The following is a 144,179-nucleotide window of genomic DNA, read 5'->3' on the forward strand; positions in this document are numbered from 1 at the left end:
GGTTTATTAATTAAGTCTTTTACCTAATAAATCTACAAGTTGATGAATAATATTAAAGTCACTTGAATTATTAGTCCACATGTCACGAATGTTTTATACATCGTTCGAACTTTCAAAGTAAGATTAAAGTCAGTTTCAGATTAATTCTGAAACAATGCGATGCGATATTGTGTTAATTAGATTCTGAAATAGTGGATTGAGAGTGAACAAACCCCAAACATGTATTATAATATTAATAACAAGCTTATATAAACTTAATTTACGTTAATTTTTTATTTCCCGTAAATTATTTATAAGCGAACCGTTTTGCCTATAGTTATATTTTATGAGAGAGAGTAAGAAATTTCATTCTAAATTTTTTTTTTTTTTTTTTTTTTTTTTTTTTCCTACCTATGCTGATAGCCTTGAGAGGCTATTTCAGCTTCGCCCTAACGTTAGTAGGTGAGCTCGCGGGGCTCAACCGGAGAGTTGCTAACACTGACCCTAGCAAGAGCAGTGCTTCGCAGAATCTACCACCGGATCGGAAACGCGACCCACTGAGAAGATCCGGCGAGAAACTCAGTGGGCTGTGTCTATGGGTTAGTTCGCTCGTCGAACCCTTCGTCGCAAGCGACGGGTTCGACGAGGACGGTGACCGGTGCTTGTGGTGCCTAAAAGCACCGTTAATGGATCAGGAGGATCCGTAATGACGTGCTTTGGGCGACGTCGACGGTTTACCATTCGGTCTACTGGGTCGGGTATGTAATTTCCAGCGGCTACGATGAGAGGGTTCTCATGTCGTGCCGCCTTCTCAAAATGGCGCAGCGATGCCGACTGTAGATACTTACTAACGGAGTCGAGCTCCAGGTCGTCGTGGAGATCCACATTCCTAAGGAACCAAGGCGCTCCGACGGCTATCCTGCAGAATCGTGATTGAATAACCTGAAGGGATTTCAAGTTGGTGCGGGCTGCGTGAGCGAACACTACGCTTGCATACGTCATGACGGGGCGTATACAAGTTTTGTAGAGAGTTACCTTATTACGGAGGGACAGTTTGCTTCGACTACAAAGCATTGGATAGAGTCGTCCTAGAATAAACGCGGCGCGGTCGCGTACCGTTTTTATATGGGGACGGAATGTCATCCCTCTGTCGAGGGTGACGCCTAGATATTTGACCTTCGAGACCCACGGAATGGGCTGGCCAAAGAGAGTGATGGGACTAACGGCGGAGGTGTTTGCGCGCCTACTACGGAGTGGGATGCTCGAAGTGATGTTCGGAGGGCGACCCCTTTTGAAGAGCACCGCTGCGCTTTTCGTGGGGTTGATGTCTATTCGCCACTTCCGGAACCACTGTCCCAGGGTGGCTACTGCGATCTGGAGTCGCCGATGAAGCAGCGACATCTTCCTACACGAGTAGTAGATAGCCGTGTCATCGGCGAAGAGCGCTAGATGGGTCTCCGGAGACCGGGGTATATCATTGATATACAAACTAAATAATAACGGGGAGAGCGCGGAGCCTTGCGGGACTCCGGCGGTCAGTTGACGGGGACGAGAACGAGTTCCCTCTACTCGATATCGAAACGAACGGTTCGACAAGAAGTCTCGTATGATGAGCACGAGTCTGTCTGGCACTCCCATGTTGTACAGTTTATAAATTAAACCGTTGTGCCAGACTTTGTCGAACGCCTTCGCGATGTCGAAGAAGAGGGCGCCGGTCGGGATTTGTTTACGCCTATTTAGTCCTATCAGAATGTGCTCCGTGAGGCGGTGCACTTGTTGTACGCACGAGTGTTTTGAGCGGAATCCGAACTGTTCGTCAATGAGAATTTTGTTCGCGGTAACAAAATCCCAGAGGCGTTTCCTAAGGAGCCGTTCGTAAATTTTTCCTATCGTCGAGAGGAGACTAATCGGACGGTAACTAGAAGTTTCGTTTGTCGGTTTGCCCGGCTTATGTATACCGATAACGTCCGCTTCTTTCCACACCGCGGGAAAGATGCAGTGCGTCATAGCGGCATTTAAAATTGTAGCCAACATTGCTATCAGTTGGACTGGCAAAAATTTTAGCGCGCGGTTGTGGATGCCGTCGGAGCCGGGTGCCTTCCTAGGTTGGAGGTTGTGGATCGCGTCTCTAACTTCGTCAGTGGTAATGGGGGGTAACGCGTCCGAGGGCGGCAGGGAAGCTCTGCGCTCGACCTCCCTGTCGACTAACTCGGTGTGTTCGGGGTCCGCGTGTTGAGTGCTGGTGGTGCACTGCTCTTGCAGTGCATCGGCCAGCAGCTCAGCCTTGTCATCGTCATCGAATGCCGGTGGTTGGCCTGAAGGGCGTATGAGGGGAGGCATAGTAGCGGTAGTTTCGGATTTGAGAGTCCTAGCTAGTCGCCAGTATGCTTGGTGGGAGGGCGCGAGTTGTTCTAGATAACTATGCCAATTATCGTTACGCGCGTCGCTTAAGCGGGAGTGGACTTCGCGTTGTAGACGACGCATCCGAATCCGGTTTGAATGCGTGGGAAGACGATCGTAGGCCCGGATTGCCGCGTTCCTAACTCTTAAGAGATTCCTAAGATCGGGGGACAGTCTGATGCGGTGGAAGCTGTCCTCCACATCGACTTCTTTAGAAGATCTAATGATCGCGGAAGATATGTGTTCGGTAATGATGTTTATGGATTCGACGGTGTCCTCGGGGGATAGATTCGAATCCGGGCCGTAAGGGAGGATTGGCGGAGCGGTGTCGGCTAGGCACGTGCCCAGCTTATTCCAATCCACCATGGTCCTCGTAACAGTGACTGGGTTGTGGGGGCGACCGAGCTGCATAACGACAGGTCGGTGGTCTGAGTCGAGCTCTGACATTGCTTCGATGGAACGCAAGCGCAGAGTTACGTTCCTAAGCAATGCCAGGTCTATAGTGCTCGGACGGAGCGCGATGTTATACGGATAACATGTTGGAGTTGGGGGACCGACTATTTCAAAGGTGAGGTCGTCTATAAACGCGTCGAGACGCCTACCGTTAACGTTAGTACGATGGCAGTTCCACCTAGTGTGGTGGCAATTTAAATCGCCTGCCAGGATGACGGAGTCTCCCATGCCGAACAGTGACTCGATGTCACTGCTCAGAAGGGGCTTGTCCGGGGGGAGATAAACGGATGCGATGACGATCGGCTGGTGTCCCGTCAGCGAGATACGGCACACTGACGCCTCGATATGTGAGAGCGAGGGAGTATCGAGAGGGACAACGTGCAGGGCCCGCCTATAGTAAATGGCAGTCCCGCCTTTGGAGGCGGTGAGTCTGTCATTCCTAACCATGACGTAATTCGCGACTTTCGGGTCGCGACGCGAGGGCTTCAGACAGGTTTCCTGCACTAATAGAATATCTACAAGATTATCGCGGAGGAATTCGAAAATTTGATCGCGTTGCCGCGCGAGTCCGTTAGCATTGTAGAATGCTAACGTAAGGGAATACGGTTTTTCTCTACCTTTTTGCGCCATTGGTTACCGGTAAAGATTTTATAACGTACGCGACACGGACTCGTAAACGTCCATGTGATCGAAAGCGGCCGCGAGCCGCTGTTCGGGGGTTACCGACCTACGGATAGCGTCAGCGAACGATCGCAGACGGTCGAAGTTGACCGCGGTGACGAAGTCACGCACGAGCGCGAAGTCGTTGGCGGCAGAGGGTTGCGGGGGACGGAACGCGGCCGCGGGGCGAGGTGCGAGCAGGGGCTGGGGCGCGGGGCGTGTCACGAGCGGGGGCGGGGGTGCGGTTTCCGTTCCCGCCTTCGTATACGGCAGCGGTTTTTTCCACGCCGACACCGTGGGAACTGCAGCCGGCACGAAGGCGGGTTTCGGCACTGAAGGCGCCGAAGTCTTTGGGCCGACGGTTCGGGGGGCTGGGTGGGTCGGACGTTTTCGCGGAGCCCTAGGACATCCACGGTAGTTCGCGGGGTGCCCTTGCTTAAGGCATAGGACACAGCTGGGAGGTTCGGTCGCGGTTTCCCTATCTCTAACGCAATCTAACGTAGCGTGATCGCCGAGGCATTTCACGCAGCGGGGGCGCGCGTGGCAATTACGCGCCGAGTGGCCATAGAGTTGGCACCTGTAGCACTGCCCGGGAGTGCCACGCTTGTGGGGGGCTTCGATCGAGATCCCGGATAGGCCGCAAATTGTCGTGAGACATGCGATCTTCTTTTTGGCCTCCGGGGTGGGTTCTAACGCCACGAGTATCATATTATAGGGCTGTTTGCCCCGCCCGCTGTGCATCCGGTGCACACTAACTATCGGGAGGGCCTGAGCGGTCAGATCCTCCTTAATGTAGTCTATTTCTAGCTCCTTAGGGACTCCGCGTATTACTACGCGGAGCTCGCGGTCCTCCTGAAGAGCATAGGTGTGGAAACCTATGTTCTCCTTTCGGAGGTATGCTGAGAGGGCCCTATGGTCGCCCGGCGTTGCGACCTTGATCTGAATCCCATGCGCGACGTTACGCGCATGGGTGTAGTTAATTTTATTTGCCTGAAGGGCCTGGGACACGCGATTCCACGCTGTCTTCTCTTGAAGTATCAGCGGGGGCGGGGCAGCTACTTTGGGAGCGGGCGCGGGCTTGGGACGCGGCGGTGGGGTTACGCGGCGCGCGGAGTCCGACTCCGGTGTAACTACTACTTTCGGTCGAGAGGCGGACGCGGATTTCGTCTGTTTTGTCGTGGAGTTCCGGGACTCCACGGCGCGAGTACGCTTCTTTCCACGTGTCACTGTTTGGAAACCATCCGAGGTTCCGGGCTGAGGGCTGGACGCGGATTCAAAGTCCATCTCCGATTCCGTATCGGAGCCTGAACTTGAGACTACGGAGGTCGCGACGGACGATACGAGCGATGACGTAATCGACGCGGGCGCGGGGGTGGGGGTAGCGTTAGGCGCTACGTGAGCCGCATCGTGGGAACGTGCGCTCGAACTTGACGCGGCGGCGGGGGGCGCGCGGCGTGCCTCCGAGGCACGGTTGAGAAACGCGGCGACGGACGCGGGGGGAGAGGGATTGCCACGAGAGGCCCTATACCTAACATACTCGGCCCTAATTGTCGGATACCTTTCCCGGAGGAACCCGACAAAATCCCTGTCACTGATGACACTCTCACTGAGTTCTTCCATGCTTCGGTCTTCTTGCCCGGGGGGGGCGGCCCCGGGACTTTTGTTGAACTCGCCGAAAGGCGAGGCCCCGGATAGGATTTGTAACCCCCCTGTGCTGCAGGACAGCAAGGAGCAGGGGGGGGGAATGCCTATGCCGTGAAAACGGCAATCGGCGGGGAAAAGGAAAGGAACCCGCTCGGGCTGTATAGTGCTACAGCAGGCAGAATCGCGAGCGGGGGTCTAGTCTTGAAAAAGACTGTTTTTTTTGGGAAGGGTTAGGAAATCGCTAGCCTGTGAGTGCCACAGGAAGCCTGAACGTAGCGATTGGTTTTGCCTTGAAAAAGGCAGTTGGTAAGGGTGGGTTCGCGGTTACAAAACTTTAGCGCACAAAAATGGACCTCGATACGCAGATCGCAAGCGACCAACGGATCGGCACGTCCGCACTACTGAATTGTACGCACGATGTATTCACGGTCACTACACTGTCGAGCACAGCTGTGAGTTCAGAGACGCAGCTCGCAAGCGGGCCACGGATCGGAAAGCACGTCCGCGCACGACCGAGTCGTGAGCGAGAATGATTCTAAATTATTTATTAAATGAATTTTTATAGATGCTTAACAACATTTAATAAAATCATTTAAATCGCAACGACATAATAATCTAAGATATCAAAGTTACAGCAATATTACGTTGAAGAATTGAATCACTGGTGTTAGGACCTCTTGTGAGTCCGCGCGGATAGGTGCCACCATCTTGCTTATTTCAGCCGTGAAGCAATAATGCGTTTCGGTTTGAAGAGTGGGGCAGCCGTTGTAACTATACTGAGATCTTAGAACTAATATCTCAAGGTGGGTGGCGCATTTGCGTTGTAGATGTCTATGGGCTCCAGTAACCACTTAACACCAGGTGGGCTGTGAGCTCGGCCGCACATCTAAGCAATAAAAAAATAATTAAAATTCTTCTTCTTCTTCTCTGTCGTTTCCTCATTACTGAGGGTCGTGACCACCTTGGTCCAGTTTTTGCACCAGCTTCCTCCAATGCTGCCTGCATTCGGCCTGCTTAATGGCGCCCGGGACGCTGGTGTTTGTGGCCTCCTTGATAATGTCCGTCCACCTGGTTGGCAATCTTCCTCGACTTCTCTTTCCTTCCACGTGACCTACAACTATTAATTTTTCCAAGTTCTTAGGATTTTGTCGGGCCACGTGTCCGAAGTACTTCAGGAGATGCTGCATACAGATTGTAGATAGACGGGTCTTGACGTTTAGCTCCTCGAGAATTGACACATTTGTTCGGCGCTCCGTCCATGATACGCCCAACATTTTGCGCCAACACCACATTTCAAATGCGTCAATTCTCGATCGGGTACGGCCCTTGAGGGTCCACGTCTCAGAAGCGTACAAGAATATGGAGAAGATAAGGGTTCTCATGAATTAAAATTACTCACAGAAATACGTACAATATTTCACAAGAAACTTAGAACATGAAAGAAGTTAACTAATGATGCGAGTGGCGACCACGGTCGTTTCATTAGAGCGTCTTAAATAAAGCATTACTGTCTCTAGAGTTCGATACAGTACTTCAAACTTTTCTTTCAGTATAGTATTACTAAAGAAAATGAGCCTGAAACTTCTTCAATACTATTTCCATGACGTTGTTATTTAAATGGAGGCAGTTATAGTTTATTATTGGCTTAGCCTTGCTAGGGAAGCTTCTAGAACATTACGTTTTTTTCGTTCATGCCCTATAAGCCCGGTGTACTCGTATCGAGTGAAGGGATTCCAAATTCCAATCTGCTCTCTTTAAGATACCTGCCTAAAGCTGTTTTTTGAACAACTGCTGATGAAGGATACGCGTAATAATAAGAAATGTGCAAAAAATTTGCGTTAGACGGTGGGTGTTGAAGGCCTGCATGTGTCTGTATCACCTGCCTATTTGTGAAGCGAAACAATTATGTGTTCTGCTTCAAAGCAATTATTGTTCAATATGGTTGATACTTTGTCTTGAACTCTCGTGATGAAAGCTTCATTAAAACAAGATAAATTGCTTCATAACGACAATCGCCGTGACCAAGTCGGAAGAGATTTGAATGGAACTCTAAGAATCAGCTCTTGCTAAAGACGATCTCGATTTGAAAAGGGCTTGAAGTACGGAAAATTTCTCCGTGAAGTGTGCCTAATGAGTCGACGACTGACTTTCGCGCCATTAGCCGAGCTCGTCCATTTTGACGCACGAGTAAATATTTGTCGAGGCATTGTCTGGACCCTCTGCTAATAATACCATTGTGTTACAAACGCTTACAATTTCCTGTAATTCGGAACACGCGATCGAGGCTTTTTTTATGGGTTTAGAAACGTTTCGTTGTTTACGAGATGTAACGTTATTTAATGTTCTTCGGTAGTTCTTTTTGACGTTCAACAAGTATGTACTTTCATCTATGTTGAATAATTTTGTTTTTGATTTGATTTGATTTGTTAGCACTTTTGGAATCATTCAGATACTAATTATGATAAACAATCTATATATATCAAAGGACCAAGTGTGAATTGCGGTTTCAACAGGTAATTTCCAGATTTTAAGTGTCAATTGTCAAATGTCAATCGACTTTGAATAGCAGATATTTGCTAAAAGCCTATATGACCGTAAGACTTTATTCGAAAATAATTTTATTTCTAGCATAATATTATAATAGTACTTAATAATTTCAATAATGTTTTTGTGTTAACGAGTCAGGCGTTTTGGTGAAAACTGTAAGCCTGACTTTGTATTGAATGCAATAAATAAATAAGACAAGCTATGTGAGTTGGGAAAACTCTGAGACGTTATGTAAACCAAACATGTGCCATGGATAATCTTTGTAAAGACAGAAGAAGCAAGATAAAGAAAACTTTACATTACCATGATATTTAAAATTAGAAATTATTATTAGGACATTATAAAAAATCATATTACTAGCTAAAATAGTATTTAGTTGTGACTTAAAACAGTGATTAATAAATTTAAAGGCCTGTTTGGCGGCTGGTGTTTGTAGTTTGGTCCTTCAAGCACGTAAAAATTTTGATACATTTGAACTAAGCTTGATTTCATAAAATAGTATAACTAGATTTTGAAAGCTCCATAAAATATCTAGATTATGGGTAGATAAAAGAATTTTTTTGTAATTTTCTTCTCTGTTTGACAATCAATTGCATTTGTTTTTGTTGCTCGTGACGAGACTTGTTACCGCTTATAGTTTTTCATTCATTCTCTACTTTGTTATTCAATCAAATTTTCTTACGAGTTGTTTCTTATAAGTTGTTTTTTAAATAAAAAGCGTTCTACCTTATGGCAAAAATGGAAATAGTGCTGGTACCCAGCTTTACGGGCCCACTCCAGTAACTATGCCAATATATTTGTCGCGGGTTTGAACTCGTTAATGAACGTGTTAAGTACCTACATATTTCTCTTATAACTTTATATCTATAAGTCTAGTTACCAACTTAAAATCAGGTGGGCTATGGCCTCGTTTACTCTGGAAAAAAAAACTGTCGATACTGCAATCATTATAATATCATTGCTGGTGTTTCATATTATTAATAGCGCAAGTTGCAAATTGGAATTTTAAGATATACTGTGAAATTGCCACAAGGGCATGCAATGAAAACATTGCGAAATAGACAAAAGACCTAATCATGATATTTCGAATTTAAATTATAAAGTTTTTCCCATTGAAAACTTCAAAACTATAATTTTACACGGGACTCGACATATTGTTAGTACGGGCTTTACGGTTGCAGTCTGAAATGTGTCGGCTCAATTTGAAATATTCATTAGTACGTTGCGAGCTGTACTCTTGAACTGAGGTACTTTATATGTTTAAGCTGCTTAGTCTACTTTGCAGTTTAATATTTCAATTAAATTTTAACATGATTTATCATGATTTTATATTATGTAGCTATAAATGACTCCATAGAGCGCCTTGTCGTTCAGGGCAAAGTAGAAGGCACCAGACCGCGTGGAAGGTTGCCCATGCGATGGACCGACCAGATCAAGTCGGCAGTTGGCGGCTGTTTGCATGAGTGTACCAGGCTCACCACAAACCGGGAGGAGTGGCGATCGCTCGTGAGGCGCATAACATCTGCCCACAACAATGATGCTGGATGACGACCACGACCGCTCTGACAAGAGTGATACGACATACGAGATACGAGCTATAATTTAGAAAAACTATATAGTATACTTATGTAGCTATAGTTTAGAAGTTTAGAAAAACACATATTAACATTTAATGTATTTTATTTCTGTTCGCAATCTTCTTAAAAATATTTGTTTAACAGTTTTTTCCTCTAAATTTTATTTTACTTTTTAAATTGGCATCATTGTAATCAGCAAGTCATTGCAATGTCGTATAAACAACAATTCTAATTTTATTTACAAGCGTTAATAAATATGTTAATTTAATACATATAAATATAATATATATTTTACTTACTATAGTTATTACAATTTGATATATTTACATAATACATACTTTCCTCAAACGTGCTTATTAAATAATTAAATGTCTTAGAAGGTAGAAGGCGAAGAATTTCATTGAAGATATGAAAATGTAAAATGAGGGAAAATCGAATTAAGATTCGTTTATCATCAGACTTTGAAGTCGTTCATATAATAATATTGAGTGAAATAATTGAAAGGCTTAAACTTTATTGTTTCAAACGAGGCTTCTGCGAATCGATGATAACAAGAATGCAATTAATTAACGATCATTCTTTATGAAAAATTATAAAAAATAACCCAAGAATACTACACTTTTAGATCCTTGTAACAATAATTTATTATAATATATATTATAACAACTACATACAGTGTAACAACTACAACATATACAGTGTTCATTCAACGCAATGTAATTAGTGTGCGTGGATCTTTATAATCTATATTATAATATAAAATATATTGTTTATTATTTTTTACCACTCTATAGTGGTAAAAATAATAAACAATATATTTTCTTCGCTTTTCGCGTAGACTTGAAACTGCATTTGGACACGGCTTAAACACGGAGAATATAAACTTCGGAGACAACATAATGATAACAAAGAACGCTAGATTAAACCGTAAAGGTAGTTTTAATTCTAAAATCATCGAAACAAATCGACAAAAACTTCAACAGTGATTTTTAATATTTTTAAATCCGATTTACACAACACTACAATCTGCTTGAAGAGGTTAGAAAACTTACAAAAGAAGAGACATCACGAACGTGTCACGACGAACGCGTCCAAAATCTGACAATAAACAATGAAACCTGTCACAGAAAAGCACGTACAAGAAACGTCATAGTTCATGTAAGCTTGCGTCTGTGTCGCTTTCAACGCCGCCCAGGAGTAGGGAGGTCTCACAGGGCTGGGAGCGGCGAGAGTCCGGCTCCGCGGGGAGGGGCGGCAGTAGTCACAGCTCTATCGGCACCGCACCCTTCCAGGTCACGCCGGCTCGCAGCAAGTGGTAAAGCCGCAGGACACACCAGATGCAAAGGCACTGAGGGAAAAGAAACTTTAATTTTTTAATACGCTTTTATTAGCTTCAGACGTCAGTCAGTATGTCTGTATCTATGTTAGTGTGTAACGGAATCTTTGAACATGATTTTGACACCCTTCAAAACGTCGGATTAACTCGAAATTTGGTAAATATCCTCATGCTTTTTTACAATAAAATCATTTTTTCTTACACTATTTTTAATTCAAATTTTTTAAAATTACTTTCTATTTTTTAATTGGATCTTCTATAAAAGCGTATTTTGTTAGTTTTTTTTAAATATTATTTATTATGTTTACTTAGGGCGCAGCCTTTAATAATGAGGTTTAAATCTTGATTTGTTGAGAGAAAATGCTCTTAAGGAATGCATTATTACTTTTAGGCCTCAATCGACAGAGTAGAGTTAAGAGAGAGAGAGTTAATAATTTACTGACTTTCATTGATTGATTTATTCCAGAACCAGATAAAGAAAATTGAATCATTGTCAAATGATTATTAAAAAAACAGCTCGTACGTACAATGAATTACTAATTATTGCCCGTGTGGCTTATTTACTTAAAAAATCATTCCCATTTTAATATTCACAGAAGCGAACACAGTGCATGCAGATGATAATTTTTATTCTAACCCAAAAAGTAGATATAAATATTTTCTGGTGTGATTATTTTTTTGTACCAACATGCTGAATGATAATGTGATGTCTACATAGCATACTTACCATACAATGTATCAAAACAGAGATACAGATATTGTAAATTTATTGATACCAGTATCTACTCTTAGTACTTACATTTAGAAATATTCTCGGTATTAAAAATGATATTTCGGCTTTGCACATCGAGTCAAATTGCTGAAAAAAATCAACAAATTATATAAATTATAATTAAATATATACTAATTTAAAGCTATAACAGAATTGTGTATTAATTATATAATGACAATAAATAATAATGTTAATTTTAAATGCCCAGAGAAACGGGCGAGTACGGCTAGTATTACATAAAATTACTGCCTGTTCTTACCGCAAAGAAATTTGGATTGAAGGTTGAGACAGCCGTTTTATGATACTATTGATACTTCGACCTCATGTCTCAAGGTAGGCAATAAAAGTATATTTCAACTGAACTCTTAAAGGAATATATTATATTAAAAAATCAAACTTGCTCCCTTCTGTTTGAGAAAGTTTTATTTTACTGTTTAAATAAACATAATATATCATTAGACAAACAAATAACCTTACGTAACATAACATACCTATACCATACTATAACATCACACATCTGTAAATATCAATCACCTAGTTATTATATAATCTCGCAAAGTTTTTGAAGATCGACCTACCCACAGAATGCACAGATCCTTTTATGTAAATTTTTTTCAGTCTTCAGTTATGTTTAAGGAGGAATTTTTAATCAATTTTTTATCCTCATTAACTAACAGGACCATTAGTGGCGATTCATCTCAACTTCTATGATGTAGCCATTAGCAAAAGTCCTTATATGGGGATTTGACAAAATAATATGGTTCCTGTTTCTGCTGAACTCTTAATATTTATGAAGAAACTCTCAATACTCAACATGTGTTCCTTCCAACTAACAAATAGAGGAAAATCCCAAAATGAAACATTAGTCAAAGCAAAATGACGCACGTTTTTAGTGGAGATCCAAATCCAAGTTTTATAAAGTTTATTTGCAAAGCAACAAAGTTAATCTTTCATCGTTAATAGAAATTACTGTCAGTAATCGGACAAAGCAAAAGAGAGAAAATAATTAAAATAAGCTTCCAAACATTTTTAGAAAATATGAACTGTCTATAAAATGCTTTTTTTATTTTGAATATGCTTTTATTAGCTTCAGACGTATGTATGTATGTTTGTAACGGAATTTTGGAACATGATTTTGACCCCCTCCAAAACGTCGGATTAACTCGAAATTTGGTATATTTATTAGGGACCGATGACAATTCAATATTTAAAAAAAGAAATTAAAAAAATGAAAAAGATTTGAATTCGACTAAAAACTGAAAATAAATAATAGTTTAAAAAACTAACAAAATACGCTTTTATAGAAAATCCAACTAAAAAATAATAAGAATATTTTAATAAATTTGAATTAAAAATAGTGTAAAAAAAAATGATTTTATTGTAAAAAAGCGTGGGGTGCTTTTCAGGATATTATCAAAATAACCCTTCTACTCATATCTGTTCATAAAATATTTATAACTACGCATACCATGCGCCCCACTTTTTTTTTTACAATAAAATCATTTTTTCTTACACTATTTTTAATTCAAATTTATTAAATTTTTTTTTATTGCTTAGATAGGTGGACGAGTTCACAGCGCACCTGGTGTTAAGTGGTTACTGAAGCCTATAGACATCTACGACGCAAATGCGCCACCCACCTCGAGATATAAGTTCTAAGATATCAAGTATAGTTACAATGGCTGCCCCACCCTTCAAACCGAAACGCATTACTGCTTCACGGCAGAAATAGGCAGGGCGCCCGCCCACCCGCGCGGACTCACAAGAGGTCCTACCACCAGTAATTACGCAAATTATAGTTTTGCGGGTTTGATTTTTATTACAGGATGTTATTCCTTCACCGTGGAAGTCAATCGTGAACATTTGTTGAGTACGTATTTCATTAGAAAAAATTGGTACCCGCCTGAGATTCGAGCACCGGTGCATCGCTCAACACGAATGCATCGGACGTCTTATCCGTTAGGGCACGACAACTTTAAATTTTGTGCCTACCAGCTCAGTAATTTCCGTGTAAAAACTTAACAAATCGCGTTACTTTGGTATTTTATAATATTATTTGCTATGTAAGTTCTAAAGTCTAATTAATATTAAAAAAGCAAATCCCAAAAGTATTAATGTAATATTAATCACACTGCATTTATTAATTCATTTTGCATACTTTGTCACAACTTTGTCTGAAGAAGTAGTCGTAAAATTAATATGGAAATATTTCCAATCAAAAATATGATATTGAATTTTGGTAAGGGCATCCAAACAGCATCATTAAATTGAGAGCAGTAGTTGTGACGATAAAAGATCATAACGAAACTAATTTCGCTGAGGATTAATCAACTTAATTGCATGAAATCAATATTCTCATTGTTAACCAGTAAAAAATAAAACTTTTTTTTTTAATGGTAAAAAAAATTAATCCTGAAATTACAAAAACCAAGTGACTATGAAATAAAATTTAAAAATTAATTTGAAATTGAATCAACAATGAAACCTTCAATTAGCAGCTGTACACTGGTATTTAAGTGAAAACTTCTTTAGCCGCGTTAAGCATTTTTTGTTAGGGGAAAATCTTATGGGTTCTCGTCACCGACATGCTAAAGTTACCGAAGCACAGCGGCCTATGATGTACACAAGTTTCTTTTTTTTATTCCCTGCCTAAGCTGAGAGCCTTGAGAGGCTATATCAGCGTAGCCTTGACTAGCAGGTGAGCTCACGGGGCTCAAACCTGACGACGTTGCTAACACAAACCCTAGCAAGAGCCGTGCTTCGCAGAATCTACCACCGGATCGGACACGCGACCCACTGAGAAGATCCGGCGAGAAACTCAGTGGGCTGTGTCTATGGGTTAATTTACTCGTCGAGCCCTTCGTCGCAAGCGACGGGTTCGACGAGAACGATGACTGGGTACACGAGTCATATCATATACATCATATATTATATCTGCCAGGGGGCTGTGCGCGTTATACGATTTTTGGATGGGTGAATCTTGGGATTTCGCGTCACCGACATCCGTGATAGCAGTATAGCTGTAGCGTGTCACTTGTATGGTGACGTATTATATAACATTAGTGCTGTGTTTCTGTTTACAAGTAAAATTGAATAGATTTAGTAAAAAAGTTTAATTAATCAAATAATAGTGTTTGAGTTTGATTATTATCGGTAATTGTTTAATTGTAGAATCACCACGCAATATTGAGTACTAAATAAATATAATATTATTTTTTCTCCTACCTACGCCGAAAGTTCGGTTTTCCTCCCGCTGTACAGGGAAGAAAGTCTAACTTTTCCTGCCTGGTTACTGAAAAGTGCGCATGTGCGCGGTTAGTGTCCACGTCTGCTCTCACGCACCTAAAATTATCCGCCATTGTTGTGCTCTGGTAATTTGCAATATTGTGTAAAAGTGAAATAAACAAAAGGCAATAAAATTTAATAGTTAAGTATTAAACAAAGATGAGTTCATCAGACAGTTCTTATTCAATTAGTAGTACTTTATTTAAAAATTAAAAAACAGTTAAATTGCTTTTTTATGAGTATGGGTTCCGCCCCCCCCCTACCCCCCACCAGGGCTTCGCCCTTGGACCCCGGCTCAGTACTCCATGAACTTTCGGCCTGGTAGGAGAAAAAATAGTATGTGCACAATGTACTATAAGTTTAGATAAACAAATTTTAATTCTAAGATTCTAAGTTAAACATGTTTACGTCTATCGGCCGTTCGTATGATACAATTTTTTTTTCGTATTCGCACCAAATTTGAAATTTTAAGTCTTCATGGCCTAAAAAATCGAACTCCTGGTGGAGTTCATACGCAAGATACCAATTTTGCTAATGAAAAACGTACTTGAGAAATTTTCGCGGATCACTTTAACGGTTAAAGAATAATATTATTATTTTCGAAAAATCAAACCAGCAAAAATTTTCACTTTCGTAGCTACTGGCCATGGGACGTCTTGTGAGTTCGCACGGATTGGTACCACCACCCTGCTACCTATTTCTCCCGTGAAGAAGTAATGCGTTTCTATAAAACTAACTTAGAACTCATATCTCAAGATGATCAAGCACACAACTAAGCAAAAAAATAAAAAATAAAATATCGGGAAAACTCCCCGTGAAAAATGTCGTACGAAATACAGACAGAATCGATCTCTTAGTAGATGGGCGACGGTAACCACTCACCATCAGGTGGGCCGTATGCCCGTCTGCCTACAAAGGCAATAAAAAAAAAAGATGCAGACCATAAATTAAAGTGTATTCGTCATTTTCTCATTCTTCTTCATTCTGCTTGTCTTGTCTTGTCATTAAATGGATAAATGTCTTCGTGAACGAAGTTAAAGAAAATATTTTACTTCAACAAATACTAATGTTTTCTATACCGCAAAAAAATGAGTTCCTTGGTTACAATTAACAAGTAACAGCATCATTTACAGAGGGGCTGATGAGCTTAAAGTTGCGTCACTACTTTATACGTTGCGGAAATAAACAAAAGAGGATATTATCTTTATTTGCATAATGAAACAAGCGGTCTTGGCAGGAAATAGTTTAGGGTAACAGGGTGACAATGTTTCGTTTCTTTATGGACATATTATTTTACTATTTTCATGAAATTACTTTTTTTTTATTATACTCTACCTCCACCTTTTTAATGTGCTCTGTGATTTCTTATTGATAAATGTTAACCGTTTTCACGTTCCACTTGCTATTGAGTTGTTGCTGATCCTAAGTTATAGTCTATAGTACTTTACTCTTCGGGGACAAAAATAGGTGGTTGCGCTGGTTTAAAACTGTTAGTTTTTGGTTTCGGAAAATAGCAACATTTAATTTGGTTTTGAAAATCCTGTCCCATTCCTCTCGGCACTTTACCTACCGACGCGTGCGAGCGAGATCGTGTGGCGACATCGACTCGAGAAGAAAATGTAATGGTTGAACTACCGCGCGCGCTCTTCGTGTCTCTGTTGTAATATATACGTAAATAAGTGAAATTGTTGGTGTTTCTCATCGCCTATCGGTACGAGCCTGCAGTAAGTACTACATAAAGGTATTGTGCATCCTTCCTATACCGCAGAACTGCCGTTTCATCTCGTTTCCATCCGCAGTCTGTGTCTTATATTTTGCAACGGCCAAATTTCGGTAGTTTGCTTATTTCGCGTCTGGAATACGTAAATTGCAGTACATACTCTTGCGAACTCACAACATCACGACTAATTTCTTCAGTTAGTAGGTTTGATTAATATAATATAATACACGTAATAATTCACTGCTTCGTGATCACATAATAAATGGGTATCTGCCTTAGAATTTGAACAAGAAAAAGAATCTCAAAAATTATTAAATTGTTAAAATCGATTTCGTTGAAAGTTTTATCATTCGTGAATTGTGTCATGAGCAAAATAAATATAAAATTTAAAGACACGACATCAATGATATTTTATATGTAAAAAGAAGCAGATATGTTTCAAGCGCACGTCAAGTGAAGACTCGAAAACAGGCCAATTGGGACGTTTCGTCTTTAGTCGCGTCTAAACAAATGCAATAATAATATAACAAGTGCAATCGTTCCAATTATAGCTATCTCTTTTACTCGCGCGCTTATCCCATCTTTTGTACTTTTCATTAATGCTACTTGTCAACATGTGTGTGCGCTATATCTGTAGGTATGTAGATATATATGGCGTGATCAGATTTGAAGAGTCAGTTACTATGAAGATAACATATCTGTTGTATAAAAAATCATTGCACGACATTTTTCTATTTTTCAATACGAAACTTAATTTTGGCGTTTGACGCACATACTTATTACTATGAAATATGACGTTAATACTTTATTCTTGAGTACAAATTAATTAAAAAAATCAATTCAGCACAATCAAAATCCTGACAAATTCACTCCATGATTGAAAACCTGTCACCAGCACGGTCATAATCTGTAATATTGTATTATCCAGTCTAGTTAATTTAGTTCATAATAAGTTATTGTAAATTACCAAGTAATTGAAGTATACAAGTATAAAATATATATAACTAGTCTGGAGATAAATACTGTTACATAAAAACTTTTTAATGATTTTGAATTTGGAACGCGTATATTATTATAAAAACTTCTTTCGAATTTGCCCTATTTCACATATTTTGTCGTGTTCATTTTCAAATTACAGTATGGAATGGGATGTTTAAGAAATGGCAGTGATCGCCTTACACAAAGTGGGTATGGAGTCGTCGGTCTTATTCCAGACACTTCAAAAGCTTGGTATCAGCCGTATGTTCGTATATCTTACTATCAACAGATACAACACTTCGTCTGTCGAAGACCAGAAAGATCGAGGCGGCTGTGTGCTGTTAGAACTACAAAGGCTCTTAATGCTGTTAAAGCCAGAATTCATTAGGAAGCAAAAAATCTTATCGCGAGAAATGAAGATTCCTGCCAGGACTCTGTCGCGTATTACAAAACAAGACCTGAAGCTCGGTGGTTCTCGTCGATACGACGATACGTCGGTAGGACATGCCCTAAATCAACCTTTACAATTAAAGAGAGTGGATCGATCAAAACGCCTTCTGTCGCGATATGCAGGTGAAAGGCACAGAAATATCTTCTTTACAGATGAAAAAAATTTCTCGATTGAAGAACGCTACAATAAGCAAAATGATAAAGTATATGCTCACAGTTCTAAAGAAGCTGCTCAAGTTGTCGGAAAGGTACAACATGGTCATCATCCTACGCCGGTGATGGTTTGGTGAGACGTGGACGTGGCTTGGTAGGCAGCGGCTTGGCTCTGTCCCTGGCATTGCTGACGTCCATGAATGACGGTGACCACTTACCATCAGGTGGTCCGTATGCTCGTCTGCCTACAAAGGCAATATTTTTTTTTTAAAAAACCTCTCAGCAATAGACTTTTTAACAATATACCGTGGAAATTTCAGCAGGACTCTGCACCTGGTCACAAGGCACGAACTACCCAAGCCTGGCTTGAAAGTTTGAAACCAACGATCCGGACTTTATAAGAGCTGAAGACTGACCTTGTCTAGCCCAGAGCTCAACCCTTTAGACTTTAAATTATGGTCAGTTTTAGAGGACATAGCCTGCTCTAAGAGACACGGCGACATTGAGTCTCTTAAAAAATCTTTGGAGCAAACAGTGGCGAAATTTCCCTTGGAAACAGTGAGTAAATCCATAGATTCGTGGCCAAACAGATTACAGGCCTTTATAGAAACCAAAGGTGACCAAATTTCGAATAGAATATTTATTTTTATTTTTTGCGAGGCTTCAATAATTATGTTGGTATACATTTTAATAATATTACATTACTTCATTTAAAAAAAAAATGCATTTTCATTTGTAACAGAACGTATGGCTGAACTAGGTATTAATGAAGTATCATTGCTTTCAGCTAGTATATTTTCTTTTAAATTATGTAAGAGTTCTATCTATCTGTGTCGGCGAGGGGGGCCTAAGAAGACGACGTGCAAGCTGCTCTGCACGCGTTTTACGCAAGAGCATCCGGGTGATGGAAGGCCGGCTATCCTCGACCCACGCTGGTTCTGGTCCAGTGGGGTATTCCGTAGGATAGCTCACTCTAACCGGCGCCATCTAGGCGGGCTTCGGATAGCCTGCCGACCGAGAGGGCTGGTGGTCGTGGCGCCGACGACCGCCGGTCCGGCGTCCCGAGGGGGAGGGTGATGGGAGAGATGTGCTCCGCACTAAACGCTTCACTTTCCCCCCTTTGCCTCTTCATGAGTTCTGTCTCATGCGAGGTTTGGACGTTGGTTGTTGAGCGACAGGAGGTTTTAGTCAGTTCGACTCTGACATGCTCCGCCCTCTATCCCCAGTGGAGGGCGGCAGTCCGGCGATTTCCTCCTGACAAAAAAAAAAAAATCTGTGTAACGAAATCTTTCAACGTCATTTTGAACTAATATAAGACGTCCGATCAATTTATGAAATTTTGACATTTTGGATTTTTTTTTACTGGTGGTATGTTGTGAGTCCGCACGGGTAGGTACCACCGCCCCGCCTATTTCTGCCGTGAAGCAGTAATGCGTTCCGGTTTGAAGGACGGGGCAGCCGTTGTAACTATACTGAGACCTTAGTTAGAACTTATATCTCAAGGTCTGTGGCGCATTTACGTTGTAGATGTCTATGGGTTCCAGTAACCACTTAACACCAGGTGGGCTGTGAGCTCGTCCACATATCAAGGCAATAAAAAAAAAACTTATGAAGTTTCGATGACAATAAAATAATTGTACCTTTTGCTTGTTATTTTTACAGGGGGCCAAACCGCCTACGATGTCCGCGGCGGCGCGCGGGGTAAGAGGGATTTCACGATCTGCAAATGTTGGAAAAAGACCGCGACCCCAAGGATGTTTTAGGGCTCTACCGCAGTAAACGACTCCCCTGCACTCTCACATCCGACGTCAGATCTCCGCCCGGGCTCAGAACCCGGTCAGAGTAGGGGCGTCACGACTACTATTGTAGCTACTATATAATTAATAACTACTAGTATAATTATTAATATACTGATAGTAATTGTATTGATAGGAATCTAATTGCTCTAGTGGATTTATACTCGTATATACTTGCAGTGCCTGCAACGTATTTATTAAAATTTAGAGGTCGTTGCAAACTCTATTGAATTCTTCTTCTTCTTCTTCCAGTGCCTCTTCAATCCTGAAGGTTGGCCGTTAGCTTTCTGTATTCCTTTCTGTCAGCAGCCAGCCGGAACAGCTGTTCGACGGAGGCAATACCGGTCCACTCCCGGATATTCCGGAGCCATGACTTTTTTCTTCGCCCAGCACGTCTCTTTCCGTCCACTTTGCCCATAATTATCAGCTGCAGCAGCATGTATCGATCGTTCCTGAGCACGTGGCCGAGATTCTCTATCTTGCGCTTTTTGATAGCATAATTTATTGTTATTTTCGTTCAGACTTGGTTTTAAAAATACGAAACTTTACAAATAGCTTAAAGGTGATTGTTTTCAAGCCAGTCAGTAATTTAGAAAAACTATTTATGTATTCCGTAAAATATAATATATGTGTGTATAAACTTAATTATAGTCGTGAATACATTACGATCTGCATTCCCTTTTGTTTCTTTATCGGTGTGAGTATTCTGTGATAAATAATGCTCTGTGATGGTCTCAGAATTAAACAAAATGAAGTTTCTATTCATAATATTAATTGAAATGTATATTGCGAATTACTGACACAATAGCGTCCTGACTAGTTGAAACATGGTCATCCTATTCAAACGAATTAAGCCTATTGTTATAATTACCGGCCTTAAGTCCAGAGCCTTTGATGAATGGACCGCAGACAACAATAATTTCTCTGGGCACTCCGCTAGAGAGTTAATTGAATATCCCATTTCATTGTCAGCATTCTAACTATTATATTTAAGCAATTGACTAGGATTACATACGTTGAGATTATACAAAAATAAACATTTAATTTTCTAAAAAAAAACTTTTTCTAGGAATTTACTTTGAACTCTGGAGCAAGGGTAATTTGTTACATGAATCATGTTCCGACTATTCTCCGCTGAAGTTTGTTGTCGGTGGAGACTATTATAAAAGTCGGGAAAGAAATTTGTTTAACATTTCGGTACTGAAGGTGGGTAACAAACAGCATTTACGCCGTTGATGTCTATGGTCTCCAGATGGTCCATGAGTTCGTCCACCCATTTTCATAGTCTCCTCAATTCGAAAAATTGGCTTACAGTTTTCAATTAATGTATTGAAAGTAAAAAAAATACAATTTTTAATAATATGAATGTAACTCATTCTCAAATTCAAATATTTTTATTTAAATGTAAATAAGTGCTAAAAGAAATCTAAGTATTATTGTTGAAATATATGTTACTAGCGACCCGCCCTCGCTTCGCTTCGGAAACTGTAATTTATTATTGATTTCTCCACTATTTAATGGATGTTATTATACATATAAACCTTTCTCTTCAATCACTCTTATCTATTAAAAAAAAACGCATCAAAATCCGTTGCGTAGTTTTAAAGATTTAAGCATACATAGGGATATAGGGACAGAGAAAGCGACTTTGTTTTATACTATGTAGTGATATAAATTATTTTTAGAGAATTCGTTTGTACTTTTTGTCATTTCCAAACACACAGCTTATGTTCTTTGTTCTGCGCTTTAAGTTCAGTTCGGGAGCAAACGGACGAAAAATATCATTCGAATACCAGTACATATTTGCGATCCCTGCATAAATATTCAACAAACAATATCCGATATTGAGTGCGCTTAAACGTATTGTAGCGGTTCGTTATGTATGTATGCCGCAGTCACTTTTGGACTTTAATATCAATACCATTGAAGTGAACAAACCAAGTTAATCTCTGCCAATGATAAAACGATGATACAAGTTGAAGAATGACTTGTTAACACAGATTATAAAAACAGAAAATCAAGCAAACAGAAAGAAATAGGTAATAGAATAGACAACATCAAAAGTCAAGAATAAAAAACTAAATCAGCTATCAAAAGAGCAAAGAGGTCCGCAACAACTGTCAAAATGAATGTGAAATACTTTAAGGCACAATGCCTCGATGCAATCACCCTGTGATTGTTTGACCAATGAGGAGAGTGAGGTATGAATTTTTACGATTTACACTTCTCTCGTGAAGCCACTTTATCTAAAACAATTAAGCAATCACATACATATTATTAGCAATAACAGTAAGTGTCGATTAGTTCAGCACTCTTCGTATAACTCAATAGAACTAACTTTGAATATGAGAGATAAATCTCTTCATAATAAAAACATAGATAGAAGGGACAAAAAGTCACAAAAATTGACTACCAACTTTGAGAAATATTTTAAGTGAATTACTAAGTCAATAAATAAATACAAAAAATTAAATACGATCACTCAGTTTCCATCAATAATAAAAAGTAATCTGATCATTACAGTACATCAGTACACAGAAGAATGCAGATTAGTGCATTTATTGACAAAAGGATTGTTTCTAGCTGAAAGCTAGAAAATATTTATTTAATGTGTTTTAAATGGTTTCATAATGGCATGAAAAGCAGTATCGAATGCTATGAATGAAAAATGTGTCCAATTAATAAACGAAAATACAGAATCATAATATCAAAATTTGCTAAAAACAGAACGCCGAATGATATTATAATATTTTACGTTCTTCAATGACGAAGTGTACACTTTTAGTATTATTATGATAATAGCATTAATTTTGGCGCCATTCTGGCGTTATTATGGAAATTTTGGCATCCAATTCTAACAAAGCCTCGACCAGTAGTCTTGATGGATAAAAATCTAAAATTTAATTATATAGTATTTTGGAAGCTTGAAGAATGAAATGATAGTATATTAAATCCGGCCTAATATCTAGTTAGTTTATTTGTACTGAGTACATTATTTATATTAAGTTCCAAACGAATGTACATACATACATACAAACATACATATGTATAAATAAAAACTATTGTACTGTAAAAAAGCATGTCGGTGAGGAGAACCCATAAGATTTTCCCCTAACAAAAATGCTTAACGCGGCTAAAGAAGTTTTCACTTCAATACCAGTGTACAACTGCTACTTGTAGGTTTCTTGTTTCTATAATATTCAGTTCTTTCCCATTAAAAAAAAAAAAGTTTTATTTTTTACTGGTTGAGAATGAGAATATTGATTTCATGCAATTAAGTTGATTATTCCTCAGCGAAATTAGTTTCATTATGATATTTTATCGTCACAACTACTGTTCTCAATTTAATGATGCTGTTTGGATAATGATGCCCTTACCAAGATTCAATTTCATATTTTTCAATTATGTAGCAGACATTTTGACTGGAAATATTTCCATATTAATTTTACGACCACTTCTTCAGACAAAGTAGTGAGAAAGTACGTAAAATGAATTAATAAATGCAGTGTGATTAATATTACATTAATACTTTTGGGATTTGCTTTTTTAATATTAATTAGACTTTAGAAGTTACATAGCAAATAATATTATAAAATACCAAAGTAACGCGATTTGTTAAGTTTTTACACGGAAATTACTGAGCTGGTAGGCATAAAATTCAATTTAAATACGTAGTTTGAGCTCTGGGAAAGAATAAATGTTACCTTTCATCCCACTGCTGTGCATGGTCTAAGCCCACGCGATGTAAAGTGTAATCCACTTTTTACTGGTCTACTAAGAAGTCCTACCTTCTTGTGAGTCCGCGCGGGTAGGTACCACCATCGTGCCTATTTCTGCAGTGAAGCAGTAATGCGTTTCGGTTTGAAGAGTGAGGCAGCCGTTGTAACTATACTTGAGGTCTTAGAACTTATATCTCAAGGTGGATGGCGCATTTACGTCGTAGATGTCTATAGACTCCAGTAATCACTTAACATCAGGTGCGCTGTGAGCTCGTCCACATATCTAAGCAATAAAAAAAAAAAAAAGTGCATGGTATAAGTAGTTATAAATATTTCATGAACAGATATGAATAGAAGGGTTATTTTGATAATATCCTGAAAAGCACCCCCCGCTTTTTACAATAATTTTTTTTTTCTTACACTATTTTTAATTCAAATTTATTAAAAAATTTTTTCTATTTTTTAGTTGGATTTTCTATAAAAGCGTATTTTGTTCGTTTTTTTTAACTTTTTATTTTTTTTTCAGTTTTTAGTTAAATATTGATTTGTCTTCGGTCCTTAATAAGTATACCAATATCCGACGTTTTAGAGGGGCTCAAAATCATGTTCAAAGACTCCGTTACAAACATACATACATACGTCTGAAGCGAATAAAAGCGTATTAAAAAAAAGGCAAAGCTTTCGGTGAAAAGTTGCTAAAGAATATTCAAATACAACGTTTATTAAGACGACCAAGGTCTCCAAAAACCACAACAAATTCCTAGCGTCGTTATATATTCAAGAGCATTACGGTATAGTATTTGTATAGGTTATCATTTACATGAATGTTTTTGTCTGGGCGCTTTTGGATGACCGCCAGAGGGGACTGGCTGCTCGTTTGTACGTATTTCGCTGGTCATCTCTATTTACTTAGACATGTATAATGTAACATGTACTGATGTTGAAACTATTGCTTTGAGGTTCCATTCGAATTTTGTACAAAAAAGAGAAGAATATAAACTCTTTGTCGTGTTTTGTTGCTTAGCGACGAGCGGGTCCGATTTAAATAACCTTTTTTGTTCAACGCTCCGAACAATTCTTTTGTTTGAGTTTTGAGGGGAAGCTTTCTAGAATACACAGCGTTTTCTGTAGTCGCGTTGCAAATGAGCTTCAACTTTTTTATACTTTTCACGACCGCGCGGAGCTTTATCCAGCATCTAAGCAATCATGCGTTTCGGTTGGAAGAATGCGATTGAGATTTTAATTTTATGATAACGCGGGCAGCGGTATTCAATTTTTGATTTCTAAGTCCAGTATCTGCTTACTAACAGGATCAAGATTACTATATTTTAATTTCGGTTACTGATCTTAATCCGGCATCACCGTCTTCATAGAATTTCGAAATACAGACGCAAGTATGGATTTCATAATGGTTGGCCTTTTATAAAAACTGTTTTTATGTTTAATATCTTTTGATTTATTAACGCTAAGTCCAGAATTATACCGATAATAAAGTTTACAATGGATATTGAAACGGATATTATTTCTATAAGATTTTAGAAATAATATACATACTGGTGGTCGCGTATCTTGTGAGTTCGCATGGGTAGCTATCACAACCCTCTGTATTTCTACTGTAAAGCAGTAATTCGTTTTGCTTTGAACGGTGATGCAGCCATTGTGCTGTAAAAACTAAGACTTAAAACTCTCGTGAACTCGTCCAGACATCTAAGCAATAAAAAAATAACTTTACCAATCCAAACTTGTTTTTTAAGGGAAAAATAATAAAGTAGTAGTAAATTAATTCATATTAAATACGAAATATACATATGTGATTCCACATTCTACAGAAACCCTCTTCCTTATAAAATACTAAAAAAAGAAAATTATAAAGACAGTTTTGAATAATCTTGGGTTACATTAATGGAGTTTTAGCAAGGATCCCTATTTAAAAAAAAGAAAGAATATAGCCTATGTCACTCGGGGATAGTGTAGCTTCCAAACAGTGAAAGAATGTTTCAAATTGGTTTAGTAGTTTCGGAGCCTATTAAATACAAACAAACAAATCTTTCATCTTTATAATATTAGTATAGATATGTCCGAGACGGTCATTAGTTTAGTAGCTAAACGAAACGCAGCACGATTCCTGAGAGATGGCAGCACGATTGCGGTATCGTCGGAACTCGGCTAACTTCTTGCTACGACAGAGCCTAGCCGTTGGAGGCGCGTAGACGTAGACGCCACAGTGATGCCAACTTGGGGTTTTTCCCCCTAAATTTAGGGGGAAGTATTTGGGATTTTTAGGGTGAAAATTTTTTTAGGGGATTTTTTAGGGAGAAAATAAATTTTTCTCATTTATTAATGTATTTATTTATTGGTTGATTTTACGTATGACGTACTGACAAAAAAACAATAAATGATTTATCGTTGTTTGAAAATCTTATGTAATATTCTTATACATAGAACCATTTTTATTTAAAGCTTTATTATAATAAAAATACCAAGGTAAGTTAATTTATAAAATATTATAACAATTATAAATATATATAATTAAACTTTTCATTTACTGAAAAAAATTTAGGGTATCTTGTTTCGAATTTAGGGGATTTTAAAATAGGCTTAGGGGGAAAATTTTGAGCAGTTGGCATCACTGAGACGCCATCACACTTACCAACCAGTCTTCTTGAAGAGCAGTGCTTCCGTCCTAAGAACTGTCATTCTTTTTCGTTTGCTAACGTCAAGAGAAGATTTCTAAATTGTTCTAAGATCACAAACGTGATTGGTGTACTCAATATTTCTCTTAGCTCGATCACCCTATTCGCCCCTACGATGTCTGAGGATGGTGTTAATAAATGTGGCTTCTCCGACATTTAAAACAATAAATAAAATATAAAATTTCTCACAGATACAAATACAGATATACGCATTCATATAATAGCACTGGAGTACAATTCAAACATGCATTGGATGAGACAATGCGTGCATTGTAATACGGAAATTGCCATCGTACGAGAGCCATTGTTCTACTGTTTGTTAAACACACATCGCATACAGCAACTGTTGATTGTTGCTTCCAATTATACACCTACAAGTATCCAATTCAACACATCAAACAGGTATGGTATAGATTTGAGTATTATTCGAGATATCACAGACAAACAATTCAGAGAAGCAGCACTAGTTAAATTATTCAATACATTCCAATCAATTCGTTTAAGTAGTCTAATATAAATAATTAATAGTGTGAAGTTTTTAAAACCATATTTTTACATGTTTGTATGAACGTATGAACGATGTCTGAACGATGTCTGAACGTATAATAATATTCCCATAACGTATTTAAGTGTATAATGATTGGTTAGTATTGATCTGCCAATAAAATAGATATTTAGGCTCATTATATACGTGATCATTTTTTTCTTTTTTTTAAATGATATTTTAAACCCCGTTGAGATTTACCATCCTCATAATACCATATTATATTACCGATATGGCATTATAAAGCAATTGGTAATGTTTACGTTACGGGACTTTAGATCGTCTTTTTAATTTAAAAATCTACATTGTACAATAGTATTTATGTCACTAGAGACCACGAATAAATTAGTTAACGTTGTGTATTACCGATTTTTTTATTTTTTTTTATTGCTTATATGGTTGGACGACCTCACAGTCCACCTGGTGTTAAGTGGTTACTGGAGCCCATAGACATCTACAACGTAAATGCGCCACCCACCTTGAGATATAAGTTCTAAGGTCTCAGTATAGTTACAACGGTTGCCCCACCCTTCAAGCCGAAACGCATTACTGCTTCACGGCAGAAATAGGCGGGGTGGTGGTACCTACCCGTGCGGACTCACAAGAGGTCCTACCACCAGTAAAAAATTAGTTCATTAGATCTTCATTAGATTTTAGTTTCATTAGATCTTAGATACATATATAATAATATCTATTACGTGTACATATATATCTATTATCACAAACCATCTCTAAATTTCTTTGCGCAATGTTAGGTACGATAGGTACGTAGGATTCATGTAACCTCTATAATAATATGATTTATGACATAAATCTTAAAAGAGGCTATAATAAGTTATACAGGTGACATAAATGGTATTTCGAACATTGAAACATTAGAAGAAGAAACAATATAAATATTATAATATTTTTGAATATTGAAATACTTATATGAAACATAGAAACTGGTGAAGCAATAGCTATAAATGATGTTTCTCTTTATTGAGCAACTCAGTTTGCGCTAAAGTTTTACCGGGCTAAACTTTATTTTAATGTGAATAAAATGATACATTATATTCATTTAAATTATTTCTTGTGTATTTTAATTTAAATATTTAAAACGTTTTCACGCACCTTGTTAACATGATCTCTTAGTATGTTCGAGTAGACCATCGCCATGGCTTCGAGTGCCATGAAGGTCATGCAGCCCACCACCCACGGCACCAGAAACGCGACGTTTTCCTGAAACAGTCTTTAGTATGATATACATATAGTTGAGGTTTAATTAAAAGAGTTTCTTTAAAATTTAAATTTTATTATATCAGTCAGTGTATTTTGGTTATGTGCAAAATGTGTATCGGTAACTAACGATTTAACTCATGCAGGTTAGCATTGCTGCAATGAACATTATATTACCGATTCCTTCAAAAATTAGCTTGGAATTTTTGAGCATATTTTTTTCAGAAATTAGGTTGGGAACCGGTAGTCAGGTTAGTTGGCCTCGCAATAAGACTTTCAAAATGTTATTGGCTGTTTAAGAATATGCTGTATTTCTGTGTCATATTTTCAATGGTTCTCTTATAAGTAGATATTTTTAACTTTAATCAAAACTGTATTCCTCTAACAAGTTTCAACCTAAATAAATTACACTAATGCTTGGCATTTCAGTTACAATTAAGTATCTTTTGAAAAATATTAAAATATGTGTGACGTCCTTACATTAAAAAAAGGTAAAAAAAAATATTGTACTTTTTATTTATGTTTGTCAAAAAGAAAATATTTTATCGTTTTGAAACGTAAATTGATCTTTTTTTCTTATATATAGATATGTACATATGTAGTTGAACAAATGAGATATTGGTTTATTTGGTGTTTTGGTTACCGCAGCCTATAAGCCCTATAATGTGTATGTTGCCACCTACGTAGAGTCATGTCATTCAACTCACAATTATATTGATCAAAACTCTTCAGAATGCGTATCTGAATCAAGCTGATATTTTTTTATAATTGTATTTAACCCCTTTGAGCTCACAGTAGCTTAACTCCAGCAAGCTTTTCTATTTCCCGCTTAAGCTCTCGGAGCTGTTAAAAGCTGACGTTAGTGGACGAGGATTGTAGGCATTTGTGACGTCATTAATGTCAGACAACGTTGGGAAACTGTTTTCTTTATCCCGACTTTCCATTCCTACTTTGACTTAGTCCAACACTGTGATATTGTAGATAAATATTAAACGTTCGCGTTTAATTTAAGATACGTTGCCTATCTAATTTAACAACCATAATAATGTTAAAATAAATAAATAAAGAGTAATGTGTTAGTAATTTGAAGATTGATTGTAAAGAAGTTTTTAGGAATTCGACTATTATAAATTTTATGTTATTGTGTGATAATATAAAGACATCTGTAATTTCAATAGACACATCGTTGTAGTTGTTTGTAGTCGTCGTGGCCTAAAGGATAAGACGTCCGGTGCATTCGCACCTAGCAATGCACCGGTGTTCGAATCCCGCAGGCGGGTACCAATTTCTCTACTGAAATATGTACTTGACAAATGTTCACGATTGACTTCCACGGTGAAGGAATAACATCGTGTAATAAAAATCAAACTCGCAACATTATAATTTGCGTAATTACGGGTGGTAGGACCTCTTGTAAGTCCGGACAGGTAGGTACCATCACCCTGCCTATTTCTGCCATGAAGCAGTAATGCGTTTCGGTTTGAAGGGTGGGGCAGCCGTTGTAACTATACTGAGACCTAAGAACTTATATCTCAAGGTGGGTGGCGCATTTACGTTGTAGATGTCTATGGGCTCCAGTAACCACTTAACACCAGCTGTGGTGAGCTCGTCCACCTTTCTAACTAATAAAAAAATTAGTTTTCACAACATTTATCATCTTAGATAATTTTGGTTCATTTCAAGACAACGAGGACCAATGAGAGCCGAAATATTCTGTGAATGTCCGTCAAGCTCCGATTGGCTGACTATCTTTCACGTTTATTGTTGTTTTTCCCAGCGGACCACTGATTAGAGGGCCGCAACTAAACGACCCTTTTACAAGAAATTTCCGATCCATTATCGTGTTGGTTTCACGTGAAAGCTTCAATTTGTTACAAAGGATTGATAAGGTCTTTGTATTCATTGAGCTTTGAATGAACAAGAAAGTATAGTTTATTGTATACCATATTACATAGCTTAGATATATTTTTTGGGGGAATAAAAATGACGTATTTAATACTTAATAACTATCACGATTACGATTTATTATTTTTCCGAATTCTGTCTTTTGTTTCTTTTGTTTTGGGATATTGTGCTAAAAGTAACTGAATTCTACACACGTGAGCTCTACCTGCATTATAATAGTTGATACTTCAACAATTACTTCTTAAATAAAATCTTGTTGGAATTTTAGAAATAGAAATTACTACTAATATGTTATTTAAATTAGTTAATGTCACCGAAAAGGCTTGTAGGTTTCTTCAAATTTCATGAATCGTGATATGAAATTGGCTTAGTAGAACTGGCCGGACAAACAAGTGACAAAATAGGAAGTTTGTTTTAAGCCAATTAATTAGTGATAATAATATAGTCTAATATTGAAAACAATTTCAAATATGACTCATCCGAAATAACAATGACAAATTTAAATACAGGCCAGTCCTTTGAATTATTCAATTTGAAATACATGTCCCGTATTTAATTACGGGCCGTGTCATAATACTGAGCGAACAAAAGGCACGAATATATTATGTTACACACGTTTCCCTTTTCACGACAACGCCACGAGAATTTTCTGGGACACATTAAATACCCTTCGGAATTTTCAAGAAGGAACGAAATAGGTTCCGCACTCTTGTCGAGTGGAGTCCACTAAGCACTGGATCTCGAGTTGTATGGTTCTGAGGTTCTTTGATGTACGCATTTTGGGGTTCCGCGAAAACGGAAGTCCTATTAGGGAGGCCTTTTCATCCGTTTGACTCGTTGAGGTATTTTCAACGAAATATTAACTTCGACTTGAATTTTTTAATGTGAGGTTTTCTTTTATTAATGATGTTTGCCTGTAAGATTCTGAATAATGAGTTTAAGGTTCAATGGAGTGTTCGTTAATTCTGTGTGTTTGTATAAAAAATAAGGCTTGTTAAAATGAATGATTCACGAAGGAAGTTTTTATTGAATCTTGTTGACTTTTATTGACTACATGTGTATAAATGGTCGTATTTGTCTTGATGTTTGTTTTAAAGGTTTTTTATTATTATTCATCATCGCTGTAGAATTTGGTGTACTCTTAGTATATACTGTAAGAACCCAATAATTAATTACAGTCCAGTACAAAGAATAAGAAATGAGTTGGTATTTATCAATATCTACTATTATTTACATACTATGTATTGTAAATACATTCATATTTATATTATAAAGCATGCGGTGTTTTTGGACTATTTTTGTATCTCATCTCAATAAATCTATTTATTTATTTATTGCGCTAGACTGGTTGATTAAATGATTTAAAACAGTAACGTGCTGTTTTATAACACTTTTATTAAGTACATTTATCACTAGATCGCATCTATTTAGTTCATCGCTGCGGATAATGACCGTTAAAATAATTAAATAATTAATAAAATTTTCTATAATTATAAAAAAAATTAACAATACTCACTTTATAAATCCCGTAAAACAGGAATATGCTTAAGACGATCATGAACATCTGCGTTCCAATTATCGCGAAATACGCTATTTGTACACCTGAAACAAGTAATATATATCAATCTACTAATACAGCGCCCGGGGATAAATAAGACGGGAACGTGACAAGACAGATATTGAGCGTATTTTAGCTACAATCGGCCATCTGTTCAATGGTCCACGGAGAATTTGACGCTTGTGTTCCTGGAATAAGGTTGTCAATTTTCTATCGCCAACTGTTATTGTAGTAAATTCTATAAATAATCCACGAGAGCGACCCGTAAAATGGCAGCTCTGAAAGTATAAAAATATAAAGGTCAAATCTATACTAATATATAAATCTATAGTGGTTTTTACGGATGTTCCCTTATAACTACTGAACCATGCAACCGATTGACTTGAAACTTGGTATCCATGTAGAAAATACATGTACTTAATGGATAGGCTAATATTTATATGAATGTTGGACTCTCTACACCAGTTGCGGGGGCGTTAATGATGAGAATCTTTGCGGGGGTGAGAAATAATAATGTTAATTTTAAATGCTCAGCGAAGCGGACGGGTACAGCTAGTAATAAATAAAAATACAATATAGTAGGTAGTCTACCTGTGAAGTTGTCCGTTGACAATATTGGCCCATTTGAAACGTAATTTATGTATGGCTGCCAATGAATTCTAAATTCAAATGAATTTTATAATTCTAATTCAGTAATTTGCTTATTGATTAGTTTATTGTTTTCACTACCTTTGTGCCTTTTTCTTCAATATGGACGGCATAAAAATACAGTAATTATAGAATACGAGTCCCGTCGCGGTGGCAATGCCCCATAAATGGCTCAGAACATTAATGACGTGTACGGAGTGAATACTGCAAATGAAGGCACGACGGTGAAGGAAAGCACAGTGTAATCAATAGACACGAAGGAATGGGTTCCACACAACTGTTTTCCTGAGCGCTATTGTATGCCCTTCTTTAAGAGGCTTAAAAGAAGTCACGAAAAAAACGAATACTAAAATTGGAAAAAGTAGAAGGTGAGTATGTTCATCATCATCATCATTTCAGCCTATCGCCGTCCACTGCTGGACATAGGCCTCTCCAATAGATTTCCAGTGCGACCGGTCCATTGCCACCTGCATCCAACGAGACCCAGCGCTTTTTACTAGGTCGTCGGTCCATCTAGTAGGTGGCCGTCCCACACTGCGCTTGCCAGTACGTGGTCGCCACTCCAGGATCTTTCTGCCCCATCGACCGTCCTCTCTTCGTGCTATGTGGCCGGCCCATTGCCACTTCAGTTCACTAATTCTACGGGCTATGTCAGCAACCTTCGTTCTTCTACGGATCTTCTCATTTCGGATTCGATCACGTAGAGAAATGCCGAGCATAGCCCTCTCCATAGCTCGCTGCGCGACTTTGAGCCTTCTAAAAAGATCCCTAGTGAAGCACCACGTCTCCGAGCCGTAAGTCATCACTGGTAACACACATTGGTTGTACGCCTTTGTCTTAAGGCACTGAGGTATTTTGGACGAGAAGACGTTGTGCAGTTTACCGAACGCTGCCCAGCCGAGTTGGATCCGTCTACTGACCTCTCTCTCAAAGTTGGACCTACCTAATCGGACTGCCTGTCCTAGGTATATATATTCATCAACAACTTCAAGAGTAGAGCTCCCAACAGTAACTATGGTGGGTGCAACATGGACATTGTACATGATTTTTGTTTTGTCCATGTTCATTATAAGACCCATTGGATGACTCAAAACTTCGAACCAACAACAATTAGTTCATGTAGCTTAGAGACCGTTTGTTGTACCTTATAAGATCGAGCGTTGTCATGTAGGAGCAACGGGGATTTCTTTATTTTATTGATTTGATAGCTCAAAACCTACGTGGTGTTAAATGGTTACTGGAGCCCATAGACATCCCAACGTAAATGCGCCACCCACCTTGAGATATAAGTTCTAAGGTTTCAGTATAGTTGCAACGGCTGTCCCACATCCTTCAAACCGAAACGCATGACTGCTTCACGGCAGAAATAGACAGAGTCACGGTACCTACCCGTGTGGAGTCACAAGAGGTCCTACCACCAGATAACGAGCGATTCATCTCAAAAAACTCGAAACATTTATGGTATAAGCTATACCGTAAAAACGAAGCTATACCAACATGCTATGTGAAGGGCGCTGCGGGCTCGCACAGCCTTGTAACAAGCCAGGGTTTGTAATTATCATGTTGTCAGTACATCCATCATACAATATAACCTTAGATATTGGCCAGTAAATAATGGAACTTGCCCATCATATATATATGACTAGATAATAATGACCTTTTATTTGATAAATTCTGTTTTTTAGAAATTATATTTAAATACGAATTTACATATTGATAAAATGATGAAATATGAATAATATTTTTCGATTTTACTGACAGAATAATAAAAAAATATGAACTGGTTTGAAGATAAAATCAAAATTATCGATAAAGTTGATTATTGAAAACACGAATAAAACAACATTTTCTGAAAATAGATCGTAGCTAGATCGATTTATCGCCCCCCAAATCCCCTGTTTACTAAATTTTATAAAAATCGTTGGACCCATTTCCGAGATTTAGATTATATATATGAGTATATTTATATACAAGAATTGGTCGTTTAAAGATATAAGATTTGTAAATGCGTCTATTTACGAATAAAATCAGCCAAATTAGATTCGAATCGTCTTATGAAATTTTTTTAGTAGTTCCAACAAGAATAATTAATTTGCTATCATCAAGCTCCAAAGCCATTTCTTCCGTTCGGTGTTTTCATGATGTTCCAAGCGAAGTTTGAATATTGTCCTAGTACTTATTTACTAGTTACCCATCATTTATTAAACATGTCAAATCTTAACCTTAGATTGAAATTTATAAATTTTGAAGGACCAAAAAATTATTATACATTTATATATTTTTGAATATGACAATATTTTATTTTTCAATGATATTTTAGAATAATCGATCGCTTGGATTAATTTACATCGTCTGAACCTTTTTCGTCTGTGTGTTGCATGTCGCGTGACGGTCGGCCGCGGAGTAGGGATAAAGTGAAAGGCGCTCATAAGAGCAGCCAAGGCCAATATGGCGGCGCCTATAGTTCGCAGCAGCTGACCGTGTAGTGTATAGACTATTACTCATTTGTGCCAGTGCCCCACGCTATTTTGTTTGTTTTTGTCAGTGCTTAATGTAACTGTTGTTTGTCAGAGTTCAATGTCTATAATGTGAAAAAAAGTTTCACTTTTAACATGGTTTCATAAAACCACACAATCCTTTTTTTCTTCTTCAGTAAACTTCCAAAAGGTTTTCGATTAAGATTGGTTTTTGTTTGTATAGTTTTAATTTCTCATACACAACACGTAGGTGGTTTCCGAAGAAACGTTTTCGATAATGTCCGCTATAGTCGGGATAAACGAAAACGTGAACTGTGTGTGGGAATTTCAAGTTTTCTGACTTCAAAAATGAATCGCCTTACGAATATGTTTGGAATTAGAAAAAGCTTTTCACTGATTTTTTCGCTTCATTCACTAGATGTGTGTGTTTCCTTATTTTTAGTTATTACGTATATGGATGAGCGAGGTCCCGACCCACCTTGTGTAAATGATTATCGGAGCCCATAGGCATCAATAACGTAAATGCCACCATCCATCTTGAGATACTGGTGGTCACCTCTTGTGAGTCCGCGAGGGTGGGTACCACCACTCCGCCTATTTCTGCGGTGAAGCAGTAATGCGTTTCAGTTTGAAGGTTGGGGCAGCCGTTGTAACTATACTTGAGACCTTAAAACTTATATCTCAAGGTGGGTGGCGCATTTGCGTGATGTCTATGGGCTCCAGTAACCACTTAACACCAGGTGGGCTGTGAACTCGTCCACCCATCTAAGAAAAGAAAAAGATAAGTCTTTGTTTTATAATACCACGGCTGAACACCACTTCAGGCTGCAGAAACAGACAGGGTGATGGTACTTAACCGTGTGGGCTCACAAACGATCTACCGCCATTAATTAGCAAATTATTATTTTTATTTTTGAAACTATTCAAACATCGGTGACATCGCTGGACACGAATGCACCGCTCATCTTATCTTTTAAACTTATCCGACGACTTCAAACTCATCTTATAATTTTCGTTTACGATTTCAAATTAACGGATCACTATCCAAAAGCAATTCTCTTGGACAACCGCACACCGCGCAAACGTTTCGAAAGGGAAACATTGCTATCCTAAAACAATTCGGGGTCCTTAAAGGAACTCGAGCGTAAATCGAATTCCACATTCGGGATTCTCGATTTAAGCGACTTGAAAGGTATTTGATATCCGCCCCTATTAACACAATGGTGTACATTTCGGTCCACACCACGACTTGATAATGAGAATTCTTCGTTTATTTCACATCTGTGGGGCGCTGGGACGTTTTAGAATTGCTTACGTATATAGATGACGGCGTCTTGAAATCGGATCGCAATTTGCGTGGTAAAAAGTTTTTTGTTACGTGAAAAATCGCAAAAGCTATGTCATTGCGTTGTCAATAACGTCACTCACCCTGCGTCTTCATTATTTACATAGTTTTTCAGTCAGTCAGTCGATTAAGCGCATGCTTTTGTTGTATTAGGACTGTCATTGAAATCTGCTTGGAAGATACTTTGACTTTTGATTCTAGCTTTCACCTATCGATTATGATGTCATCGAGTAAAAACCCATAGACACAACCGATTCAGCTTCTCACCGCATCTTCCCAGTAGACTGCGATCCCGATGCAGTGGTAGATACAGCGAAGCACTGCTTTTGCTAGGGCAGAAGTTGGGATTTTTGTTAGGTTAGGTACCGTGAATTCGCCCACCAGTCAATATGAAACCAAAATAGATTTTTGAGGCAACTAACATATACCTTTCTTTCTATAAATTCAGAAAATCTGGGAAACTATTATTTCTTATGGCTTCAATAAATTCATAAGAAAACTTCTTAATGTAATTATTTTTTCGTGCGAAGTCGTATTATGTCCGAGAAACTTTCATTCTATTCACATCCACAGCTTTTATAGGAAGAATTTGTAATTAATTTGTCGATTTGGACAATTCGGGACTTAACTACATGAATATTTCATTTTATTTTGAGCAGTAATGAATGTTTGTGTATGCTACATTTCACAAAACAAATATTGTCCACGATCGGGACAAATAATAAACTAGTTTGTGGAAGTGATGTTATATATTTTTAGTCCGACAATTAGATGATTAGATAAAATATTTGAATATTTATAAAAAAGGCGCCAAAGTCGTGATTGAGTAAAAAATGCACAGATAACATAAAAAATGAGGATATGCGTTTCGTTTCACGCTGTGAAGAACTTGCACATATATCAGTTGCAGAGAATTCCACGGACTAGCCGTTTTAAGACAATGGCGTAAATTCCTTCCCCAACGATCCGATAATGACGATTCTTCATACCATTCTCATTTATGGAAATACCTTCAGAAATTACTTTGAGGCCACGGTGCTTATTGCAATGAAGAGAAAAATGTTTTTAAGCTGTTTTTTCTATTATTTACAACACATTATTTATTATAATTAGTGGTCTGCTGTTTCAAACCCGGCAGTTTAGCGGTGCCCAGCATGTCTGCTAACAATGTGCACAATCACCCAGATATTACGCAAAATATGTAATTTTTGAGGCCTTGATTAATCACACAATGTTATTGATTTATCGTAGTAGTGTATTAGGGAAGGGTATTTGGACATGGCCATTGTCGCATCATTGATTCGAATTTACCGGCCACGCCATTTTTATGTTAGTGTGACGATAACATTTAAATATCTGATAATTTATCCAACTCAAACTTTAGCAGAACAACTGTTTGATCGACAAATATATTTTTTTCTTTTTATTATATGAACAATGAATTATCCAAATTAAATTCGTTCTTCCGAAATAGAACAACCGAAAGCTTTCAACATTTTCTCTCAAGTAAAACCATCACAAAATTACGGCTGTAGCTGTTAGGGAAGATAAATTAGAATCAAATTATGAATAGATAAATTAATATTAAAGCAATTATAAGCCAACAAGGTTTTTGTTATACTCTCAAACCAAAGTTGTTGTAATAAATCAAAGGAACTCTGAAGTAGTTAATAGAATTATAAATCTTCAACACAAGTGTCGTCGGAAGCCACCGCATAACAACGGAAGTATGGCGCTCAAAATAAAATATATTTTCTTTTAAGAAATTGTATTATGAATTATAATACAACAAACATTTACATAAAAAAATAACTTTTGTCTGGAGACGATGTGCAAGCTGCTCTGCAGGCGTTTTACGTAAAAACATCCGGGTGATGGAAGGCCGGCTATCCTCGACCCACGTCGGTTCTGACCCAGCGAGGTATTCCATGGGATAACCCATTTTAAACGGCGCCATCTAGCCGAGCTTCGGATAGCTTGCCGACCGAGAGGTCTGGTAGTCGTGGCGCCGACGACCGCCGGTCCGGTGTCCCGGGGGGGGGAGGGTGATGGGAGGGATGTGCTCCGCACTAAACGCTTCACATTCCCCCATTTGACTTTTCATGAGTTCTGTCTCACGCGAGGTTCGGACGTGGGTTGTTGAGCGACAGGAGTTTTTTAGTAAAGGACCTTTGTCTGTGAATTTGTAAATGCTACCCTTAACAATGGTATTCTGGCTTATGTTTCAGTATTTCTGTATTTATCTTTGGAAGCCTGAAAATACTTCTTTTGACCCGTTTTGATAAGTCTAAGTTGACTGTCATATAGCCAAGAACAAATTTAAGAACAGAAATGTATGCTTATGTTTAGAAATACATCGTGTTAAATTACCAAGTTTTAAATGTATTTAAATAATAGTCGAGTAGCAAAATTTTGTCTCTAATATCATAAAAATAATTTAGTGGAAAATACAGTCAGATGACGATCACGATCTTTCTTTTAGTACATGATACTTCCATTTCACGCACTACAGAAGAAGATTTTTCGGATTGTCGATAATGCCAATCTAACACATCACTTGGAAACTACGAAGGGATTTCAGCTCTCTTTGGGTTTCGTATCGTTTGTTCTGAGGATTCTCTTTTTTATCATCCCATCGCTCGCCATCTGAACAGAGTTCCATACAAACAACATACCACCTAGAACCACTATTTTAGTCCATAGATCTTTTTTGTCACGTACCATCCTGCTTTAGCATGAGCATCCCTCCACGTTGCTTCCTGGTCATTGCTAAGTTGACCGTGACAGCTTACTGTCAATTGCGTTTTAAGTCGTCTGTCTAGAGTAGAAGTAAAAAAATCTGAATACTTATTAATGATTCGTATAAAAAATAAAATAACTTTACTTCAGGTACCTACACAAAAACACAAAATTACAAGACATCAATTGCTTAGTTTTTACTGGTGCTAGGACTTCTTGTGAGTCCGCACGGGTAGGTAGCACCACCCTGCCTATTTCTGCCGTGAAGCAGTAATGCGTGGGGCAGCCGTTGTAACTATACTGAGATCTTAGAACTTATATCTCAAGGTGGGTGTCGGCATTTACGTTATAGATGTCTATGGGCTCCAGTAACCACTTAACACCAGGTGGGCTGTGAGTTCATCCACCCATCTAAGCAATAAAGATAAAAAATAGTGTTCATAAACTCTAATAATCACTTAATACCAAGTCGACTGTGAGCTGGCCAGACCGCAATCAAGAAAATTAGTAACGAAATATTTAAAGCGTATACAGTTTCTCTTTTAACTTAATATTCGGCTGCAGAGTCATCGTGCGTATAGATTATGGAAATTCTGATTGGAGAAATTTGAATTTCAATCTGGATTATGTGTTGCGACGTAGCTGTGTACACACGGGTCCAATGTATATTTTTTTTGTAGATTGGTTAACCAGGTCACCTGGTATCGAATGGTTAATGAAACTGATTGATGTTAGTAAGTGAATTCCGCTGGGCATCTTGGCTGACTGGTTCGCGACGATATAAACAAGATGATGGTAGCTACTTTGAGAACAAAAATAAATAGGGATAACATTGAAAATTATCATCATCATCATCATAGTCGGTTACTATTGGCAGAGCAATTGTGGTCATGTGGAATTTTTGTTTGTTATACCCTTGAAAGCTGTTCTCCATAATTCGCGAACTAAGGCTTGGCGCACTCGGTACGTGCGGTTAGGGTAAAGTTTTTCACTTGATCAGTTCAGCGCATGATAATGTAGAGATTTAAAAAAAAAACTGTCTCGCATTCTGAGTTGAGAATGTCTTTGTGAATTGGCGGTAGTTCTTTTTGACGTTCAACAAGTAAGTACTTTCATTTATGTTGAATATATTTTTTTTTATTTCATTTGATTTGATTTGATTTGATTCTATCAGAATGTATGTAAATGAATATCCCCAGTGCTCAATCAAGTCGATTTTTAGTTAAAAATTTATTTATTAATACAGTGCAACCTCGATATAACAAATGGTAAGGGAGCAAATAAATATTCGTTATATCAGGTAATTCGGTAAACCGAGGTTTGTTATATTAAGGTTAGGTTGGTCTACCATTTGTTATAACAAGGTAAAAAAAAATAGTTTTATTCACCTCAACATTACGTATTCATCTTGTTATAACGAACAACTACTAATAAGTGATAACACATTTTTATCAAATTACTCTGTATGTATTTTCTATATTTTAAAAACAATTACGTAGGTAACAACATTTTGCTTTACATTAATAATCAAAATAAGATACAGTAAAGTCTGTAAAAGTAGGTATCAAGGTGGGTTCGTTCATCATTTAAGTAGTTTAATGTTAATTATAAAGATTCGCACAACAAAACTCACGAATTAAAAGTAAAAAATCAACAACGAACGTCCCATCAAACAAAACGCTGATTTTTAAAACTAAATCGTGTCAAGGTGTAAAGTCAACAGCGTAAAGGAATATTGACTCTTATGGACAGCTCAAGGGGATACCGAAAATTTTGTTGAATTGAGGACGCCGTTATATTGAGGTTCGTTATATTAAGGTTGCACTGTAGTATGACCCTTGTATTGTTGCACCCTTGTATTCGATTGTGCACAAGAAAGAGCTTGTGGTTTTCGACCAATGTATGCTAAAAATAATAACGAAAAATACAATACGTGAACAGAGGTAGATGGTGTAAATCACACCGGTTCGCGGTTGTAAATTAAGCGTATCGTGTAACAGATGTCAGATCAATTGAATACCAACCTATTTATGTTTGTAATTAATCGAGAGACAAACTTAAACTGGTTTTTAACAAGCTATTTTCTTTAAAAGTCGTCTGTATTGTTGTATTTATATATATATATTTTTTACTGGTGGTAGGATGTCTTGCGAGTCCACATGGGTACCACTACTACCCTGCCTATTTCTGTTGTGAAACAGTAATGCGTTTCGGTTTGAATTTTTGAGACAACTTAGAACTCTTGTCTCAAAGTGGGTAGTGGCATTTTGTAGATGTCTATGGGCTCCGGTAATCACTTAACACCAGGTGGGCCGTGAGCTCGTCCAACAATCTAAGGAATAGAATAAAGTGTCTCTAGTTTCCACAGTACAGGAAAGCCCAATTTTGTGGTCGGAAGACCTTGCGTGACTGTTATTATCATTAATTGCTCTCAGATAAAAATGAATTCCGAATATGAAACTAATAAATGATAATGAATTCAATATGAGAATCCTTTCATAGCTATCCGAGTTCATTAAGTAGCTTTTCGGCTTTTCCCGACTTACAGAAGTAAAATAGTCAGCCATTTATCTGGTAAATTTAGTACCTACTTGTTTTTCCATACTTTCGATTTATTATGTGTATGTACATAACTGTATTCATAATCAATATAGTGATTTAATATTATGTGTATATGGTAGTTGACCAAATAAAGGCAGCTCTAAACGGTCCCGTTAACGAGTGCACAAGAAGGGCCGCGGTACGCGAGGAATGGCGACGTCTGGTGAAGCGCACCACCAACCCAAGTGATGACCACGACCACTCTGCCAAGAGTGCATACGACTGAGAAGAAGAAAAATGGTAGATGTATATTTATAGAATATTTTATGTAGGTATGTAGTGTCTTCATCTTGATAGACCACTCTAAATATTGTTAATAATAGTGCACCGTAACATACTTTTTTTTAGGGTCATTGCCGAACCTTATACGAGGTCCCCGCGCCTAGGGGGTGCGCGGGGTATGTGGGATTGGTCCGCTATATTTTTAGGGCCCTACCACATTAAACGACTCCCCTGCACTATTACTCCCGACGTCCTATCTCCGCACGGGGTCAGAACCCGGTCAGAGTAGGGGTGTTTCCGCGATCAACATTATAACGAGACTCACGGCGCCACCTCGAGGACGCCTGACGGGTCGTCGAGGTAAAAGTCGACGACCAACGCCGCCGGTCTCCGCAGTACGGCAGCCCTACCAGGCCGCTCGGGCGATGCCCCTACACCGCAACATACCTGCTGTATGTGTTTCAGAATTTCTGTTGATAAAACGGTTGTCTGGGAGATAGTTTTTAGCGATAAGACCGCCTGTTAGACAATTATACTTTATTTTTCGTGGTCCACACTATATACGCGGCACAAACCAAGGACGCGGACCGACGAAGGAGCCTTCGAGCCGAAATGAAGGCTCAGGAACGCCGACTGTTTCGTTACGGTGGTCCGTCAGGTTGCCCAGGCGACGTCACTGGTGTCCGGGGATACACCGCTTGGTCAGAACCAACCTGCCGGCTCAGAACGCGACATACTACCAACGTATTGCTCCGTAGAAGTTTCGTAAAGTTTCGTAGACATGGTCTCGCTCCCCTTAGTTGCTCCATAACCTTTACCAGGGAGAAAGTCGTCTCCTGCAGAGACTGCTGGGTGAAATCCTTTCTCCGACCCCCGGCTCGGTGACGACGGATCATTGCGGAGTGGATGAGCTCTTCTCAACGTTCGCTCTCTTCCGATCCCTCGCCTCCTTCTCTGAGATGATGGACTCGCAGAAGTGGAGCATCGCCTCCCAGGACTCGTCGCTGCCGAGCATCGTTGACACGATTATCGGGAGCGAGAAGTCCGGTCCTATTTGCAACAAGAAGACACTGCGCTGACACAGCCCCGCGGGGCAGTGCGCAAGCGTGTGCTCGGCCGTATCGTTCGTTGGTTGGTTCTTGCAAAGGTCGCATCGTCACGCATAATCGGCGGCGAGCGAAAACGCCACCTTCGAGGAGACAGTGCGATTTTTTCGTATCGCCCTGACTACGACTGTACGTCGCGACGTTTTTGCACGTCAGGGCGCGGAATCATAGAGAGATTCCGTACAGTGCTATTTTCCCTAGCAAGAGCAGTGCTTCGCAGAATCTACCACCGGATCGGAAACGCGACCCACTGAGAAGATCCGGCGAGAAACTCAGTGGGCTGTGTCTATTGGTTAGTTCGCTCGTCGAGCCCTTCGTCGCAAGCGACGGGTTCGACGAGGACGGTGACCGGTGCTTGTGGTGCCTAAAAGCACCGTTAGTGGATCAGGAGGATCCGTAATGACGTGCTTTGGGCGACGTCGACGGTTTACCATTCGGTCTACTGGGTCGGGTATGTCATTTCCAGCGGCTACGATGAGAGGGTTCTCATGTCGTCCGCCTTCTCAAAATGGCGCAGCGATGCCGACTGTAGATACTTACTAAAAGAGTCGAGCTCCAGGTCATCGTGGAGATCCACATTCCTAAGGAACCAAGGCGCTCCGACGGCTATCCTGCAGAATCGTGATTGAATAACCTGAAGGGATTTCAAGTGGGTGCGGGCTGCGTGAGCGAACACTACGCTTGCATACGTCATGACGGGGCGTATACAAGTTTTGTAGAGAGTTACCTTATTACGGAGGGACAGTTTGCTTCGACTACAAAGCATTGGATAGAGTCGTCCTAGAATAAACGCGGCGCGGTCGCGTACCGTTTTTATATGGGGACGGAATGTCATCCCTCTGTCGAGGGTGACGCCTAGTTATTTGATCTTCGAGACCCACGGTATGGGCTGGCCAAAGAGAGTGATGGGACTAACGGCGGAGGTGTTTGCGCGCCTACTACGGAGTGGGATGCTCGAAGTGATGTTCGGAGGGCGACCCCTTTTGAAGAGCACCGCTGCGCTTTTCGTGGGGTTGATGTCAATTCGCCACTTCCGGAACCACTGTTCCATGGTGGCTACTGCGATCTGGAGTCGCCGATGAAGCAGCGACATCTTCCTACACGAGTAGTAGATAGCCGTGTCATCGGCGAAGAGCGCTAGATGGGTCTCCGAAGACCGGGGTATATCGTTGATATACAAACTAAATAATAACGGGGAGAGCGCGGAGCCTTGCGGGACTCCGGCAGTCAGTTGACGGGGGCGAGAACGAGTTCCCTCTACTCGATATCGAAACGAACGGTTCGACAAGAAGTCTCGTATGATGAGCACGAGTCTGTCTGGCACTCCCATGTTGTACAGTTTGTAAATTAAACCGTTGTGCCAGACTTTGTCGAACGCCTTCGCGATGTCGAAGAAGAGGGCACCGGTCGGGATTTGTTTACGTCTATTTAGTCCTATCAGGATGTGCTCCGTGAGGCGGTGCACTTGTTGTACGCACGAGTGTTTAGAGCGGAATCCGAACTGTTCGTCTATGAGAATTTTGTTCGCGGTAACAAAATCCCAGAGGCGTTTCCTAAGGAGCCGTTCGTTAATTTTTCCTATCGTCGGGAGGAGACTGATCGAACGGTAACTAGAAGTTTCGTTTGACGGTTTGCCCGGCTTATGTATACCGATAACGTCCGCTTCTTTCCACACCGCGGGAAAGATGCAGTGCGTCATAGCGGCATTTCAAATTGTAGCCAACATTGCTATCAGTTGGACTGGCAAGAGTTTTAGCGCGCGGTTACGGATGCCGTCGGAGCCGGGTGCCTTCCTAAGTTGGAGGTTGTGGATCGCGTCTCTAACTTCGTCAGTGGTAATGGGGGGTAACGCGTCCGAGGGCGGCTGGGAAGCTCTGCGCTCGACCTCCCTGTCGACTAACTCGGTGTGTTCGGGGTCCGCGTGTTGAGTGCTGGTGGTGCACTGCTCTTGCAGTGCATCGGCCAGCAGCTCAGCCTTGTCATCGTCATCGAATGCCGGTGGTTGGCCTGAAGGGCGTACGAGGGGAGGCATAGTAGCGGTAGTTTCGGATTTGAGAGTCCTAGCTAGTCGCCAGTATGCTTGGTGGGAGGGCGCGAGTTGTTCTAAATAACTATGCCAATTATCGTTACGCGCGTCGCTTAAGCGGGAGTGGACTTCGCGTTGTAGACGACGCATCCGAATCCGGTTTGAATGCGTGGGAAGACGATCGTAGGCCCGGATTGCCGCGTTCCTAACTCTTAAGAGATTCCTAAGATCGGGGGACAGTCTGATGCGGTGGAAGCTGTCCTCCACATCGACTTCTTTTGAAGATCTAATAATCGCGGAAGAGATGTGATCGGTAATGATGTTTATGGATTCGACGGTGTCCTCGGGGGATAGATTCGAATCCGGGCCGTAAGGGAGGATTGGCGGAGCGGCTTCGGCTAGGCACGTGCCCAGCTTATTCCAATCCACCATGGTCCTCGTAACAGTGACTGGGCGTACAGTGCTATAGACCGCACCACCCTTATATATAGGTAGCACACCACCGTGTCCCCACCCACCGTTTGGCATGAGCCGGCTCGACGAGCCAGAATCGCCATCAGTCGGGGGCCCAACTTCTCAAAGTGAGCGCGAAAGTTATGACGACCATCGATCATTAGGCCTAGGTACCGCAACCCGGTCACCCTGACCTCAATGCAAACGTCTCTAATCACCAGATGGCCCTCAGACGGGGGCTCTCTTGCGGCCCTATGAAACAGCAGGGCCTAGGATTTCCGTGACCGTGACCTTTACCGGGGCGATTGTACAATTATAACTGTCCTATTGACAGTATTTGAATTTTAGTTGTATTTTGGTATTATGTACATATTTGGTATGTATATATTTGGTATATATGTTTGGTATGGCTATGAAATATGTTTCTCTCAATAAAATTAAGTAATATTTGTGAAGTGCCTAATGTGTGCTCTGATGTGAATTCGCGAGTAAATATTCATGATAATATTTGTTTAATTTTAGATTTTAGCTTCTCAATTTAGGAACAATTTCGTGTTGTATTTACTGAAGCTTAGACACGATTAAGGCAATTTCAAGCTTTATACACGCGTTTATTTAAGATTTTACAAAATCTAAATACTCGCTATAGGAAATGAGTTAATTTCACATATGATAATCAATTCTATTGAAATTGAATTAAGGTAAATGTTGACAGATAAACTGGCTAATGCTCATCTAACATTTGGGATCTTATGAGATAATAAATATTATGTATTATGACATTTTATGGTATTGAGTGCGCCGCGACCATGTACTACAAAACTTCTTTTCGATGAGAGAACTGACCTTAATGGTCAAAACCAAAGTACAAATCCTGAGGTAGATACAAATCTTTATACCCGTATAAATATTACTATATGTAAATATAACATGTACTAGGTAGTATGAATTCTATTGACTTTTTTTTTTTTTTTTTTTGCCTTTGTAGGCAGACGGGCATACGGCCCACCTGATGGTGAGTGGTTACCGCCGCCCATGGACTTCAGCAATGCCAGGGGCAGAGCCAAGCCGCTGCCTACCTAGTACTTAGTACTAGTACCTAGTACTAGTGACTTACCTAGTATGTGTTACACTTAACGACTTTCATAATATTTATTTAATGATAAATAAATGACAACAGTGGGTAATCCAATATTTTGAAATACTCCACTTAGAGAAAGGAAAACATGTAGGTAAAATAATGAGCTTAGCTCACCACAGTAATATAATGTAGTGACACTGCAATAAATCTATGGAATTATCGCCATCGATGAAATTTTGGCTCATTATCTCAGTATTGGTACCTGATGGTTGCCTGGAAGAGATCGCTCTTAGCGATAAGACCGCCAATTGTACTTTTTTTGTTTTTCATGTATCGCACTGTTTATTTGTTTTTTGGTGTACAATAAAGAATACTCTCTGTCTCTCTCTCTCTCTCTCTATTCAGTAAAAAACTGTCTAAGCATAAATATATCGAATAAACATTATAATATAACTAAACCAGTACTAGATGAGTCGTTATAATTGGATAAAATATACATTTTTTTTTTAACTCAACCCACACAGTAGAACAGATCTTCCAACGCGCTTGAAGGAGGCACAGTCCCCAAGATACTGGCTACGTTGCCTCGTTGGACAGCCAGACTCACTCTCTGTGCAAAGTACCAGCCAGCCTTAGCATCATGTGTAACCTCCTTCAAGCGTTTGGAGATTTCTGTTAAATTTCTGTTAAAAAATATACATTTTGACTTTTAAGTGTTCTGTTATAAAGTTTTAAGCATTGCGTGATTATTATCAATTTGACTAAAGAAACATTTTTGCTGGCGCTTTATTTTGTTACCCATAAAATTTTTCTAGCGGAATATTTAAATGAAAACGATTCTAAAGTAATCTGCAATTTACTTTCTTAAAAAAGTCACGTTATATTTTGATTGTATTAAAATACATTGCGGATTACTATACACTAAATCAAATCTGTATCTATAAAAACTAGTACAACCGATATCTCAGTCTAAACGCCAAGGCCATAATATCATTAAAGAAATATTTCCCCGATATATCATGTAGGAATGCCGTTTCCACACGCAACGCCACAGATAATATGTATGTATTACACTCGGCTCGTATGATCAATGTATCCAGACATGGGTTTTATATGTTTCACAGAGTTTAGATCTTTGATATTCTACTTTATCATTTCGATTTAGAAGTCACGAGAATACTTTGAATTTTGGAGCGCTCTGAATTTTATTATCAGTAATGTAATTTAATCTTTATGTATATATTTCTTCTGTGCGTGCGTTTGTCAGTGAACTCTTCCTAAACGACTGGACCGATTTGAATGATTTCTTTTGTATGCATTTGGGTGCAGCCCTGGATGATTTAGATTCATAAATCAGCCCAACAGATGGCGCTGCAGTCGATATCTAGATTATTTATCTTTCCTAGAAATAATTTATAAGGCAAAACAACGTTCTCCGGGTCAGCTAGTAAAACAAGATAAAATAACATTGTTTTACGTTTTAAGCCTAATTTTGTTGAATGTTAGTTAAATAGTTTAATTGATTATTTTTTTAATGTCTATCTTGGGGTTTTAGTATGGATGAACTCCTATTAGTTTCGATGTGTATATAAAACACGTTCTTTCTTTTGCCTTTGACAATTAAAATGATTATAGACAGCGTTTTAAATGGCTGAATTATGTCCATCAGATACTCAACAACGTTGGTTGTCAATAAGAAGCACATGTTTTATTATCGCTGTTAGTCCTGATAAGAGTTCTTCGTTATTAACACCAGGTTAATGTAAAACCATAGTTGCTACGAAACTTTATAATAAAGTTGCTTATACAACTAATCCAAATTAACTTCAACCAATTCGTGCTTAATCCGCTACACTTTCCGGGTAGGAGATCTTAATTGCTCATCTTGACTTAAAATTGAAATTCGTCATTTTGAATTATCAACCATCCCGCTATGTCGAAAACAATACTTCAAAAGGACTCAGGGCGCCGTACATCAAAAAATAACTCGAGACTGTACCTAATTGATATTATAATATTATTCTTGTTTCAAACGAAAAGTATCGTCTTAAAATAAAGGCACCAAGTACAAAAGGCTCCTTTTAACGTTCCATAATCTATACTAATATTATAAAGAGGAAAGATTTGTTTGTTTCGAATAGGCTCCGAAACTACCGGACCGATTTGAAGAATTATTTTTCCATTAGAAGCCGACATTGTCCCTGATGAACATAGGCTACTTTTTTTTTTTTTTTTGGTCATGTGTGTTCGAACTCACAGCTCACCTGGTCAATAATAAAATTTAATGTTTCCGAAGCGAAGCGAGGGTGGGTCGCTAGTAAAAATATAACAAGATAAACTTGTTAGAGTAACGCTAAGAATTCTTTTTCGGCAATATTTCCTCGGCAAAGCAGGCCAGTTGTCTGAATGTGCCGTTGCTCACCTTTATTTTTCAAACGAGTGAACCGGAAAACGTACAATGTAGGCAGTCACGGTCACGTGTACTCCGCTTATAAATTATGGATTTCTGGCTATAACGTTAAAAGTGTCGGCTCTATTTGCGGCCAATATTGAGGGATAATTTATTTGGTAGTCCAGTGCGTTCACTACTTAGTTATATGTTTAACGGCCGTCTGGTGTAGTGGTAAGTGACGTGGTCACTACACAAGGGGGTCGCGGGTTCGAATCCCGCCAAGGGAAGATATTTGTATGATAAATATAACATGTCTTTTCCAGGGTTATGGATGTATATTAAATATGCGTATGTGTATAATAAAAATCTTACATTTATTTCCGTTATCTGGTACCTGTAACACAAGTTCTTTACGAACTTATCACGGGACCAGTTAACGTGGCGTGATTGTTAGTAAATATTTATATTTATTATTTATGTATATTTACACGTATATGCTTATGTACCACTTGTGTAGCTGGCTTTTATAGTAGTGTATTAGTATGAACAAGTTCAAGACTAATCTGGTGATAAATGCGATAGTTACTTGAGTATGAAGACATCACAACAAAGTGTGCAACCTACCTTCCGTCATGAGGTCTAAATCTCATTTGTACAAAACCGAACACATGATTGCATTACGGCAGAAATAGGCTAGTTAGTGCTACTAAACTTACGGGATAACAATACTGCCTCTTTTTTTCAGGCAGGGGCCGAACCTCATACGAAGCGTCCGCACCTAGGAGGCGTGCGCGGTGTGTACGACTTGACAAACTGCCGATATTTGCAAAGGGGGGAAAGTGAAGCGTTTAGTGCGGAGCACATCTCTCCCATCACCCTCCCCCTCGGGACACCGGACCCGAAACACTTAGAGGGCCAGGGCTTGGGCGACATCCGCCTCCCTGGCCCCCGCTCGATGGCGGCGGGCTTGCGCGTCTCTCACGCGCCCCGCCGCCTCCTTCTGCGAGATGGTGCACTCACAGAAGTCGAGCATCGCCTTCCACGACTCGTCGTCGCCAAGCATCGATGCCACAACACTCGGCAACAACAAGTCGTTTCCTATTTTTGCGACGAGGACACAGCGCGACCCCTCCCATGCGGGGCAGGCGACGAGCGTATGCTCTGCCGTGTCCAAGTCGCAACCACAATGGTGGCACTCTGCCGTCGGCTCGGCTGTGATCCGGTGCAGGAACTCACCGAAACAACCATGCCCAGTGAGCACCTGCGTGAGCCGAAAAGTGAGGCGTCCTCTGTCACGATTCACCTAATCCACAAGGACCGGGCGAATCGCCTCGACGGTCCTACGACCAGCCGAAGGATCAGCCAGCCGTCTGGACCATGACTCCAGCACAGTTTGGTTTACCTACCTTCATTTCGTATTCTTGATTACCGTGGAGACCGGAAAAAAAAAAACCGACAACTTTAAGTCATTGAAAATGACGTACAAACATCACAAAAATATACCAAGCACCTATAATTCAAGTAATTTTTTTTTTTGTAGATTTGGTACATTTAAGATTGTGATCATTGGCCAAAGGAGTTTTGTTGGTAACAAATTGAGTTCTTTCCTCGTACAATCAATCATTTCATCCGACACCCGATAATTGAGTAAAAACACCAAACCGTAGCCGTTTTTTTGGTATGTATTAAAATCATTTTTGGTGTGCATGTTCGTTGATTGTATAAAAAATTATTATTATTTTGTATTACAAAATATATATTTGTCTTTTGTAATTTCATGGAAAAGTTAATTAGTTCTAGGTTCACTGGAATTCAGTATTAAATATCAATATTTTACGTAGGCAAGTGAGTTTTGATAAAAGCTTAGCTTACGTAATCTATTTCACTATTGATTATCTGCGCCCTTGATGAGTCGCAGAGATAATTTAAGCTATGATTGCATTCTGTGAGTAATATGCAGATATCGTATAGCGTATCAAGCCAGTATCAAGGCTAGCCTTTTTTAGAACAGACGTTATACAATTCACTCGCTCTCGCTTGCACTTCAAGCCTTAAATGGAACGCCTCAGAGCGAGGTAACGCCGCATGAGTCATGTTTTTCGTGCGTGCAGCCGGCTCCATCGAATTATAAGACGTTGTCACGTCAAAAAGGGCAATTATTTTCATGAATTTTGCGACTCGAAGGTTGAATGTCGTCTGCTAACGATAGCGAGTGTTTCCCATCATATAAATAATTCTCAGAGTCAAAATTGTAAGACGTACCGGAAAACAAACCCGAGACTTTGAACAGATGAACACGCACACTCAGTCGACCGTCCATTGTCCAATTTAATGTAGTAGTGAACAGGTTCCAATGGGCACTAGAAATTGCCAACTCGGTGTGGCCTTTGGGAAACGATGTCGGAAGATTTATTGTAGGCGACAACAGCTTGAAGTGTGCTCGTACAATAAATACAATTCCGTTTCCACGTATGCGAGAATTCGTTGAATAAAAGAAACAATGTAATGTTTTGCCATGAAAGTTCTCACAGCAAATTTGAGATATTTTTATATGGTAGTAGGACCTCTTGTGAGTCCACGCGGGTAGGTACCACCGCCCTACCTATTTCTGCCGTGAAACTCCAGTAACCACTTAATACCAGGTGGGCTGTGAGCTCGTCTACCCAAATAAGCAATAAAAAAAATATTATTGCATTTAGCAAGGTAAGTGACAACAGATATGTACATACCATAATAAACGTCGTCCAATTCTTTATATCTCTTGGCGTTGACGCCGATCCTCCAACTATACAACAGCACCACTAATATTGAGATATTCTGAAACAAAAAAAAGCCATTGAGTATTATATTTTTATTTCAATCAAATATTTGTTGTATGTATAATATATTTGTGTCATTGTAAGACGCGTCAAGTCCCTACCACACTATATGTATGACGATCACGAGCCGTTGTTGGTATTTCTGTAATGAAAAACACCGTCAGGATTGTCTGGAAATTATCACTAGAGACGATAAGCACGCCAATTGTAGCATTTATTTCAACTACAATTGCAAGGTATGGGGCTCATTTTTAAATTGGTGCGTAACAAATGAACATATGGTATCTAAATTTGATTAAACTATCTATGCTATTTAATCATAACAAAGTTTTACGAAGAAGAGATGGGTGATAAATTTAAAAGAATGTATTTCCCGTATCGGCGGACGCTAATGGTCGTAGAATTTCAGGAAAAGCAATCAGATAGCTGAACAAACAGAAATTATTATATTTCACTTTGCACGTTTTGCTTATCAACCTCCACAAGCCACAGCGGTGCTAAACAATAATTAACTTTGTCCACAATCAATTTAATTAACCACCTTAATTGGTTTTAGCGAATTTCATACGATATTAGCTGAGCTGATGTGAACTGCGCTTGCTTTCTTTACCAATTAACTGGGGTATCGTGGACTTTGTTGCTAGTTCAATAGAATGAAAAATTGTGAAATATAAAAGTATATTTAAATTAAAGTTTATGCGTAAACGCGGTGGATGGAGGATTAGGAAATATTTTGAAATTGCAGAAATGCTGGGTAGCCTAATATTAACACAAGGTCATGGCGTCTGCGCTGCTGCTACCTCGTTGCTTAAAAGGAAGCGAGGCATTAGGAATGCATTTTTGTGCTTATTAACCAAGTTGCATATTGTTGGTATGATGCAGTGCATACTTATTTACGGATATTACAAGCCAACAATTTGCGACCGTATAGACCAGTCTTTCTCAAAGTGGGCGATAACGCCCCCTGGGGGGCGTTTGAAACCTAGAGGGGGGCGTTAAGAGGCCCAGGAAAAATGGGGGGCGTTGATGTGGGTTAGGGGGGCGCTGTAAAATTTGTAATTTCATTTACTTAATTTACCCATTACCGTCCAATGTCAAATAGTATAGTAAGCCTAAACAGCTCACTTATTGTAAACATTGTTTACTATTTTATTTCTATATAATAATAGGTTGGGGAAAAAGTTTCTTCGCATTTTTTAAGAACATTTGCCTTGCACTCGTTGAGATGTCTGCAGGGCTTCTTACCTCAGCATACAAAAATATCTCTCGTCCAAGCTCTCATTCTACCCATAATTGATTACGCCGATGCCTGCTACTTGGATGCCACTGAGGAGCTCTCAAACAAGCTTGAGAGGTTGCAAAATCTATGTATCCGTTTTATATACAATCTCAGAAAATTCGATCATGTTTCTCATTTTCGCAAAGAACTTAAATGGCTCCCTATACGCCTTCGTAGGAATACTCGAATATTATGTCTCCTATTCAATATCCTACATAAGCCCACTTCTCCCTTATATTTACGTGAGCGATTCTCTTTCATTCGTTCTCCTGATGCTCCCTGCAGGTCCAACCAACGTTCTGTTTTGTTATTCCCTTCCCACAAAACCAATTTCTATTCTCACTCCTTTACTGTGCACGCGGTCAGACTGTGGAATTCGTTGCCGGCTGACATCCGAGTTTGCAAGTCTGTTTCTGTTTTTAAATACAAGGTCAAACAATTTTATCTCTCATCAACCGAATGATCATGGTTCTATACTCTTCGCATACACGAGTGTTACTGTGTTACTTATAATATTTGCTATGTGTATGTGCTATAATTCTCATTTTGTGTTTGTTATTTTAGTTATGTGTTATTTGTTCTACACACACTTATCACTTTTTATTATTATTCTCATTATCCTCTCGCAGGTCTGCTGGAAGAGATTTCTCAAAGAAATAAGCAGTGCCTTTGTACATAATTTTCCTATTACTCTGTACTGTGTCTTGTTTTCTGTGTGTACATAAATAAATAAATAAATAAACATTCACAACATTTTTTAATATAGTTTATTCGCATTTAAGTAAAGTATGTCGGTACCATTTTGTTCGATAGCTTTTTGCCATCTTGTTGGTAGGGACATGATCCTATTGCTATAGAAAATTTGGGGCTTCTGATCAAAATACCGCGACAATTGGTTTTGGCAGTCCTCTCGTGATGTTAACCTGACACTGCCTAAAGAATTCTGAAGAGACCGAAACAGGTAGAAACCTGAAGGTGCAAGGTAACACCTCCCAGCAAAGCTCTCTTAATTTTTGCTGAGTGGCTAAAGATGTGTGAGGTCTAGCGTTATCGTGATGAAAAACCACACCCCTTCTGTTGATTAATTCCGGCCGCTTTCTCTCAACTTCTTGCTTTAATCTCATCAGTTGTTCGCAGTAGAGTTCAGAATCGATGGTCCTGCCTGGTGGTAACAGCTCATAATGTATAATGCCCTTCCAATCTCACCACACACACAGCATCACCTTGTTGCGAGTTAACCCGGGTTTTGCCAGAGTCTGTGAAGCCTAACCGGCCTTTGACCACAACCTTTCTCGTACGTTCTTGTCGTACGTGATCCACTTTTCATCACTAGTTATCAGCTTCTTCAAAAATGGTTCGGTTTCATTACGTCGTAATGAAGAAACACAAATGAGTACATGGTTCATTAGGTTTCTTTCAGTGAGCTTTTTTGTGTACCCAGTTTTTTTCAAATGCGCCATAACTATTTTGTGGTTAATTCCCAGTTCTTCAGTTACATCGCAACTACTGATATGCCGATCTTGCCTCACTTTTTCAAAAATGGCATCGATTTTATCCGTAATAGGGCGACCAGAGCGACGTGCACCTTTGACTTCAAAATTTTCGGATTGAAAACGCTTAAACCAAATTTGTGCTACTCTCACAGACACTGCACTAGGTCCATAAACATCGCAATATTTTTTCACGGCTGGCGTTGCTTTTTTACCTTTTTTGTAGTAAAATTTTAAAATGTATCGAATATCTTCATTAGATTCACTCATCTTGACAGTACGAAAAATAAGTAAAATCACACATCTTCCTAATTTTAATTTGGAATTATCTTCTTTCGAACTTAAACTTTTAATGATACCAAAACCAGCCAGATACAAATAGTATAGCCAAGGAGATTTTATTACAAGTTCATACATTTTTAAGCTATTGCATAGCTTTTATCGCGGGCCTTGAGCGCGGCGACCGAATCATGAAATTCCGTAACGAAAAAAACCTAACATCCCTCACTCCGCCTACCATGTAGCTCGCGTTCAACACATTCACACGTTGCGCTTGTGTAGTGTTTGTGAATAAGCGCGTGGCGTGACGTCACACTGCATGCGCATCATGAAAAGTCTGCCCATCTCTCCCTCGCGCGGTTTAGCTTATGAGTATGAAGGGGACAGTTAAGGTTTTGCCTTTATTAAGGTTTAATGTAGCGTGGTCTTGTTTTATTATTGTTTTAATATTAAATTATCATTGTCTAATTATAATGTCATAAGTTGATAAAAAATGCTATGCAATAGCTATACCGCCGCAGTTCCCGAGTGCCACACGTTTTTTTTTTTTTGTCAAAAGGAAATCGCCGGACTTCCGCCCTTCACTAGGGATGGAGGGCGGGGCATGTCGGAGTCGAACCGACTAAAACCTCTTGTCGCTCAACAACCAGCATCTAAACCTCGCATGAGACAGAGCTCATGAAAAGGCAAAGGAGGGAAAGTGAAGCGTTTAGTGCGGAGCACATCTCTCCCATCACCCTCCCCCTCGGGACGCCGGACTGGTGGTCGTCGGTGCCACGACCACCAGCCCTCTCGGTCGGCATGCTGTCTGAAGCCCGCCTAGATGGCGCCGGTTAGAATGGTCTATCCTACGGAATACCCCGCTGGGTCAGAACCAGCGTGGGTTAAGGATAGCCGGCCTTTCATCACCCGGATGCTCATGCGTAATACGTGTGCAGATCAGCTTGCACATCGTCTTCTTAGGCCCCCTTCGCCGGTCCCCAGGCCGACATGTGAGGGAGATCCGAAACACTTAGAGGTCCAGATTGGCTTGGACGAGATTCGCCTCCCTGGACCCCGCTCGATGGCGGCGGGCCTGTGCATCTCTCACGCGCCCCGCCGTCTCCTTTAGCGAGATGGTGCACTCGCAGAAGTCGAGCATCGCCTTTCACGACTCGTCGTCACCGAGCATCGATGCCAGAACAGTCATTTCCTATTTTTGCGACGAGGACACGCCGCCGCCCCTCCCATGCGGGGCAGGCGACGAGCGTATGCTCTGCCGTGTCCAAGTCGCAACCACAATGGTGGCACTCTGCCGTCGGCTCGGCTCCGATCCGGTGCAGGAACTCACCGAAGCAACCATGCCCAGTGAGTACCTGCGTGAGCCGGAAAGTGAGGCGTCCTCTGTCACGATTTACCCAATTCACAAGAACCGGGCGAATCGCCTCGACGGTCCTACGACCAGCCGAAGGATCGACCAGCCGCCTGGACCATGACTCCATCACGGACCGCCGAGATTGGGCCCTCCGCGCTCTGACCACACCGGGGCTGGGACGCGCCACGCCCCGGACATGAAGGTTAGCCCGCCACTGATAGTCATCGGCGGGCGCCTCCGCCTCCAGGACCCAAGGCAGCGTCCCAGCCAGTACACACGCCGCCTCGAAAGAGATGGTGCGATAACCACGGATGATCCTGACCGCGATGGTGCGTTGCGGCCGTTGCAGCAACTTCGCTACCCCCAAGGCCAGTGACTGGCCTCACGTGGGCGCCTCGTATAAGGCGCGTCACCTGGTCAGGCCCCCCGATGTTGGGAAGAAGCCGGCTTAACACGCTGGCCACCCCCAACAAACGAGGGACCAGGTTCTGAAAGTGAACACGGAAGGTCCAACGACTGTCCAGAATGAGGTCGAGGTACTTCAACTGCACCCCGACCCGATACGGACGCCTCCAACCACGATATGGGCATCGACAGGTGGCACTCTCCGCGGCCTGTGGAACCACTTGGCCGCGGTTTTACTGACTGTCACGTCGAGGCCTAATCTCCTGATTTTGCCGATGACATGCGCCACCCCAGCGGTGGCAAGACGAGCAAACTCAGTAAAACTCCCCCCGGGACATGACCAGCGTGTCGTCTGCGTAACAGATTAGGCTTAGGCCCGGGAGGAGGGCACCTCTCAGTACCCAGTCATACTCGATATTCCACAAAAGGGGGCCGAGCACCGACCCCTGTGGAACACCGCGCACGACCGGGAACCTGTGCACGATCCCACCGTGCTCAGTACACGTGACCGATCTGTCCTCCAAGTAGGAAGCCACCAGTCGGCGAAGGTAGGGGGGCACTCCGTGTCTTACCAGGGGCATTTTTTTAAATAAAAGAACACTTATTGCGGCATAAATATTATTATGCTGTCGCGACACTTTTTGTAAATAATAATGTTTTTTACAAAGTCGTAGTACATTATTTTATTCTATCATTAATAGTTTTCGTAGGGCACGCGACGTAAATAATATTTTAGGTAAATTTTTTTTACACCTTGAGTTATTGGAGTTTTAGTAAGGATACCTAATTTTTTTCAAAAAAGAATATAGCCTATGTCACTCGGGAATAGTGAAGCTTCCAAATAGTGAAACAATTTTAAAATCGGCTTAGTAGTTTCGGAGCCTATTTATTGAATACAAACAAACAAATCTTTCCCCTTTATAATATTAGTATAGATATTAATTATTACAAACGCTGACTTAGGCGGCGGTTTTTATTTGAACCAGTTCTAAATTATAAACTAAAATTCTATGAAAAATTACCTATATTTATCTATAATACGAAATGATATTAATTTATTTTTCGTAGTTTCCTTCCTTCTTGCGTCGATAATCCTCTGTGCTGAGGGTCGTGGCCTCCTTTAATAACTTTCTCCTGCATCATCTTGCGTCATTCCTACCTGTCCTCGGCTGTGTGGATAGCAACGTGGACTGAGGTATTGAGAGTGGAGCGTATTTGGTCCAACCAGCGCATTGGATTTCTGCCTCTGTGCCTTCTCCCGCATACCTTGCCTGTCACCAGCAGCTTTTTCATATTGTCACCTCTCTTTCTGGCGATATGTCCAAAGATCTCGAAACTCCTCCGCGCGCATGTAGTGCGGAGGTGCATTGGAATCTTGAGCTCGGTAAGAATGGATTCGTTGGTTCTGTGTTCTGTCCAACGAATCCCGAGCATTTTCCTCCAGCACCACATCTCAAACGCGTCGATACGTTGGCGGTCGGCTTTCTTGAGGATCCAAGTTTCTGCGCCGTAGAGAAAAATGCCACCCAAACTCGGTCCATTTTGGACATAGCTCTCTTTGCCACACTGATTCGCCTTCTGAGGTCCTTTTCGGAGGATCCATTACTAGCTATGACGGAGCCCAGATAAATGAAATCCTCTACGACTTCCAGGTTTAGCTTATTCGTACTTTACTAAGTTATTATTGTTAGTAGTATTATTTACTAGTCGAAATATAAATTTTTAATTATCTTATGATGAGAATCTTATATTAAGGAGAAAGATATTCAACAAAAATAGTTTCGTTCTAATAAATTAGCATAGTAATAGTACAGTGAACTAGCAATTTATTTTGGTAATTCTGAATTTAAACAAACATATTGATGAGAAGAATTCATTTTTACTTTGCAAATTTGTAAATACAGGCTCTGTAGCAATGTACGGACATATAATATATTGAAGAAACAATAATAGCATCTACAAATATATATGTACTACGTGGTACTACATTTACTAAAATTAATACAACATTTATTAATTAAATTAATGAAATTGTGGTTATAAAGTTTTAGGGGTGTATAAAAAATGGGGGGCGCTGAAAAATTATTGATTTTCAAAGGGGGCGGTAAAAGAAATAAGTTTGATAATCACTGGTATAGACCATAGCCGGTAGTTCTATCCGTGCTATATGATCCGATAAAGTAAAGATTAAGCTATGTCGCCCATGACAAATCGCAATTGGAATTGCGTGTTGAGTCGCTATTTTTCCGTTTCTAGTGCCTCACGGCTATGTATATATTATGTAATTCTGGACTTAGTCGCCTCAACTTACAAGTAGAACTTCGTATTGCCTGCTCTTGAACAGCTTGTGGCGGGTAGCCATCATACAACGCAAGATAATTGACAGATGCCTGAGTTCCCTGCATTCTCGCAGATACCAGTTGTAGGAATATACGACAAAGGGAAATCTTCCACCGAGCGGGTGATATTTTTTTTTTTTTTTGGTCAGGAGGAAATCGCCTGACTTCCGCCCTCCCCTGGGGATGGAAGGCGGGGCATGTCGGAGTCGAACTGACTAAAACCTCCTGTCGCTCAACAACCCGCGTCCGAACCTCGCATGAGACAGAACCCATGAAAAGGCAAAGGGGGGAAAGTGAAGCGTTTAGTGCGGAGCACATCTCTCCCATCACCCTCCCCCTCGGAACGCTGGACCAGTGGTCGTCGGCGCCACGACCACCAGCCCTCTCGGTCGGTAGGCTATCCGGAGCCCGCCTAGATGGCGCCGGTTAGAATGGTCTATCCTACGGAATACCCCGCTGGGTCAGAACCAGCGTGGGTCGAGGATAGCCGGCCTTCCATCACCCGGATGCTCTTGCGTAAAACGCGTGCAGAGCAGCTTGCACGTCGTCTTCTTAGGCCCCCTTCGCCGGGCCCCAGACCGACATATGAGGGGGACTCGAAACACTTATAGGGCCAGGGCTAGGGCGAGATCCGCCTCCCTGGCCCCCGCTCGACGGCGGCGGGCATGTGCGTCTCTCACGCGCCCCGCCGCCTCCTTCTGCGAGATGGTGCACTCGCAGAAGTCAAGCATCGCCTTCCACGACTCGTCGTTGCCGAGCATCGATGCCACAACACTCGGCAAGGACAAGTCGTTTCCTATTTTTGCGACGAGGACACGGCGCCACCCCTCCCATGCGGGGCAGGCAACGAGCGTGTGCTCCGCCGTGTCCAAGTCGCAACCACAATGGTAACACTCTGTCGTCGGCTCGGCTCCGATCCGGTGCAGGAACTTACCGAAGCAACCATGCCCAGTGACCACCTGCGTGAGCCGGAAAGTGAGGCGTCCTCTGTCACGATTCACCCAATTCACAAGAACCGGGCGAATCGCCTCGACGGTCCTACGACCAGCCGAAGGATCGGCCAGCCGTCTGGACCATGACTCCAGCACGGACCGCCGAGATTGGGCCCTCCGCGCTCTGACCACACTGGGGCTGGGACGTGCCACGCCCCGGATACAAAGGTCAGCCCGCCACTGATAGTCAGCAGCGAGCGCCTCCGCTTCCAGAATCCAAGGCGGCGTCCCAGCCAGTACACACGCCGCCTCAAAGGAGATGGTGCGATAACCACGGATGACCCTGACCGCGATGGTGCGTTGCGGCCGTTGCAACAGCTTCGCTACCCCCACGGCCAGGGACTGGCCCCACACGGGCGCCCCGTATAGGGCCATTGATCGCACCACCTCTGTATAGAGACGGCGCGTCACCTGGTCAGGCCCCCCAACATTGGGAAGGAGCCGGCTTAACGCGCCGGCCACCCCCAACAAACGAGGGACCAGATTCTGAAAGTGAGCACGGAAGGTCCAACGACTGTCTAGAATGAGGCCGAGGTACTTCAACTGCACCCCGACCCCGATACGGACGTCTCCAACCACGATATGGGCATCGACAGGTGGCACTCTCCGGGGCCTGTGGAACCACATGACCTCGGATTTACGGATATTTGCTCGGTAGACCGACGGTCCTAATGTTGTTATTCGGAACTTGTATATATGCGCTTTATCTTGAAAATGTCGTAAGCGAGAATCAGGCATCTGTCAATTATCTTGCGTTGTATGATGGCTACCCGCCACAAGGTCTTTTGTAGAAAGCAAAAACAGAGTGACACAAGATTTTAAATAAAGCTAAAGTTTATATCAATATAGTTATACATAATATGATGAAATACGATGATGTGGATTGGGAGAGGCCTATGTACAGCAGTGGACGACAATGGGCTGATGATGATGACGATGATGATGATGGTGATACATAAGATAACATACGTCATTTAAAATAAAATAAAAAATCTACATACATACATATGAGGCCATCAGCGTAAAAGTGGCCTAACCACAATTTTTTATGTTCAAGCTTATATGACATATAATTATATTGGAATTTATTTAAAATATAATAAATTTTAATGCAAAACCGGCTTATCCATAGTTTCACCCATAGATAACAAATAACTCTGTAAGCATTATTTTTGCGCGTATTGTTTTTTTGTCGACTCAAATTCAAATTCATGAAAATTTAAACCTAATTGCCTCCATACTAACTTAGTGGTAAGCTTAGGCCACTTTTGCGCTGACAGCCTCGTGTCAGTGTGTACGTGTGTGCTGACCTATATATAAAATACAAATTTAGTTAAACACAAATCAAATATATAAGCCATTAAACATAATATATAGTTTCTGTATTGAGCTAAGTGGATGTGAATGATCCACTATATCTACTAGAAGTATTAATGGGAATCTTAAAAACAGATAAAATGATCGGTCTAGTAGCTACTACAGGAAATGCTGGAAGCGCTCAAAAATGCTTCATTTATTTGGAATTAGATTGAAAGCGCTTCATTAATGTGCAAGCCCGGCCCACGAACGATTAACATTCAATGATAATTTATGGAAATTTCATTCATCGTGCTAAATAACGTGAAATTGCCACAAGTAATTTTACCATTTATCATTACCGGTGCCGTAAATTGTGCTTTTCAAACGCGCGACCGAAAATTTTCGCTGAATTAATTTTAGTAGAATTTATTATTCAAAAATTGGGTCTATTTTCTATGTACGTGGATGAGCAGTCGCGCTTAGATTCACATACAAACAATAATGATACATACAACTAAAAATAAAAAATAACTATAGGATTGATTAATAAAATAAACGAATGATTTCTTAGTGGACACTTTTCTTTTATATATTTTTTTTGCTTAGATGGGTGGACGATCTCACAGCCCACCTGGTGTTAAGTGGTAACTGGAGCCCATAGATATCTACAACGTAAATGCGCCACGCACCTTGAGATATAAGTTCTAAGGTCTCAGTACAGTTACAACGGCTGCCCCACCCTTCAAACCAAAACGCATTACTGCTTCACGGCTGAAATACGCAGGGAGGTGGTACTTACCCGTGCGGACTCACAAGAGGTCCTACCACCAGTAAAAACACTTGATATTGAAAGAACAATTAAGTTGTTCATTGTAAAATAGTCCGTACTTAATCATATTATCTGGTTAATGCCGGTATCTACATACTATACGATATATTATTATGTTCTGTTGCATTTTCGTAATCATTTATAATCATTTCTTAATTTATTAATATTTTAAAAATGATTATAATCATTTTAGGTGTTGAGATTATATCAACAGGTTCACTGAGCGTATTTTTATTTTTATTCTCACGCAAAATTAAGAATTTATTAGTTTTGATTTATTGCTTATTGTTATCTGTATTTAGAGGCAATTTTCGATGTGGATCACGTTGTTCACCCTAAGTCTTATTCAAGACGTTTCAATATTTCAATGTATTATTGAAATATTAGTCTTGCGCGCCTTTTTCAAAGCAGTCTACGCCATCAGGAATTCTTCTTCTCTGGAGGCGCTGGAGTCCGACATAACCCGGTCTGTTACCCCCCTCGACCGGGTATCCGAAAATAGATTCCCCGGCGTTAAAAAAAAAGGGGCAGCCTTTTAAACCGAAAAGTATGACTGTTTCGTGGCAGGTGTAAATAGCGTTGTGGCTGATTCCAAGCGGAACACGAGCACCGGAGTGCAATATCCAGAATTACGAACAACCACACTAGCCTAAGCGAAATGAGTTACAATGATATATCACAGCTTTAAACTCACTAAACAACGGTTACGAATACAATTTCACGAAATTCTAAGCCTTGAAATTAAAATATAATTAAGTTCATACTAAAATCTCCCTAACAAATGCTAATTAAAGGCAGTCGTCATAATCTGCGGGAAATTTAATTATCGTCGCAGCCGCTCCGTCGGCTAATCGCTCGCTAACGATGATTTGTCTCGACCAAATTCCTGTTCATCAAAACTAATGACGTGTCCTAAGTCCGCACAATCCTGAGTTATGGGATTTGTCACCCTCCCAACTTGTTGTTCGGCTGATGGAACTATCTCGTTTGGGGAATTGGGGATATTAGGGTTAAGTTAAATCGACAGACTATGTACATGAAGACATGTGGATCGGGTATTTAAGAAAATTCCCGATCCACATTAGCGGTAATGTCCACTGAAGCGGAATGTATAAGGGTATGGTTTCTGATTAGTTTCGTATTATAATTACAGATATATAAAAGCGTTGTGTGTTTTATTGGTAAGGTAATCAGGGTAGGAGGTTCGCAAGCACGGGTGAGTTTCATCTTAAATTTTTTTATTGCCATTGTAAGCAGATGGCCATGTGACACGCCTGATAGTGAGTAGTTACTGTAGTTTGTGGACATCAGAAATGTTAGGGGACACAGCCAAACCTACCGTGAACTACTCTCCGTAGACCTTTATTTAAGAAAGGCATGTCATAGTGCTCAGGAAACACCGTGGAGGGGAGTTAAATCCAAAGTCGGATGGTACGTGGCATAAAAGAAGTGAATGATGGTAGCGGCTCAGGACAGTATGAATTATCTTTGCTCCGATGGTGCGATGGAATCATATAGACGACGGGATCAAACAGTCCCTCAGAGCAATCCAAATTATTTTCGCTGAATGATGTGCTCCTATTTGAAGGGTAGATGCTTGTTCTTGATCCGTATAACTTATAACCGTGAAACTTTTTTTAAAAAGACCTCATGCCTCAGGGAGGATGACATTTATGGTCTCCAATAATCCCTAAACTTGATTTAGTCAATTAGCCGTGTTTTTCCGTCGAAGAACGATGAGTTATTAAATAATAATATTTATACCGCTTATATACAACGGAAATACCAGTGGCACATCAAAGCTACGCTTATAAAACGTGGATAAAACTAAAGAGACTTAATTGTTTTAAATAAATTTAGAATACTACATAATCATGGGCTTACTACATTTTTTTTATTGCTTAATGGGTGGACGAGCTCACAGCCCACTTGGTGTTAAGTGGTTACTGGAGCCCATAGACATCTGCAACGTAGACGCGCCACCCACCTTGAGATACAAGTTCTAAAGTCTCAGTATAGTTACAACGGTTGCCCCACCCTTCAAACCGAAACGCATTACTGCTTCACGGCAGAAATAAGCAGGGCGATGGTACCTATCCGCGCGGACTCACAAGTGGTCCTACCACCAGTAATTACGCAAATTATAATTTTGCGGGTTTGATTTTTATTACACGATGTTATTCCTTCACATTTTTTTAATTTAACTTAGTAAGCGTTAAAAAGGATCTAACTCAAGAACTCTGAGCATCTTTTTTCTTTTTATTGCTTAGATGGGTGGACGAGCTCACAGCCCACCTGATGTTAAGTGGTTACTGGAGCCCATAGACATCCACAACGTAAATGCGCCACCCACCTTGAGATATAAGTTCTAAGGTCTCAAGTATAGTTACAACGGCTGCCCCACCCTTCAAACCGAAACGCATTACTGCTTCACGGCAGAAATAGGCAGGGTGGTGGTACCCACCCGCGCGGACTCACAAGAGGTCCTACCACCAGTAATTACACGACTATGGCTAAGATATAATCTGTGACTCAACGTTTATTTTGGCCTCAGATGACGTCACACGTGCCTATGGAGGTCGCGATCAGCGGTTATGTAAGATAACAGTTGATCGCTTCCCTATTGACAACTATAATGTCGTTAACGTCCCCTTGAGAATTATCTTCAAATATTGGTTTTAGTTTAAAAGAGTATAATAATATGCAAAAAAACAAGACTGTTAAATTTTTTTTACATTACAGTTCCATTTTTGTTAACAAATTTTTTTTTTTTTTTTTCACGCCACGTTAACTGGTCCCGTGCTAAGTTCGTAAAGAACTTGTGTTACAAGTACCAGATAACGGAAATAAATATAATATTTTTATTATACACATACATATATTTAATATACACCCATAACCCTGGAAAGACATTTATATTTATCATACAAATATCTTCCCTTGGCGGGATTCGAACCCGCGACCCCCTTGTGCAGTGACCATGTCACTTACCACTACACCAGACGGCCGTTATTATCCGATTTTCGAGTGTATGTATATAAGTCGGCGCGTGTTTTTATAAACCATTAGTTCATGACTAATAAAGATGGGACGACAAACAACACGTGCAAGCATTCATCGAAAACAACACGTGCAAGATAAGAATCGTAAACAACATCGTCCCACCACGATACCTTGCTATAAAAACGCTCCGTTGTTGTCTCTCGAGCTCAAGGAGCCCGGTCACCGTCCTCGTCGAACCCGTCGCTTGCGACGAAGGGCCCGACGAGCGAATTAACCCACAGACACAGCCCACTGAGTTTCTCGCGGATCTTCTCAGTGGGTCGCGCTTCCGACCCAGTGGTAGATTCTGCGAAGCACTGCTCTTGCTAGGGCGGTGTTAGCAATTCTCCGGTTTGAGCCCCGTGAGCTCACCTACACAAGCTAGGGTAAGCTGAAATAGCCTCTCAAGGCTATCAGCATAGGTAGGGAAAAAAAAACTCCCGAGCTCAGAAGCGAGCGTGTCGCCGTATCAGACGGAGCGCTCCTGCGTAATATACGCTCTGAGTTTCATTTCAGATTTCTAGTTTTATTGACTTACGAAGACCGCCCGCTTACCATGTCGCTACCCGAAAGTGGAAATACTCCAACATATATATATATATATATATGTACCTTTACGCCTTCGTGTTCGATGTGATTCTTATCACAAATGTAATGTTCCTAGATCTGAAACATGTTGTATCATACGAATCCCAAAGCAACAGGCTGGATAAGCTTACTCACGCGTGCCCACGGGGAATACAGGCCGCGTACATAGAATTTCAATCTGTGCTCATTAATTCAGGGTTCAAATTCTTCGAACTGAGGTAATATGATTTCATTTCCCTTCTTTTTTTAAGAGACTGTTATAATATATAAATTAAAGAAAATAGACGCAATGTTTGCGTTAGTGTTGGTTTGAAATCTCTCTCTCTCTCTGTCTCTCCCTCTCTCTCCCTCTCTCTCTCTTCCTCTCTGTCACTCACTCTCTTCCTCTCCCCCATTCTCTCTCTCTCTCTCACACACACTATCTCTCTCACACACACTATCTCTCTCCCTCGCTCTCTCTCCCTTTCTCTCACTCCCTCTCTCTCACTCTCTCACTCTATCTCTCTCTCTCTCTCACTCTCTCTCTTTTAATGTACTAGATGGAATAGTGATTATACTCACTAATGTGTAAAGAGCGCTAGCATAGGCCGCGTGCTTGACGTGTAGAGCGCGACAGCATGACAGCGTTGTGTCCTGCTCGTGTGCAGTCCAGGCTTTCATCTGAAACAAAATAATACTGATTCAACCCGTACATACATTTATTGTTTTAAACATCGTAACCGGCTTTGTTTTAATTAAAAACTTGATTTCGATGGAACGAATCCAGATCTCACAACAACGGTATTCATTGAAATTTTATTAAAAGGGATTAAGTATTGTAATGGCGATTGAAATTTTCTATGAGTACCCTCGGCAATGACCAATTTAAATTACGGGGAATAGAAACGTGTAATAAAGTCAAACAAGAAAATATTATTATGTAGATGGTTGAGTAGCGCATATTTGAAACCCCAAATCCTCCTTCTTGCCTATTTTTGCCCAAAATTTTTTCGTGGGTAGTGTTATAAAATATACGGTGTATATATTTTTTTCTTATATGGGCGAACAACCTTATAGCTCACTTGGTGTAAAGTGGTTTGGGGACGCCATTGACATCACAACGTGAATTCCGCTACGTATAGTTCAAAAGCTGCCAAACCTTTTAAACGGGAACGCATGACTGCTTCGCGACAGATATAGACAAGAAGTGCCCATGCGGGCTTACAACTAATCCTAACAATTTGCTATAATTTTGCGAATTAATTTCTATGACGCGATGTTTTTCTTTCATGGTAGGACTTCTTGTGAGTCCGCACGGGTAGGCACCACCATCCTGCTTATTTCTGCCATGAAGCAGTAATGCGTTTCGGTTTGAAGGGCTGTGCAACCGTTGTGCCGTGAAAACGGAGACCTTAGGACTCATGTCTCATGTCTCGAGGTGGGGGCGGCATTTACGTTGTAGATTTATATGTACTCCGGTATCTTAACATCAGGTGGACCGTGAGCTCGTCCACCCATCGAATCAATAAAAAAAGAAGTCAAGCATATATCCCCTTTAAAAAATCGGTACTTAGCTGCGTGACATAACGCCGGCACAGCCGCTCGATACGACAACACCAGTCGTCCTATCTAGGCCACGACAATTTTTGCCTCTTGTATACATACGTTAACGAAAAAAAAAAGAAAAACATGCATTAAGTCAAATTGTGTCGATTTAGCCGTCTTCAAAGATTTCAATTCGGGGCGCTTTTTTATTCAGTTCAACCATAGAGATTACGATAAAAAAAAACTTCTCAAAGTTACATGGGCTCCAACATCATATAGAAAATTCCAATAAACGTCTAACGCTACTTCTGTTCGCGTGACGAAAGAACACTCCCAAATGAAATTACAACTATGATGAATTGATGTTGGCAGGAGACACATGGAATTATTTCATAGTGTGCTTACGAGACAGTCCGATGCTTAAGAGCACAGCGTGTGGTAACACAAACAACGTGTTTTCCATGAGTATTGTGTTTTGACACGTTACGATTTGTTCGACGAATGACATAAACTGATATTCATCTATCTATCTATACTAGAGGTCCCGCAGTAGTCGAAATTCGACTATAATTAATTGGAATTGTAAGCTTGTACACTATTATGATTGTATTTTATACTTCTATAATCACAAATTTCGCCAAGACTACACTATAAAAAATATTAACAAAGACAAACAATATTTAATCTATTCTCAATTTGATAACAGACGTCAAGAACAAAAGTTTGACAGTAAATAGTATGCATGAGTGTGTGCGTCAAATACATGGTATGTAGTGTGTGTAATAATAAATAAATAAATAAATAAAATTTTCTTAATTGATTTAATGTATCTATTACGCATTATTTTAAAAAAATATTAGCATTGTGCACTTCTTCTCTGTATTCTCTATAAGTGTGGAAAATTTCATACTCCTCCGTCCGCGCAATTTTCGTAAAAAGGGATACAAAGTTTTTGCTTCACGTATTAATATATAGATATATAAAAATAAATTGCTGTTCGTAAGTCTCGCTAAAACTCGAGAACGGCTGGACCGATTTGGCTAATTTTGGTCTTGAATGATTTGTGGAAGTCCAGAGAAGGTTTAAAACGTTAAAAGGTAGTTAAATATGAAAAAGCTCTGAACTAAATAAAAACAATAATTTTGTTTTTTCCTTTGATGTGTCCCCCGTCGGACGGATTCCTTTTGTTTGTTTTAAGTTTATATTATACAAAGGTTTAGGTCTCTTATTTATCGATTGTGGCACTTCGAAGTCTGCCGGGTCAGCTAGTACTGAATAAATATTAGAGTTATGCTAGGAATAAATAATTTATTCGTAGGAGTTATGTACATTATCTATCAGAATTAAAAGAACAAGGCGCATCCTCAGCGCAGGGAGCGCAGGACTCGTCATTATATTGAATCTTGGGGAGAAGATATGCACAGCTATGAATGTATGGGGGCTTGTAATAATGTTTAATATAATACACGAATTAAACTATTTTTAAAGGATTAATTTCGCGTTTTTCATTGCCATCATTTTGTTTCCAATGTCGATTACTTTACAGGTTTTCGTGGTCACGGACGATTTGGTACTATCTTGTTGGCGTAGAGACCAATATTCTACCTATTTCGGCCGGCAAATAGGCTTTCCATTTTGATGAGTGGGTCGGTCGTAATATACACAATTAATAATTGAGATTTTAGCTATACTTTTAATGTATAAATTCAATAAATCCACCACATAACATAGGCCGCAAGCACATTGATCCACATATGCCATAAAAATACATTATTTGTTGAAATAGTTACCAAATAACATTCACGCATAGAGTACAGTTAAGCCTCACGTGAGTGTTAGCCATTAATTTCTGTTTTTCAATCATTAATCACATAACTGTACAATCACTCGGAAGTGGTATACATTTTTTAAACAATTGTCTTATGGTTTATTATCAGAGATTTGACATTTCTGGTTTATATAGGGTAGGATATAGGATACGCCAGAACTCATTTAATAATAGTCGATAGTCTACAGAGCCGCGAAAAAGGAAACGTAATAATGAGCATTCAAACTAAGTCAGGATTACTGGAATGATGTATCGAGTTAATTACGAGAAAAAGTATACATAGTTAATCACAACGCTTATCTATTATCATTGATTGATATCTGTGTTTACTTTGTAACTTACTGGGTGACTTTCAAATATGAACTGCGATGAAAGATATTTTGGTCTACAAATGCTTTTAATTTCGATAAACGATTATGTTTTTTTTTTGTGGACCCTTTTTAGCGTTTCAACAAGATCCGAGAAAAAGTTCAGTTACTCTTTCGTTAAGTAGTAAAGTTAATAAGTTAGTGATTATTTAGTATATTTTATGATACTTTTTGGGTATGAGGCTCTCTTTCGCGGTCTCTTCGTATTATATCGATTATTGTAGTTTTAATAATACATTTGTGTTTTATTTATTGCTTAGATGGGTGGACGAGCTCACAGCCCACTTGGTGTTGTGGTTACTGGAGCCCATAGACACCTATAACGTAAATGCGCCACCCACATTGAGATATAAGTTCTAAGGTCTCAAGTATAGTTACAACGGCTGCCCCACCCTTCAAATCGAAACGCATTACTGCTTCACGGCAGAAATAGGCAGGTTGGTGGTATCTATCTACCCATGCGGGTTTACAATTAAAATTTTACGGGTTTGGTTTTTATAACACGATGTTATTCCTTCACCGTGTAAGTCAATAGTGAACATTTGTTGAGTAGGTATTTCATTAGAAAAGTTGGTACCCGCCTGGGATTCGAACACCGGTGCATCGCTCAACACGAATGCACCGGACGTCTTATCCTTTAGGCCACGACGACTTCTACTGCTTAAAAAAGATACTCATTTAAAACAGCCTTTTGTTTAGGCTATTTGTTAGTCAGTTTAGTCAGACAAACTTTAACTCACTTTTGGAAAATCCAATTGAAATTAATTTGACATTGAATGACTATTACTATACTCGTATACATGAGATTTAAGCTGAAACAAATATTCAATTTATTTCACTACACGCTTGATTGTTGTAATGCCACCTTCTATTTAAAGCCCTCTGAAATCTGTGAGGGATATGGCTTGGTCAGCTTTGAGATATATTGTATTCTAGATTTTAATTCGAATAGAAATAAAATTCGAATTTTTTTTTTTCAATTACGAATGTCTGCGAATTTTTTTATATTTTTCTAACCAATAAAACACACTGTAGTGGACATGTCTATTAAGCTATAATTATATATATAGCGTAGTAGAGAGATACTGTTAAAAAAATGTATACACTGTGAAACCTAATCACTGTGAAAAAACGATTGAATATCTTAAACGTCCTCTGTTTAGGCACATAAAATAGTTACTTAATGTTTATTTATGTATATTTATTTTTTTATTTCTTTCAATACGTATAAACTAAGCTTAGCATACTTTAAACTGCATTTATGATAAAATACAGGACATTGGATTTCACAAAAAAATCAATCTTGCTTTCATTTCACGAGGAAACAATTATCCGATGCGGTAAGAATAGCAATTCTAATGTAATTGGGACTTCGACATGACTTATGATCATTGTATTTTTTTTCCAATAATTGATTCCAATTCTAGTACTATATTCATGGTATTTTTAAATGTTTTAAAATTAATTCGTAAAAATAAATAATTAGAAAAAGATGTCTCACAAAAAAAAAGCTAGCATGATCTCCTTCTTTGAGTTTGGTCAACATTATGGCTTATTAAATTGTATGAATGTCAGCAAATCTCGGAAAAAGAAATAAACCAATTTCTCTATTATTAAAAACTGCATACATACTTTTCTAATTAAAACTAGGAACTAAAGATTACTCTATTTAAATATCACCTTTAATTTAGTGTTCTACACCTGCCACCGATTTTGAATAAAACTGCATGATTTAAAATAAAAAACAAGTTTTACACAACATTTGAGACGTAATTTTTCATTAAATTTTCTTTTGAAAGAAAAGACGTCCGCTCGTAGGCGGCGACGCGCGAAGACTGAGTTTTCAATATGTGCCCGCTCCGAAGACCGTAGCAAATTGTTCGTAGATTCTACTACGGAATACTTATTTGAACGAAATATGATTCGGACATAAAGGTCAAGTATTCATTACCGGAAATTACTAGTGATGCTACTAGATATTATAATTATTAGAAAATTTCAAGTTCATACAGTATAAATACTTGAGACTTGGTCATATTTAATAGTATATTATTTAATATTTCACATTCATACTCGGATATATCATATTATAGTCTAATGTCGGAAGTAATTGCTAGTTTCATCGGTAAAGTGGAGTAAATTCAGTTATCGATTCATTGTTATTAATTGGCTGTGATAGACGCCTATTAGATTGTTGTAGATAGTCAGAAGAACTTATTTATGCTGGACAGTCAATCAGATTACTGGCGGTAGGACCTCTTGTGAGTCCGCGCGGGTAGGTACCACCGCTCTGCCTATTTCTGCCGTGAAGCAATAATGCGTTTCGGTTTGAAGGGTGGGGCAGCCATTGTAACTTACTTGTGACCTCAGAACTTATATCTCAAGGTGGGTGGCGCATTTACATTGTAGATGTCTATGGGATCCAGTAACCACTTTAAAAAAAAAAAAGCATTACATCATTAGGACATGATTACGAAATTTTTAAATTTTAATGTTTCTGGCTTAAATATATCGCTTAATGAGACAATGAAGCGGATAGTTATCAGAGAAAAGAAGATATTTGGCTGAATCGCGTTAACGATATTTTCATGATAAGCTTACATTTATACAAGTTCCGAACAAGAATAACATTCGGAGCGTCGGTCTACCGAGCAATTTCATCCGCTCGGTAGAAGTTCTTCCCTTTGTCGTTTATCCAGAAAAACCAAAAACCAATCTAATTGAGAAGCCTCCTTTTTTTTTATTACTTAGATGGGTGGACGAGCTCACAGCCCACCTGGTGTTAAGTGGTTATTGGAGCCCATAGACATCTTCAACGTAAATGCGCCACCCACCTTGAGATATAAGTTCTAAGGTCTCTCAGTATAGTTACAACGGCTGTCCTACCCTTCAAACCGAAACGTATTACTGCTTCACGGCACAAATAGGCAGGGCGGTGGTACCTACCCGTGCGGACTCACAAAAGGTCCTACCACCAGTAGTTCTTTTTCATTCGAAGTCGGTTAAAGTATTAGTTTATGGTAATCAACAAAATCGAAAACTTCTCTCTGTCATTAGAGACTTAGTCAAAACTCCGTCGTAATAAAATCGAATATCGAAATTGACTTCGGATTACTTTAAAATTCAGTGAATAAAATATTCATTGATTCGTTTATCTTTCGGAACGTTCGAATCTGCTTTATGAATCGTTCGAAGTTAGTTGAGCCGAGTCTGAACTTTAGAACAAAATTCTAGTAAATCAATGAAATTCCGAAGCTAATTTGCTTGCGTGAGTTGGGAGTCACCGTGAATTGCAACCCATTCTGTGTCCTGTCATTGGGAGGTTTGTGCCCTTAAGTCACTACGCTGGGCATACGGGTTGGCGACTAGGAAGTTTAACGTCGTACCCAGGACCAGGAGCGTGGAGCGTCCTCCAACCAGGTGGACCGACGACTTAGTGCGCACGGTGAGAAGTCGTTGGATGCGGAAGGCGGAGGACCGCATTTTGTGGAAGGCATTGGGGAAGGCCTATGTCCAACAGTGGGCAGATAAAGGCTGATGATGATGAATTGCAACTATATTGCATGTTTACGAATTGCGGTAATCTATATATTAATACGTGAAGCAAAACTTTGTACACATTTTTACGAAAATCGCGTGAACGGAGGAGTTTGAAATTTCTCACACTTATAGAGAATATAGAGAAGGAGTGCAGAATGTGAATTTTTTTTTTAATTACGCATACAAATTACGTCATTAAAAAAGACTACGCACGCTGCCATGTATTTGGCACACACACGCATATATGCTCTTTTGTTTATTGTAAAAATCTGTGGTCTAATTGAGAACAGATTAATACCGTTTGTTTTTAATATTGTTTGTCTATAGTGGCTAAAACTGTGATTAAAGAAGTATAGTCTTTGACAATAGAACCATAACAATGTTTGAACTTATAATTTAAATTAATATTTATGGTCGAATTTCAACTAACGGGCGCCCACTAGTACTTCGGAATGAACACACACCAATAAGTTCAAAGTGTGAGGTAGAGTGGCTGGAAAATATTTGCTCCGCGTCAAACCTGTCACCTTGACCGTAGCTTGAATCGGATGTGTCTCATCTGCGGGTTGTATCCTAATTTATGAGTAAGAGACAGTGGCGATTACGTACGTAAAAGAATCCTGCTAACGACGGTAGCTGTAGATACATTAGATGGTAGAAGTATCAAAATAGACTTTACAGGTTTTTCTAAATGTAACGATTTAGCGAAGACCAGAATTTACATCATGAGAAATGAGAAAGAGAGAGAAAAGAGAGAAAATACACCAACGGGGGTGGCGCATTTACGTTGTAGATGTCTATGGGCTCCAGTAACCACTTAACATCAGGTGGGCTGTGAGCTCGTCCACACATCTAAGCAATAAATAAAAAAAAACACAATTAACATAAGAAAACAGTCACCAAGCAAATACATTTGTACAATAGGCGGTGATGATTATCTAGATAAATATACAACCTTAAAATACAATTACAAAATTCATCTTAGCGCTGTATAAGAGATAAAGTGTAAATGACACGAAAATTACACAAAATATTCCAAGGATCGAAGAGTCGGTCACCGGCTTACCCAGTTCCTAAAAATTAAAATGGGCTTACGACTGATTTAATGATGACGATTGTTCTTTAATTATTAGCTTTATGCAATAATGCAACAAAATTATGCAGCTCTTCGTATTGGATAGAATTGTGGGGAACTCAATTAATAATATTATTATGGTACAGCTGCAATGTGCCGACGTAAGATGTCCAATATAATTTAACTTCCCGGAGCACTTGGTTCTTTAAATACCTCCAGCTACAAACTTTTATAAATGACATTAAACGTTCCGGAATACAGGGCGGTACAAGCGCTCTTATTACTAAAGCTATTTCCTCGCTATGAGCTGCTTTATTCACTTGCTAGTCCCTGTGGCGGGTAGCTATCATACAACGCAAGATATTTGACAGATGCCTGAATCTCGCTTACGGCATTTTCAAGATAAACTTGCATATATAGAAGTTCCGAACAACGACATTCGGACCGTCGGTCTACCGAGCAATTTCACCAGTGTGACCGTTTTTAGTATATTCAGTACCAAATTGGTATAATTTAGGTTCCGTAAAAATAATTTCGTTTTTTTTGGTATCCTTTCATATTCTGGTATTTTTTGGTACATTTTTAAACTTTCAATATTTTTAAACACATTAGTGATATATTTTTGGGGTGGGCGGACAATACTGATTTCCATTCGTTCGTATTTCGTTCACATAATTTTGTCTTTGTCTGATGTTTACCGCAACTGTATCATTTTGTCTCTTTCGAACGGTTAATGCAAATTGTTAACGCCTTTGCCGTATCTGGTCGACAGGGTATCGACAGGGTCTGGCATAGGGCACTTCTATCGAAGTTACCATCTTACGGAATCCCCGAGGGTCTCTGCAAGTGGATCGCTAGCTTCTTGGATGGGCGGAGCATCACGGTCGTTGTAGACGGTGACTGCTCTGATACCATGACCATTAACGCTGGCGTTCCACAAGGTTCGGTGCTCTCCCCCACGCTTTTCATCCTGTATATCAATGACATGCTGTCTATTGATGGCATGCATTGCTATGCGGAGGGGGGATGCGCGGTATATCGGCCATCAGAGTCTCTCTCGGAGCATGGTGCAAGAGAGACGATCAAAACTTGTGTCTGAAGTGGAGAACTCTCTGGGGCGAGTCTCCGAATGGGGTGAATTGAACTTGGTTCAATTCAACCCGATAAAGACACAAGTTTGCGCGTTCACTGCGAAGAAGAACCCCTTTGTCATGGCGCCGCAATTCCAAGGAGTATCCTTGCAACCTTCCGAGAGTATCGGGATACTTGGGGTCGATATTTCGAGCGATGTCCAATTTCGGAGTCATTTGGAAGGCAAAGCCAAGTTGGCGTCCAAAATGCTGGGAGTCCTCAACAGAGCCAAGCGGTACTTCACACCTGGACAAAGACTTTTGCTCTATAAATCACAAGTCCGGCCTCGCGTGGAGTACTGCTCCCATCTCTGGGCCGGGGCTCCCAAATACCAGCTTCTTCCATTTGACTCCATACAGAAGAGAGCCGTTCGGATTGTCGATAATCCCATTCTCACGGATCGCTTGGAGCCTCTGGGTCTACGGAGGGACTTCGGTTCCCTCTTTATTTTGTACCGCATGCTCCATGGGGAGTGCTCTGAGGAATTGTTCGAGATGATACCAACGTCTCGTTTTTACCATCGCACCGCCCGCCACCGGAGTAGAGTTCATCCATACTACCTGGAGCCACTGCGGTCATCCACAGTGCGTTTCCAGAGATCTTTTTTGCCACGTACCGTCCGGCTATGGAATGAGCTCCCCTCCACGGTGTTTCCCGAGCGCTATGACATGTCCTTCTTCAAACGAGGCTTGTGGAGAGTATTAAGCGGTAGGCAGCGGCTTGGCTCTGCCCTTGGCATTGCTGAAGTCCATGGGCGACGGTAAGCACTCACCATCAGGTGGGCCGTATGCTCGTCTGCATACAAAGGCAATAAAAAAAATAAAAAACTTCAGGTCTTCTATAATCCATATTAAGCTAACTACCCTGTAATTTAAATATAATCTGTCTCTTGAAAATTTTTACGAGGGAGAAATCCCCGCTTCTTTACCTTCTTCATTCAATTTAACCAACTTTTTTGTTTTTTTACATCTATATCTATACTAATATTATAAAGAGGAAAGATTTGTTTGTTTGTTTGTTTCGAATAGGCTCCGAAACTACTGGACCGATTTGAAAAATTCTTTTTCCATTAGAAGCCGACATTGTCCCTGATGAACATAGGCTACTTTTTTTAAATTTTTTTTAATTTTTTTTTAATTATTTTTTTTGGTTTCATGTGTGTTTTAATGTTTCCGAAGCGAAGCGAGGGCGGGTCGCTATACTTCATATAATTTATCAAAAATACAACACTAAACATCTCTAAACAAATTATTGTACAAATATAAAATAAAGTCTCGTAACAGAAAAGAACGGAATTTCATTGTATCATCAGATACACTAACAAAACCGCGAACCGTGCTTTAGCTACATATCTACATTACATGCTCTAGGTACGTTCCCGGGAATTATTGGAACTTAAAAAATGATACCTAGTAATAAGTATAAAAGGGACTACATATTTTGTTGTTAGTCATTAGTAATCCCCAAAAACATACACATAATGTTCTTCAAAGAGCTTCAAACTTTTTTCTCTGTGTAGGGGTTATTTCCAAATGGAGGGGAACAGAGGTTTCAAATACGTATTATTACATTGTGGTCAGTGAATAAGTTTAATTTGTTTTGCCTCTTGTTTTTGACAAAAAATTAACTGCATACATAACAGAAGCTACCTCTAAACTGAGTGTTGCATGAGATCGCTTTCTAGGGAAGCTAAACACTGAAGTTTTATACTTTTTCTTGAAATGATATGATCACAAAATCAAAATATTGGAAATGTCGGAATAGGAAGGGAATAAAAAAGCGATACTATAAATATACTTGTCTAGATAGACTAAGTGATTTATCGGAGCAGAGACTAAGCCGCTGAGGTTACAAACTTGAAATTAAGGAAATTGATATCTCCTATATTATAATGATATATTATAAGCAACGACTTACTCTAAAAGAAGCAAAATAAGGAATGAACGGTTGTATGAAATGGTTATCATTTTCATTCATTCTCAAAGGGAAAAATACCATTTCCTATAACTGCTTTTGGTTATAAATAAACGTGCACGTAACTAAATTAATGTTTTTCAAAATTTTATTTTGTGTATGTGCTCGAATTTTGACGTTTTTAAAGGAAGAAGCCCTACGTTTTATATTAAAGCTTCCCATTTAAAGCTTAGAAAAGCTTGGGCTTATCAGTAATATTATACATATATAATTACTGTATAATACTTTCAGCACAATTGTACAATATCTTCATTCGCTCCTGCTACTCCGGGATGGACCGATATTTTAACATTTTACGCTCAAGACGCTAACAAACTGCAATTTAGTTCGCTTTTATTGAAAATGCATAAACGGTACAGGAACAATTACTTGCAGATCATGAATAAGAAACATCTTTAAAAAAGACACTGACTCTGAATAAACAAGATTAACCACAAATATTTCTTAGACGCAGGCATACGACTCGCGAAAATCTAATCAAATATATGAATACATTTTTTTTTATTCTCATCCACAACACGACCTTGGCATTCAAACTCGTAGTAAAATTATGTCCACGATCTGAATCTGAGAACATTATTTGAATATATATTAGTTTGGTTTATGAATGAAATCATTTACTCAAGGGATGGATGTTTTGAATATTTCATTAAAACTTCGTCTTACGATGACGTATATGTCTGGAGCCCAGGACTCATATTGTATTGAATCCTCCTTCCTTAAGAGCAATGTAGGTTCGTCTGCTGAGACAAGAAAACACAGGATTTTTTTAATTCTGAATGAACGTTTACCTGTTTTGACGAACTTCGTCTTTTTTCATTTTTCAACTTTTTCATTTTGTTTCATGATTCTTCATTTTATGTAAATCCAAAATCACCTTTAGTCATCGACAAAAAAAGATCTTCCACTTAACACTTGAGTTTGTTCGATAGAATGTATCTGTTCAGATCTTTTATTTATATCATCATCATCATCATCATAGTTAGTTACTCCTGGCAGAGCAATTGTGGTTATGAGGAAACCTTGTTTATTGTAGCCTTCACAGCTATTCTCCATAATTCACGAACTGAGGCTTGGCGTACGCACTTGTTAAGTGGGGATTTGATAAGGTTTTTTACATGATCGGTCAGGTGCATGGGGCTCGAGGTATTTTACCGTTGACTCTACCCTGAGCAACAAGTTTCTCGTTAGACTCTGCTGGCCATCACGATACGTGTCCACAATATCGGATAGTCCTGGACCGCTTTGTTGACGACAATCTTTGAGAGCTGTTAAGTTCCTTTAAGATTGTATTTAGGTATTGCAAAGATATTTCGAAAATGCCATTAGTGCGATTCAAATATATGTCAAATATCTTGTGTTCTTTAATACAAGCTACTACCGCACACCTATAGAAGCAAGTAAAAACTCTTTTTCAATGTTATATTGAAACATTCCAATGAACAATTTATCAATAAATTATACTGCATAAACATTTCTTAAACGTCATACAATAAATAAGTATCATCTAAAATATCTTGCTGAGCTTCGGGTGTCACAGATAGCAACATTGTAAGAAAATCTCGGATCTCCATTTTCCTAAATAGACGAATCAAAAGATTATGTAAGTCGGAAGATTTTTTCCATACACGACAAAAATTTATGAATTTCAGTCAACATACGGACTCTGAACTTCGATCAATAATCGAAGACTCTGAAAGACTGCCGCTTGATCTGTTTGTTGAGATTAACCACACCAATCCCGAACGTGTGAAGACGTAAATTTCTAAGTATATTACATTCGGACGACCATTTACCTGATAGAAAAACTTTTTACTTCCCAAAAATCAGTAGAGATCGTGTATAGCGCCAACTAGTTTATCGCATGAGCTCCCAAACTAATAATTACTAATAGTGTATACGCGGTAAGATTATCGTGTTTTTTGCAAAGTTTCCTCAAGCCCATTCAAATGGTTTTCTGTTCCACTAGCCGCTCACATACTATTTTTTTATTGCTTAGATGGGTGGACGAGCTCACAGCCCATCTGGTGTTAAGTAGTTACCGGAGCCTATAGACATCTACAACGCAAATGCCGCCCACATTGAGATATCAGTTCTAAGGTCTTACAGCCGCCGCCCCACCCTGCAAACCGAAACGCATTACTGCTTTATGGCAGAAATAGTCCGCACCCTACTCGTGCGGATTCACAAGAGGTTATACTCAGCTATAGCTATATATTATATATACCTAGTCTTGCCATAAATACTGAGACAAAGGAAAAAAAATCTATTGCAAATAACATTTATTACTTTTACAGTGTGTTAGTTTAATACATAAATATAAAACAATTTAAAGTATAAAAAGTTTATTCGAAGTGGTCTCCATTGGCTGCAATACAGTTCTTTAAACGTTAAGGCCAGTTATCAATAGAAGCAGGCACTCTTTCCATGGGAAAATTTTTCACTGCCAATCGTACGGATTGTTTTAGGGACTCCAAATTATCATGGCGTTTAGAGCAATCCCTACTCTCTAAAACTGACCATAAATCATAATCGAGAGGATTAAGATCGGGACTAGACGACGGCCAGTCTTCAGCTCTGATGAAGTCCGAAACGTTCGTTCCCAACCAAGACTGCGTAGACCGAGTTTTATGACCTGGCGCCGTGTCTTGCTGGAAGGACCATTCTTGATTATTGAACATGGTATTGTTAAGGGACTTCACTACACTCTCAAGAATGGTATCTTGATACACTTGTGACGATGTTTTGATACCTTTTTCACAAAAGTATGGCCCAGTCACTCCTTCATAGCTAACACCCCACCAAACCATCACTGAAGTCGGATAGTGCCCACGTTTCACTCTGTCGACTAATTGGGAAGCTTCCTTAGAGCTTTAAGCATAAACACGGTCATTTTGTTTTTTAAAATGTTGCTCAATTGTAAAAAAATTCTCATCCGTAAACAATATTTTTCTATGACCTCCCTTTGCGTACCGCTTCAGTAGTTGTTTCGATTTTACCACCCTATTCTCTTTTAAATTATCAGTTAAGAAATGACCAGTGCGTCTCTTATAGGCTGCAAGTCCTAAGTCATCTTTTAAAATACGCGACATGGTTCTAGGTGCTATCTTCATCTCCTGAGATAAAATCTTTTGCTTTCGGACAGGATTTCTTCGAATTCTTTCCCTTACTGCTTTGACCACCTTTTTCGTACGAACACTACGAGGACGGCCAGATCTTTTCCGGCCAGATCACAAACAGAGGTCTTATTGCACCTATTAATAGCCCGGTACACAAACATTTTATTAATACCAAGCGTATGGAGAGTTTTAAAAATTGCATTTGGCTCCATACCTACTTTGCGTAATGCAATCACAGCGATTCGGTTCTCTTTATCACCCCACTCCATTTTAATATCGCAAAATATTGTACAATGTATTGGCGCCAAAATGAGAAAACTCAATGAAAACTCAATCATATAAAAACGACAGATTCCAAATTCAAATGTAATATTTTGTTTATTTTTAATTGTAACAGTATTTATGGCCAGACTAAGTATATGAAAAAACAATTAAACAATTTGGATTTTGTTTCTTAATTTATTACGAACGAAGTTTTACTGAATCAAGGCCTATAGCTGAAAGTACGACTTGACAACAATCGTTCACCCTGCTTAATAAACCCTAAATCATTTATTCATTCTCTAGAATTTTAAACAAGAATATCCGTTCTCCTTAATGTTCAGCTTGAATATAAGCCCCAAGGACGTTCTTTGTCGAGAATGTTGTCCAGTGTCGGAAAATTTCGATTCAATGAAAATCGAATAAACACGTTATGAAATATTTATAAAGTATTCGGTTGAGCTCGGGTTTGTTTGAAGTTGGTACGGTTCAAATGTGATCAAGTTTTATCATGTTGGAGCATCATTGAACGTGTTCTTGTTTCTTTTGATACCGTTCATATATTTGCTGTATTATTTTTGCAAGGATTTGTTTATTTATTTTTCAGTTATGTTCCTAGTTACAATTTTGTGTGCCCGAATATTTTACTGTCTAGTTTAAGCTTGTTACATTTTATAGGTCTTACGGCAGATAGCATTTTTATGTAATAGTTTGAAATTAAAAATATTTGTCTAAGAAAACTTACTCTTAACATATTGCCTATCTTAGATTTCTAATTGGGGAGTAAGGGGAAGGTAATCAACATCTCTGCCATCCCAAATGTCAACCTCACCTGCACGCGCTGGATGGCGGCGGAAGACAATTGGCTTCCGTGGTACTTCCTGCTAGATAACCAACGAGGCTCTGGCGACCGAGCAAGTAGCGGTATAACTACATACCTACCTAGAGTAGAGGCTACAGCAGCCTTGAGGTCCAAATAATCTCTAAAAGTGCTGGAGCAGAAGGCAACGGGAAACCACTGCTACTATTTTCCCATGAAAGTTATGGAATGTCGAAAAACAATTTTAAGAAGGCGAGCGATCCGCGTGGCATCCGGCGCCATGATCTTTCCGGGGATCAGGGTGTGAAATGTGCTACCGGCCAGGACGATGTAGGCAACCAGGCATCTCCTGGAAAATATGCTACTGGAAGGAGAACCATACAGCTACGCAACAAGATTCGCGTCGGTACATGGAATGTTCGTGGTCTCCTCAAGGATGGCAAACTGAAGATCTTGGAAAGCGAGCTAGAGAGATGTAACTCCACTATTACTGGCATTAGTGAAACTCACTGGAAGGATAACGGCCACTTTGACACAGGGAAACATACCATATATATTCATATTTCCATACTCCGGAAAAGAAAACAACAGCTTTGCCGGTGTGGCTATTGCTATACCAAAACTGTGGAATAATTCCGTTCTGGGCTACAACCCTGTTAATGAGAGAATTATGTCTATAAAAATTGATGCTTCACCAGTTCCAATAAATATAGTCCAAGTTTATGCACCCACATCAACAGCTGATGATGATATCATGGAAACTTTCTATAATGAACTAGAAACTTGCATGGATCAAGTCCCAAAGAGAGAGCCTCTGATTGTCTTGGGAGATTTCAATGCGAAGGTAGGTAGCACAAAAAATGAATCTGGCCTGCGCCACATAGTAGGGCTATATGGTCTGGGTACACGTAATGACAGGGGCGAACGCTTAATTCAATTCGCCGCCGATAACAACCTCACTATAATGAACACCGTTTTTAAACAACATCCAAGGCGCCTATATACGTGGACCAGCCCTGACGGCAAACACCGTAACCAGATCGATTACGTTATGATCAGAACTAGATGGAGGAGCTCGATATGTAACGCGCACACATTGCCCGGAGCAGATTGTCTCTCTGATCATGAACTGTTGATATGTGGCCTGAAACTGAAACTGCGCAACTGCACTACCAAAAAAATATCAAGACGTATTGAAATTGTAGACAGAGAGGCCTTTTATGAAACTCTGCAAAATGTAAAAGGTACCTCGACGAATGCCATCCACCATGGTGAGTCACTTTGGCAATCAGCCAAAACAATAATTAAGGACGCAGTTCAGATCTCCCAGCCCAGGCTAGGGGTTGCAAAACGCCAGCATTGGATGTCGTGGAGCACTTGGAAACTCGTAGAAAAGCGGCGCAAGGAAAAAGCACCTGGAGCTAGCATGGAAAAACTAAATCTGCTAAGTTCTGAAATACAAACTGCTTGTCGGAGAGATCGCAATATGGAGCTCAACACTATTTGCACAGAACTCGAACGGCACGCTCAGAAACTCGAGACAAGGGATCTTCACATAAAAATAAGAACGATTACAAAACAATTCAAGCCAAAGTCCTGGGCAATAGAGAACTCTGCTGGTAACATTGTTACAGAAATTAAGCTGATTGTCAGGGTATGGGAGGAATACTGCAAATCCTTGTTTTTAGATAAGCAAAGATTACTGATCCCTGAATCTAAGTACGCAATGCCCACAGAACAAGAACCGTCTATATTGAGAGTGGAAGTAGAGGCCGCTATAAAACACCTCAAATGTGGCAAGGCTACAGGGGTTGATGAAATTCCCATAGAGATATTTAAGATGATGGGGGATATTGGTGTAGATACCTTACACTCAATTTGTCTGCAAATATGGAATACGGGAGAGTGGCCTAAGGATTGGTCACATTCCTTGTTCATTCCACTGCATAAAAAAGGGTCGACTAAAAAGTGTAATAATTTCCGCCTAATATCTCTGATATCCCACGCGAGCAAGGTCCTTCTTTCTATTCTAAATAAGAGACTACAGGCATATGTGGGTCGGGAGATCGCAGAAGAACAAGCCGGATTTGTGAAAGGAAAAGGAACACGCGAACAAATTCTCAACCTAAGACAAATCATAGAAAAAGCGCGTGAGTTCAATAAACCGCTGTTTATTTGTTTTGTGGATTTCCGCAAAGCTTTTGACACCGTTAAGTGGTGGAAGCTGTGGGAAGTACTAATAATAATGGGAGTACCAGAACATCTAGTTTATCTCATTAAGAGACTTTATGAAGACGGCACAGCTGCTGTTCGCGTGGATGGAATAGATTCCGAAAATTTTAAGACTCAAGCTGGTATTCGACAGGGATGTATTCTCTCCCCTCTTTTGTTTAATATCTACACCGAATACATAATGCGGATGGTTTTAGAAAACTGGGACAAAGGTGTTTCAATTGGAGGTCGACTGATATCAAACCTTAGATATGCAGACGATACTACTCTTTTTGCAACGTCACAAGCCGACGTAGAACGGTTTCTTTCGCTTCTGGAAATAACTAGTTCCGACTTTGGCCTTGCCATAAACCGCGATAAAACCAAAGTGATGGTGGTGGATCGTAAGAATAACAATCGATCTGATTTACACGAAATAGCAAATTGCGAAGTTGTCCAGAGTTACATCTACCTGGGATCCACAATCACAAATACTGGAAGTTGCGAAGAAGAAATTAAAAGACGTTGTGCCGTGACACGATCAGCCGTGGAAAAGCTCACAAAAATATGGAAAGATCGCCGTATAACTAAAAACACCAAAGTTCGCTTAATGAGGTGCTTAATATTTCCTATTTTCCTATATGGAGCAGAAACATGGACGATCCATCAAAAATGTCGTAAAAAGATTGACGCCCTTGAGATGTGGTGCTGGAGACGCTTGCTGAGGGTAAAATGGACTGCTCACCGCACTAATGTATCCATCCTCAAAGAGCTCCAAATCAAACAAAGGCTTTCGTCGATTGTGCAATTGCGAATCCTTAATATGTTTGGACATATCATTCGTAATGAAAGGTCATTGGAACGTTTAGTGGTTCAAGGAAGAGTAGACGGTCAACGCTCTCGCGGCCGATCACCCACAAGGTGGACAGACTTGGTTAAGTTTTCTACGAAGTGTTCCCTTACTGAGTGTACACGTACCGCCACAAATAGAGAGAGATGGAGAAGCCTCTCAAAAGCCGCAACCAAATATTAAGACTTACGTAACCACGACCACTCCGCCAGGAGTGAACGACTGAGAAGAAGAAAAAAGATTTCTAATACTTCAAGAGAAGATAAAGCCTGTCTCGGGGTTGACTAGACTCTAGCTCGATAAAGCTCTGAAATTCTAGTTACTAAAAGATCTAAAAGAGCACCTTGAACAAGTTTCTTCAGAAAATATCTGTCCGTCATTGTCCCAATTGAGAAAAAAAGTTTTTGTTTGAAACTAGGTGCGGCGTGTATTCAGAATGACGTATGTATGTTGGCCAACTGTAGGTTTTTTAGTAGTCGAGCAGTAAGCCTTGCATTGCCAAATGATGATAACGATTCGCGCTTTGTTTTATAAGGATAGGAAGTGATGTAAGCACTATCTTTTTTTTATTTATTGCTTATGTGTGTGGACGAATTCACAGCCCACCTGGTGTTAAGTGGCTACTGGAGCCAATAAACATCTACAACGTAAATGCGCCACCCACCTTGAGATATAAGTTCTAAGGACTCAGCATAGTTAAAACGGCTGCCCCGCCCTTCAAACCGAAACGCATTACTGCTTCACGGCAGAAATCGGCGGGGTGGTTGTGCCTACCCATGCGGACTCACAAGAGGTCCTACCGCCAGTAAGAATATTTGTTGTATAGCATCTGAAATTCTAGTTGTGAAAAAGCTCCGATACCATAGGTAGAGTAGATAAATCTTCAATTTAATTGAGTGTTCGACCTTATGTTTTAAGGTGGGTGACAGCAGTTATATTGTAAAGTTAATGCGTTCTGACAACCCTTCATTGTTTTACCTTTAACCGTTATGTAAGTTTCTAAGAAGCCACCAGTATCAAAGATACAGTGATATTGTATATAATAATAAGTATTAATACAGACATGTAAAATAATTCATATTAATAAGCACGGATTGAAGATAAAAGGCCCACGCGATAATGTCGTACTTCAAAACATTCAACACACAATTCTGCGATTTTTATAAAGGTTATGCTTAAAGCACCAATTGTTCAGTGCTCGCTTCGGAGATACCAATTATACGGCGCTATAACTTCTTATCACTGGACGCCGGCTGCTCTAACAATAGTCCCCTTCTATATCTACTCCACTTTACACTCGATTTCATTCTAACGAAACTTCTAAGCCCGATAATATCTTTATTTTCGTCGACAATTGCCCGATTCTCGTTTTGTTTTAATTCTAATCCCTATTGTATTTTTATTAAGACAAGATTTTGAAGGTGAGTAAAATAAAGGGTAAGATATTGTTCATAGAAACGGTGCAAGCTAAATACTGTAACACGACCGTATACATAAGTTAATCCTAAAACTAAGTCTTACAGAGCGATAAATATTTTTGAAACGCGTCTATTAGCTTGATTCGTGTTTATCAATGTATTGCAATATTTTCACGTAATATTCACCGTCAAGGCGTCTGATTCGTTTCTAAATATATTTTTAATGCCCTTGTAGGCGGACAGGCATACGGCCCACCCGTTGCTGAGTGGTGACTGTCGCCCATACACATCAGCAATGTCAGGTGCAGAGTCAAACCGCTGCCTACAGTTAAGTACTGCTACGCGCTGGGGTTCGGGGTAAATAAATAAAAACTACCGAAGTACAAATTAACACTGTATTATCACTTAGAATACTTAAAACACTCAACAAACACTTTAAAATTCTCAATTCACTTCTTTCGCTTCGCTTCAGGTGATCCGTTCGCTGTTTCGCTTCGAGTAGTTTCGATTACTGACTCACTGCGTGCCATCTCTGCAGCGCTTTTATAGCCGATACCACATCCCTATAATTATCGAGAACATTCCACACAAATCAAGTATTGTGTTTCCGCTATCTGACAATAGATGGCGTTGTACTTCTCGAGCGTTGTAGATGCTACTATAGTAGAATTATTTTGTCCGTGCAGCTTGGGTCATAAAACATAGCCCGGCTAGGGCGGTGAGCATGTTGCGCGGGCGCAACGCCATTATCGATAAAAACAAATGAGTAATCGAAGGCAGGCACACGGCGGCGGGGTGGTATACGAAGGGTGGTGAGATATTGTTATGTTATGAGTTATTTGTATTTACCTGCAAATTATAGTACATTATGTCGAAGAGAAATGTGGTTTTATGCATTCGGTCTCTGAATTTCTTTAGTGACACAACGGCTACTCCTTTGTTTTGTATCAAAACGGCAGAATTTATTCAAAATAATATTTGCACGTATTGTTATCAACAATGTGTTAAAATTTTTCACTGAAATAAGAATAGATCCCGAAAAGTTACAAAGTGTTAATTTCTGCCGTTCTCGTTAACTTGCTGCGGCGATATGTGATGTAAGTGTTCGATTAGTGATTTTTTCTTTCATTTTTATGACTCACCCACAAAATGACAAAACTAAATACACTATCGATAACGCTTATCGACAACAATAATGCGCATCACTATGCCCGTCCATAAGACTCGTGAGTTGAAGAGAGAGCGAAATACTCGCTTCACCGCTCCGATTTTTTATGACCCAAACTGCACGGACAAAATAATTCTACTATAGATCCTGCGATATTCGTTCGACTATTCCGCGATAGATGGCGTTACTCTTACTGGCGTAACAGTACTTAACCCTTAGACATCTACACAGTAAATGCCGCCACCACCCTGAAATCTAAGTTACAAGGTCTCAGTATAGTTACAACGGCTGCCCCACCCTTCATAGTATGGGATTGTATAATAACAAACATGTTCAAGCACAGACATTTATTGAGGTTAGTCACATGATAGATAACATTATTGAATTTGAGCCTTCATTTATTTCATCGGTTGACATCGGTGTCTTTAAATATCGTAAACGTGAATCCCGCTACCTAACTTGGTACATGAAGCCGAAATCTCTATTATATTGCAGCTGTCCCGACTTTCGAAAAGCTTGGTTGCTTGCGGCGGAATTTTCTTGAATTTCCTTGTAGTCTCAATTAGTTATACCGCCATTAAAATTAAATATTGGTTGGTTGTCGCAATATACTGAATTCAAATGAATTCCTTAAATCCTCTTTTACCTCATCCACCGCAAGGGCTGGGTAGCCTATTTTTAAATAGGATACCCAATTCCGTTTCCTTAAATGTGTTAGGGGTTCATAATTATTTTGGAACGAAGTTCCTTATGGGACGATACGGAGGGGTACCCTAACCGTAAAAAAACGTCCGTAACGTAAGATTTTTATTAGTAATGCACACATTGTACGACTTAACTTTGTAATAACGTACAAATTAGTAATGCACACAGTGTACGACTTAGCTTTGTAATAACGTACAAAGAATAACATACTTTTTTATCATTCATTGACCACGATCTCAGAGCGTTCGTTTGCGCAATACACTAACTCTTATGCAAGCAACCGTGAATGAAGTGTACCACTATAAGTTCGCACGTTACCGAATGACCGTGGGTTGTTGCGAAACCTCCAGTTTTATTCTCGTTATAACTCGAATAGAACTTTAAATTAACATTTTTATTATAAGGAACTTCATTCCTATCCGGTGTCCCACGACACCACACATCTTTTTTTATTATGTAGACGGTCTTACGGCTCACCTGGTGTTTAGCGGTTGCCTGAGCCTATAGAAAAGAATAAGGTAAACGCCGCCAACCAGTCTCACAAACGAGTTCTCATAAGTACGGCTGTGTCAAACCATCAAAGCGAAACATATTGCTGCTTCACGGCAAATAATGTTGTGTTGGTGTTACCGACTGGTGTGGGCTAACAAGATGCCATAACCATCATTGAAAACCGGTGTGTTACATTACATTATTTTTATGCTTTTCAACGATCCCTTCGTCATTTCTCAGCCGATTCTTAAGGCTCTTCTTCGGTGTTTGCTTTGTTAAGTTGAATTAAAGTATTTCACTATTGAAGTCGAATTTAATACTTTTTTTTTTCAAATCTTTAAATTTTCCTACATTAACCTTTTCATTTTTATTTGCTCTACACGACACGGTCTATTTTAATACTTCGGTACTAAGAAAGACCGTCAGTTTTTATGCAGGTTAGGCTATTATTTGATATTATTCTATCATAACCTCTCGGGCATTGTACTAATCTGTGAATGCTGGCGCGTTTTTCTCTCTGTATTACTGGTGCTACGAGAAAATCTATTACTTTTTTTAGTTGTCCGTCATTGCTGTCGTTAAGTACTCCCTGTTCATCTTGTACAGATCCCAGCGACGCTTGAAGCGCTACGCCAAATAATGTCAACAAGGTTACATACTGCATCTGGAACACAACAAAAAAACACAGGTACAGTTGTAATCTCCTGATCATAAGAACGTAAAAACGAGACTGAGACGTTGGTAGGACCTCTTGTGAGTCCGCACGGGTAGGTACCACCACCCTGCCTTTTTCTGCCGTGAAACAGTAATGCGTTTCGGTTTGAAGGGTGGGGCAGCCGTTGTAACTGTACTGAGACCTTAGAACTTATACCTCAAGGTGCGTGGCGCATTTACGTTGTAGATGTCTATGGGCTCCAGTTACCACTGAACACTAGGTGGGCTGTGAGATCGTCCACCCATCTAAGCAATAAAAAATAAATAAATAAAAATGTCCACTAAGAAATTATTCGTTTATTTTGGATCGTTATCATGGAGGTCAATCGTGAACATTTGTTAAGTACGTATTTCATTAGAAAAATTGGTACCCGTCAGCGGGATTCGAACACCAGTGCATCGCTAGGTACGAATGCACCGGACGTCTTATCCTTTAGGCCACGAGGACTTCAAAGACACGAAGCTTCTTTCCGAATACTTTACAGTCTTCGTGGGCACGGGCTATTCTTTCCCACGAAGCTTTGAAACTTCAGAAATAATAAAACTACAGTAATAACGCGAGATTAACCCATTGAGCGCGAACTGTCGATACATCGACTCTCTATTGATGCGTATAAAACGCGGAACGTCGGAATACCGACTATTTGCGCAGTTTGATTATAAGTATTAGGTATCAACCTGTACGGAAGTGTCTAAGCGCGCGTATGTACTTGTATAACGTTACTAATTATAACCATTATTAATATCTATATATTAATACGTAAAGCAAAAACTTTGTATCTCTTTTTACTAAAATTGCGCGGACGGAGGAGTATGAAATTTTCCACACTTATAGAGAATATAGAGAAGAAGTGCACAATGCTAATATTTTTTTAAAATAATGCATAAAAGATACTGTTTGAATTCGGAACGTCAAAGGTGTCAACGAGCGACGTCCGCTATGACGCTTTACCCCCTTTCCATTTCCAGCCGTCAAGGGCGACACATCTGTTTCTTATTTCTTATAGTCATTAATTTTAAATTATTTAATTTGTCACTTATAGATAAATAAAAATATCAAACTAATAATACGGACTGTATTATTAGTTACTGATTCACTACAACGCAACAGATACATTAAATCAATAAAGAAAACATTACATACACTACTACCATGTATTTGACGCACACACGCATGCATACTATTTATTGTCAAACTTGACGTCTGTTGTCAAATTGAGATTAAATATTGTTTGTCTATGTTAATATTTTTTATAGTGTATTCTTGGTGAAATTTGGGATTATAGAAGTATAAAATACAATCATAATAGTGTACAAACTTACAATTCCAATTAATTATAGTTGAATTTTGACTACTGCGGGACCTCTAGTATTAATAAATACACATTTCAAAAAAATTTGCTGTGAAAATTTATCATTGATTTTTGTATTTTTTCAAGTTAAACTTTTTTACGAGGTACTCTTTCTCAAAAATCCTATAGCAATTTATGCAAAGTATATGAAAATAAGCTCAGCGCTAAAAGAGATAAACAGTAAAAGTAGTTTTAATCATATTCACCACTCGCCATGATACTAGATATTGATTCATTTTATTATTTCGATGCATTTTACACAAGCAAAACTTTGCGGCGGTTTCCCTGTGAGGTTACAAAATAAGAATAAAATCTCAAAAACAACGTTCTGTATGTACAAGTCATGAATACTTTTTTGTGCAGTCATATAATTATGTACAATGGAAATGAGAAAAAAAAAAAAATTAGGTGTCCGATTGAGAGCAGAGATCACTGTTGAACGTGCCTGGGTTTCACTGGTGACTTTAAATGCTTAAAACACATTAAAACATTTGACATTGTGATACTAATATAGCATCATGTCAAAGTATGAAATTATACAGCAAGGAACTCTAGTCTTGCATTCAAACTAGGAAGCCATGTTGCTTTGCGACATAGACAGATAAGATATAGATATAGGAGCTCCCCGTGTATAATAATTATGACTCATTTATTTAGATTGATTAGGACTCATTGATTAGGATAATATAAATCGAATACTCACCTTGGTAAATACGACAAGCCAATAACCGCCAACAAACGCAAATGCCATATTCTTTAATATGACAAATCATTATATACGTTTTCCTGTATCATCATCATCATTTTGATACCACGGATTTTCCTGTAAAAACTTAATCTATACATATAAATAAAATTGGAGTGTCTGTTTGTAATATTGAAATAGCCTCTTTTTACTACACGCATATCGACACTTGAAAGGCAAACGTGACTAAGCGACAATAACTGCTTTGTACATAAATGATAGGCAATAACCATATTCGATGCGCAAAAAATATATATTTCTAGGTCTATTAAAGTCATTTCAATCCTACAGCTAGATTCGTTAAAATATATTTTTTTTCAGGTATTTCAACTTTAAATTAGTCTACTGTAAAGTTCACGCATTGTCGCTTAGTCACGTTTGCCTTTCAAGCGTCGATATGAATATATATACGGTACATACACCAAAATAACATTTTTTACAATTTTTGTCTGTCTGTCTGTCTGTTTGTTCCGGCTAATCTCTGGAACGGCTGGACTGATTTTGACGGGACTTTCACTGATAGGTAGCTGTAACTGATGATATAAGGAGTAACTTAGGCTACTTTTACTAGACTAGCTTCGCCCCGCGGCTTCACCCGCGGTTCGACAATAACCGCGGGTAACATCGCGGGACTCAGCTATCAATAATAAAATTTAATGTTTCCGAAGCGAAGCGAGGGCGGGTTGCTAGTTGTTATTATAAGACTGATTTATATGTTAAAAATTTTGCTCATTTGGTTTCGATGTTGGTGTTGATCTTACTCGGCTGTCATACAATTTGACATAAACAGACAAGGAATTTTAATAATACCTAACATTCAATAAGAGTACATATCCGAAACGAAGTCATTCGTCAGAGAATCTAAGCTACCGGGATAGCTCAACACATAAATAAGCAATCTGAAGTAGCAATAGGTCAGTCATAGCTGACGAAGAACCGGCGGAGTAGACGAGCTAGCGAGTGGAAACCGCGGTCCAATAAACGTAGTGTTTTAGGACGCCCACTAGCAAACTAAAGTGACTATAAATAATTACGCAGAATAGCGGGCGGTGGATGGAAAGAGCAGAGGCGCAAGATCGGGTCACGTAGCGTGCCTAAGGAGAGGCAAATCCAACTGGACTAAAATAGGCTATAAATGATGATGATGATGATCCCAGTAAGGTTCCACGATTATTGGGATTTTCGTAGTCGATGTTTCCAGCAACATCCAAAACTGGAGTCGTCGAAGAGGGAACACAAGTTGGCGTCTAAAATGCTGGAAGTCCTCAAAAGAGACAACAAAAAATATAAGAAGAATAACAGAATATTTATTAAGAAAATTCCCAGCTAAATTTTTGCTCCCATTACAGTTTTTAAATGCACCTATTTTTACAATAATAATCTTGGAAATTTTAAAATATTGGAGATGGTAATTCTTTGGATAGCGATAATTCCTTGGATAAGATAATAGTTAGTTTTCGTTTGACGAAACATCAAATTGATTCCCAATTAAAAGCATTTTCATCTTCATTATGAAAAATACTTATATTTTATTATATAATTGCCGCTTTTAGAAGAAACAATGATTGAAACAGGACTGGTATTGTTAAAATTCGTGGGCTTCTCATTGTGACATTTCCTTTGTACAAGTGGCTTTTGTGTTCTGAACAAAGAAAATACAGCAAATCTTCGAATAAATACACCTGGCTAATAAGAAAAACTGGGATTCTTTAGTTCGAGTCTTTCATTTAATTTGCTTTACATGCTGTGCTAAGACTTTTTTAGGTTTTGTAAATATTTAAGATTCCATATTGTCTAAAAATAAGATAACTAAAAGTTTTGTACATATTCTTTATTGTCTTTAATATACTACTAATTCGGTTATTATAGGTCAGTCTCATTTTTTACAGTCCAATCGTTGTCCCACCCTTCCAACCGAAACCTATTACTATTTAGGGGGTATGTTAACCACTCAAGACCAGGAAGGACTCGAGATCAGGTTTTCGCATCTTAAATAAGTGAAAAAATATAAAATTCACCCACGGCCTTTAATTTCCATTTAAATCCTACTTATGGAGGACATCGTTTCTGAAATAATTTAATTAGGAGCTGGTGTCATTTAGTTTGCGCTCAAGATTAAAATAATATCTAAAATGAACAATCTAATAAAAGAAAATCGATGTCTTCCTTCCCTATTAATGTACTATTAGGGATGAAATATGTATCTCTTATGTATGAAAGTGTTGACAAGAAATTATCTAAAAGATCTAAGTCCCGCTATTCCATTGCATTTTTTTAAAGAATAGTAGTCATTTGCTTCGCGGCATTACTGATGTACATGAGCGACGGTGATCATTCAATATCAGGGCGGTATGATCGTCAGCCTATACGTTCATAAAAGAGATTAGATGCTATAAGGAAATAGCAATAGTGACTCAAAGTGACCAGAACAGAATAAAAGTAGCTTCTAATTAAAACATACGAGTTGAATATTTATTATCTTAATGATTTAGAGATCATAATAACATTTTACTGGAACTCTTCAAACTTCAAATTGAAATGCAGACCTTATTATTTTACGGATATATTAATAAAAACGGGGCTTCTATTTAAATCGATTGTGAGAAAACACGGGTATCGGAAAAATTCTAATTCTACGTAATCATTAAAATTAAAGTGTTGCCTTTGAATAGCCAACCTCATTGTTGTGTGATCAATTGATTGGCTTTTGTTTTTTGTAAGCGATTCACGCCGACTTATAGATTTTTCTTCACTTCTCGCCCTCTAGGGAACATTTTCCGGAGAGCTAAACTTTTATTTTTATTATAATAGCTGGGGACGATAACACAATTTAAGACTCTTATCGTAAGGTGGATCGCATCATTTAGACTCCTTTAGTCCCCGTAGTGCTGAAAATATATGTATAATATTTTCCATCGTGATCAAAAATCCAATGTCCCGTGGGCGTCTTTTGAAGAAAATGAAGCGTGGATAAAAGATTCTCATACGTATAAAAAAGTATGATGTAAAGTGTAAGAATATTTTAATATTTCTTTACAAAAGTGATTAGCGAGGGATGTCTACAGAAATATCAGCTATAATATAAGCTACCGCTGTCCAAAAAGCTGCTCCGAGATCGAGCTCTTCAGGGCTTTCTACGTTCATTGTATCGCCTTCTGTGTGATGGAACCAAAAATATTTTTCATTTTCATTGTGAAGGCTTGCTCCAGGGATTCCTGTTTTTATAATAACACTTATATCAGAACCAGGGCTATCGTCTTCAATTAAAGTTGAAGCATTTATAGATTCGAACAGCTTAAGCACTTCCGCAACGATGCACCTGGCTTTATCAGTTCCTGCCACGATCAAACCTAACGGAGCAAAAGTACCTTCATCAGACTCCATAATAAAATTAATATTGTGACTTTCGTTTCGGTGAGCTTCTTCATAAGCGTATGCGCCAACCAAGCCTAATTCTTCTGCTGTCCAGAAAATGGATCTAACAGTCCTTTTTGGTATAAGGTTCAATCGTTTCAAAATGACCGGAGCTGCCCAGCTAATGAATAGGCCACCGCCGTCATCCATGGCTCCTTGTCCAACATCCCAGCTATCAATATGACCTGAGACGATTACTAATTTCTCAGGATGAACACTCCCTTTCAGATCAATTATAGTATTTCTTGATACTTTTGTGTCAAGTGTTGAACTCATTTTGATGTTCAATACAATACTTTCGCCTCGATCGTACATTCTTCGTATAAGATCGGCGTCTTCTAAAGTGATAGCTGCTGTGGGAATTTTATTCGCTTCATCGCCGTATGTCTGCGATCCGGTGTGAGGGGAATTTATAGAAAAAGGCGCTATGGATCTCACCAACGAAGCAACGGCCCCTTTGGCGGCAGCTTTAGTAGCACCCTGCGTTCTGTATTGATTTGTTTCACTGTACGTTGTGAAAATTGGGTCGTATAAAACTATCTTTCCTCTGACATCTTCATCGAGGGCTTTGTCTAATTGATCGTAATTCTCGAATACTATAACTTCGGCAGTAATCCCTTCTGGTGGAGTACTTGCACTGCGTCCTAAACCCAGCAAACTTATGTCTTTGACTCTAGGTTCGAGCATTGTTATTTTTTCTTCACCTCTGACCCAATGAGGAACCTGTTGATAGAAAACGAATTTTAAAAAATCAAGCCTTTGTAACATCAATATTGTTTTATTCTTTTCCTAAAAGCTTTATTTTTAAAATGGTGTCTCAAAATATCGAATTACTTTTACAGATAAGAAGGAACTTTCTGTCCATTGTCTAATTACTCTATGGCTTGATAGATTGTTAAATTGTAAAATGTAGTTAAGATTTATTTATTGAAATGAAATAATATTAAAATCAGTTCTGTATTAACATTAAGAAAATAAATTTTCACTCACCTCTAATTCTTCAGTAATAATATCATTTATATCTTCTTCGCGAGTCAACTCGATCATATAATCAATTGAACGTTCTAATACTTCAGATCCCGAAGGTCGGGCCCCGAACTTATCAACAAATTTGGCCAATCTGCAAAAACAAACACTTCTATATTGTAACTTTAAAAATGGTATTCAATTCGTTTTATTATTAAGCTCATAGAATTGTAAAAAAAATTCAAATAAATCATCATGTTAGTAAGTACTCACTGATCATAGGTTTGACCTTTAAAATCACCTTGTAAGACATAGTTTAAAATTTCGTCTTTAACTTTCTCGTAAGACAATATCTCAGCGATCAATTCATCGCCCAGTAAATGTTGGCATCTATCTTCGTGCTTCGGTAGTTGTTTGGCTAAGCACACACTTAAACTCAAAGAGAATAGAATTACTGAGAGGAAATTCATTCACGCAATCACGTTTGATAATAGTGAGAGTTTGGTGAGGAAATTGCGCATAGAATTACTAGACGTATCTTATCAGCATTCGTGAAATTTGAATTGTTATTTCACTTGACGGCTTTTTACAGTCGATAAAATCTTTGAAGAGAATAAATATGAGTATGAACTCTGTTTTCGAAGCGTATAATTCTAAAGTTCAAGCGGCAATCAAGTAAATTGATTTTCGTTAGTTCACAATTGAATTTGTAAAAAATTCAATTTTTGAATTTGTAAAAAAATCAATTTTGGTCCACAATAAACTTTACATTCAAAACTTTTTCATATTGATCAACAAAATGTTAATGTTTAACATATTGAAGAATTGACTTCTTATTTCGTCGTGTTCAGTCTTTTTAATGATTTTAATGTCACACACCACAATACCAAATTATTATTTTAAAGTCGGTTCTTTGTCTCACCATCCCCATAAAGATGACTAATGAGGGATGGTAATGATCAACATCCCCCATTCGTTACCCAAATGTTCGTCTACCTAATCCAGCCATAAGTTCTGTTACAAATGAAAATGCATTTTTTTTATGGAGTAATGTAATATTATTAAAATTTATACCTACATATTTACTAGTCTCAGCAAAAAATAAAAAATATTCTATTCGAAATGGTCACCTTTGGCTTTTATAAAGGCCTTTAATCTGTTTGGCCACGAATCTATGGAATCACGCACTGTTTCGAAGGGAAATTTCGCCACTGCTTGCTCCAAAGGGTTTTTAAGAGACTCCATGTCGCCGTCGTCTCCGGCGCCATGTCGTCTGCTGCACCATGTCGCAGCAGACCATGTCCTCTAAAACTAGATATAATTTGAAGTCTAAAGGGTTGAGGTCAGGGCTTGATGAAGGCCAGTCTTCAGTTCTTATAAAGACGGGAACGTTGGTTTCAAGCCAGGCTTGGGTAGTTCGTGCCTTGTGAACAAGCGCAGAGTGCTGCTGGAAAGTCCACGGTATATTTTTAAGGAATGTATTGCCGAGAGGTTTCATAACATGCTTTTTCACAAAAATGTACTTTTGTGACTCCTTGATAAGACACGCCCCGCCAAACCATCACTGATGCAGGATGATGACCACCTTTCCGAGCACTTGAGCAGCTTATTTAGAACTGTGAGCGTACACTTTATCATTTTGCTTATTGTAGTGTTCTTCAATCGTGAATTTTTTTTTCATCGGTAAAGAAGATATTTCTGTGCCTTTCACCTGCGTATCGCTACAGAAGGCGTTTTGATCGATCCTCTCCCTTTCTTAAAGATTGATTTAGGGCATGTCCTGTACATCGACGATAAGCACCGAGCTTTGGCCCACTCCATATCCACTTTAAGCAAGGCGATGACTGCAATCCTATTTTCTTTAACACACCATTCCATATTGTAATTTGATAATGAACACGAAAAAATGTGTGAAATGGCAAAAAATCGAAAGAAGTTTTTAAAATAATATAAATGTTCCAAATTCAAAATAATTAAAAAGTTGAAAATAAGAAAAGTTTTTATGTAACAGTATTTATGGCCAAACTAGTTAATAAGTGCGACTGCGCTCAGCCTACGGGTTTGCCGTGGTCCTCCCAATGTCATACGAATGCATAGTAACTTGAAACAATCGGAAAACAAGGTAAGCAATGTAAGTACTAAGTCATCAGATGCAGTTACTATTTTTAAATTTTGAATTATATTTGAATACAAAAACATGATAAATATATTATCCATAATTAACTTTTGGTTTCACGAATGCGTTTTGTTTTTCGTTTCCTGTTATTGTAACCAGATTAATAAAACTGAAATCCGTATCTAAACGATTTTTTACATTTAAATGTAACAACAAGTTAAACACTGTGTATGTTTAGTACACAAAGATACGACATTGAAAGTTTTTTTTTGTATATGTCTATTGAAAATGGCTCATTAATATACATATATTTTTCCAATAAGTACACAATTACTGCAGGTTTTTTTTTATTGCCGTATGGGCAGACGAGCATACGGCCCACCTGATGGTGAGTGGTTACCGTCGCTCATGGACGTCAGCAATGCCAGGGGCAGAGCAAAGCCGCTGCCTACCGAAGAAAGTGGAATTTCTTTACTGTATGAATTGTTCTGAACGTCTTAACGGTAATATATGCGCAGCTTCATGCTCTCCTAACTGCTTAGACAAACAAAGCATTAAGTCAACTAGGCGATTTGTTGCTAGCTCAACGCACACAACATTACAAGATGTTACGTCCTAACAAAATTCTAAAATATAAAATTAATACAAAATATAATCACACACAAACAAACAAACAAAACAACTATTAATTACATAATATAATTAATAGTTATTATAATTATAATTATATATATAGTATAATTAATATATAATTACACAATGAATGAAAACCGCGCGCTTTAACTAGTGATAGCTTCTTAATGACCATATAAGGTAATCGTTGGTACCGGAAATCAAGTTCTCTCTGGAACATCCGATAAGAAACTACCACAACGTAGGTGTCTAGAAATTTCGAAAACAAAATACAATAGCGATCAATGGATCAAAGAACTTTCTAAAATATAAAATTAATACAAAATATAATTACACACAAACAAACAAAACAACTAGTGCCTCAATCGATAAATAAAATACCTAAACTTTGTATAAAATAAACTTAAAACAAACAAAAGGAATCCGTCCGACGGGGGACACATCAAAGGAAAAACAAAATTGTTATTTTTATTTAATTGCCAGAATTTTCATATTTATCTACCTTTTAAATTTTCTCTGGACTTTCACAAATAATTCAAGACCAAAATTAGCCTAATCGGTCCAGCCGTTTTCTAGTTTTAGCGAGACTAACGAACAGCAATTCATTTTTTTATATATAGACTAGCGACCCGGCAGACTTCGTAATGCCTCAATCGATAAATAAAACACCTAAACTTTTGTATAAAATAAACTTAAAACAAACAAAAGGAATCCGTCCGACGGGGGACACATCAAAGGAAAAACAGAATTATAATTTTTATTTAATTCCGAGCATTTTCATATTTATTTACCTTTTAAACCTCTGGACTCCCACAAATAACTCAAGACCAAAATTAGCCAAATCGGTCCAGTCGTTCTCGAGTTTTAGCGAGACTAACGAACAGCAATTCATTTTTATATAATATATATAGATAGATAGATTGACTGTATTGTCTATAGAATTATGGCACCTAGTCGTGGAGCCACACGTGCGTACAGGAAATATAAGTATGTATACGAAGTAGGAAAGGAAATAAAGAAAGCGCTTAAATATTATAGATTAGATATTAAACAATTATATTGAATGGAAAGATTATGATTCTGCTAATCAGCTATTTTGGGACCAATTTTTGCTGTCTTGTCAAGTTTCCCTTTTATAATGTAATTCCTTTATCAACTTGCGAGTTGCGGCTCGTATTTTTTATTACGTTCAGAGAGAATACCCATTATGTCCCTTATCTTTGTTATGTTTGGTTTGTTGTTTCAAAAAATTCACTAGACCGCTTTTTACGACATTTTTATCGTTTGCACATAGAATTTTATTTTCACTTTTGCGTACATACTTTAAGCGCCTCCTTTTGTTTTTATGTATTTTGTGTGATCGGGTTTCTTGTAACGATATCTTTGGTGATCGCAAAAAACGTTTTAACAAATAAATCACGTCTTTTTTTTCGTATTTTCCCAAATTATTTTCACCGTGGTGACTATCGCCAAACACAAGGGGGTCGCGGGTTCGAATCCCGCCAAGGGAAGATATTTGTATGATAAATATAAAATGTTTTCTCCAGGGTTATGCATGTATATTAAATATTTATGTATGTTTATAATAAAAATATTACATTTGTTTCCGTTATCTGATACTTGTAGCACAAGTTCTTTACGAGTTAACGTGGTGTGATTGTTAGTAAATATTTATATAAATTTATTTATAGCTGTACAAGGCTCAACTCAATGAGAAAAAATGTCTCAACGTACCGGTACTCTATAACCTATTGTTACGCGCTAGGGCTCGGGATAAATAAAATTCCACCGAAGCATAAATTTAAAACTGTATTCAATACTTATAACACTTAGAACACCTCACAAACACTTTAAAATTCTCAATTCGCTTCTTCCGCTTCGCTTCAGGCGATCCGTTCGCTGCTTCGCTTCGAGTAATATCCCTAGAATTATCGAGAATATTCCACACATCTCTAGTATTGTGTTTCCGCTATCAGACAATAGATGGCGTTGTACTTCTCGAGCGTTCTAGGTGCTACTAAATCCTTAGATATTCGTTCGCCTATTCGGCGATAGATGACGCTACTCTTACTGATGTGCTTATATTACTTCGACGGTAAGTTTATTTGAATTGTAACTCTAAAGACTGCTTGAAACAGTTATTGACCTATGAATCTAGCGGTGCAAGTTTTAAGTATTCACGGTTTTTGTTCTGATAAAAGTGCTTGTAGATCCATTTTACAAGTGAAAAAAGGGTATGGCCATTCTCTTCTTACGCAAGGAAGTGTAGTGGGAATACTGTAATAATCCAGCAATCATTCAAAATCCAAGCTTAATAATTAATAGAGTCCATAAATATCAGCGAATTTGAAACATGAAGATTTAAAAACAAGCATTCCAACTCCAAATAGGAACACATCGTTCGACGAAAATAGTTTGGGAGTTCAATGACGAACTGTTTGTGCGTGTTACTTGAGCACAATGAAATGTTCGTCTTCAAACGAGGTTTGAAAAGAGTCTTAAGCTGTAACTTCCGTCTCAGCCAGAACCGGTCATCGTTCTCGTCGAACCCGTCGCTTGCGACGAAGGGCTCGACGAGTAAATTAACTCTCACACACAGCCCACTGAGTTTCTCGCCGGATCTTCTCAGTGAGTCGCGTTTCCGATCCGGTGGTAGATTCTGCGAAGCACGGCTCTTGCTAGGGCCAGTGTTAGAAACGTCGTCAGGTTTGAGCCCCGTGAGCTCACCTACTAGTTAAGGGTTCCGCTAAAATAGCCTCTCAAGGTTATCAGCTAAGGTAGGAAAAAATAATAATTATAAATACATACACAATATATATGTACATACATACATAAATACATACATATAATAGTTTATACAGTATTAAAAGGAATATATTAATAAATTATCTTAACAAATAACTTCATCGTAATAAGTTCATGACGATTCCGCTAACTTTTCTAAGAGCATTCGCCGAATGGTCATGATCTCGAGAGGAAGCGCATTGTTGTATACCAATTTCCCTTCCGGTACAGTTCCAAAAAATTGTGATCTAATTAAAAGTAAAAAGTCGTTAAGAAAGATGATTCGAGCATCATTTCGACAATACTTCAAGTTACGTCATTGTATCAAACATATTCTAGTTAGGTTATTTTTAAGTTTAATTCGTAATTAAATTAACACGGGTTCAATGAAAATTTTGCGACGTAATTACTAAATTTACGACCCAATATAAACATGTCGGCTAAATACAAAGCTACGAGCATAATCCACAAACAACAAATAACTGGAAGTAAACTCGAAGCGGATCCTGCAAATTTTGAAACTGTGTAATTAATTTGTGTGATACGCGAAAACAATTTATTACTAAAATATACATCTGTTAATAAATACAATTTTTCTTTTAACCCAAAAGAAAATCGAATTCCAACAAATAAAAATGAAAATGTCATTAATGTAGTGGGTGTCAAGTTTTTTTTTTATTTTTATATTTCCATTGTAGGCAGACGAGCACACGACGCACGTGATAGTGAGTGGTTACAATCGTTCATAGACGTCAGCAATGCAAGAACAGAACTAAGCCGCTGCCTACAAATGTGCATTATTAAAGATAATTAAAAAAATAGTGGTCAGATCTTCATAAAATGTAATTGGGACCACATGAAAAACACCAGCTTTCGAATATCAAAAATAATGATCAAAATCAGTTCACGTAGAGGTAATAAAACTTCTGATGCGAAAACAGAACAACAGTGAACCGCCTTATTTTTAAATCGGTTAAAAATTATTTTAATTACAGTGACGATAATGTTATTACATTAGTCAGATTTTCCGTATAATTGCCATAATATGTCATCTAACCCGTTAGCTGAGATAGAATCGGCTATTATGAACATTACGTGGGTCGGTGAATCATAAAATTTTATGAAATTAATTTGAAATAATTACGCTGTATTTTGTTTTACTGGCAAAATTGTATTTTGCTTTAAGAGACGCCTCTTTTTAAACATTTAGGTGATTGTCATTTTTGGTAAATAGTTCTAGTTGTAATACTCGTAGTGTCAAATCTTTGAAAGATCCAACTGAGTCGAAAAGTAAAATCAAACGAAATGGCTAATTCTTCGAAAACATGATTCATGATAAATGTGTTAATGTATTCTACATCTCATGTAGCCGATGTTGATATAGTGCAATTCAAAATATGGTCTTTTGTTAATAATTTAAAATTTACCTACTAATGTGTCTTTAACATTATTATTTTTATTGCTTAGATGGGTGGACGAGCTCACGGCCCACCTGGAGTTAAGTGGTTACCGGGGCCTATAGACATCTACAACGTAAATGCCCCACCCACCTTGAGATATAAGTTCTTAGGTCTCAGTATGATTACAACGGCTGCCCCGCCTTTCAAACCGAAACGCATTACTACTTCACGGCAGAAATAGGCAGGGTAGTGGTACCTACCCGTGCGGACTCACAAGAGGTTCTCATCATCATCATCATCAGCTTGCGGCAGTCCACTGCTGGACATAGGCCTCCCCCAAAGCTCGCCAGTGAACCCGATCTTCGGTTCTACGCATCCAGTTACTGCCAGCTGCCTTGCGCAGGTCGTCGCTCCATCTAGCAGGAGGGCGTCCTACACTACGTTTGCCGGTTCGCGGTCTCCACTCCAGAATACGTCTACCCCAACGGTTATCGGTTCTGCGACATATGTGACCAGCCCACTGCCACTTCAGCTTACTAACTCTGCGAGTTATATCTATTACTTTGGTTTTTGCCCGAATGACCTCATTTGCGTATTCGGGCTAATGACAAACCAAGCATAGCTCGCTCCATAGCTCGCTGAGTAACTTTTAGTTGGTAGACTAGTCGCACAGTCAGTGTCCACGTTTCGGCTCCGTAGGTAAGCACGGGTAGGACGCACTGATTATAGACCTTTCTCTTCAGACATTGTGGTACGGGCGACGAAAAGACCTGACGAAGCTTCCCGAACGCTGCCCAGCCCAACTGAATCCTTCTGGTCACTTCCTTCTCAAAATTGTTTCTACCTAGTTGTAGGGTCTGTCCCAGGTAGACATACTCTTGAACAACTTCGAGAGGTGTACCGTCAACATCGATTGGTCTCGGAATGACGTTTCCGTTAAACATTACCTTGGTTTTATCCAAGTTCATTCCGAGGCCAACCCGTTGGGATGCAATATTAAGGCTGTGCACCATTTCTTGTAGATCCTGCAGCGATCTCGCCATGATGCCCGCCAAGAGGTCCTACCATCAGTAATTACGCAAATTATAATTTTGCGGGTTTGGTTTTTATTACATGATGTTATTCCTTCACTGTGAAAGTCAATCGTGAACATTTGTTACGTATTTCATTAGAAAAATTGGTACCCGCCGGCGGGATTCGAACACCGGTGCATCACTAGACACGAATGCACCGGACGTTATAACCTTTAGGCCACGAAGTCTTCATTTTAATCATTATTTTAAATCTTTTTTGAATTTTGTTAGAATGTTTTAATTATATTATTTTTAACACTAATGCGAGAATTTTATATACACCTGAGGAGATCAGAACAGATATTATTTTAAGAGATAATGTAATATACTCTAAGAGAACACAATTATAATGGATTTGCTGATGAGCATCTATAAACCTTCAACATCGTATCTAAGTCGATCACCCTTTTTCAAAAAACTGAGACCAATCTTTTTTTTTTTTAATCTCACTTAATGTGCGACAAATTTGTTTTGGGCTCAATGAGCTGCGATAGACGCTTAACATCGGGTGGGCAGTCAGATCGTCTACTTATTTATGGATAGTTAAATGACTATTATAAGAACTGAAAAAATGTCCATTCTATTACAATATTTGCTATAAGCAATTGATTTGTTTATCTGAGAAATGTCAGATTAAATAATGTTCACAGACGTAAAATGTTCACTGAGTTTAATTCATAGTACTTCACATCATACATGTGTAGGGTTAATGAGGCTTGTAGCAGCCCTTAGTTTCGGAGATTAGTGGCGCTTGTTTTAACAAGTTTGTTCTGAAGTAACAAAAACTTTTGGCATAATTTTTCGGGGAGCCGTGTTAATGTGTTAAAGACGCATTTAAAGCTAAGTTCGGTCGTAATCAGCTAGTTCACTTGCTTGGAAATATATCAGGAAAGTAAGAAAAGTCGATTATTTTGATTCGTTTATTGGGTCGATTAATACTTTTGAAGCCTGACTAGCTCTGGACTTTTTATTAGATGTATATGACATTCGTGGACAGTCGATGGATAATTCAGAATGAAATCATTTAGGAAAAACTACTTTATAAAATTTTATAAAATACTTAGCACGTACATCGCAATTGCTAGCCTTTTTCTTTCTGTCAACTAATATATTAGCATGCTTTGCCCAAGGAGAACTGAATGTATATATAAATTAGAAAAACACAATTTTTAGATAACCTAGGTGGTTCTTTTTTAATGAGAGTAGACATAAAACCTCTCGCATGGCCACTTATAAAAAAGAAACATAAGAAGCAAAAGTCAAAAATAAAAAAGAAGACTATCGCCGACCGCACCGCACGCGCTGTACACGCACACGCCGCTTATTTTTTCACATAAATATTTTCATGGATACATATTGATCTCTATTAAACGAACTCTTACTGACGACCATATTCGTCGTTGCGCGAGTGATATACAAGTTTTATAGACAATAATTTAGAAGAGTTCCGTGTCAAGTCGCCGCCATTACGCGTCGTCCAGCAGTGGCGTCGAATTCTGCAGCCTGGAAGAAGCTAGCGACGGGTTGGCAGGTACGTCTACTCCTCATAGCCTAGCCTCGGCCTTCCCCTCTTTTGTGCATCTTTAGCGATACTCGCCCCCGCAAAACTTCCTTCAAAAATATTGAACCAGCGCACCGCCGTGGTGGAAAATTTGTAAAGTTTTTCCCACTAATAGGGGATCTAATAAGAAAGGAAGTTGACTATAATTTTTATTTTAGACCAATACCTGAATAAGTGTCAGTACTCTAAAAATGTTAGTTGAAGACATTGAAAATCTAGTAAGAGTGGCATATAACGAACACCAGCTACCTACGTCGCAAACAATAATTTAATTGCTTTAAATTTCATAAGAAGTTCTCAATAAATGATATAAAGAAATGTGATGCTTATGAAACAGAATAAACTTGTTTATGTCTTCAAATCAATTTCAACTAACAGCTGTATTTGGATAAGTTGCTTTCGTTATTTGAGAAATGCAATGGAATGGAAATACAGGGTGGCCCATAAGTCCTTTGAAAAGTAAAATTTGAATAAAACGAACAGGGCGCGCGTGAGCGGTGCAGGGGAAGCGGGGGGAGTAACTTCGGTTTCTGGGAATTTAGTCGCGATGGAGCGTTTTACCGGAGCGGACCGTGCGTTTTGTGTGCGCGAGTTTTATAAAAACGACAATTCGGCAACCGTTGCGCGGCGTAAATTTTGAGAACACAAAGGCTTACACAACTTTGACGACACTCCAACTCTTCAAACGATTAAGAACTGGGTTGCTAAGTTCGAGGAGACCGGTTCGACGTTAGATAAACCGCGGTTGGGTCGCCCAAGGACGTCACGTACGGAACAAAACATAGACACAGTGACACAGTCTATTCGCGAAAATCCGACACAGTCAACTCGTAAGCGCGCCAGAGCATTAAACGTATCCAGGACATCGTTACAACGGATTTTGAAGAAAGATTTACATATGCACCCTTACAAAATTCAGTTGGTTCAAGAATTAAAGGAAACTGACGGTATTCAAAGACAAAATTATGCGAATGAAATGTTGAATCGGTTTACTTCCTTCAATAACATAATGTTCTCTGACGAGGCTCATTTCCATCTTAACGGGCATGTTAGTAAACAAAATTGCCGCTATTGGAGCCCCATCAATCCAAAACTTAAGCATCAGAAGCCCTTACATAGTCCGAAAGTGACTGTTTGGGCCGCTATGTCAGCCCATGGTATCCTAGGGCCTTACTTCTTTGAGGATGGCAGAGGGCGCGCAGTTACTGTTACGTCGGAGCGATATGTGGCTATGATCGAAGAGTTTTTCATACCAGAATTGCAAAACTTTTCAGGCTTTAATGCCAGGACGTGGTTTCAACAGGATGGGGCCACTTCTCACACCTCTAACACTGCTATGCCCGTTATCCGTCAACTTTTTCCTGGCAAAGTTATCTCTAAGAGAGGAGACATTTCCTGGCCTCCACGTAGTCCAGATCTGACCCTGATGGATTTTTTTTTGTGGGGCTACCTTAAGGCTAAAGTATACGACACAAACCCGCGGTCAATTGAGGCCCTAAAAGAAAACATCCGCAGAGAAATGACAAGCATTTCAGCAGTGACGTGCCGCGCAGTCATCGACAATTTTAGACGTCGTTTGCAAGAGTGCCGTGATCGCAACGGATTACATTTAGGAGATGTTATTTTCAAAAAATAATTCCCGTTTTTTAAGCTTTTTATGTAAATAAAAATTTAATTCATAATGTTATTAGTTTTATTTTAATAATTTTTTTTTCATATCAAAGGACTTATGGGCCACCCTGTACTAAACGAATAAGTAATTTTTTTTTTCTTTTTTTTTCTAGTCTTAAAATTTATTCTTCTTTACTTTTTTATGTCACTTTCGCAAAGGTTTAAATTTTTCATTTATTTGTCTGTCAATTAAAAAATGATTACTGTATTGACTTCTAAGGATTATTTTTAAGTCATTATTTAATTGTAATTTGAAAAAGGTTTTGTACTTTTAAGAATCCAATTTCACGTTTTTAACTAGTCACTTTTTTGTTTAATAATAATTTTATTGTTCATTCTCCTGCCCTTCTCCCAGTCACCTAGGATCGGCGCAACATGTGTTTTTCCTGTGAGCGAAGAAATGGTATATGATAGAGGAGTGTTTTTTTTTTTTTTTTTTTTTTATTGCTTAGATGGGTGGTCGAGCTCACAGCCCACCTGGTGTTAAGTTGTTACTGGAGCCCATAGACATCTACAACGTAAATGCGCCACCCACCTTGAGATATAAGCTCTAAGGTCTCAAGTATAGTTACAACGGCTGCCCTACCCTTCAAACCGAAACGCATTACTTCTTCACGGCAGAAATAGGCAGGGTGGCGGTATCTACCCGCGCGGACTCACAAGAGGTCCTACCACCAGTAATTACGCAAATTATAAATTTGCGGGTTTGATTTTTTTTACACGATTTTATTCCTTCACCGTGGAAGTCAATCGTGAACATTTGTTGAGTACGTATTTCATTAGAAAAATAGGTACCCACCCGCCTGAGATTCGAACACCGGTGCATCGCTTTAACACGAATGCACCGAACGTCTTATCCTTTAGGCCACGACGACTTCAAGCCGTGAGCCCCTTCACTCGTCTAAACAATAAAACAAAAAAAAGAAACGAAGATTTTAATGCGAAAAAACTTACCTTTATTAAGTAGTAAATACATTTGGCAATAAAAGCTCTGTAATAGCCCCTTAATGGCTGCTATTCTTAGACAATCGAATATAAACTCAGTCGAGTGGGTGCCGTGAGGACTAAAGTATTCGTTATTTTTGTAAAAGAAAACTTTTGGGCGTTGAAATAATACGAGATAAATCCCGAGAAAGTTCTCTTGGAGATGCTATTAATTTGACCTTTAATCGTGATTAAGTTTAAGACTTGGATGGATTGTGTGAAAGAAGAAATAAGAGAGAAGGGTGTGAGACCACAGATTACATATGATAGGCCTGAATGAAAATAGAGGACATGCTGCGCCGATCCTCCAGAATGTGGCATAAGAGCATAAAGAAGAAGAAGAATCGCCATTACGTTCCGCATTGTCGTCGTCGCTGTCGTCGCCGAACATACCTTGAAAGAGCAACCCGGTCGGCGGTGTATCGCGTTCCGACCCGGCAGCTTGGTTCTGGCCCAGCAGGGTATCCCGGACCACCAGCGGCATCGCCCGGGCAGCCCGATAGGGCTGCCGTACTGCGGTGACCTGCGTCGTTGGTCGTCGACTACCGCCTCGACGACCCATCGGTCGGGCGTCCTCGGGGTGGCACCGCATATCTGGTTGTAGTGTTGACCGCGGGAATCCCCCTACTCTGACTGGGTTCTGACCCCGGACGGAGATCGGACGTCGGGTGTAAGTGTGCAGGGGAGTTGTTTAGTGCGGTAGGCCCTAAAATTCCTTGGGCCCGCAGTCTGCTCCCAACACCTTGCAGATCGTCAAGTCCGGCGCGAAAAAAAAGCCGTTGTACTGTAAAAACTAAGACCTTAGAACTCATGTCTCAAGATAGGTGGCGCGGCATTTACGTCGTAGATGTTTATGGGCTCCGGTGACCGATAAGATGGGCCGAGTGGGTAGACCACATAAGCAATAAAGAATAAAAATAAACTGAAATTGAGTTGGATTGGACAATTAGCAAAGCGAGAAGATAACAGAAGGGGCCAAGATTAGATCGTAGAGGTGTCAGAAGACCTATGGCGCAGTGGACCGATGACATATTGAGGACGGCGGGGTGGATGTGGATGAGAATGATGGGCGATCTAACATTATGTCATAAGAAAGGGGAGGCCTATGCCCAGCAGTGGGTATCAAAAGGCTGAAGACAAAAAATAACAAACCCAATTTTTTTTTTTTAAATCATCTATGCTATGTTAATTTCATCACGATCTTCCTCGATATTCTAAGACATTCATTTCGTATATAGCAATTAAAAGTGTCGAGTAACATCTGCATGCAAATTTAGAGGCCTTTCATTTTAATGGATATCGTATCGTTCCCTATCGTTTAATCATTACGCTTAGGTACTATATGTAGTATCTCTATCCACGTATTTATTTAATAGAGTAAGTAGTTTAAACTATTTTCATTTTCGGTATCAAGATGTTGCATATAAGTAAGTATGGTTGTCGCGAATTTGTAAAGAGTGCGTCAGCGTCAGCGGGTCACCGAGTAAAAAAGGTTGAGTGCCACTGTTTAAGTCTAAGGATATCTGAACGTCTTTGCAAGCTTTGTTTTAGAGTTGAAGAGTAACCGCTCACTGAAAGATCGTCTAGGTTCAAAATCTAGAACAACTATTTATTCAGTCCCACAAGTAACAAGATAAATATCATGGCTACCGCGAAATGTATAGAATACATACTTCAAGTAAACTTTAAATACCTTGCATGAATCTAATAACTTATGTTTTAATTTATACAATGAAACTTATCATCGCCTGCAATTGTTATTTAAATAATACAACCTGAGCAAGTCTTATTCAAACATATATGTATGTACGATTACTTTCACTGGTGGTAGGACCCTTTGCACGCAGTCCGCACGGGTAGGTACCACCACCCTGCCTATTTCTGCCGTGAAGTAGTAATGCGTTTCGGTTTGAAGGGTGGGGCAGCCGTTGTAACCGTACTGAGACCTTAGAATTTATCTCAAGGTGGGTGGCACATTTACGTTGTGGATGTCTATGGGCTTCAGTAACCACTTAACACCAGGTGGGCTGTAAGCTCGTCCACCCAAATAAGCAATAAAAAAATAATAATAATAATAATTCACAAACTCTATGTTTGCTACTCACATTGTTTATGATATTGTTTCATTAATGTGAATTACAAATTATTTTAATGAATCATATTGTTTGACAAACAATTTGTGACCATCGTGAGTAAGCTTCTGATAAGACTATTTTTTTTATTTAATTTCGTTATAATTTAACTACAATTTATCGTTTTTAATTCTGAATCATCAGGGCACTTTTGCAACTGACCGCACGATTACTACGGTCAGTGACCATTTAATAATCATCTAGAGCATAAATAACACTATTTATTGCGTCTTCTTAACTAGATTTTTAGAACGCCTAGTCATTTACTATATAAAATGTTCAATGAGAATTCTATCACTTTTTTTTTATTCACTTTTATTATTGAAAAACAATTTACATACGACAGTAAATTTTCCAATAAATCAATTAGTATAATAGCTAGGAGCACCCGTACAGTAATCATATTGGCTACATGATTAATTGGCAGTAATTAATACACGATACTATAATTACGGCTGAGACTGCTTTGATTTACTTAGAGAGACATAAATTGTTATTTTATCTATATATTAATACGTGAAGCAAAAACTTTGTACCCCTTTTTACGAAAATTGCGCGCACGGAGAAGTATGAAATTTCCCACACTTATAGAGAATATAGAGGAGGAGTACAGAATGCTAATATTTTTTTTTAATTATGCTTTAATAATACATTAAATCAATAAAGAAAACATTACACACACTGCCATATATTTGACATACACACACATATTATGTAATATACATTATTATACTATTTGTTTATTATCAAAGTTTGATATTGCTTAAGTCTGTGGTCAAATTGAGAATAGGTTAATAGGTATTGTTTATCTTTATATTTATTTGTCTATAGCGTAGTCGGAATCTGTGATTAAGAAGTATAATAATCTTTGAGAATGGATTCATAATAGTGTTCAAACTTATAATTTCAATTAATTATAGTCGAATTTCGACTACTGTGGGATCACTAGTGTCAATAAATACATTATCTCATCGTGCTAATATACCTAGTCAGGTCATAAATTCTGTCACATGTTTAATGTAAAATAATTGAAACAAGTTTATTCATTATGTAACCATTCATATACCAAAATGAACATAACAAAACATAGATTCTTATGACACTAAAGTTTATTCAAAATTACCTCCGTGATTTTGAATACAGGCCTTCAATCTGCGCGACCAGTCGTCTATCGCAGCACGAACGAGGTCCATGTGAATATCGGCGGCTGCCTTAATCAAGGATATCTTGAGTGACTCCAAATTGGGATGAGGCTTTGAGCACGCCTTTTCCTCCAAGTGTTGCCATATCTTGTAATCTAACGGATTCAAATCTGGACTGGAGGAGGGCCAGGCTTCGTGCCGGATGAAGTCGATTTCACGCGCCGCCAGTCAGTCTTGTGTGCTCTTCGCTCTATGAGCTGGCGCTGAATCTTGTTAGAATACCCAGTGCCTGTTATTGAACATGGTATGAGAAACAGGTTCCACAAGGTTCGTCAGGACTGTATTTTGATACACAACTGCATTCGTTTTTACACCTTTCTCACAAAAATGTACCTCTGTTAAGCCCCAATAAGAAACTCCCAACCATACCATGAGCGAGGATGGAAAATGACCTCGTTGGACACGCGGAATACGGTTGCTCGCTTCTTCACTACTGTGTGCGTACACCTTATCATTTTGTTTGCTGTAGCTCTCTTCAACGGTAAAAATTTTTTCATCCGAAAAAAGAATTTCCCGTTATTTTTTTCCCGCGTACCGCTTCAACAAAGCGCGGCATCTCTTCAGGACGACCGCCAGTCCGGCGTCCCGAGGGGGAGGGTGATGGGAGAGATGTGCTCCGCACTAAACGCTTCACTTTCCCCCCTTTGCCTTTTCATGGGTTCTGTCTCATGCGAGGTTCGGACGCGGGTTGTTGAGCGACAGGAGGTTTTACTCAGTTCGACTCCGACATGCCCCGCCCTTCATCCCCAGGGGAGGACGGAAACCGGCGATTTCCTCCTGACCAAAAAAAAAAAAAAAAGAAAAAAAAAAAAAAAAAAAAAGATGAGTGGAAGAGCTCACAGCCCACCTGGTGTTCAGTGGTTACTGGAGCCCATAGACATTTACGACGTAAACGCGCCACCCACCTTGAGATTTAAGTTTTAAGTTCTCGAGTATAGTTACAACGGCTGCCCCATCCTTCAAACCGAAACGCATTACTACTTCACGGCAGAAATAGGCAGGGTGGTGGTACCCACCCGCACGGACTCACAAGAGGTCCTACCACCAGTAATTTCTGGGTAGTTTGGCTCGGATCGGCTTCCACCATCTCTTTCAATTCATTGTTATTCACATGTGTGAGCGGTCTTCCACGTGGTTCATTCTTCAAATAAAAATTTCTATCACGAAAGCATTTAAGCCAAAATGGCACGGTGTGTTCATTAGCAGTCTTCTTTCCAAACGCAACCTTGATATTGCGAGCTGTTTCTGCAGCGTTAGTTCCGCGTCTGAATTCGTATTAAAAAATCACTCGAATTTCCGAAGTATCCATCGTTCAAGTCTAAGCTGAATAAAAATAACATCTGAAAGTCGATACATAATCAATGTTGCACATTTTTTAAAAGAAGAACCTCATAGGTACCATTTGAAAAAAGTTACACTCAAAAATCTCAAACCATGAAGGTTCTATGTCAATTCGAAATACCTATTACAATAAAACGGCAATTTCATACGTTAACCTCTATTACTTTCTCGACATTTTGACCATGAAGGATCTTTTATGAACGGCTACCCTTCAACTCCAAAACAAACCTTGCAAAGACGTCATTTTTAAAGACTACCAATCTGTACAGATCTTGTTTCGAATATATTGTCTCCTTCGACTAAAACATCAGCACTCAAACATTTTTGCTCAGCGACGCACTGATATATATCACAAATTCGCGACATCTATAAAATCTTTATCTACAAAATTTTTGCTGGGTTACGTGAAGATTGGTGTAGGTGTATTTATGAAATGATACATCATTAATTTATTAAACGAAGTTGCATAGTTAGCATTTAAAGAACAGTTGTATGTTTTTATACCATGTGCATCCCACTAACGCAATTCCCCCGGGCTATCTTAGATAAAAATGTGGGTTTTTTTTTTTAAATCCCGCGACATACTTGACAGAGGCATACGACTCACCAAAGTATAGCAACACAGTGGTTTGTTTTATTGCTAAAATGGATAGACGTCCTCACGGTCCTTCTGATGTTAAGTGGTTACTGGAGCCCAATAAACACCAACAACAATACGCCCAACGTAAAACCCTTCTAGAGATATGAGTTCTAAATCTCAGTTTTTATATTATAGTACAACATCTGTTCCACTTTACGCACTTATGCATTACTGCTTCACGGTAAAAATAAGCAAGGTTGGGGGGGGGGGGTAGTATCCTCTAGAGAAGTACGACTCTTGTGAGCCCCCAACACATTTCGTGAACATTTGTTTAATACGTATTTCATGATAAAAATTGGTATCTGTCTGATTTAGAACACTGGCACAAACGCATCGTTCGATACGAATGCATCGGGCGTCTTATCTTTAAAACCACGACGACTTGTAAGCTTGAAAGCTGCTGCCTTGATATGTTCGCGTTTATTTTGCTTGCTTTGCTAGACCGCCGCACTTGCAAAATATGAGATGCACTAGTTCCCTTTCCTGCGTCGCGTCATCAATCAAGTCCGATTTGCAAAAGCGAACAAATAAAAGTTAAAAACTTTCAATTTAATTCCATATAGAAAATGAAAATTCTAGACACATACATATTTATATGCACGTGCTTCACAAGTTGTGCGACTTGTTATATTTGCGAACATTCAAGTACTACATGGTTATGGAAACAAGACGATTCACCCCTAACGTATAAGGTTTAGTAATCAAATATTTGCTTTCGTATTCCATATATTCATAAGGCCGCGATTTCGCTCACCTGGTCTGAGCTAACATCTACATGCGTGTGCTACACAATTCCCAAAGTAAATATACAACGTCTTATAATTTGAAATGAAAATAATAATAAAGGCTTTGGTGTTGCTCCAATTATAATCAATGTATTGTTACAATTCAATGGTGTTCATTTAATTTTAATTAATCGATTTTGTAATTCAAAAAAAACACGGGTAAATAGTTTTTAAAATAAATTAATAGGGGAATCTATTATCACAATTAAATTGTTTGAAAGATAACGATGTTTTCATAGCATGTAGCTTATTTTTAACTGCGAGTATGTGAAGATTTTTTCTTGTTGTGCTGTAAAATTAAATTTAAAAAAAAAGTTAATAGAAAAACTGAGAAACACGCTTTTATAGAAAATCCAACTAAAAATTAAAAAATAAATTTATTGTAAAAAAAGCGTGCGCGGTGTCAATAGTTAAATATTTTATTGACAGATATACGTAAAATATTGATATAGATCATTTTGATAATATCTTAAAAAGCATTCTACGCTTTTTGACGTGACAACGTCTTATAATTCGATGAAGCCGGCTGCACGCACGAAAAAACATGACTCATGTGGCGTTACCTCACTCTGAGGCGTTCCATTTATGGTTTGAAGTGCAAGCGAGAGCGCGCAACGAGCGACAAGGAGGCACAATCGGTCTCCGCGTTCGGCAGCGTTCGACATCTGTCTCTCTCCTACTTGAGTGAGCGATGCATCCGCGTGGACAGCTGCTATACAATAATACATTCACATGTTTTCGTCAAGTATGAAGTTCAGTGAAAAGTGAATGTGGTGTCAATTGTTTATAGCAACGATAATTGCGATAATTGAAAAATGAAACCATTCCATCAGTATTTTCTTATGACGTTGTCACGTTCAACTATCGTCAGTAAACCGACTTTACAGACAACCGATTTTTTTTCATTAATGTTAGCTTCGTGGTAAAAACACAACACCGCTACGAAACTTTTAAATCTATGTTCGTTACGTTAACTATGTCACGGATTTTCAGTTGATGGAATTAAAAAGCGCTCCAACTACGACCCCAGCTTTGAATATATAATTTAATTTAGTAATAACTCACCAAAACTCATTAGGCCAGATTATTTTATGCAGAATAAATCAAAGTAATCGATAAGGACCTTTGCCCTGTAACGGACTTCATTAGAATTAACTAACCGAGCCGTGAATATACATTACCTTCGAACAATGGAGTAGCTATAAAACTAAGCTACTTTGATAATAGAAAGAAGTCGTCGTGGCCTAAAGGATAGGACGTCTGATGCATTCGTATCGAGCGATGCAACGGTGTTCGAATCCCGCAGGCGGGTACCAATTTTTCTAATGAAATACGTACTTAACATATGTTCTCGACTGACTTCCACGGTGAAGGAATAACATCGTGTAATAAAAATCAAACCACCCAAACATGCAATATTTTTTTTTTATTGCTTAGATGGGTGGTCGAACTCACAGCCCACCTGGTGTTAAGTGGTTACTGGAGCCCATAGACATCCACAGCGTAAATGCGCCACCCACCTTGAGATACAAGTTCTAAGGTCTCAAGTATAGTTACAACGGCTGCCCCACCCTTCAAACCGAAACGCATTACTGCTTCACGGCAGAAATAGGCAGGGTGGTGGTACCCACCCGCGCGGACTCACAAGAGGTCCTACCACCAGTAAAAAGAAAAAGAAAAAGTACTTTAATTGGCTTACAAAATACGTCTAGGATCATCAGTAAAATCAATCCAATTATTCATTGTTTATTGTGCATAGTGTATACTGGTCTTCTTGAATCGTAGACCTAATAAAAACAGTGAATTTTCAGTGCTCTAAAAAAAGCTGTTGATGCCGTTAGCGTACATTTGTGGGGACAAGCCTTCGAGTTCCCTTGGTAGTATTAAAAATACGGTAGACAGATTTGTCTGCTCCTACCCACATTAAAGAATATTAATAATAAACTATAATATTTCCTGACTTTTGCATGCATGGAATGGATGGATGATGGATGTATGGAAATGGTAGTGCAAGGTAGAGGGTGAAGAGGTCGACAGAAGAAGACATGGATGGAATGTATGAATGACGATATGAGAGAGAGAGGAGTGAGTGTTGAGTTGACGGTTGATAGAAAAGAATGGAAGAGAAAAATTAGCTGTGCCGACCCCACCTAGTGGGATAAGGTGGAGAAAAAGGAGAAGAATATTTTCTGACTTGTCAAATAATTCATAGTGTTTGCGATAATAGACGGCGATTTTAACAATGCGTTAATTTATTTCTATCAATGAGAACTAAGTTTACATCTCTTTGCGAACGAAAGAGTTGACACATCTACATAGATAATTTATAACTGCATTGATCAAAAATAATCGATGGCATTTGAATATCTTATTTTAACTGATATTAATGGAAAAATTAAAATGATAGCATGGTGCCCAGGCTTTCATCAATACAGCACTGTTTTTACAAGGTATTCAGACGTATTAGAAATTAACCCTAGACCCCGGAGTGATTTATAGCTGTAAACAATAAATCATTCGGACTCGGGCTAACATATTGCCTTCATTCCTCCTATACGCGTTGGTTTGGCAGTTCGACTTGAATTGATCGGTGTTTTTTTATATTATCAAAAACAAAAAGTAAAGACAAATTTTGTTTGAAATATAAATCGTATATCAAAATTGATCGAGAGGCCCAATTTTCATGGCCTACGAACACAAATCAAACGTAAGTATATAGTAATTTTAAATTTACTTTATTTACTCTCTCACAAAGATTCATTCCTTTCTTTATCTTACCCACCAAACGACTTCCCTTGTATTCTCTCACCCGACGTCCGATCTCCACCCAAGGTCAGAATCCGGGCAGAATAAGGGCGGGCAACACTTTAACCAGACTCGCGAGGTCGCGTCAAGGACGCCCGACTGACGTGTCGTCGAGGCGATAAACAACAACTCTACGTGGACCGTTTTATTACGAAGGCCCGTGCAGTGTCGCTGGGGTTCCGGGATACCCCGCTGGGTCAGAACCAGCGTGCCGGGTCATTCATGAACATTCATGCTTACAACGTGGTTTTTTTACATATGTCGTAGAAAGCAGATTAAGTCTAAAGCCCTTTTTTTTATTGCACCTTTTTTTGTTTTTATGGACGTCAGCAACGCCAGGGGCAGAGCCAAGCCGCTGCCTACCGTATAAGCGCTGCCTACCGCACAAGCCGCCGCCTACCGCATAAGCGCTGCCTACCGCACAAGCCACTGCCTACCGAAAAGCCTACTTCAAAGAATTAAAATTAGTCTTCGAACAAAGTTGGCTATCGAAGTGGTTTGGCTATCGAATAGCATCCATGCTTTCTAGTTATACGACTTGTTGCGATACTATAAGGTATATTGTGTTACCAACTCCAAGCGCGCATATAATCGCTACAGTTTAAGGGATGAGACCATCCATTTTTTTTTATATTGAATTGAAACTTTAATTTAGGACTTAAACTCGACGGCGGTGTTCAGGCTCTGTTGTATATGAACAGCTAGGTAGCAGCTTGACTTTACCATAATGTGGATCGCGTCTTCGTTAATGAAGAATGACAATAAAAAACTTCGATGACGACAAAACACCAGGCGGGTCGTGAATTCGTCTATCCAATTACACCAATGGTGAGAGAACAGTTCCACGTCTTCTGTAAATCCGGTAGCAATATTGACCAGACTGATGGTTTTCTCTCTCCAACGTTCGTGTTAGAAAAGGATAAACAATCCATCAAGCTTTCTAGCGCTTCCGGTCGAACAATAGCAAGACCGCTGCGATCGCGTAAATTGCACCAAAGGCGAGCCAAATGAGTTACATTCAAACAGACGAGAACCAATAAACCACACGCCCATGTTGCCAGAACAAATTCGATTGTTCTCGATGACGTCATAAACAAATTGAACACGCTATTGACTGACGAGGGCAATATGAACGAACACGATAGGAATGTAAAGAGTTGTGCACATATACATTCATTGGCTTTGGCGAGAATCTGTCTAAATTTGTATATTTCAGTCATCGTGGCGTAAAGGATAAGACGTTCGGTGAATTCGTATCAAGCGATGCAACTGCGCTGGTTTCTAATCGCGCAGATAGGATCAATTATGCTAATGAAATATGTACTTAACAAATATTCACGATTAAAGGACTAACATTGTGTAATGAAAATCAAACCCGCAAAAATTATAATTTGCGTAATTACCGGTGGCAGGTTTTTTTCCCCCCACCTATGCTGATAGTCTTGAGAGGATATTTCAGCTTCACCCTAACGTGTAGGTGAGCTCACGGGGCTCAAGCCAGAGTATTGCAAGTACTGGCCCTAGCAAGAGCAGTGCTTCGCCGAATCTACCACCGGATCGGAAACGTGACCCACTAAGAAGATCCGGCGAGAAAGTCAGTCGGCTGTATCTGTGGGTTAATTCGCTCGTCGCGCCCTTCGTCGCAAGGCGTTTTATATGCCCGTACAGCTATGAACCACCAACCTGCCTACGTCTACCGTGAAGTTGTAATGAGTTTCGGTTTGAAGGGTGAGGTAGCCGTTGCAGACCGTGAGCTCTTTCAACCCTCTAAGCAATTAAACAAAACCGTTTTTAATACAATAGAAACAGCGAAATTTATGCTCATGTGACAATTACTTTATTGATCAGCGAAGAATGTTGCTTAAAATCGCAATAAGCATGAACTTACAGACAGACGCTTAGTTGATCAGGTGGCTAATAACACCAAGTACTGCACCGTGATAACCAGTTTGGATTCTCAGTCGTGAACAGGATGTTTAGCATGCCAATTGAGAAAATCTTAGTCAGGCAATGTGGAACATTAATTTTAAATTCGAGATGATACCAACGTCTCGTTTATACCATCGCACCGCCCGCCACCGGAGTAGAGTTCATCCATACTACCTGGAGCCACTGCGGTCATCCACAGTGCGTTTCCAGAGATCTTTTTTACCACGTACCATCCGGCTATGGAATAAGCTCCCCTCCACGGTGTTTCCCGAGCGCTATGACATGTCCTTCTTCAAACGAGCCTTGTGGAGAGTATTAAGCGGTAGGCAGCGGCTTGGCTCTGCCCCTGGCATTGCTGAAGTCCATGGGCGACGGTAACCACTCACCATCAGGTGGGCCGTATGCTCGTCTGCCTACAGAGGCAATAAAAAAAAAAAAAGAATGAAAAACATGTACAGTTTATGCGTGTATCTTTCTCATTTTTTTTCCATTTTCTTTATGACTGAAGTATTAGTGGTGGTCCGAAGGCCTTTCCAGTTTCGCCAGGACAAGTGGGCAAGCAAGGCTCAGCCAGGAGGAGTGGGATTAGCTAATAGCTACCCGAGCGCCTCCGAAGAAGACTAACAACTCAAGAGTAGCTGCTTCGCGAAGGAATCTACTACCGAATCGGAATCGCGACCCGCCGAGAAGATCCGGCGAGAAACTCAGTATGGGTTAGGTTGAACTCTTTGCCGAGTTCAACGAGTACGGTTACCGGGATCCCTAAACCTGCTCCTAGTGTTAGAGCTGAAGGTATCTAATGCAAGAGTTATTGTATCTGATGGATCCGTAAGGACGTGTAAGGACGTGTCTCTCAAAACTAATAATGCGAGAGGAGCTTTGAATAAATATGTAAGTCGGCACTCGAACAAAATGAAAGCAATTTATTTCTTACGTACAAGAACATTACGTAGAGTATATTGTTGTATTGATAGCTGACTTACTTTGTTATGGGTTTTTCGTATTGCTCACTTAAGTACTGGAGCCGAATGGTACTAGTGACGGACTTAGGCTTGATGCCGCCCTAGGCCTTGCTTATCGCGCCGCCCTTAATATTAAATTTTTTTCTTTTTCTTTTTGGAACGAAGTTCCTTATGGGACAATGCGGAGGGGTACTCTAACCGGGAAAAAACGTCCGTAACGTAAGATTTTTATTAGTAAAGCACACAGTGTACGACTTAACTTTGTAATAACGTACAAAAAATAACATATTTTTACTATATCTTTTTTTATAAATCATTGTGAATAAAATAAAGTTGATAACTTTTGTGGTACCAACTATGGTTTTGTTGCAGTGAAATGATACCACTAATTACAATTTTATATTTAATTAAATAGCGATCAAATAATACAAATGTTAATAGCGAAGCACCAGCGTATGTTTTGTCTCGAACTCAACCGAATGACCACCTTTTGCGAGTACCGACGAATATTATATAAAGTGCGATGCTCCAGCGCAGGGCCGTACTCAGCGCAGGGCCGCACTCAGACTCGCTACAGCACTCCCCTCCGAGATCGCTACGGCGATCGAAGTTCTGCTCTAGCTAACCCTGGTAGTAGTCCGGGAATCGCACTCGTCTTCCACTTCTTGTCTTCTTCTCGGACTCTGGTGCAGGTGACAAAGTGGCTGCTGGGGATGGAGTAGGAGGTGTATCTGCAACATTTATAGCTTCTCGAGTTATAAAAACTGGCTTCAGCCGATCTAATGAAAAATTGACCTTTCTACCGTGGACTTCAACCTTAAAAAATTTTTCGTAACGTTTCAACACTTTGTGTGGACCAGAATAGGGCGCTTCAAGGGGTCTGCGAACATGGTCCTGTCTCACGAAGACATGGGTAGAAGTTTGCAGATCTCTTGGTACGTAAAATGGTCCTTTTCTATGCCATGCCGCTGGTGTAGGTGTAAAGGCTAGACATCTGTTTAGCTAGACGTACCGCGAAGGAAGTGACATCACTGGTAGTGTGATCTTCGTATGGAAATAGAAATTGCCCAGGTAAGCGTAAAGGTTCTCCATACACCAGCTCGGCAGCAGAAGATTGAATGTCTTCCTTCCAAGAAGTACGGATGCCGAGCAGCACCAGTGGTAAAGCTTCGGTCCATTGGCTAGTACTGTGGCACATTATTGCTGCCTTCAGCTGGCGATGGAGTCTCTCAATCATCCCGTTAGAGCTTGGATGGTAAGATGTCGTACGGAAATGCCTAGCTCCCACCATGGACGTGATGGACTTGAAGAGAGCTGATTCGAACTGTCGACCCTGGTCGGTGGTAACTTGAGTGGGACAGCCGAACCTTGATATCCATCCTGATACGAGAGCAGTTGCGCAAGCTTCAGCAGTGATCTCCATCATCGGTATTGCCTCAGGCCATCGCGTAAAGCGGTCGATGACGGTAAGGCAATATCTGTAATTAGCAGAAGGGGTTAGTGGTCCTACAATGTCGAGATGGATACAGGAGAATCTCGACGTGGTCAAAGGAAAACGGGAAAGTGGGGCTGTTGTGTGACGGGTAACTTTGCATCGCTGGCAGTGCAAGCAATTCCTTGACCAATCTCTGCAGTCACGACGTATTCCAGGCCATACAAATCGTTCGGTCACAAGTCGGACTGTAGCAGCACCACCTGGATGGCTAAGACAGTGCAGTGAGTCGAAAACTTGCTTCCGAAAATCAGGTGTGACGTAGGGTCTTGGCGGTTGCACTGACATGTCACAGTACAGTTCCGTGTGTGATCCAGCTGGAGCTATCTTCCGTAGCTTTAGTGACGATCCCTTGCTGAGTAGGTTTTGTAGTTCGGGATCTGATTCCTGTGAGAGGGCTAACTGATGGAAGTCAATGGCTTGTACCTCCTCTATACGTGACAACGTGTCTGCCACAATATTCTGCGTACCAGGTATGTACCTTATATCAGTGGTGAACTGTGCGATAAAATCAAAATACCTGTACTGTCTTGGAGAACAATTATCTTTTGACCTAGAGAAAGCGTAAACGAGTGGTCGGTGGTCGGTGTATATACTAAAGTTTCTAGCTTCTACCATATGCCTAAAATATTTAATTGCTTCGTATATCGCTAGTAACTCCCTGTCATATGGACTGTACTTCCTCTGACTCGGACTTAATTTTTTGGAGAAGAACCCGAGTGGTTCCCATTGGTCTTGTACACGCTGTTGCAAAGTCGCTCCAATAGATACGTCAGATGCGTCAGTAACTATAGACAACTCAGCTTGCATATTGGGATGTACCAGAAGTGTAGCCTTGGATAATGCTCTTTTGCATTCTTCGAAGGCTTCCAGCTGTAGTGGGGTCATGTGGACAGGCTGTGACCCTTTTACCTTCTCTCCTGCCAACATACTGTGTAGAGGTGCTTCAATAGTCGCTGCATCAGGAATGAACCTTCTATAGAAATTCAACATACCGAGAAACCTTCGGAGCTCCTTCACTGTTCGTGGTACAGGAAATTCCTGGATAACCTGGACTTTCTCTTGAAGAGGACGTGTACCTTCAGCAGAAACATGATATCCGAGGAAACTGACTTCATTTCTACCCCAAGAACATTTGGCTGGGTTGATTAGGACGCCATACTCTTTTAGTCTGGCAAGTACCTGTCGCACATGGGTCATGTGAAGATCACGTGACTCGGAAAAAATTAACAAATCGTCCATGAACCCATAGCAGAAGTCATTTAAGCCTGTGAGCACTTCATCAATAAACCGCTGAAAAGTTTGAGCTGCGTTTCTTAGACCAAATGTCATGTACGGGAACTCAAACATGCCAAAGGGTGTGGTGATCGCTGTCTTGGGTATGTCAGAGGGATTTACGGGAATCTGATTATAAGCTTTAATAAGATCAATTTTTGAAAAGATAGTACATCCAGAAAGCTGCTGACTAAAGTCCTGAATGTGGCGTACAGGATATTGATCGGGCACGGTACGAGCATTTAGTGCACGGTAATCACCACAAGGTCTCCAGCCATCATCCTTCTTTTTGACCAAGTGCAGCGGTGAGGACCATGGGCTTGACGAACGCCTTGCCGTGCCACATGCTAGCATGTCGTCAAATTCTTTCTTGGCGTGTCGCAAGCGTTCGGGATCCAACCGTCTAGGTCTACTCGTAACTGGTGGTCCAGACGTAGTTTTAATAAAGTGCAAAGTGTTATGCTTAGGTGTACTTACAGTACCCGCAGGTCGTGTAACTTCTGGGAACTCACGTAGAAGCTGGTGAAATATTGAATCACCGGAAATTGTCTTGACCGATGCCACGCTATCCGGAACTTTCTGATGTGATGCTGGCACAGCTAGTGAAGTAGTCCCATCTATAATTCTGTGATTACGGCAGTCAATTAGCAGGTTGTAAAAATTTTAAAAATCAATACCAATAATTGGCTTTGCAATGTCTGCAATGGTAAATTTCCAAGAGAAAGCACGGCGCAGTCCCAAATCTAATGTTATATGTATCTGTCCATAGGTATGTATTACTGAACCATTTGCGGCAGTTAAGCTATACTTGGCTTGCGTACAGGGTGTTTTCATAGCTGATCTAGGATACACACACAGGTCCGACCCTGTATCAACCAAAAATTGTATTTTAGAATGTCGGTCAGATATGAAAAGTCGGCCTGAATTAGTTGGACAGTCATAGGCCGCTACTTCCGGCTGTCCATGGAGTTTTCCGACTGCCATTGACATGGTTTCCGACATTTTGTTGCTCGACCAGAGAAATTAAAATGGTACCAACAATGAGGGTGGTTTTCAGGTGGCTGACGTAATCGTGACCGTGACCTAGACCTGTCCCTTTTCTGCCTACTCCGTGACCGTTGGCGTGCCTGATGATAACCACGGTTCATGTTTGTAGTGAGCAATGCTACCTGCTTTGTTAATTCACTAATCTGGTTGGCCATAGTCTCAATAATTGTTGTGGGCATACCTTGAGCTGAAGTAGGCGCGGAGTGGGCTGTACTCGCTACCTGGTATGGTGCAGAGGGTGCAAGTTCGTGTATTTTATCCGCCAGGTCAGCTAACTTATCGAGTGGAAGATCCGACTGGGAAGCTACAATAGTCTGTATATTACTCGGCAATCGACTCGACCACAACGTTTTCACGAAATCGTCCGGCACTGAAGGTCCTGCCAGGTTACTCAAATGTCTCAAAAACTGAGACGGTTTGCGGTCCCCTAACTCTTCATGCATTAATAATTGTTTTACCTTCCGTTCTTGAGATGCAGATAACCGTTTAATTAATTCCGTTTTCAGTTTGTTATATTTTTCTTCGGTCGGAGGGTTGGTTATAATATCTTTTACCTCCGATATGTGTCTGTGCTCCAAAACGGCGATGACGGAATAAAACTTTGTGGAGTCCGTTTTGATATTCGCCAACACGAATTGGCCCTCCACCTGCGCGAACCATAGCTCTGGTTCCTCTGGCCAAAACGGGGGTGGACGGAAACCGATTCTCGACGTTTCTAGCGAGGCAGCATATGAGGTACCCTCCGTGTCCAAAAATTCGTCCGGCGTCGCTGCTGGCTGCTTTCTTTGTTGTGGCTCCATGTTCCGTGTTCGTATTCGGCGTCACCAATTGTGGTACCAACTATGGTTTTGTTGCAGTGAAATGATACCACTAATTACAATTTTATATTTAATTAAATAGCGATCAAATAATACAAATGTTAATAGCGAAGCACCAGCGTATGTTTTGTCTCGAACTCAACCGAATGACCACCTTTTGCGAGTACCGACGAATATTATATAAAGTGCGATGCTCCAGCGCAGGGCCGTACTCAGCGCAGGGCCGCACTCAGACTCGCTACACTTTGTAAAGTAGTTTTTTTTTATATCAATAAAAAAGTCATAATAAAAAAATGTATACCCAAATAATCATTTTCTTTATACCTCGAATAGAACTTAAAATTAATATTTTTATAATGAGGAACTTCGTTCCTATCCAGTGTCCCACGACACTACACATCTTTTTTTTATAACTAGAGGTCCTGCAGTAGTCGAAATTCGACTATAATTAATTGGAATTGTAAGTTTGTACACTATTATGATTGTATTTTATACTTCTATAATCACAAATTTCGCCAAGGCTATACTATAAAAAAATATTAATAAAGACAAACAATATTTAATCTATTCTCAATTTGACCACAGACGTCAAGAACAAAAGTTTGACAATAAATAGTATGCATGCGTGTGTGCGTCAAATACCTGGTATGTAGTGTGTGTAATGTTTTCTTTATTGATTTAATTTATCTTTTATGCATTATTTAAAAAAAATTAGCATTGTGCACTTCTTCTCTATATTCTCTATAAGTATAGAAAATTTCATACTCCTCCGTTCGCGCAATTTTCGTAAAAAGGGATACAAAGTTTCTGCTTCACGTATTAATATATAGATACTTTTCTAGTACTATACAAAAGCAAACTGCATACACCAGAGTTGAGACAAAGTTAACGAACTGCAAGTAATAACGTCTGTTATTTCGTGAATTCACATTCGTTTATATTGCTCAAAACTGACAAAGTGGAGATATTTTTACGAGGAGATATTCCATTAAATTTGTATAAAACATAAAACAGTCACAAGCTTTTAGAAATAATAAATAAAGTTTTTAAGCTACTATGTGGATTACTATGTACGTATGTAAGTATATAGAGAGCACTCGTGATCATTTTACACTGTACAGCTACCTACCAATACAGTTACAGGAACCTACATATAAGTGGGCAAAGACAAAATAGTTAGGAACCTAAATCGAAAAGACAAAAAAACCAGCAATGTAACACAAAATCAAAAACAGCTGATGATCGGATCAACGAACGCCCGGGCGCGGCGCGGCACAGACTCACACAAACACTTAATCGTTAGTCTTCGTTTTCGGAAGCGATCTTCTAAAACCCAGTATATTTTTTTCTTCTGTTGGTCAATTTTTTTTTATCAGTAAAAAATGTCATAAGTAAAACATTATGAAAAAGAATTAAAATAAAATAAACAAATAAAAAAATCTTTAGATGTCAGTTGGATCACGGTCGAATTTACATCAATTTTGTGAGATTATTATATATGTCGACTTCGACTATGGATCGAGTTTATAGAGTAAATTCGGCGTTGTTCCGAGCAATTTGTTCTGCGCCGGACTTAGGAGACAGCATAAAAACGGGTACCTTATCTACATTCGTAAAAAGATTAAACTCTTAACTTTTATCTTATGCTACATTTACAAAGAGCCTGTTTCGTCTAAATAACACAGCGCAGAATGAATAGAAGCACACTTAAACTTTTCCATATAAATTATCTGGTGCTATTCAACTTTAATGCTCCGCGCAACGTGACTTTATTTTTGTCTCTAACGACTGTTTTATTGTTTCCCGAGGCAAAACGGTACGTTGCAGATATAGAAAATTACAGGAAAGATAATCTCGTTTTTTATAGTCTCCGTTTTAGTATTGCAATGGCTTACCGGAGGAATAAAATGATAAGTTGCTCTGGCTCGATTCTCTCGGATTTTTATTTTTGTTTTAATGAGACCGCAGTATCTCGTTAGGTTTATCGGGTTCCGAGACGTAATAAAATTGCGGTACGGTTGGTGCGAGATTTTCGGTCTCATCATTTTAGGAGCCAAACTTAATTTTGTATCTTTAAAATTTGTCTTATCTTTTTGTTATACATAAGTTCGAACTACGATAAATAAGTAAAGAAATAAATTTATAAAGACTATTAAATTTTCAATTCAAAGTGCACCAGATTTTATGTTCCCGAAATCTGGAGTTTTGCTTGTACGAATTTAAAATGAGACCTTAAACACTAAAATCCCGACATAAATTCGTTTTAAGAGCACACGACCCAGTTTCATCTAATTCACAGCGCTTGTGCTCTGTAGCCGAGCAGTTTGTTACTACAATCACGTCCTCGGGATACTCCACTTGAATCATCGCGAACCAGTGAGCTCGTCTCAAATTTTATCTTTTCGAATACATTTACTTTTACCAAATGCCTTTTGCCTCATTGAATTTTCTCCATATAAGATTTTGTTGCACAAAACAATATTCCGCAGAGGGTTAAGATAAATTTCGATTTTGTTAACTGAACTCTTATGACTGAACTTATAATATTAGATTATTTTTATAGCTTTTCTTCATTCTAAATAGGTGGTATTGTTGGGTTCTTTTAATATAATTGAATTGTAAAGTTATGTTCAAATGCATCACCAAGCTTATTTTGGGGCGGCGAGCTCATAGCGAGGTTCTAGAAGTCCCTTTGCTCCTGCGAGATCATTATAAATACCAGCTCCGACTGCAACCAGACGTGGAGAAACTCAGTTTTAAGAGCGCCCACGAATGAATCTCCTTATGCACCGTTTTGTATAAACGTCATGAACCCCGGTCGATTTTCATTCCCAAATATTTAGTCTCGCTGTTCGCTAGCCACATTTCCTTCTGCTTTGGACAGCGGAACAGCATAATCCAGCCACCGCTTCCTCGAATGTAGCATCGCGGAGGCAGCGACGCCAACTGGTGGTAGGACCTCTTATGAGCTCGCACGAGTAGGTACCGCCACCCTGCCTATTTTGTGCCGTGAAGCAGTAATGCATTTCGCTTTGAAGGGTGCACCCATCTAAGCACAAAAAAAAGAAAAGCGGAAATCGGTGCTTCAGAAATCAAGAAATCAAGTAACCACAATATTCATATCCCCATAGGGTTGATTCAGAACATTACAGCATCGTAAACGTGGCGCATCGTATCCCGGCATCACTTGGCCTTCGACTCCATGTCTACCTTACTCGGATGCACAAGGCTTGAGCTCTAATGCGCCGCGATCACCCAAGAACAGTGTGGAGAAGGAGAGCGAACCATACAACCAGTCGGACACCTCATTATTAAGTAGCAACACTTAAATCTTTGTAACTTAAGTAGTACGAGAGAAACTTAATGGTACCAACAAAATCAGGTTAAATGGAGTGCAATGTCAAATAAAATTGAACGTGTCGCTTATGCATAGGTTTAAGCCCCGTTTTATGGAATGGGGTATGAGCGAACCTCACTCAAACAATGAACTGCGCCAAACCCATCGCACTGATCTCGGATAAGAGCTCTCAAACAAATGCCCCGAAGGATTACGTTTTCATCATCGTATAGAAAGGGTATGCTTAATTTAATCTGCGAGGAATTTAACAGTTTGCATAGGAATTTTCATTCATGATGACGCATTGGAAGGATTGAACGAGTTATGAAGCTGTCTCCTAGTATGTACATAGAATATATGTATACTGTATAACACCTGTGGTAAGGTGTAGGTATTCTAAGCACAGGTTTAAGCGCGTGCTACCTATTTCGACATAACAGTTATTGATTTGTAGGATAACTGCTATGGAATGCAATTGCGAATTCCACCTCATGTTTTGAATTGGTTGGCGGTATTTACGCTGTCGATGATTTTTAGCAATAACTTCACAGCATTCGCCGCTGTGAGCGCGTTTGACCATTTAGTGGAATCAAAATTAAATGTCTATCTATCTACACTATTATAATATATCTAGTAATTATATGTTTTCAAGTATGTTTGTACTGTTGTACTTATGTAGTTATGCTCTCTCTCTCTCTCTCTCTCGCTTCCCCGCTATTTATCCCATATGGTGGTGGGGTCAGCTTTCCTGACTTTACTCCTCCACTTCGCTCTGTCTTCGACATCCTCGCCAGCAACATTGCATTCTCTCTTGTCCTTCAGCACTACGTCCCTCCACCTTGTCTTGGATCTACCTCTAGGTCTTCGACCGGGGACTTATCCAGTTATGCGTTTATGTATTTTTACTGACATTTTTATAAATATTTTGATCAACTGGTTTCTCGTTTGTTTTTTTGTTTTTCAAGGTGGGTAGCGCATATACGTTGTAGATGTCTATGGGCTCCGGTAACTACTTAACACTAGGGGGGCTGCGAGCTCGTCCACCCATCTAAGCAATAAAAATTTTTTTTTTGCGCGATGTATCACTGGCCACATAGCATAAATACTAACACGAAATAGAGTACTGAATACCGTATTGTAATTAAAATAGTTCTCTTTCAGGGAACTAACTAATTGTGAAAAAAACCTATTGACAGAGCAAAGGGAACTGTGTATACATATACACACATATATATGCAATTATATTTTCGCTACCTATGCGCTGGTAACTTAGGGGGATATTCCAGCTACCCCAGGACGTGTAGGTGAGCTCATGGGCACAACCTGAAAGAATTTGCTTACTCCAGCCCTAGTAAGAGTAGAGCTTCGCAGTATCTACCACCGGATAGGAAACGCGACTCCCTGAGAAGATCCGCTTAGAAACTCAGTAGGCTAAACATATAAATCTGCATACAGTTCATACTAAAAGCATTCTTTGCGGAATGTGACAGCACATTCAATTCGTTTTTATCGATCTATCTTTAGAATTATTATAAAATACAATCAGACAGAAGGCACGTTCGTGGTGGCACTTAATTTAAAAGCAATAAATACAATAAATGTCTAATAAATATTCGGTTTCGATAACCGAAATGACGTCGCAGGCATGAAATGTTACGCAAATTTACAATATTTATACGCCAATAATGTTGATGTACGAGATCGTGCCCGCTCTGAACGACAAAAGGGCGCGACGTGGCGATGACATGAATTATACCAGCTCGATTGGACGGCGGGAAGCCCGAACACTTCAACTGACATCTATACTAATATTATAAAGAGGAAAGATTTGTTTGTTTGTTTGTTTCGAATAGGCTCCGAAACTACTGGACCGATTTGAAAAATTCTTTTTCCATTAGAAGCCGACATTGTCCCTGATGAACATAGGCTACTTTTTTTATTTTTTTTATTTTATTTTTTTGGTTTCATGTGTGTTTTAATGTTTCCGAAGCGAAGCGAGGGCGGGTCGCTAGTCCTTTATAAATACAGGCGCTCAATTACAAAACGCAATCTATTTATTGCCCATTTTGAAACAAGGTTCAATCGAAAGTTAAGGCTTTAAATTAAAACAATGGGTAATCTATGAAAATCCTATAACGGTAGATTCTTTTTATAGCGATTTTATTTTTTTATTCCTTAGATGGGTGGACGAGCTCACAGCCCACCTGATGTTAAGTGGTTACTGGAGCCCATAGACAACTACAACGTAAATGCACCACACACCTTGAGGTATAAATTCTAAGGTCTCACTATAGTTACAACGGCTACCTCACCCTTCAAACCGAAACACATTACTGCTTCACGGCAGAAATAGGCAGGGTGGTGATACCTACCCATGCGGACTCACAAGAGACCCTACCACTAGTGATTACGCAAATTACAATTTTGCGGGTTGAATTTTTATTACACGATGTTATTCCTTCACCGTGGAAGTCAATCGTGAACATTTGTTAAGTACGTATTTCATCAGAAAAATTGGTACCCGCCTGCGGAAATCGAATGATTCCTAATTAGGGAAAACCGAAGAAAATACTAATTATGTTGTTTTTGTGTGCCTTTAGTTTGCGAGAAGGGATGTTCTTTGAGATTATGGCCTTATATGTCGAGTAATATGTCAATAGGCGCCGATAAACGCCTAACTCCAAATGATGCCTTGCTGAAGCTGAGAATTAAGATTAACCCGATGCCCGCATGAATAGGTGTCACTACTCTAGGTATTTCAGCTGCGAAGCATTAATACGTTTCGATTTGCAGCGTGGCACAGCCGTTATAACTGTCCCACTGAGAACTCATGACTCAAAGCGGATGGCTGCGTGATGTCTCTAGGCTTTAGTAAACGCTTCACAACATTAAAGCAATAAATAAAAATAATAATAACCGTCATCACGTAGACTATACACTAGACACTGTATAGCCATCATACTAAGACTATACATAAATAATAAAAATCTTACGTTACAGACGTTTTTTTCCGGTTAGCGTACCCCTCCGCATCGTCCCATAAGGAACTTCGTTCCAAAAATCTTGTTTTTTTTTCTACGTTTGTAATATTTCTACCTCGTAAATCTACAATGTATTATAGAAACCCACGCACATAGTATGGATAATTGACCGAGCCACAAAAGTCACGTTTGGATTTGTGATAGGTAGGTAATACCGAAAAATCATTTTTTCGCCGAACACGACACAAGAACAAGATAAATTATCTCACTTAATAAGTATGTACATACATACATTTATTTTATGTGATCGAATGTAACTATTTATGGTGAAAGATAATTAATGGACGTACTTTTGTAAGATGACGTGTTTATTGCAAATAACGTTCGTTTCTAACATGAACAAGTTTAAATAGTTAGGTTTTATGTTCAACCATTGTCTATGTTTTCACAAATAATATATTTTTTTGGTATGAATCAATGTGATTGCATTTCGAGTTTTTCTGTTTTATGGGTTGGTTAGTTTTATGGCCGGCCCACCTTGTTTTAAATTAGTGTCAACAGAGACATGAGATCGAAATCTAAATTTTTTTGTACAACTAAGCAAAATGGTTACCTATCTCAGATTAAGTAATCCAACTACTTGATCACAATTTAATTTGGTCAAGAGATTGGGCCAAAATTGAAATAAAATATTACATAGTCATCGGACCTTTATATGTGTGCAAATTTAGACGTTAATCGGACTTCTTGAAGTTGGTGAAAGTTGCGTTGAAAGATTCCGTTAGGTACACAAAGAAATAAATGCAAATCAAGCAAATTTTTACCTGTAAAGTTGTCATTTGACAATACTGGCAATGTGTCACGTAATTTATGTGTGACTGTCAAAAATTTCTAAATTCAAATGAATTTTATGTAAAAAAAATTTGGAATAGCATTTTGAATTTTAGATTCAAATGTGCTTATTAATTAATGTTTTGTTTTCTCTACTTTTGTATACGATAAAAATACTAGTACCTAATTATGGAACACGGGTTTCGTCGCTGTGGCAATACCGAATAACCGGCTCACTTCATTAATGATGAGAATGTGATGTGATGCATCGATACCATAGGTGAACATTTTGATTGATAGCAATGTAAAATATTTATACAAAAATGACTTTAACTTTATGTAAATGAAGTGGCTATTTCGTTGGTAAAGGGCTAATTTAAGTGCATTAAAAACAAGTCGTATCAGGTAGAAGCAATTAATCCAATCACGGACATAACAAACCCCATTCAAACACAAGAAGAGTACGAAATGTCGCTTTCATAGCGTCTGTCCTTTGATTTAGCTTCTTCCTTTTTATTAAAAATTTCAAAGTGGAATACTTTGTCATACTTAATTTTTTCGTTCGCGACAGAAATTCGTTATTTTTTTGCAACATTCGTCTTCCTTTACGATGAGAGCTGTAGCAATTTGGGTACATCGCCTAATTCATGTACGGCATTGTGCTTGTTGTAATGGAAATTGGTGAAGAATTTGTACCTCAATATTTTCTTGTGTGTTCAGTTTTATGTCAAATTTTTTTTTGTATTCATATTGTTGTTTTTGCGGCCTTAATATAAAACACAGCAGCTCTTACAGGTTACATTCGTCTTACCTTCGAGCTGAAAGCTAACCATCGCCGACTTATTTAAAAACTGCCAATCTGAGTTCTTCCATCCACTGTCAAACATAAGATTGAAATCTGAGTGCATTTCAGCTGTCTTACTCTCATATAAGACCGCATCATAGCTTCGTGGCAGCAATTTGAATTTAAACTAGAGGTCCCGCAGTAGTCGAAATTCGACTATAATTAATTGGAATTGTAAGTTTGTACACTATTATGATTGTATTTTATACTTCTTATTCACAAATTTCGTCAAAACTACACTATAAAAAATATTAACAAAGACAAAAAATATTTAATCTATTCTCAATTTGACCACAGACGTCAGGAACAAAAATTTGACAATAAATAGTTTGCATGCGTGTGTGCGTCAAATACATGGTATGTAGTGTGTGTAACGTTTTCTTTATTGATTAATGGATCTTTTATGCATTATTTTAAAAAAATATGAGGATTGTGCACTTCTTCTCTATATTCTCTATAAGTGTGGAAAATTTCATACTCCTCCGTCCGCGCAATTTTCGTAAAAAGGGATACAAAGTTTTTGCTTCACGTATTAATATATAGATGCCTATTTATTATCTTTGTCGTATACTTAAGAGACCAGACCAGATCAGAAAAATTATTCATAGCTTTACTTTCAGATGGTAAATTTAATCTTTATTCACATGTGTGGATACAATCGCTTGTCTAAGCAGACACAAAAATATCTCAGTTCTAGTACCCTAGACTGGAAAATCTTCAAGTTGTTTATATAGGACGCGTAGTGACAGCAAATATTGACATGAGTGAACCAATTTAGTTCGGGGTTGAATGTGTGAGATAGGTCTCTCTGTTAAATACCCTTCGTATAATTATTCGATATCTTGTTTCAGAATTCACAAGAAATGTAAATAATATAGGCACATGCTTTATTTCACATAAAAATAAATATGTAGTACAATGTATATTTTACATGTTTGTATATTTTACATTTACTGGTGGTAGGACCTCTTGTGAATCCGCGCGGATAGGTACCACCACACCGCCTATTTCAGCCGAGAAGCAGTAATGCGTTTCGGTTTGAAGGGTGGGGCAGTCATTGTGACTATACTTGAGACCTTAAAACTTATATCTCAAGGTGGGTAGCGCATTTACGTTGTAGATGTCTATGGGCTCCAATAAACCACTTCACACCGTGTGAGCTGTGAGTTCGTCCACCCATCTAAGGAATAAAAAATAAATTATTTGTTTTGGGTAAAATAAAATTATATTTTTTGATAACGTAACGTGAATGCTGCCTCCCACTCTAAGATATAAGGTTGAAGTTTGAATTGTATTGAATTAAACGGAACGAAAAAAACGGAGCCGTCATTATCTAAATTGTAAGACGTTCTTGGTATTCACATCAAGCGTCAGTCTCCGAAGCAAACCTCTATACCAACGATATTCCCACGCTCGAGGGCAACCTCGAAGCGTGGGAAGCCGACGTGAAGTTGGCGCTGTTTGCCGACGACAGCGCCTACTTCGCGTCATCCAACTTCCCCTCTGCGGCCATTTCGAGGATGCAGAGGTTATTGGACTTACTGCCCCAGTGGCTGGACCAATGGAGGGTCGCGGTCAACGTGGGGAAGACCGCGGCTATTCTCTTCGGTCCGGTCCGCACAAGAGTCGTCCCGGGACAGCTCAGTCTCCGTGGCGCTAATGTCGAGTTTAGATCCAGCGTCCGGTACTTGGGGGTCGATATCGACCGGAGTTTGAGGATGACCGCCCACGCCATGTCGGCGTTGGCGGTCGCTCGCTACGCGAGATTCCTCCTCCGGCCGGTGTTGGCCTCCAGGATGCCGGTCAGGACTAAGCTCGGCATTTATAATGACGTATGTCCGTTCCCGTATCACGTACGCAGCTGCGGCCTGGTATCACCTCATCCCGCAGGTCACGCGGGTGAAGTTACAGGCCCAGCAGAATCTGGCTCTTCGCACGATAGTCGGAGCAGGGCGTTACGTCAGTAATGCCGTAATCGCCCGGGATCTGGATGTGGAGTCGCTCGAGGAGTTCATCCGGAGGCTAGCTCGTAATCTTTACGAGCGGGCTGACGGTGGACCCCACGAGCATCTCCACAACTTAGCTCCCTTGCACGCTAGACCACCTGATGGTCTGGCGCTACTAAGGGAGCTACTGGAACCCCCGGCTATGGTAAGATAGTCGGCTTAATCGGAGTGATATGGGAGTGCTCATAATGAGTGCCCCCATGGGACTGAGCTGTCCACACTCTTCATTTCCCCCCACATCGTTGGGATGCCCCTTATGGGGACCCATTTCCCACCCCCGTTGGGGGACCACTCCCCCGTCTGGGGAGTGTTTAAATCGGTCCCTCCCCGCGATGGTTTGTAGAGGTGGGGCCGCCGCATGGGGCCGGTGGCGGGCCCCACGGTTGCTGACTGTTGTCCTGGCTTATGTAAATAGTAGTGTAGTTTAGTTTTAGTTAGCGTGTAGTTAGAGAGTAAGGGAAAAAAAAAAAAAAAAAAAATAAAAAAAAAAAAAAAAAAAACCAGAGGACAGCAGCCGGCGCCGGGGTGTCACCGCCGCGGGCATCGAGCCGTCACCAGACTGCCCATCGTATTATATATAAGTATATATATAGATGTAAATTGCCGCCGAACACGCAGCGAACAGCGTACCTATCCCCGAATCCTCCCTGCATCATTTCACCCCTGCCCTATGTGGCAGGGAGCTTCGTCCCGGGCAGTGGGGTTTGCCCCGAGGCCCGTTCCGTGCCCCCGAAAGGGGGTACGACGACCCTTCTTCTTCTTCCGAAGCAAACAGACAGGTATTCATTTTTCTAAGGAAATACACGAATTCAAGTTAACATCAAATCAACACGAAAAGGGAAGAATCAGAGTGTAATAAAATCAAACCCGCAAAATTTATAAGCCTGCGTATTTCCTTTTTTTTTCTTTGATGGTTGGACGAGCTCACAGCCTACCTAGTGTTAAGTGGTTACTGAAGCCCATAGACATCTACAACGTAAATGCGCCACCCACTTTGAGATATAAGTTCTAAGGTCTCAAGTACAGTTACAACGGCTGCCCCACCCTTCAAACCGAAACGCATTACTGCGTCACGGCAGAAATAGTCAAGGTGGTGGTACCTACCCGTGCGGACTCACAAGAGGTCCTACCACCAGTAAAAACTGGTAGTACTGGTAGTATATGAAGTTTACGGTTTTCATTTTGATGTGTACTTTATAGTGAGTCACTTTGAACACGTATACATATTTTATTAGTGAAATTGATGAAAATGTGAGCTGGATTTGAACTCGAAGTTCGTCCGATGTGGGAATCGAACTCATGAACCGCATCACCACCGATCATCATAGTTCTGTGCTTCGAACAAATATTAGATACAAATAAACGAATACAATACAACTAAACTTCTTCTTTTTCATCTGAGTCGGTCTGTCCATTACTGAAGTGGCCCATTGAGCTTCTCGCCGAATCTTCTCAGTGGGTCGCGTTTCCGATCCGGTAGTAGATTCTGCGAAGCCCTGCTCTTGCTAGGGCCAGTGTTAGCAACACTCCGGTTTGAGCCCCGTGAGCTCACCTACATGTTAGGGCGAAGCTGAAATTGCCTATCAAGGCTATCAGCATAGGAAGGAAAAAAAATTTGCTGAAGATCGTGTCTAATTTGAAATGTTGACCACTCGATGCCCAATGCTTCACCACGTCTTCCTGTCCTTGGCGGTATTTATAGCCTATTGGTAGGCCAGTGAGCGTCTTTACTAGACCAGACCAGCGGGTAGGTGAGCATCCGCGTGATCTTCTCCCGTCAACCTGACCAACTACCATCAGCTTCTCTAAGTTATCGGGGCCTCTACAAACGATGTGACCGAAGTAAAACTAAAGTAATAGAAAAAAACGAATGCAATAAATTTATTCGTTTTGTGATTAGACAATACCTTAACATCGAATAGTCTGCCAGTAAGTAGTTAATCTTGAAACATGAACTTGATTACATAAAAAAAACATTTTTATTTTAACAGTAAAATTATTAAAAAAAAAGAGACAGGTGCCTTATAGACCATTTGTTGGAACGGAATTTCTTTTGCTATATATTTTTCATATTTGTATTATGTTATGATTAGATAAAAAATAAAGAGTATTGACTCTTTATATTGATAAAATAATGAAATGAATCATAAAATGTGAATAAAATCGAATAAACTTTACAGGACAGATATTTTTTGGAATATTAATTAAAAATATATATTTATCACTGTTTCTTTAATTTTTATAAAAATTTAAAATATTTTTATTCGAAATTGACGACAAGGTGGAATCGATAGAATTCCCCATATTATTAGGAACCCATATTATTAGTAAATCGATTTTTAAAAATCGAGTCTTTGACACGTCTTAGCCGAAGATAGACACAGTATAAAAAATGGCATCTTCAGCTCGGTGCTTCATAGAGATTAATATTCTTCACTTAATCATATTTTAAAACCTTAAAAGCGCCTCCCAAAATGTTTTAAGCTTAAGCCCTTTTCCACAGGCGCACGTAGTCTCATAATGTACTAATTAGGGAGAAGTGTGAGCGATTATCTGGTTTAGGTTCAATCTTTAAAATTATTATTCATTTATCATAATATGCGAATTTTATTAGAAACAAATGCCGATTAAGTATCTTACGAATCTAATTGTTACATTTACTCTAATGCACTTAAAATTTTTGAATTTAAGAAACATTTGAACAGACATTTTTTAGTAATTAACAGCTTTCGATATATCCTTTTTTTATTGCTTAGATGGATAGATGGATGGACGAGCTCACAGCCCACCTGGTGTTAAGCGGCTACTGGAGCCCGTAGACATCTACGACGTAAATGCGCCACCCACCTTAAAATATAAGTTCTAAGGTCTCAATTATAGCTACAATTTAATTTTATTATTTAATTTTATTACAATTTAATAAGATCCAATTGATTTTTTAATCTTTATTCACATTATTAAGGTTATAATTTTTATAGTTATTTATTACTTATAATAATTCAAAAATAGGACTAATCTAACAATATAATGATCATAATGATGTTATTGGATAATCTAACAACATAATGATCATAACGATGTTATTGAATGAGATTTAACGACCGAGCTTTGTCCAGCCAGTCAGAGCGCGACACATACGCACCGCACAGCACCCGCCTTCCAGTGAAACCGTTTCTACCATGAAGCAGTCTGAAGTTGTCTATTACCATCACAAGACCTGTAATGCCAAATATATTTTTTTAAGGTATTTTATGACCTGGTAACTAAGACCTTTAAGTCATGTCTTATTTTAAATTATATTCTTATTTTGATGAAAAATGATAATATGGAGTGAAATGAAATGTAGATGATTAATTTGAGACATTAATCAACTGAGATGAAATATAATCTCAGTAAAATGGTGGTCATTTCCATTTTTAGTCGACTTTTTGGAGGATCCCGAGAAATTACGTCCAGCGACTTTATTTCATTTTCCCATATTTTTGCCCTTTCACAGATATTAAATAGTTAATTAACCACCGTAATTACACATTTAAACCTGAAGAAACAGTAAATGGACGAAAAAAAAAAAGAAATCACACAACTTCACTCCTCGCGTTCCCGCCAAAAAGTCCAATGCCAAATAAGAGATGAAAGCAGAGCTTTTCTTTATCATCAATCTTCAGTTTTGTAGGTCCCACTGATTTAAGTGTTAAGAATATTGACATAATACACCGAATTATTTTTCTAAATCAACAATTAAATGCGTATAATCGTTTGTAAATATTTAGGAAGTAACATAATAAATGATTAAGAGATAAAAAGTAGACTACAATTTGAAACGCCAAAGGAAAAAGCATCAGTTAAAAAAAATAGTGAATTTAATAAAAACCTAATTCTACAAAAACTAAAAACCGTTGTATCTACCTGGAACTAATTTGAATATCCATTGGTTTTCCTTATTTTCGTAATACCGAGCTAGATTTTTCAAGGAACGATAGTAGAGCCGACAGTCCCTGCCACTCCTGAATGCCATAGCTGATCTATCGTATACATTGAATCTGTAATGTACATATGTATTGTTAAAATTAACGAGCCGATTAGATGGCTTTTCTAAAGTCTATTTTTCCTATTGCTTCATCCTGAAATTGAGTAAAATTACAACATCTTCTTCTGCTGGTCTTATGTAAGTGTTCAATGTTATAAAAATGTTATTGCAAAGTCTATGGTGCACTGAAACTCCCGGTTTTGACTAGTTGCAAAATCCAAATCCGAAAACACAAAACTATAAACAAACTTCGTTGTCACTTCACTTCGCTCGAGGCCGGGTAATTATGATTAGTGTTAATAGAATTCCAAATCAATTTCATTGCGTAATTTCATTGCGAATGCGAAGTGAACGTGAACATTGTAGTGATATCTTGCGAGTTCTTGTTTTAAATTTTAGAGAATCGCAAGGCAGGTTGGACCTTTCAATTATAATAAAAATTATTATTAGTAAACGGTTTCACAGCTATGTGAGTTTCTGTTATGAAACAGTCACAAGTTACTAGTGGGGTCCTTGTAAGCCTATACGGATAGGTACCACTTGCCTACCGCGAGATTGGAATTCGTTCTGGTCTGAATAATGGGTTTTTATCTTCTTTATCTCCACCTTATCGTACTAGGTGTGGTCGGCACAGCGAATTTTCCTATTCCATCCTCTTCTATCAGCCGTCATCTCAACACTCACTCCTCTTTCTCTCTCATATCGTTATTAACATGCTCCATTCATGTCTTCTTCGGTCGAGCTCTTCCCCCTCTACCCTGCACTACCATTTCCATACATCTCCTAATTACATGCATCTCCTGTCTACGCATCACATGTCCATACCACGCAAACCGTACGCTCTTTGGGCTGTTATACATTTTTTTTATATTTGTTCATACAAATTTGATTTAAATATTCCATCGTGTATTGTATTTTGATATCTTTATACATCGCTGACCACTTAAACCAGGACCATGGCCACCTTGATTTAACCTTTTATGGGATGCACCGCTAACCGTTTTGATAAAAGGTAAGGTAAACCTTATTTGTTTAATATCTTCAGTATTCTTGTCGATTTGGATAACAGGTGCGCTATGCGTGAAATGATGGCGACGTTCTATATATTCGCCCTCAATCTCGTATGTTGTTAGGAATTCATAATCCTCCGGGTGATCTTCCTTCAGACAAGTCGCTCCGTAGAAGCCGTCAACAAGAATAGTTTCACCGCCCGTACCGTTTGTATGTTCTATGCAGTGAAGGATTTGGAGGCTGAAATGTTTTGTTTCATCTTAATTTAATGCATGCTCATTTTCAATTGATGCAAATACCAAAGTATTATTTAATACGATTATGTGACATTTGCCTGCGAAAGGTAAATAAAAGAATACGTATATTAAAATCTTCAAAAGTGTTTCATATTAAATAAAATTTGGGTTTTGGTTTTATTTCATGTTATCGAAATATTGATGTTGATAACATTCTCGAATCCTTAGAAACAGGTACACTTAAGATTAATTGAAATATAAAAGCTATGATTCAAATCGAATTCACACAAAGAGTATTATTGTTATAGGTAATATTTCAGTTAAAATCAAATTAGCGGCCGAAAAGCTGATGCTACGCATGAGTTCGTAAGTACTTTTTAATTAAATTGTTAGATATAATACAAAAGACTTCGAGAAAAATCTGGGCATGCAGTACAAATGTGGCACGAGTCTTGAAACTGACTCCTGAGTTAGAATCATTGAGTAATGTAACTTAACCACTAACGATCAAAATATTTCGCGAGTAAGACTATTAAGTACCACAAGAAACCACAATATAAGCACTTTCATAAGATATTCTCCCCTCACATGTCAATTATTTGAAAAGATAAAATTTCCAGCAGCCCTTATACAAAAAAAAACAATTACAAATGTGGTTACACCAAAATATCACCTTTCATTTCCACAGCGTAGTCTCGAGAATTGCGAAAAGGCTTCATAAGGTATTTCAGGTAAAAGAAAATTGGAAGAAAATGTCAAGGGTCGGCTGAACCGACGCTCGTGTTGAACGGCTGTACCTTTTGTCAAAATACGAACCCGGGTTCGCGATCGACATTTTATCGATAAAACCCAGAGGTACGCATGTTTCCGAGACTTCCCAATCGACATTATATCATATTGATTCACAGATTTTCAGCGACACTACGACATAATACTGGAATGTCTACAGCCAAGTTTTGTCTCTTATTTGTTATGGAAAGAAATTTTTCGGGCCGTGTTATATCACAATCGCGGTCTTGCCGATAATTAATTTAACAAATCTAAATAATTAAATTTTTATTTAGCTTGAAGAACTAACACAACGGAAATTCAATTTATTAAAATTATTTTAAAAGGTAATTCCCAGTGATATTATAGATTCCCTTTTTTATTGGATTTGTGTTAAAATTTACGTCAGATTATACTCATGGAACTAATATTATAGTAGATTTCAAAATGGCAATGGCATTTAAAACAGACGTAATTTATCTGATGTGAATGACAACAAACTCAGGATATGGACAAAATAAAAATACTCCATTAGCAACTATTGGACACGGAATCCTAAAATAGTCCCTTGTTTTTTTTTTCTCCTATCTATGCTGATGCTCGGCTTCCCCTTGACGTATAGGTGAGCTCACGGGGCTCAAACCAGGAGTGTTGCTAACACTGACCCTAGTACGAGCAGTGCTTCGCATATTCTACCACTGGATAAACGCGACCCAGTGAGAAAATCCGCCGAGAAACTCAGTGGGCTGTATCTATGGGTTAATTCACTCGTCGAGCCCTTCGTCGCAGGCGACGGGTTCGACGAGGACGGTGACCAGTGCTTGTGGTACCTAAAAGCCCCATTAATGGATCAGAAGGATCCGTAATGGCGTGTATAGTCCCTAGATTTGATTTCCTCTACCACGTTTATGTTTTTTTTATCTTACCCAGCCGCTTCAGTCCAATAAATATTATCATTATGCGCAGCCAAAGGTAGATTGGTATAGGCCGTGTCGGCGTGATCAGCAACTGTGGTGAATTCCCACGTAGCACCAAAAATAGTGTGTTGAATTCCTCCTAAAGCTTTGCACACTGTTTCTGTAGCTTCCGCGCTTGGTTGCACCTGGTTAAACGATTTAAATGTGTATGAAATATGATTAATGGATTGAAGTAGTGTTATTAATCTAACACGAGAAGGATGACGTGTGATATCTTCTTCAATAAATCATTTATGGATAGTTTTATGTAATTAATAACAATTTATTATTTTTAGCAATTTTTTTTTATTGCTTAGATGGGTCGACGAGCTCACAGCCCACCTGATGTTAAGTGGTTACTGGAACCCATGGACATCTACAACGTAAATGCGCCACCCACCTTGTGATATAAGTTCTAAGATCTCAGTATAGTTACAACGGCTACCGCACCCTTCAAACCGAAACGCATTACTGCTTCACGGCAGAAATAGTTGTATTGAATACGGCAGAATAGAATGTTTTTGTTAAATATAAAATTTATCTGTACAATTTATATTAGCATTAATGTTTAGATTGTACAGGCTTTTGTGCTTTGGAGCATATAGTCATCAACAAAAGGATTTATCTACTAGACACTATTACAAATATACATATATTGTTAATCAGGATGCTACATATAGCATCTAAAACAAGAATATCGATGAAAAAGTCTTTGTTTCAGACATCTAAGTAGAGTTCAACCGTTGTTCCACGTCTAATGCTAAACTATATTTAAGGCGTTTTGGTTCCGCCTCTACGCTGGGGTGGTGCGATCGATGGCCCTGTACGGTGCGCCTGTATGGGCTGAGCCGCGCAATCGGGCTACTATGGCTCGGTTCCTGCGCCGGCCGCAGCGCACCGTTGCTATCAGGGTCATCCGTGGATATCGCACCGTCTCATTCGAGGCGGCGTGTGTGTTGGCGGGGACGCCGCCATGGGAGCTGGAGGCGGAGTCGCTCGCTGCCGACTATCGGTGGCGCAGTGAGCTTCATGCTCTGGGCGTGGCGCGTCCCTCCAAAAGTGAGCTGCGGGCGCGGAAGGCCCATTCTCGGCGGTCTGTGCTCGAATCGTGGTCGAGGCGGTTGGCCAACCCCACGTGGGGTCTACGGACCGTCGAGGCGGTTTACCCGGTCTTTTATGACTGGGTGAATCGTGGCCGAGGACGCCTCACCTTCCGTCTGGTGCAGGTGCTGACTGGGCACGGATGCTTCGGAAAGTACCTGCACCGGATAGGAGCTGAGCCGACGACGAGGTGCCACCATTGTGGACACGACCTGGACACGGCGGAGCATACGCTCGCTGTCTGCCCCGCTTGGGAGGTGCAGCGCCGTGTCCTTGTCGCAAAGATAGGACCAGACTTGTCGCTGCCTGGCGTCGTGGCGTCGATGCTTGGCGGCGACGAGTCTTGGAAGGCTATGCTCGACTTCTGCGAGTGCACCATCTCGCAGAAGGAGGCGGCGGGGCGAGTGAGGCAAAGCTCTCCTCACTACGCAGAAACCCGCCGCCGCCGAGCAGGGGGTCGGGACCGGGGTCCCGTCCGTAACCCGGCCCCCTAAGAGCTTCGGGCTCCACCCGCTTTGTGCGGGGAGGAGCTTAGGCGTGGGGCAGCGTGGTAGGTCGCGTTCCCCCGACCGCTCCGGGGGAAGGTGTAGCGCGGTGCTATCAATCGGGCTCTTGGCCCGTCGACCGAGGGAACCGGCGGTCATGTTGCTGGCGGCCGCCGGTCCGGCGTCTGGGGGACGGCGGGATGGATGTAATGTGCTCTGCGTAAACCCTGTCCCGCCGTCTCAATAACTCCGACTGGGTTCCCACCCGGTCCGGGGTAGGGCGCCGGCTGTGAGCGGCAGGAGTTTTTAGTGAGGTTCGACTCCCACATACCCCACCTGCCGTGCGGGTGGGGATCCGGCGATTTTCTCCTGTGAAAAAAAAAAAAAAAAAAAGGCGTTTTGGTTGGACTACATTTCTTAATACATTTGTTTATGAATTAGAATATGTCTACGCATTACCCCGTATTAAATATAAATGTTCTCCATCTTAAACTTAAAAAAAGTATTTGCGAATAAAAAAAATAACGAATTTTATACTATGTTTAGTTGTGTAACAATAGACTGGTCAATTTCTGGCTATTTTGTTTACAAAGCACAACTTCGGTGAAGCGTGGAGCAATACTTCCATTTCTGGGCCAGGAGAGCAAATACCAAGAGGATTAGTTTCAGTGACAGACACAAAGCAGTGGTTCTCATCTGAGACAACATTAGGGACACATCTGAGATAACATTAAAAATATATAACATTAAAAAAATTTAAACAAGAAACGTCATTTACCACATAATCAAATCAATTTCAATATAAGGATATAAGGCCCAAATAAAATAATCCAAATAAATCCAATCCAAATCCAAATAAAATAATCTCTACAACTTACACCAGTTATAAACGCAACGCCATAGTCGAGAAGCGATTGAAATACTTCCTTTGAACTGTCGTCAGAGTCAAGAAACTCATCAACGTGTACATTAGCTATTCTGTCAGCAACGTTACAGCCACGCCACAATCTAGGCTTCAATCTGCGATTATTTTTCCAAGTTTTATAATCGAATTGCGACAGAAAGTCCGCTGTGAATTCTGTAGTGTGCTTATCGTCCCCTGAAATTAAGCTTACATTTAATTTTGTTTCTCAAGTAAATCACGTTCAGCTCGGTGCTTAGTAATTAACCGAGCCATTAGGGATCACATATTTTATTCTGACACGGGTAGGTATAACCGTGTTACCTATTTCTGCCGCGAAACAATCATGAGTTCGTTAATTGCATTGAACACACAATTAATAGCTTTGACACCACATCGCTCCACACCAAATACAGAATTGTTAACCCAATATCTAATTAGCTGTAAATAAAATAATATCTAGGACTATTAATTGAGATATTGTAACAAGCATCGCAACCTTGGTTGTCTACAGTAAAAGTTTTTCTTTTAATAAATATTCGAGCTTCAAACACTTAATTCGTTCCAACTTATAATAATAAATTATAAAAATAAACTAATAAACTAATCAAAATTTTGACATTATGTTTCAAGATAGGTGATGGTATTCACTTCTATGGGCTAAGGTACCATTTAACACCAATTTCCGGCCCAGTCCCTCGTCTACGCAATAACAAAGTTATAATACTAAAGTTACATGACATACTCACATTCAATTGTTAGACTGTTCTTATCGAATTGTAATGTAAGTATCTTCGAATCGGGCAGTTCTAAAATGTGTTTAGCTCTCTGGAACGTATTCGCGTGATAGCATTGTGTACATCTACAAACATTACATAAATGTAACATTGAAATCTTATTTATTCTATTTTCCAGTTACGCTGAGGCTTTCATAGCGAACTTTCATTTACTTTTTTTTTAATAGATTTTGTCCCCACAATAATTGAGACGATCACCGTCATCAGCCCATAAACATCCTTCGCTGCGCTTCATGTGATGTTTTAGTATAATAGAAAACAATTGAAACAAGAAGTCGTCGTGGCCTAAAAGAAGTCGTAGTGGCCTAAGGGATAAGACGTCCAGTGCAATCGTGTTGAGCGATGCATCGGTGTTCGAATCTCAGGCGGGTACTAATTTTT

At 39.4% G+C, this 144,179-nt stretch overlaps 4 protein-coding genes across 4 annotated transcripts in view; all 4 read right to left on the bottom strand.

Annotated features, from left to right (window-relative positions):
* Window positions 1–10,101: 10,101 nt before the first annotated feature.
* Window positions 10,102–70,753, bottom strand: LOC114241790 (uncharacterized). The gene is made up of 7 exons (XM_028172758.2): window positions 70,593–70,753; window positions 65,754–65,852; window positions 51,207–51,294; window positions 31,346–31,431; window positions 27,820–27,927; window positions 11,396–11,455; window positions 10,102–10,608 (listed from the first exon to the last, which is right to left on the bottom strand). The coding sequence occupies exons 2-7, from the start codon at window positions 65,850–65,852 to the stop codon at window positions 10,522–10,524; spliced, it is 528 nt and encodes a 175-aa protein (XP_028028559.1). The 5' UTR covers window positions 70,593–70,753; the 3' UTR covers window positions 10,102–10,521.
* Window positions 70,754–86,864: 16,111 nt separating this feature from the next.
* Window positions 86,865–90,523, bottom strand: LOC149501649 (uncharacterized). Its single transcript, XM_089732336.1, has 2 exons — window positions 90,446–90,523; window positions 86,865–88,340 (listed from the first exon to the last, which is right to left on the bottom strand). Exons 1-2 carry the CDS (start codon window positions 90,491–90,493, stop codon window positions 88,086–88,088), a joined length of 303 nt encoding a protein of 100 aa, XP_089588462.1. The 5' UTR covers window positions 90,494–90,523; the 3' UTR covers window positions 86,865–88,085.
* A 2,464-nt stretch (window positions 90,524–92,987) lies between these two features.
* Window positions 92,988–95,337, bottom strand: LOC114241821 (carboxypeptidase Q). Its single transcript, XM_028172800.2, has 3 exons — window positions 95,141–95,337; window positions 94,892–95,021; window positions 92,988–94,624 (listed from the first exon to the last, which is right to left on the bottom strand). Exons 1-3 carry the CDS (start codon window positions 95,335–95,337, stop codon window positions 93,533–93,535), a joined length of 1,419 nt encoding a protein of 472 aa, XP_028028601.2. The 3' UTR covers window positions 92,988–93,532.
* A 41,134-nt stretch (window positions 95,338–136,471) lies between these two features.
* Window positions 136,472–144,179, bottom strand: part of Tmlh (Trimethyllysine hydroxylase) — an 11,131-nt gene continuing 3,423 nt past the window's right edge. The window contains exons 3-8 of the mRNA XM_028172799.2: window positions 143,751–143,863; window positions 142,979–143,199; window positions 140,485–140,660; window positions 138,567–138,794; window positions 137,423–137,556; window positions 136,472–136,733 (exon numbers count right to left, since the gene is read on the bottom strand). Of these exons, the coding sequence (XP_028028600.2) occupies window positions 136,597–136,733; window positions 137,423–137,556; window positions 138,567–138,794; window positions 140,485–140,660; window positions 142,979–143,199; window positions 143,751–143,863 (1,009 nt within the window). The 3' untranslated portion in view covers window positions 136,472–136,596. The remainder of the gene's footprint in view (window positions 136,734–137,422; window positions 137,557–138,566; window positions 138,795–140,484; window positions 140,661–142,978; window positions 143,200–143,750; window positions 143,864–144,179) is intronic.

This window comes from Bombyx mandarina, chromosome 13 (genome assembly GCF_030267445.1).
Source record: "Bombyx mandarina strain Sakado chromosome 13, ASM3026744v2".
Classification (NCBI taxonomy): Eukaryota; Metazoa; Arthropoda; class Insecta; order Lepidoptera; family Bombycidae; genus Bombyx; species Bombyx mandarina.

What these genes read in the sequence shown, in the direction of transcription:
- LOC114241821 (XM_028172800.2), bottom strand. Translation starts at nt 95,337, where the DNA reads ATGAATTTCCTCTCAGTAATTCTATTCTCTTTGAGTTTAAGTGTGTGC. An exon ending in AAAGGTCAAACCTATGATCA is followed by an intron (nt 95,022 to 95,140) that starts GTGAGTACTTAC and finishes TTGTTTTTGCAG; the next exon opens with ATTGGCCAAATTTGTTGATA. An exon ending in TTATTACTGAAGAATTAGAG is followed by an intron (nt 94,625 to 94,891) that starts GTGAGTGAAAAT and finishes TTCTATCAACAG; the next exon opens with GTTCCTCATTGGGTCAGAGG.
- LOC114241790 (XM_028172758.2), bottom strand. Translation starts at nt 65,852, where the DNA reads ATGAAAGCCTGGACTGCACACGAGCAGGACACAACGCTGTCATGCTGT. An exon ending in ATTGGACGACGTTTATTATG is followed by an intron (nt 31,432 to 51,206) that starts GTATGTACATAT and finishes TACTTGTTTCAG; the next exon opens with GTGTACAAATAGCGTATTTC. An exon ending in TGTTTTACGGGATTTATAAA is followed by an intron (nt 27,928 to 31,345) that starts GTGAGTATTGTT and finishes AGACTGTTTCAG; the next exon opens with GAAAACGTCGCGTTTCTGGT.
- LOC149501649 (XM_089732336.1), bottom strand. Translation starts at nt 90,493, where the DNA reads ATGGCATTTGCGTTTGTTGGCGGTTATTGGCTTGTCGTATTTACCAAG. An exon ending in GGCTTGTCGTATTTACCAAG is followed by an intron (nt 88,341 to 90,445) that starts GTGAGTATTCGA and finishes GTTGTGTTCCAG; the next exon opens with ATGCAGTATGTAACCTTGTT.